This window comes from Centruroides vittatus, unplaced genomic scaffold, assembly GCF_030686945.1.
Source record: "Centruroides vittatus isolate TY-2023 unplaced genomic scaffold, ASM3068694v2 scaffold_464, whole genome shotgun sequence".
NCBI lineage: Eukaryota > Metazoa > Arthropoda > Arachnida > Scorpiones > Buthidae > Centruroides > Centruroides vittatus.
Genome location: NW_027122710.1, coordinates 3004593 through 3148771, shown reverse-complemented (window position 1 = coordinate 3148771; position 144179 = coordinate 3004593). Strand labels below are relative to the sequence as shown.

General features: G+C 31.5%; 3 protein-coding genes and 1 non-coding gene across 6 annotated transcripts; 2 read left to right on the top strand and 2 right to left on the bottom strand.

Moving 5' to 3' along the window:
* Positions 1-20275: 20275 nt before the first annotated feature.
* On the top strand, positions 20276-28125 carry LOC136989300 (uncharacterized). The gene is made up of 3 exons (XM_067287421.1): positions 20276-21789; positions 22518-22654; positions 28043-28125. Exons 1-3 carry the CDS (start codon positions 20276-20278, stop codon positions 28123-28125), a joined length of 1734 nt encoding a protein of 577 aa, XP_067143522.1.
* An 11127-nt stretch (positions 28126-39252) lies between these two features.
* Gnptab (N-acetylglucosamine-1-phosphate transferase subunits alpha and beta) lies at positions 39253-101381 on the top strand. 2 transcript variants are annotated; one of them, XM_067287436.1, is made up of 23 exons: positions 39253-39571; positions 44349-44434; positions 46839-46958; positions 47078-47280; positions 49739-49941; positions 55708-55857; positions 63476-63517; positions 63588-63719; positions 64344-64514; positions 68193-68406; positions 68481-68536; positions 71916-72030; positions 73632-73837; positions 76225-76346; positions 80304-80428; positions 83481-83803; positions 83892-84088; positions 85695-85847; positions 93654-93831; positions 96364-96548; positions 96623-96677; positions 99350-99553; positions 101142-101381. In XM_067287436.1, the coding sequence occupies exons 1-23, from the start codon at positions 39443-39445 to the stop codon at positions 101214-101216; spliced, it is 3444 nt and encodes a 1147-aa protein (XP_067143537.1). In that variant the 5' UTR covers positions 39253-39442; the 3' UTR covers positions 101217-101381. The 2 variants fall into 2 exon arrangements, with proteins under 2 accessions (XP_067143537.1, XP_067143538.1); XM_067287437.1 differs by lacking the exons at positions 96364-96548; positions 96623-96677; positions 99350-99553; positions 101142-101381 and having other exon boundaries at positions 85695-85851; positions 93654-93816.
* Positions 101382-104904: 3523 nt separating this feature from the next.
* Positions 104905-104976, bottom strand: TRNAQ-UUG (transfer RNA glutamine (anticodon UUG)). The gene has a single exon. It is a non-coding gene; the product is annotated as a tRNA-Gln (tRNA).
* Positions 104977-108067: 3091 nt separating this feature from the next.
* Positions 108068-134470, bottom strand: LOC136989281 (CD151 antigen-like). 2 transcript variants are annotated; one of them, XM_067287399.1, is made up of 8 exons: positions 134431-134470; positions 116603-116674; positions 115959-116153; positions 115807-115881; positions 112731-112826; positions 109945-110121; positions 109778-109861; positions 108068-109330 (listed from the first exon to the last, which is right to left on the bottom strand). In XM_067287399.1, the coding sequence occupies exons 2-8, from the start codon at positions 116663-116665 to the stop codon at positions 109283-109285; spliced, it is 738 nt and encodes a 245-aa protein (XP_067143500.1). In that variant the 5' UTR covers positions 116666-116674; positions 134431-134470; the 3' UTR covers positions 108068-109282. The 2 variants fall into 2 exon arrangements, with proteins under 2 accessions (XP_067143500.1, XP_067143499.1); XM_067287398.1 differs by lacking the exon at positions 134431-134470 and adding an exon at positions 117446-117657.
* Between the last annotated feature and the right edge of the window lie 9709 nt (positions 134471-144179).

Below are 144179 nucleotides of genomic sequence, written 5' to 3'. Positions count from 1 at the left end.
TACATATTCGGCGCCCTCGCTCGATTATGCAAATCGTGAGTAGATTAGATCAACGGCGGGCAACCCCCGGCCCGCGGGCCAGCTACGACTCGCGAAAAGTTTCTATCCGGCCCGCGAGATCTTTAATAGATTATTAAATTGGAAAAATAACTAATTAATATTTATTTTTCCAATTCTTTGTAATTTTCGAAAACGATAAGAGAAATAAATGTAGTAATTAGCTTTTTATTTATTTATTTCATATTTGCAGACTAAAAAAATTACAAGTCACAAGTAGGCGTCAATTAACTACTACGGCCCGCGAAAAAAACGTAAAATTTATTCTGGCCCATGGTATAAAAAAGGTTGCCCACCCTAGACTAGATTTATAACTTAACCAAACCGATAGGAGTTTACTGGCATGTTTTTATGATAGTTCTGTATAGTTGGCAGAAGTTTTTTTTTAAAAAAAAACCCATTAAAGTATTTGATATATTTATTCCGCGTTTATTCTGCTCTCCCTTCTAATAATAAATCTAAAATACTTACTATTTGATTATGTACGTGTTTACTCTTAATTCCACGCAACAGATTATCAGTGAATTCATCTACTTGAACAATTAATCTTTGTCCGGTTTTAAACGATTGATTTTAAAAATCTTTTAATTTTTTTCTATAAAGTTTAAATAATTCTAGATTACCTCGAAGCATACCAATCTCTTCTTCTTATGCTTTTCGTTGTAAATCGTCTCTAGCATTCTTTAATTTCCTGTGTAATTTTGCTTTTAATGAACCTAATGAGTTATTTCTTCTTTCAGCTCTTTCAAACATTTTATTTATTTTATCGGGTTTATTTACTATTTGTGATGGTAATATAAATTTATTTTGCTGTAAATACGAAGCATCCGATCCTTCATCGAAGTTTTCTTTTGTATATCTACACCTACTTTTTGGTGTGGTTTCAACTAAAGTTGTATATCTATTTATACTTCTATTTATAGTAATATCTTTCTTAGATAAATATACTCATAAGTGTAAACATTCAGGATATTTTTGAAGAAATTGCGAAACAACATGGAATCTTGGAAAGAATTCTGCTAGTAGAACTAATGGTAAAACACATCAGTTCATACATCAAAGAAACTGGTTTGATGTTTGAAAGGACCGGTTTTCTAAAATTTTTCACTATAGTTTTTGGTGTTCAAACTGTGTAACGAAATTATGCACTGAGGATGACGTTTGAAAACATTTTGGAGGAAGAAGCTTTAACTGAAATTAAACTGTCTATTTGAGTGTATAGCTCTTCATAGGTATCCTCTAAGAATCCACTTATGTATCCTATGTTTTAAAAGAAACCAGATAGCATATGAGTTATTACGTAATGAAAAAAGACCTGCAATGTACTCTTGCATTACTAGGTATATATATAATACTGATAGATGATACAACATTAAACAGCAATTGAGAATATATCAGTACTACTTCACGTTCTCTTGCAAGAAGACTACATCAGGAAAGGTCTTCATATCATGGCTGTAGGTACGGTAGTGACAAAACCAAAAATATAGGTGTTACTTCATGAAACATCATCTGACCTGTTAAAGAAAGAGAAAGAGAGAGAGAGAGAGAGAGATTAAGCTCCCATGAAACAATTGAACCTTTATTTAACAGCTAAAACAGGCTATTGCATTAACTTTATGGATAGAAATACATTTTTGACGGCTTGAAAATCACTCTGAGGTTTAGTTATATATTTGCTGCTAATTATTTTTAATCAATTACTTCCAGTGTTTCAATTTTACATATACATTTTGTCTGTTCTTTGACTTGTGAAGTTCATGATTGCATTTATATTTATAGTTCCAACCCTTTTAATTTTAATCTCTATGCTCAAAAAAAGAATTTGGTGAAAGAAATTAAAATGTACCATACTATGTGTTTGTAAGAATTCAAATCTTGGAAAGAATTGTTAGTGGAAGTAATGGAAAACATGTATCAGTATGAACATCAAAGAAACTGGTGTTTGTAATGACTGGTGTTCTAAAATTTATCCTAATTTGTTTTTGTATAACTGTATAATAAAATTAGGCACTGATGATGACCTTTGATAGTATTTTGGTGTGAAAAAGTTTTAACTGAAGTTTAAGGCTAGTGAAAAATGTTTTATTCAGATTTCATGTAAGTTAGCAATTGGATTATTTTTGAAAATTAAAACTGTTAATTTTAAGTTTATATTTAATGTAAATAAGAATATAGTTATTATTCATAATAATAAACAAACAAACAAAAAATTAAACTTATTATTACTCCAGTGTATGACAAATTCCTTTAACAATCAGTGGAATACAAAAAAAATTGTTTTACAAATCCTTTTGAATCAATTAAATCCGAATATAAATGGTTTACTCAGAAATACTAATTTAACGCTTTACGAACAGAAAGAATGCCAAAGTTTATTAAATTCAAATTAAAATCAGAAGTTGACATAAAATATATTTCAAAATCATATTGTCAAATTTTATAGAAAGCTAATTTTATAAAGTAATTTAAACATTTTTCAGTTCTCATTTTCCAAAAAAGTTGTTTGAAAAGCTTTGGTACAACGAACTATAAAAACCTATAGTCCGTAGAGTTTAGAAACATACTATTACTTTTGATCTTAGCGTAATCAACAAGGATTTATAGAATGCTAATGTGCTCTGTTACGGTCTTAGAAAAACAGTTATGAAAACCAAGTATCGCACAAACGATCTGAAAGTATTTATTTATTTATTTTTTCATAAGCTTCATATCTGCATTGACAATTTCTTCACGCAGCCATCATTTAGCAAAATCATCGTATAAAACCGCATTTGGATTTCAGAACGAATTATTCGACAACCATAAATTAATCGACTGTTCCGTAGAATGACAGACTTTCTGTTACATGTTAAAATACATAGTATTAGAAAATGACTATTTTAAATATAATGAACACTACGTCATTTCATTCTACTCTATTCGACTTTCGTTCTAAATATATTAAAAAATATAGGCCTACTATGAGATTGTACCATTTATCTGCATAGATATTATTAATACAGTTAACTTTTGACACACACAGTTTGTACCAGTTAATAGGCAAAGTTTACTTCGAATAGCGCACACTGTCTGATTCTGATATATGAAATGTTAATTATGAATTGATTAAAATAGATTTAAGATATTTTTTAAAATACCACAGTAGGCCTACCGGTAAAAGTCCATGGGGCTTCTAAAACAAACTTTGTGGGTGATCGTAAATTACATTAGGCATGTTATTATATAGTGCAAGACATCTAGTCAATGTACAACATTTATAAAAGATTGACGAAATATCAGATGTAACAATTGTTCATTAAGCTGACTTGTAAATTGTAGTAACTTGGCGATTACGAGATTTCAAACAAAGAATAAGTTGTCACTTTTATTCAATACTTACAAGACAGCAAGAGGACTTTGATGTAAATGTAAGGGTTGCTGTTGCACACCAATAAGATTCGGTGCAGATGAGTCAAATCCAGAAGAGCACACGTAAAGTAGAGAAACAGACGGTTTAACGACATGTTGTTGTACACAAACAACAACTAGATACAATGAGAGCACTGGACTAATGGAGCACTTCTGAATGCAGTCTTACAGAACTGAATGATGACTTTCTAGGACAGGGGTTCTCAAAGTGGGCGATATTGCCCCCTTGTACGCGGTGAGTAAATCTAGGCGCGCTGGAGGCAGAGTACTGAACGGTAACCAAAGGCAAAAGTTGGGGTCGCTGATTAGTTAGGGGGCGTTGGGTATAACTTTATGGAACAAAGGGGCGGTGGATCGAAAAAGTTCGAGAACCTCTGTTCTAGATCAAGAATGAAGTCTATAGAAAAATTTTTATTCGTCCTTAACGAAAAAAAGTATAAGCCAGCTTGAGTATGATCATGCTAGAAAAGTCTGGAACCATTTTAAAATAAAAAAATCTAGGTGAATGGCATAATTTGTATTTAAAATTGAATTTTTTGTTACTATCTGATGTATTTGAAAATTTTAGAGATTTATGTTTGTACAAAAGCTGCGGCTTAGATCCTGTTTGGTATTATACTACACCAGCATTAGCTTGTGATTTATGTTAAAATATACAGGAGTTAATTTAGAATTAACACGTTATGAAATGTATTTGTTTTTTGAAAAAGGAAGAAGAGGTGGAATTAGTCAGTGTTCTAATGGCTATGCGTTAGCATCTGAGAATCAACTAGTATATCTACATGCTAATAATCTTTACAGTTGGGCTTTAAGTCAAAAATTACCATAAAAAGACTTTAAATGGATGGATTCTAATGAGTTAGAAAGAATCAATGACATCCTGACTTCAGATAATCATACCGGTTACGTGTTTGAAGTTGATTTAGAATTTCCGAGAGATTTAAACTGCATAATAAATTTAATGATCTTCCACTAGCTCCTGGAAATCAAGTTCCTCATGAACGTAGTTTGTCTGGAGTAACTTTTCAGTCATTTTTATGATAAAAAGAATTACAGTGATACCTCGGTTTTTATCAATAATCCGTCCGAAAACAATCAGAGAAATCTGAAACCGATGAAAACCGATTCAATTATTTCTATACGAATCAATGCAATTAATTGGAATGAATTAATTGGATTTACATATCCAATTAATTCATTCTAGACACTCCCAAAAATACAATTTATAGAGAATGAATATAGTGTTGTAATACTAAAAACAATAAGAAATTAATATAAAATGAATATAAAAGACTAATGTAAAGAATAAATGAATATTTAACATGGCCTTTGAAGAACTGCTGGCTCTGGAAACTTTCTTTGGTCCCACGATAGAGCTGAAAGGAAAGGAAAGTAATGGAATTGTTTGGCTAGACGCGCGGGGTAATGCTCACACAATGAAAAACGACACACCGAGCAGGAAAACGCATGGGTCGCCCTATGTTTTCTCAAAATTAGCAGGAAGTTACGTGGAAATCATGGACACGTCGACGAAAACCGAGACAGATTGTTCGCAAAAGATCGACGAAAACCGAGGTATTGCTGTATATAGAGCATTACAAGATAATAAACTCTATAAGAGCCTAGGAATGAAAATAACAAAAGTCCACATTTACACAATCAGATTTCATAGCACCATATATTAAGTTTAATACTGAGCAAAGACAAAAGGCAAAAAATAATTTTCAAAAGGTATTATGGAAATTAATGATGATAAGGTTCGGAAAGCTATAACTTCACGCACCTATTCAATTCACTATACGTCGAGCATCAACCTACAGCTTTCGTCATACGCTACAAAATTCTATGTTTACGCGTTCTTTTATTGATAAATCAGGCCAGTTTTTACGGAATAATTTTAAAAAGACATTCCTAATAGGGGAAATTCATATTATGAAAGGGTATTAGTTGCAAAAAACTTAAAATTGTCACTTTTCCTGTTAGAACTTTGCTATTGGCATAATTCAGGAACTAATTGTGATTTATGGTATTAAAAATTAAATAAATTGATTTATGTTTTATTTGGGCATTTAATGAATATAAAATTCCAAATATCTATCGGAAAATTGAAATATTTTATAATAAAAACAACGAATTAAGATGTTTTTAGTTATAATTTATTCGAAATCTCATCGTGTATTAACAGTAATTTTTATGGATAATCGAATATTTGTATGTTTTTATTACATGAACAAGCAAAATATTATTTATTCGATATACATGCATTTGGTTCAGAATTGATAATTGTAGATAAAAGTTCGTGTTACTGACATGAATATATTCTGTTTTTAATTTTAAAGATTGAATTGATTATAACTTTTTTTAATGTACAAAAGAGATTTTGTGAGTCTGGAAATAATTTGTAATAAATTCATGTAGCTTTTATTACTTTGACAAAAGTATAACTGCCTTTTCTTCCATCAATTCTAAATGCTGTAGTAACATTATTTCGTATATACTGTAACTTGGAAAATAATTTTGTCTTTTCGGATACAAGAGTTTAAAGTAATATAAACTTATAACTCATTTACATTTAATTTCGTTTAATGTAAATGAGTGACCTAAACGAATGAGATCAGCACGATAACAAATATTTTATGAAAATATTAAAATAAATCTCGTTTTACTATCAAAACTATTCTTACTAAAATAATTGCAATATTTTGGTGTTGCTGGGGCGAAAAGTAATAAGGACAAACGTTAAAACATAGATGTGGATGCAATTTTTCATAGCTACTATACCTATTCGTTGTGTGGGTTAATATGGAAGCATTTAGCTTCAAGTGCTTTTCTCTCCAATGCTGCGATCGTACGATTCATTTTTGCCGCTTGGCCATACGCGGGGAGCGGGAAATAATGCCTTCCGGGAGGTCTTTTATGGGTAACTGGCCCCTATTCAGGCTTTACAGACGTAGAGAAAACCCGGAAAACTCCACGTGGCCAGCTCGTCCGGGCGAGGTGCGAACCCACGACCGAACTCCCAGTGTTTAGAAAACGGAACCGCTTGGCCACTGGTGGTGAAAAGTTTTGGACAAATTTAACATTGAATAATAATTAATTATTACGCAATAGTAATTAATTACGACTGCACCATTAAGAGCAGGATTGATAATTAAGAAAAAACTGGGTTTGTGTAACAATTAAATTTCTGTTAATAATTATAAACCTCTTTGTTTCTTGAGTAATTTTAACTCACAAATTATCTAGCAATAATACTAGCGCTCTTTGACCGAAAAATAAGCACAGCAGAAAGATTAAAATGAAAACGATATTGAAAGTTTAACTATATTCGCAGTAAACATAACAATGCTAATTGTCAGGAAAATGAAATTAAAAAAACTTCATATGATCGCATTTTGCAGAAGATATCGGCTAAGGAGTAACTACAAAAACATTTGATGTAATCGGTCAAAGTTTTTACAAGTCAGAGATTGTTTGTGTTCTAGTAAGATATTGCTTGTGGATTGATCGTGCTGTTAACAGTGAAACGTTGTATACATTTGTTAGTCTCCTCTTCAGCACTTCTGAAATTCATAAGTCCATCAAATGTAGAATGCAATGCGCTGGCCATCTGAAATATTTTAAATATTTTTAATCACTAAATAATTGTAAATAAACATTTCGACTATAATTACCTTGACAGGAAATTTTTTGTTGATTTCTACAAATCCAAACATTGACATTCTTAAAGCAACTTTTCCAAATCTTTTCATAAAGTTCAAAATCTTTTGCAGATCGGAAATTTTACAGTTTATTAATGTTTAACAATTCTGGTTTATTTAAGAGCAAAATTAAACTTACCTTCATCTTTTTTTCAAGTTTAAGTTTACATTTCGCAAACCTTCCAATGTCTTGAAACGTATTTTCCGCCTACACGCAAAGAAATATTTTACTTTATTATAACATTACCAAATATTAAAGGTATTTAATAGAACTTACCACTGCAACACCAGAAGAAAAAAGAAAAGCAGCGATAACGCAACCAATGGTTAAAGCTGCAGATACAAAAAATGCAAGGTATTTCATATACATATCCATTTCTACAAACAGAAATGAGTAGTAGCAAAGACTCGTTTCAAGCAAGAGAACAAAATAAGCAATCGACATTGGAATATCTAAAACGGAGTTACAGGTTTCTTTGATTGTCCAGAGATTTGCGTGTTCAGTCATCAGCATTTCTAATTTAAATTCGATACGCGAATCGTTAGGACGAAGAAGAAATAACGTTTTCCTTAATTTGAGAAACTCTCCTCTTAAGATCGAAAAAAATAATATCAAAACTAAAAGGAAGTGAAAGAGTATTCCAAGAGCGTAAATTAAAAATAGACTAGACGAAATTGTACAGAATAATCCTTCATATGGATACCGTGAGTATCTTTCGTAACTACTATAAAAGAACAACATACTTACAACTTGAAACCCAATTACGATATCGAATAGTAATAATAAGAAGAAGAGCCACATTTTACGAAATTTAAGAAAAAGGTTAGCTTCTTCCGAATGAGTCAGATTTCTTAATTTAAGGACTGGATTCAACTTACATCTTTTCGTCCAACTGACAGTTAATGAAATAATAAATGCCAAAATAGCCCATGCCAATTTCGGAAAAATGACATCTTGACCGAATAATGAAAAAATTCCTTCGCAAGGAATATAATCTTTAATGCCGGAGATCATCATTGAAGTTAATACAAAAAATACAGACCATAAAAATAATTCGATAGACGGAAAATATATCTTTGTTAGAAATGTGTGAAAACTATCAGAAAACTTACAACCCTTACAAAGACAAGGATCGAGAGGATCTACACCCCATATTAAGGAAGTAGAATAACAATCTCTTAAAAAACATCTGAGACAAAAACCCGTATTTGAGAGATCGAGCGACTCTACTTGAATTGTCACCATCTTCTTTTATTAGAGTTCAGAACTTCGGAAATTCTTGAAAATCTTTAAATAGAATAAAGATTTATTTAAAATTAGTTATTGATTATATAATAGCAGTTGAGCCCGGCGTTGCTCGGGCAAAAGTTAACATTATGATTTTTGGATTCTTTCGTACTTTTTACCCTTATATTATATTATAGTATTTGATTTATATAACTACGAAGGTTATTTTACGTAAGATTTTAAAACACCAAGTGCCCAATGTCACGCATTTTAAAATTTTTAAAATTTTGTTAAGTAGAGGAATAAAGAATTTTGAAAATGTGTTAGATTGTTCGTTTGGTGTGATAAACCCTAACACGGTAAGGAAGTGGCAACGTTGTAGCGATTTAAAGGATATCGTTTGAAAAAAGCACTTTTACTTGACCTTCCGTGTTACATAAAAATACATAAATGCCGAAATAAAAGCCACTATATGTATATATATATAACTTTTATTACAGAGATAGAATTGAACATAGTCGAATACAATAATATTTATACTTAGGAAATTTGAATGAAACGAAAATTATTTCTAAACAGATATTACGTAAGTGGGCGCAACCTATCGCTAAATATAATTTACTGTGTATGAAACGACTAACAGATTCAACGGCAATGAACTCAAATACAGATTCGTCGTATGTGTAAGCCAACTGAGGCAGTCACCTGAATCAATGTTTCTTTCAGAAAACATTTTCCAGGGATATTTTTCTGATTTGAGGGTTGACAAATGCAATTGGTAGGTTAATTTACATACATATAAACACACGTATTAACATATATACATATATATATATATGTACGTGTATATATATGATTACTATGAACGTAGGCAATTTTTTTCAACCTCCGATAGTCCATAAAAAAGACAAATGTAAATAAAATGAATTTGTTACCAAAAATTATGTACAAACATGGTTACTTTTCGACATAATTACCGTGAAGATTGAGGCATTTGTCATATCTATGGACGAGCTTTTCCATCCCCTTGTCACAGAATGTTGCCCCAATAAATCGAGATGGACGTTGACGTTGTTTTTAAGATCGTCCTTAGTCTCGAAACCCTGCCCTGCCACTTTTCCTGTTCGGGAAAAAGGTGGAAGTCGCACGGCGCTAAATCAGGACTATATGTTGGGTGTTTACAGGCGGTGAAGACTTCCACTCAGCTTGGAACTTTTCAAATGTGTGAAGACTTCTACCTCTTTTTTGAACTGAAAACGTAACTTAGCTAGCAGGGCAGATGTTTAAGACTAATGACGATCTTCAAAAGAACGTTGCTAAGGCCATCTCAATTCACTGGCGACAACATTCGTGACAAGGGGATGGAAAAGCTCGTCCATAGATATGACAAATGCCGCTCAATCTTCACGTTGATTGTGGAAAAGTTTTTTTTTAGTAGTGGATCTCAAGAGGTAAAAAACACTATGACTCCAGATGTCTTGTATCGGCTAGTTGGTCGTAAATTTCTGGGCTATGTCGCCTCGTGGAAAAGTGTGACGTAATTGTCATGTAATAGTAGTTGCATGCGTTTCTGATGGTTGTTACGCGGGGAATATGCCTTCCGGGAGGTCATTGGCTCCTATTCAGGCGTTACAGACGTGGAGAAAACTCGAAAACTCCACGTAGCCAGCCCGTCCGGAAGAGGCGTCAACCCACGACCGAACTTCTAATGTTCAGGGAACGGAACCGCATGGCCACTGGTAGGCCGACTCTAGATGAAAGTTAAATTGTGTGTGGTGCCATCTGTCATGAGATGCTATTAAAGATAACTTTTATATTATTATTATTATTTAAAAAAGGCTTAATTTTGAGGGTACAGATAAGTTTTTTAAAAAACATTGTAAATGCCACTAACAGTAAAATTTTTAAAATTAAGTCCGATTATGCCTATTTAGATATAATTAGATATTGGATATTAGGAACAACAACCAGATTGACTCTCAATAAGATGCAAGTGTAAAGCTATGGGAATTATACCCAATTCCGATTTGCATCTGCAAAGCTTATCACGTAAGAATGATGTTGATCGTCATTTACCTGCCTCTATGTTTAACAGCTGACTCCTATAAATTAATCGAAATTTACCTACCATGTACAGTACATCTATCGTTATAATTGCCGCGTATCAAATAAAAGAAAATTAGCTCAGTGCACTTACCAGTTGTTCTTAGTTATTTAGAATTTGTAAACGCATTTCTAATCAAAGAATATTTTCACTTGAGCACAGAACATGTCCTTTACCAATGGAAAATATGTGAAATACATATAGCATGACTTTTAATTCAATCCAGAATATTACTAAATGCCTATTGCTGTCTACATAAATAAACGAATAGTAAACAAAAGTGCAATGTATTTGTTTGATTTATTCTCTAAGTCTTGAAATTGTATCTGAAAACGAATGAATTTTTAATTTAGTAAATGGAACCAAACTTAATAGAACTTTCATTGATTAGACTTTCAAATTGATTCCAAACAATTCCTATATTCTTCGGTCAAAGTAAAATAATCACGTTTCAGTTTACGTAAGTATTCGTATATAATATTTAATAATTGGAACGATATAAATTCATTTTATCTAAAATTCCATTTACCAAACTAAAAATTCATTCGTTTTCAGATACAATTTCAAGACTTAGAGAATAAATCAAACAAATACATTGCACTTTTGTTTACTATTCGTTTATTTATGTAGACAGCAATAGGCATTTAGTAATATTCTGGATTAAATTAAAAGCATGCTATATTGTATTTCACATATCTTCCATTGGTAAAGGACATGTTCTGTGCTCAAGTGAAAATATTCTTTGATTAGAAATGCGTTTACAAATTCTAAATAACTAAGAACAACTGGTAAGTGCACTGAGCTAATTTTCTTTTATTTGATTTTGTACAGTACTTCGAATGGAAATTTATGAATATTTTTAAATTTATTCTTCGATAAGTAAACTTATGTTATTTCGATTGAAAATTGATTTGAAGTTGTATAAGATTATTGATCGATTCTAAGCACAAATCTGTAAAAAGTAATCTTATCATATCTTTATTGATTACATGTCTACCGACTATCTTCTTGTTCCTTTTTTTCTTATCTAATTAATTCTTTAATTACTATTAAAATTCCAGTTATTTTAGGGGTTATCGCGATAAGAAATTTGATCATTATTTTATTATAACACCATCCATTGTAATATACAGTACATCATTTAACTCCGACATCTGAAATGCATTTCGGCGCTTGTTGCTGTGCCGAAATGAATTTTAGATGCATATAGTTTATGTGGTTCTCTTTCTCTTACAATTTTCATGTCTGGTCTCGACTTTCATCTGTCTAACTCCGTTCTAGAGATTAAGGAAAGACAGAGACGACCGGACCACAGTGGGAATTTATAGGTCTACAGTTTTTTCGCCCTTCAGTAACCGAGTGGATAAAACCACCGAACATAGGTCGTGGGTTTGGGCACGGCCAATGGTCTGCCACGTGAAATTTTCCGGGTTTTCTTCGAGTTAGTTACACTTAAATTGGGGCCAGCTTTACATAAAATTTTTTCCAGGATGCATCCTCCTCGGCCGATGGCTGACGTGACGCGTTGCCGTAACCAAATAAACTAAACTAATTCTAATAGTTTTTCTATAAACGCGATAATTACGAGCACATGTTTAACTACTAGGAAACCTGGACATCCCTCAATAAATCATAGACCATTCCTCAAACTTTTTTCACCGATACTGCTTAAGATGTTCTAACGTTCAGCCAAATTAATATACGTGCAACGATTTTAAGGCACAAAGTAGAGCTGAGAGTCTTTTTCTGTGCCGATGTTTATTTTTCTTATTTAATAGTAGACCAATATTAAGAAGTAGTCGTTGAACATTTTCTCTCTCTGGACAACAACTAATACTTTTGGTCGAATTATCTTCTACCTCCATCTGCAACGATCCCTTCTTCCTATCGGACCCACCGGTATGGTGGCATTCGATTAGGAAAGTTAAATGATATTTTGTGCTTAACTTCATATTATATAAGTGCTTTTCCAGGGTTCCGAGTTGACACAGTTGGTCTATTTTTTGCGAAATTTGATTGATTGACAAATCACCCTTTGATGTTCGGCTCTAAATGAAACAGTTTGCTAGTACTAACACTAGAAAAAATACGATATCTTAAATAGTTTAAGATATCGTATTTTCAGTTGGCGTCTATTTGACCAATGAAAGTGTTTATTTTGTATACGAGTATCGCAATAAACATGATAATAGTAGGCTAAAATAGCCAAATTCTTTATATGATTTTCATTTTAATATTTGTTATATTATAGTATTTGATTTATATAACTACAAAGGTTATCTCTTGCAAGGGTTTATCACACCGAGTGACCAATGTAACACATTTAAAAAATTTTATTCTTCTACTGTACACAAGTTAAAGAATTTTAAAAATGTGTTAGATTGGCCACTCAGCGTGAGAAATCTTTGCGTACGATAATCTTTGTGGTAGTTTAAATCAAATACTATAATATAATATAAGGGTTAGAAGTATGAACTAATCTAATAATCTTAATGTCGATACTTATTTTATGCCCGAACAGCGCTTGGCTTACCTGCTAGTTCTTCGGCGAATAAACTTATATTTCTTCAAATGAAAAATTTATTTGAAGTTATATAAGCTAATTCATCGATTCTAAGCGCAAGTCTGTAAAATGTATCTTTTACATCTTTATTGATCATATGTGTACCGAATAGCTCCTTATCCGCTGATTTATTTAATTAATTCTTAACAGTAATTAAAAAATTAATCTTTATTCATGTTTTTATAAAAAATTTTAATACATTTTATGCAAATATGTTATGAATTTTAAAGGGGGAGAAAATATTTAAGTCGTATATATCCTATATCTTGAACATCGTGTCTTTTTATTTAATTTTACGAAATATTCGAATTTTATGAGTGATTATACAGTTTAAACTATTTTCATAATATTACTCATCAATGACATAAGATTGTGTACAATTTTATTGTACAAGATTCATTTATTTTATAATTTTAGCAGATTTTCGTATAGCTAAACTTGCGTGTTGAATCCTACAACAATTCATTTAAAAACATATTAAAGTAAAAAATAGTTTCTGCTTTATGGGCAGGAAAAGAGGCTCTTTAACAAGCTCATTATGAGTCGGGTCGATGGGTGTGTCCTGATCGTCAAGCGTGTTGGTGGCTTTTTTGAGGACCTGGTGGATCAAGTCGGGATTCGAAAATACAGGAATAAATTCAACGTTTTATGTCAAGATAATATTCCTTAAAACTAGAATAACCTTGGAATTAATCAAAATATTGTTAATAATCGCTGGAATTGAAACAAATCCTGGTCCTTTCCCCGTTTTCCACTTCGGTCAAGCCAAATAGATACGCAAAAGAGGAGGCAGGGTAGACCTCGCAAGGAAAGTATCAAGGACGTAGAAAGGGAAAATCAGTTAGTAGAACTTCTAAGTGAGGAATACCAAATTGAAAAAGAAAGTAAAGATACTATTGGAATTACGAGGAATTCAAATATCCGAGATTATTTCGAACCAGCAAGAGAACCTGAAATACAAGGTATCGACGATTCCCAATATACACTAAAGTCTATTTACGAATTAATTCAAAAAAAATTTTGTCAGTTAAACTTAGAAATTCAATGAATAAAATCTGAAGTTAACAAGAAGAAAGACGAAAATAATAGTTATGACAGATCTTTATAAGATACAAATATTGGAAGACACCTTTTAAATTATTATTATATTTTGAAGTATGTTGGAATTTGAATTTGATAAATTAGTTAATAAAACTACTAACAAAAATATTATAATTTTTAATTATCCATTTAAAACATTGGATATTCTGCAAGAAATTAAACAATTTATTAGAGAAGATTTAGGAATAAATAATATAGAAATTGACGGCCTAATTCAACTAAAAAACAATAAGAATAGCCCTATAGTTAAAACCATTCTGGAAACCGTAAAAGCTAGAAACTTCGTTCTCAAAAAAATTTGGACAGCGAAATCGAAATTTGTCGACGTAACCGAGAAAAAAATAATATTTACAACTTATTTGTGTATGAGATCGAGGATTAGAAGAAATCAGCTACGGGATAGGATTAAATTGGAGAAAACTGATAAAAATAAAATGTTAGTAAGAGATGATTACTATACAAGGACAATATAATATACACATACGACACTAACACTAGTAAGATTATCCAAATGACCGTTTTTTAGAAATAGACAAACAACAAACTTAGAAGAGGACGGGAATAGAAATTATACCGAGTTAGTTATAGATCTTTTTAATAAGAACAAAGACATTGATAATAACTATAATAAAAATTTGGGAAAATTGGTTAATAAGGAAGGAAAAAATGGAAATAAAAATGTGAGAGAGACGAATAAAGACAAAAATAATTTCCTAATAAGATTTTGGAATATACAAGGCCTTCGAGAGAAAATACATAAAGTCTCGGTTAAGGAATTCATTAATTCTAATACCATAATTGGAATCGCGGAAACACGGATGACAAATTTGAGTGACAATGAAAAGAACCTTTAAGAAGAAGAAAATAGAATAACAATTAGTAACGCACAAAGGAAAAGTAGATTTGGTCGTTCTGCGGGAGGATTAATGTTGTTGACAAAGAAAAGTCTGGGTGAGATTATCAATATCTATATAGCTGAAAAATTTATCTTCGTGTTAATTGAATTAAAAAGTAATATTAAATTAATTTTACATAAGCATTATTCTGGTTTTACTATTATCCTACAAACAATATTGTAATATGATAATTAATAATATATTTAATTAATCTAGAACATTAATACTGTATTTAGTAATATGTCTGATAAGTATATTAAAATAATTCTAAATTTCATTTTCGTAAGTGCATTCTGCATTTATTACATTGAAAATACAGGTATCCCTCGTATAACACGGTAGTTATGTTCCGAAAAAGTGCTGTGTAATGCGAATCTCAATTTTTAAACAGTGTTAGAGGCAAACCGTGTGGTACGAGGGACACCTGTACATTCTAACTGAAAAATTTATATTCTGATTATTTACGTGCGTTATTACAAATAAAATGTAAAACGAATAAGATGAAATTTAATATAAAAATTTTTAAATCATTTTTATTTCTATTCTTACAACAATTGTTTTAATTTAATTTAAATTTTTGGAAACTTTTTGACTGTGATTGGCAACTCAAATACACAAGTAGGCTTATTCATAATTTTATTAAAACAGTTTAATGTGGAACAAATCATAAAATATTTCAAAAATTTATGTAATTTATAATCAATTTATAAAACCATTTAAAAAATTTATCATCTTAGATTATAACTGCATACAATTTACTAAAATATTTATATTTAATTCCAATATTAATGTGTACTTTGCACCGTTCACACTTGATTCTAAACTAATCTTAGTAACTTTAACAATAATGTCTGTTAGGCAATATCGTAGACAAGATTTTCGTTGATTGTCTCATAATGAAATTGTAATAAATATACGCATATTTAATCTGATTCTATTATCTTTAAAACTATTTTTTCTACATTTAACAATGATATAAAATTAGAACTCGTATAATTATTAAGAAATATATCAAGATACAATGTTCTTATTTTGAACAAAACTGATACTAGATAATTTATAGATATAAATGAATTTTAATTTTATAATAATTCAGTTTTTATTAAAGTTTATATTGCACGTATATAGATATATGACTAAAGACTTTGGTTATTGGAAGAAACGTGGAATTCCTGAAGTGCCTCCGAGATTCCTCGTTGGATCAGTAGGATATAACTTTAAAAGGGTAAGATTAAGTTTCAAAGAATATTTATAAAGATTTTACCAATACTCGTTATGCAATATTAAAATTTACATTTATGCTTAGAATCAAGGTAAACAAGAACGTTAATGGTACAACAAATACGAAAAAATATTTGGGTAAGAAAATTAAATTTTTAAAATTTTACATTTAAAACTTTCTGGGATATAAACAAAAGTCTAACTGAATTTGTAAAGTACGTGATAATTAATTAAATAGAATATAATACATTGATATACCCTTAAATGTTTCAGAATATACGAAGGTTTTAATCTCGCTTTTGTTGTAGCAGATCCAGAATTAGTGAAAGATATTCTTGTCAAAGATTTCCCTATTTTTCCTGAACAAACAGTATATCATTTTATTAAATTTACTAACTTGAAACTTATCTTACTTTTCTTATGCTGAAGAACATTTTAATTAATTAATCAAAGATTTAATTATTATCTTCTTTAATGGATATAATATATAGGAACTTCGATTTGGCGATCCAATTTTAGATAAAGGGTTATTTATGCAAAGTGGAGAAAGATAAAAAGCTTTGAGGACCATGATGTCGCCAAGTTTCACTTCTGGAAAATTAAGAATGGTCTGTACATTTAAATTAAGTTTAAAACATATTTTATTAAAATCTAATATTAAACCATTAAACCTTTTGTTGACTATAAATTTACAGATGAGCAAATTAATGGAAGAATGTTGTCAGATTCTAATCCAGTGGTTCCCAACCTTTTCTAGGATGCAGAACACTTTTGTGAGCAATTTTCTTTAGTGGAACACTTACTTAAGTTAATATGAAATACATAAGCTTGTCATCAGTTATTTTATTAGAATTAAGCAGTTATAATTCAAAATCTCTACTCATGTTATTAACGCCAATTCTAAGATAGGAAAAAATATACCTAAATAACTTTAATGGGAAACTTGTGCCTGATGTTTTTTACATATTTCATTCAGTTTTTATCATTGCCTTTATCTTATTCGAAACAGTAGTACACTCCAGTACGAGTCGTACATATATATTTAAGTTTGTTAAAATTTTATGATTTTAATTTTTTGATATTCGGCGGCTCGAATACGATTGTACACTTTCCGATTTACGACTAAATCTGCGGAACACTTGGGAGATGCTTACGGAACACCGGTTGGGAACCACTGTTGGGAATTATCGATTAGAATCTAATCGATAATTTAAAAGAAGCAGCAACGGAGAATAGAGAAATTGATATTACACAGTAAGTATAAATTTATGTATCGAAAATAGTAGTGCCCACTAGTGGACGAGTAGATAAAACTGCTGAACACGGGTTCGCATCTCGCCAAAGTGGAATTGCTTGGGTTTTCTTTATATTAATAACACTTGAATAGAAACCAGTTTCTTCTGGAAATTTGTCTCTAGAGAAGACTCCTGTCAGCATAACCGTCTAAACATATATATCAGGCATGGGCAAATGCGGCTTTTTTTGAGTTACGTGCGGCTCTTGCTGAATGTGTTAATTTCTGTTTTTTATTATTATTATTTTTACAATTTCATTTCTTTAATTTTGTGAAAATAAGTTTATAAAAAAAAATTCAATATTCGTTTTATATTATATTTATATTATATAATAAAATCGCGCACCTTACCATACTATCCACCACGACAGTACGGAACTGCGGCTCCCATGCATTTTGCAAAACCTACATTGCGGCTCCCACTGAACTCTTGCTTGCCCACCTCTGATATATATAATTTCGTGCTGATTGTATGCTTTTAACGACAAAATTGACGTTTTTTTTAAAAAAATGGCATTTACTATTTTCCAATATTTGGGATGCAACTTGAAAAATTTGTAGACGTACAAATTCCCTGTGTCGTCCGTCCATCCGTCCTATTGTCTTTCCTTAATTTTTAAAATAAGCCAGGACAAATAAAGAAAATATATATTTTTCTTACAGACAATACATATAAAATGTGGCTTATTTTAAAAATTGTAAATTATTTTTTAATTGTGCTGCCACTGCTAGAGAGAAATATTGGACTATATTACATTGTGAGGCGGACGAGCAGCCTCTAATGAAAGGTCGACTCCGCCGTGGAATTGTCTCATCCCTCAACTGCGTGAGAAAGGACGTCTAGATAAAAAGACGCATTTTATATGTATTGTCTGTAAGAGAAATATATTTTTTCTTTATTTGTCTTTCCTTAATCTTGAGAACAGTATTAGATATATGAAAATGAGACCAGATATGGAAATCTTAGGGCAGGAGGTTCCGATTAAGTATATAGGAACCTTGATGCGAACCAAAAGTTACGTTATTTCAATTTAAATCCTTTCCCCTGAATTGATGACCGGCACGACTCTATTGTTAAAGGAAAAGTATAATGCAAGGGGCAAACCACTACTAATTTGAGGTGGAGAGCATATATTTTAAATTAAATAAATTAAACATATGATTAAAAATGTCAGCCCGACATTGTGACGATGACACAATAAATAATTGCTCGTTTTCAAAGAATGTCGATTAAACTTGCATCAAAGAATAAAATATGTCCCAAGCTGGAAATAAGAATGTCATTATTGACGAATATGAACAACAAACTACACTATTCTTTGATTTCCATCATCCAAGATATTGTTCAGATTTAATGAAGAAGCAAGTAATGTGCAATTTATCTTAATATTCAGTTTAACTGTCTATTATTAAATTATATTTGATTTATTACTATATTACTGTTTGTATATTCATACACTTAACACCTTATTCTTGCCGAGAAAATATAAATTTAAATTTATTTAAAACAAACAAACGTTTTCAGCCTGATTCACAGGCCATCTTCAGGTTTAGAATACATTTGAATTAAAAATTCTATCATTGGAACACAAAATTCAAATTCAAAATTAATAAGATACATTTAAACAAAAATTAAATAGACAACATAAATACCAATAAAACTAAAACATAAAATATATAAACATGCAAGAAACGAAATTATAAGTATTAATAAAAGCAATACTAAGACATTCAATAAAACAGTTATAACTATTGGTTAGAGCCCTTATTAAAGTTCCTAATCATGAACTTCCACGCAGAGGGTAGACTTTCTGCGTCCCTCGCATTTAGACAGCCTTCTTGTAATCTACTCCTATAAATCTGTAACTTTTCTGCCGTCAATGCCAAAGATGGAGAAGATAAAGGGTTTATGATGGTCGCCTCATTCCATTTAACCATAGCTCCTGGCGCTTGCGCCATTTGGGACAAAATTGTTGCATTAGACCTCTTTCTGATGCTATAACTATGCTCCTTGATTCTAAGCCCTAAACTTCTAGTGGTTACTCCAATGTAGTCTTTTTTAACGCCCAATTGCATGTTCTCATACGGAATTTTATAAACTCCTGCTTTCTCTTCTGATTTTATACCATCCTTATCATTCCTGAGGATTTTGTATAAATTAGGCGCCCTTTTTAAAAGCATTCTCGAACCTTTTTTGTGAGCAATCTCCTTCATGACTGTATTCATACTTTCATTATACGTAAATTTTACGCTTTTATTGGGAGCATTTTTAAAAAACCTTTTTTCGATGTTGGCTTCATATTTCTTAATTATTCCCAGAATCGTACTTTTTTGGTAACCTAGGGCCTTGGCTACGTCTATTATTCTATTTATTTCTTTCCTCCTGTCTTGTACTCTTTCACAATACAAAAATGCTCTTCTTATTAAAGCTCTGAAAGCCGCAATTTTATATTTATACGGATCCTTGGATTGGGAGGGAATATACAAAGGGCTGTGTGATGGTTTAATAAAAACGTTAGTGGACAGGTGGCCTTTTTTGAATGTAATATCAATGTCGAGAAAATGCAGATTCAAGGAACTCTTCTGTTCCAATCTTAAAGTAAGGCCATCACTGTTACCGTTGATGTTATCCAAAAAATCCTTGATTCTGCTGTTATTTCTCCATTAAAGGCTCCTTAAAAGGCCCAAATTTTGTTCCAATGGAGGCTATGAATTGGGAAACCTCAGTACAGGAAATTGAAAGGGGCATTGTTGGACTAGACGATTTAGAAAAAGAGTACTTCAGATGGAAAGCAGTCCTTAACAACAGGCAGAGGGACCGAAAGCAAGATATTGGAAGTAGTGATATCCGGCTCACTAAGAATTGGTTAAGGCAGAATGAATTGGTATTGACTAGGGCTGATAAAAGTAAGCAACTGGTCATCATGAAAAGGAGTACGTATAACGAAGCACTAATGGATTATATCGAAAAGACAGAATGTGAAAAGATCAACAGCAATTTTATTGGAAGCTTGGATAGGAAGGTCAGAAAACTAGAGGTCTCTAAGCTTTCCAAGGCTTTGCCTTTTCTCAGGAAGTGTAGGAACCCTAGGCCTGGAACACCTAGGTTATTTGCTTTCGCTAAGGTGCATAAAACCGGTAAAGAAATAAGACCTGTGGTAGAGAAATGCAGAGGTCCCACGTTTGTGTTAGAGAAGAAGTTGCATGAGTATTTATCCTCGCAGCTAGGCACAGATACTCTAGTGGCACGGGATCCTATAAAAGTGGTTAAAGATCTGCAGAATATAGCATTAATGGAGGATGAAGTTGCAACTGTTTTCGACTATGAGAGCATGTATCCGTCGGTTAAGATAGAATCGTGTGAGGAGGCGCTATTGGACTTCTTATACTGTAATAACTCAGAATTGCTTAATTATACTGAAGAAGTAGAGAGTTTGGCTAGTTTGGTCTGCCGTGAATCTTGCTTCACTTTTAATGGGCAGGTCTACAGACAGAGAAGAGGGGTCCCTATGGGAAGCCCGCTTTCAGGGATCCTATGTGAATTGGTGGTTCGAAGGCTGGAAAGAAGAGTTTTTCATGTTTTTAAGGATGATATCATGTATTTTAGCAGATACGTTGATGACTTATTTATATTATGGAGAAATAACAGCAGAATCAAGGATTTTTTGGATAACATCAACGGTAACAGTGATGGCCTTACTTTAAGATTGGAACAGAAGAGTTCCTTGAATCTGCATTTTCTCGACATTGATATTACATTCAAAAAAGGCCACCTGTCCACTAACGTTTTTATTAAACCATCACACAGCCCTTTGTATATTCCCTCCCAATCCAAGGATCCGTATAAATATAAAATTGCGGCTTTCAGAGCTTTAATAAGAAGAGCATTTTTGTATTGTGAAAGAGTACAAGACAGGAGGAAAGAAATAAATAGAATAATAGACGTAGCCAAGGCCCTAGGTTACCAAAAAAGTACGATTCTGGGATTAATTAAGAAATATGAAGCCAACATCGAAAAAAGGTTTTTTAAAAATGCTCCCAATAAAAGCGTAAAATTTACGTATAATGAAAGTATGAATACAGTCATGAAGGAGATTGCACACAAAAAAGGTTCGAGAATGCTTTTAAAAAGGGCGCCTAATTTATACAAAATCCTCAGGAATGATAAGGATGGTATAAAATCAGAAGAGAAAGCAGGAGTTTATAAAATTCCGTATGAGAACATGCAATTGGGCGTTAAAAAAGACTACATTGGAGTAACCACTAGAAGTTTAGGGCTTAGAATCAAGGAGCATAGTTATAACATCAGAAAGAGGTCTAATGCAACAATTTTGTCCCAAATGGCGCAAGCGCCAGGAGCTATAGTTAAATGGAATGAGGCGACCATCATAAACCCTTTATCTTCTCCATCTTTGGCATTGACGGCAGAAAAGTTACAGATTTATAGGAGTAGATTACAAGAAGGCTGTCTAAATGCGAGGGACGCAGAAAGTCTACCCTCTGCGTGGAAGTTCATGGTTAGGAACTTTAATAAGGGCTCTAACCAATAGTTATAACTGTTTTATTGAATGTCTTAGTATTGCATTTATTAATACTTATATATTCGTTTCTTGCATGTTTATATATTTTATGTTTTAGTTTTATTGGTATTTATGTTGTCTATTTAATTTTTGTTTAAATGTATCTTATTAATTTTGAATTTGAATTTTGTGTTCCAATGATAGAATTTTTAATTCAAATGTATTCTAAACCTGAAGATGGCCTGTGAATCAGGCTGAAAACGTTTGTTTGTTTTAAATAAATTTAAATTTATATTTTCTCGGCAAGAATAAGGTGTTAAGTGTATGAATATATATATATTTTGCTGAGTGCTTTGTGATATTATATTACTGTTTGTTTGTTATTCATCTTTAGTATAATTCTGCTTGACTTTATTTTTAGGTATGCTAGTACTTTTACTATGGATGCAATTGCCAAATGCGCTTTTGGAATTAAAATAGATTCAAGAAAAGATCCAAGCAATTCCTTTGTAACTGCTGGTAAGTGTATTTCCGGTTCCTTAGAAGTTCATATGACCAGTAAGTAGCCTATACGGATGAAAATTTGCATATGGCACTTATATAAAAAGAAATATTTAAAATTATGAAATACATTATTAATAAATTTTAAAGAAATTATTACAATTACTAATCTGTATTATTTAATACTAAATAATTTTTCTTAATTTCTAATAAATACAAAGATTATATTAAGTTTATTGTATCAAATTACAATTAAATTATACAATTAACAATACCTTTTAATCTTTTGTTAGATGATATGATAATTTATTGTTAAATTTAGTAAATTTATGGTTCATTAACGTTCCGAATAACCAAAACGCCGTGTGTCAACGCACAAAAAAAAAAAAAAATAAAAACAGTTTCTCGTCTATTGTGCCAACCTGTAACCCGTGCCACTTCGGACTTAGACCGTGTCCCCGACTTCAACGGACGAAGTCTCCCCGTGCCTTACAGACTTGTCAACACCACTGTCCCGGGGCCACCTTCGATCGATCATCGAAGAACCACATCGACGCTCAGGACGTCCGAACCGCTTGTCCAAAGCAAACTATTTTGTACATAGTATATGTACAAAATATGTTATTTTATGTTAAAAGTTTTTTGTCAGATATTTGTCGTCTTTGTCTCTACAGCCACCACCCATGTACGAATGGACCCTAGACCATTACTGACGCGCAATTAACTGATTGCCTCTGGAAGTCGGCTTCTTACAAAAACACAGCTTCCCTATCATCAAATGTCACAGCACGTCACTGTTAAACTATGCTGAAATTTCATTTGTGAGGTTCAGAGGTTTTCGTTTTTATGACATCCTTTATTCCAGTTTTGCAGTATTTGAAGTATCTTTGTATTTTATACAAGTTTGTTAATATGTTATGGAAGAAATCTGTTTTGCATTTAATTATTTTGGACATTTTTCGAAAAAAATCTATTGTTTCGCTGATTCCAAAGACGATTAAATACAAAATACATGTCTGCAAAATACGAAATACACAAAATACACGATAGTATGTGTACGCCTAGCTTTAGTCGTTAACAAGGCTAACGAGTGAAATTATGTAAAACTAGATGAGCCCCGCGTTGCCTGGGCAAAAAATAACAGCAAAGTTTAAGATTATTAGATTATTTCGTACTTCAAATCCTTCTATTATATTATATCATAGCATTTAATTTATATGTACAGTACAAAGGTTTATTGCAGCGAGTGATCAATCTAACAGATTTTAAAAAAAAATTTTTATTGTGTACAGTAGACGATAAATAACCCTTACATAAGATAGTCTTTGTAGTTACAGTATATAAATCAAACACTATAATATAACACACTAAAACGAAAACTATAAAAACAGTTTGGTTATTTTAGCCTACCATTGTCACGTTTATCGCGCTACTCGACGGTACAAAATGGCACAATCTCATTGGACAAGTAATCATGAAAATTAAAATATCTTAAAAAATTTTTGACGTCATATTTTTTTCCTAATGTTAACTCTAAGAAACTGTACCATTCGCAGCCAAATATCAAATGGTAATCTGCCAACCAATCAAATTTCGCGAAAAACGGATCATATATTTACACTTGGCACCCTCGAAAACCACATTTTATGCTCGCCGGTAACTTTGTATTATACAATTTTCTTATTCGAATGCCACCATAGCGCTTTCTAATCGAAAGGAGACTGTTGCAGAAGGAGGTCGAAGTAATTCGACCAAAAGTAGTTTGTTAAGTTATGGCAACGCAAAACTTGGGCGATATGCCTAGGGGTGATGCCTTCCGGGAGGTCTTTTTAAGGGAAACTGGCCCCTATTTAGGCGTTACAGACGTGGAGAAAATCCGGAAAACTCCACGTGGCTAGCCCGTCCGAGCGAGACGCGAACCTACGACTGAACGTCCAGTGTTCAGGGTACGAAGACCGTTTGGCCACTGGTGGGCTCACCAAAAGTAGTCGTTGACCTCCTCCCAGAAGACAGAATGGTCAACGACTACTAATTAATACCACTCTACTATTCATAATTGAAAAGTGATCGGTGTTGGATAGGTTGTGATGGCCACACACGTGATCGAAGTTGTTAACCTTAACATCCGAAAGACTTCACGATTTCTTTAAAAAAACATCTTGTAAAAATGCAATAATAATTACCTTTATGTGATGATAAGGTGTTTACATTTTTGCAACAAACTGTATAAACTACGTGGAAGTATGTTCTCGTAAATATCAACTTTATAGAAAAATTATCGGGTTGCAATTTGAAAAAATTGTAGACCTATAAATTCCGACTGATATCTCTTGTCTATATGTGTTTCTGTCTGTCCTTTCTTAATCTCGAGAAAGGTGTTAGATAGACGAAAGTCGAGAGTAGATATGGTTAAGAGCGGGCAGGGACGGATCTAGGTTTTTCGGGGACTGAGGCTTATTGAAGTTTAATGAGACCTCATTTTTTGTTAGATTAAAAAAATTCATTTTTAATAACATAAAAATCAGAGTTGAAATATATTTATTTATGAAATGGTGTTGAATGACACCATATCGATAGGTGCTCATTGTTAATGAAAAAGTATTAAAAATTTATAGTAATAATTCAATTTTTGTGGGCCCTTGACACTTGGAGACCCGGGGCTTAAGTCCTATTAGTCCCTATGTAGATCCGCCCGTTGGAGCTGGAAGCCCAGATTAACTATATATGAACTTCGATGCAAACTGGAAGTCACGTTACATCAATCCAAAATTTTTCCCTGAACGGAGTTAGATAGATAACTGGCCCGACTCTATTGCTAACAGGAAAACTATGAAGTACAGTACGGTAAAGGACTAAAGGAATTGAGAACATTGTGACAAAAAGTTGCAGCCCGGCATTATAACGATGTCACAATAAATAATCGTTCGTTAGAATTAGTTTGGTTTATTTGGTTAAGGCGACGCGACACGTGTGCGATATGCCTAGGGAGATGCATCACGGGAAGACTTTTATGGGAAGCTGGACTCTAGGTGTTACTAACCTGAAGAAAAGTCGAAAACTCCAGCCCGCTCGCCATGCCTGAACCCCCGACTAATTACCAAAGTTCGGTGGTTTTATGCACTCGGTTACTGAAGGGCGCTTATATAGGGCGCTTATATTCAGAAAGTATCGTTTACAAATGAAAAAAAACTAGAGTTGTTAGATGTGGAAAATTAAATTCTTATAGGCTTTTCACAGGTTAAACATATTCGAATGCAAACACAAAAATGGAACAAAAAATTTAAATACAAACAAAATAAAATAACGGATAAAATATACATATAAGACAGTAAAAAATAAATATAAATAACAAAAAAATATAAAAAATATGTATAGGTTAAATAAATAAACATTAATAAATTACATGAAACTCTAATAAATGCAAGACATGCATTTATCAATAAATTATATGAAATTCTGACAAATATAAGATATGCAGTGATAACAAAATCAAGGCATTAAATTAAGAGCTATCAAACTTCTTAATTAAATATTTCCATGCCGAAGGCAACCCTTCAGCATCCCTGGCATTAATGCAGGCATTATGTAATCTGCTCTTAAATATTTCAATTTTTTCGGCGCAAAACGCTAAAGTCAGTGAATGTACAGGTTTAATAATGTCCGCTTCACCCCACTTGACTATCGAGCCTTCAACCTGCGCCATCTGAGATAGAATTGTGGCGTTAGATCTTTTGCTGATGTTGTACTTGTGCTCCCTCAATCTAATCCCTAAGTTTCTATTAGTAACTCCAATGTAGTTTTTATTAATGCCTAGTTCTTGGTTTTCATAAAGAATTTTGTACACTCCAGCCATTCTTTCTTTATCAATTTTGTCTTTGTCGTTCCTTAATAATTTGTACAGGTTGGGAGCCCTCTTGAAAATTAATTTGGTATTTTTGCGGGCTGAGATTTCCTTCATGATAGCTTCTTTCTTTCTGTCATACGTGAACTTTGTGAATTTGCGGAAATCCCCTCTTTGAGCTTTTGTTTTGTTAATCTTGTAGTTTTTGATTAGTGCGGTTATCATATCCGCCCTGTACCCTAGAGTTCCAGCGATAAAAGAAATCTACAGGGTATCACATATCGCTAGAACTCTGGGTACAGGGCGGATATGATAACCGCACTAATCAAAAACTACAAGATTAACAAAACAAAAGCTCAAAAAGGGGATTTCCGCAAATTCACAAAGTTCACGTATGACAGAAAGAAAGAAGCTATCATGAAGGAAATCTCAGCCCGCAAAAATACCAAATTAATTTTCAAGAGGGCTCCCAACCTGTACAAATTATTAAGGAACGACAAAGACAAAATTGATAAAGAAAGAATGGCTGGAGTGTACAAAATTTCTTATGAAAACCAAGAACTAGGCATTAATAAAAACTACATTGGAGTTACTAATAGAAACTTAGGGATTAGATTGATGGAGCACAAGTACAACATCAGCAAATGATCTAACGCCACAATTCTATCTCAGATGGCGCAGGTTGAAGGCTCGATAGTCAAGTGGGGTGAAGCGGACATTATTAAACCTGTACATTCACTGACTTTAGCGTTTTGCGCCGAAAAAATTGAAATATTTAAGAGCAGATTACATAATGCCTGCATTAATGCCAGGGATGCTGAAGGGTCGCCTTCGGCATGGAAGTATTTAATTAAGAGGTTTGATAGCTCTTAATTTAATGCCTTGATTTTTGTTATCACTGCATATCTTATATTTGTCAGAATTTCATATAATTTATTGATAAATGCATGTCTTGCATTTATTAGAGTTTCATGTAATTTATTAATGTTTATTTATTTAACCTATACATATTTTTTATATTTTTTTGTTATTTATATTTATTTTTTACTGTCTTATATGTATATTTTATCCGTTATTTTATTTTGTTTGTATTTAAATTTTTTGTTCCATTTTTGTGTTTGCATTCGAATGTGTTTAACCTGATGATGGCCAACGGGTTTGGCTGAAAACGTTTGTTATTTATTAAATTTTCTCAGCAACTTAAGGTGTTTGGTTGTTTCTGATTTAATTTTGCTGAGTGAGTTCACTTCAATGTAATTGCTGATTTACATTCGATTCAAACATTTCATTCGCTCAATTACGGGCAGCGCCATCTATTGACGCTACGTGTAAATTAAAGTGGCTAGAAAATATAGTGTCGAAAGCGCTTATATCCCTCCAGTTTAACCGTTGGGTCCACACATCGAGGTTAGTGACGTCATAGAAAAGGTGGCGCTGATGTCAATCATAGTGCTACTTTTTGCTATAGCTACATAATATCCTTTCATACAACATTGAAAGCGATTAAATTTGTGTTTGTAAAGTAAATAAATTCATAGGAAATGTTAGTCGGTGTTAATCAATGTTAAACGTTAATTTCTTGGTGACATTTTTAAATTATATAGATGAATGGGAGAAATATGCTGGTAGCAGGGATGGTAAAGGATTTTTAAGTAAAAGCCCAGCTAGAGCTCAGAGTGAGCATTAACAGTACTCTTTCGTTACTCCAATACTTGAATCAACAGTTCAAATATAGCTACATCCTAACGTTTCGTTTAATTAATTAATTAAGCCAGGAAAAAAATAATTTCTTCGGTATTGTCCGGCAGTATGCAGGTCAGTTTTTCACAATTATTAATTGCCTGAGCTTCTATAATTTGGCTAGGTCACATGAAACAGGTAATGTGCAAGAAAATATATCAATTCTGATTCTGTGTGTACGGTCCTTGTAATCCAAAAAATGATTCTGGTAGACGATCATACAGCAATGGTTAGGAAATTTACGGTTTATTTAATCAAATGCATTTCAGGTTGGCTTATCTCGCAACCCCTCTTCAGTGCTGTCAAAGAATACAAATTATGGTAAGGTTTCCGACAATATTAAACATTACGTAAAGTGGAATACATTAATATAAGTTCTCTTTTCTCTGTACCAAACTTACCACAACTTGATATAACAAATATTCAGAAAAAAATTGATGAGCTACTTGATCCTGGAGACATAGGTAAGTATATTTCTGGTAGCAATTGGGCGGTAAATGATCATTACTCATATATCAGAAAAAAAGTGACTCACGTTTAATTTATTTCTAGTTGGCTGCACTGAACATAGAGAAATTGTCACTAAATATATTGTAAAATTTTACTTACTGACTAGATTACATTTCCTCATAAAGGGTCTGAATACATCTAAAGAATACACTAGAAAGCAAAAATTCTACCTAAAGCACAGACGAATCACATAGCTACCGTACTGCAACTGCAGAATTAGGCTAAGAATAAACGATTTCATCCAACTTTCTGACCAAATATTTAGTTTATATATATTACTCCACTGTAATTTTTAATTCCTTTCTTTTTCTTGAAAAAGGTGATAAATCTACATGCATATTAATCTGTAATTTTTTAAGATTTTTCAAATATGCAGTGTATGAGTAGTAGCATAAAGCTGCACATTAAAAAGTTTAGTTTATATGCGTAGGTACTGTACTTTTGGCAGTAGGCTAGTAATCGTTTATTCGTTACATACTTAATTTTGTAATTTTATATTGGGACAATAAAGTAACATTCAGCATTTATATTTTATATACTGTGTAGAATCTAATTGAAATTTTATATTGCTTTATAGTATGTCACATAATACTGTATGAACGGCATACAGTATTATGTAGCTGATGGTATTTGCCTAATAAGTTCTAAGTGGAAGAGATTCACAAAGCCATATAAAAGTTACATTTTATTATTAAAAATATGATAAATTCTATTTTTTAGTAAATATGAATAAACCTTGTTGGTAATAACAAGAGTAGATTATTCTTATACTCTAAATCAGCTGCTCTAAATAATACTTGTTTGTACAGTACTCAACAGTTGTAATGTAAAAATAGACAATACAGTGTAGGCTATTTGATTTAAAAAGAATCTTAATTAGCATTAATAAAATCGAATTCCTTCATGAATAAATGTTAATAAAATAATACTATATAATAATTGATTGCTTGTGTTATGATTTATTATCGATCTAAATTCTTTTACTACTAAAAATCCCACCTAAAACCAATATAAACATAGGATGATACAGCCAATGTAGCACAACGATTGACAGCAGCGCCTCTAGCGGCAACCTCTAATAGAGGGACAGAAAATAAGCTCGATTCCGACATTATATTTTCTAGCCACTTTAGTGTAAATCAGCAAATAGAATGCTATACATTTTCTTGAATATTTTTGCCAATAGATGGCGCTACGTATAAACTAGTAAATCGAATGAAGATAAAAATAAATTGATTTACAGAAATCCAATAGATATTTTAGGGTTGGATTTTCGACATTATCTAAGTTGACGTTATATAAACGTAACTGCCGAGTTTCGTAGCAATTGGTTAAACGGCATAGTCTTGTATAGCGAACAAAACATCCAAACATTCTCATTTATATACTATATATATATATTCTACATATGTAATATATAATGTATATTCAATGTATAATATATATATATATATACATTGTATTTCGAAACTCAAGGGACCAAAAAACACGACTTCGAAATTAAATCGAAGTCGTGTTTTTTGGTCCCTTGAGTTTCGAAATAATAGTTTTACTGCACTGAGGATTTCTATTAATATAAACGTATGGTACATACAAAAACAGTATTAGAATAATAGTTTAGTCGGCTTAAAATTGATTATAGTATGTAATCTATTAAAGATAAATATATTTTATCGAGTATGTACTCTATCTCTACAGTATTTAGACTAATAAAGCTTAGGTTCTAAATTTATAGTATTAATTATAATTTTAGTATTAGTAGTAAAATTTAAAATTTTAGTATAATTCTTATAATTGCTTAGATACAGCTTTTTGATTTAAAAAATATTCCAACTATCAATACTAATCAATTGTAAAATCTCATTAATACTAACAGGAAAAAATGGACATCTTAGAAAAAAGAGAAAGACAAAGAGAAATAAATAAAATGAAACAACGAGAAAGGCGTGTTAACGAAACACAACAAGAAAGAGAAGAACGCCTACGAAACAATCGAGAAAGAATACGATTATCACGTATTAGAGAAAGAGAAGAAGCAGAAATTAGAAGAACGCTAAGAGAAAATAATCAAAATCAAAGAGAGCGTGAAGAGAGAGAGAACGAACTCAGAGGACGTGGAGAGAGTGACCGCAGAGAATGTGAAGAGAGAATGAACGTAGAGAACGTGAAAGACATCAAGAAGGAAGCGTCATTACTTTTGAAATTATTTTATCTGAACACATCAACATCAATTTGTATCATTAAGCAAGATTTTAAGGAATCGTATACGGACTTATCCCTGAACGGACATATTGTGCTTGAATGATCTGACAAGAGGAATGAAATTTGGCACGATTATTAGCAAATCCTACTACGTAAGAGAATATTTCCCCTTCCAACGATTCCGTAGAGACTTTTCAAAAACATAATCTATATATATATATAATTACTTATCCTGACTGACTGACTGATTCATCATCGCCCAGAGCAAACCGCTGAACCTAAAGTGGTAAAATTTGGTACACAGTTAGGGTACGTCATGGAAATGCACACTAAGAAGCGATTTTTAGAAATTTCCCCGCGGGTGATGCTCTTTCGGGTTTCTGCTTCAGGTCAGTCGTTTAGTCAGTCAAAAGGTCAGTCGTTTAGTCGGTGAATAAAGTAAATTACCTTCCTTCCAGCATATGTTTGAACTTCCTGATAATGAGTAAGCTGCGTACAACTCACGGTCATAAGCGGACCACTTTTTTTGTGATTCTGAGAATTTCTGATTGAAGAATGCTAATGGCTGCCAATGTCCGTCGATCATCTGTTGTAAGGATTCTCCCATAGCGGTGGATGACGCATCAACCATTAAGGATAGAGGTGCATTTCGTGACGAGTGGGCTAAGAGTGCGGCACTAGCAACGGCGTTTTTTACGTTGTGGAAGGCATTGTCGGCATCGGGGGTCCACTCGTGGTGATCTTTTGGAGTCGGGGTGCCCTGGAGAAGTTTGTTAAGTTCTATGGTAATGTGGGCTGAGTTGCGTACAAAACGGCGATAAAAGTTAACCAGTCCTCCCCTTTTCGGAACGACGTGTAATGGCGATGGCCAGCTGCTGGTGGACGGTCGGCAGATTCCTTGATAGAGCATGAACTCAAATTCGCGCTTAGCCAGTATGTACTTATCTGGCGCGAGTCGCCAGGGTTTTGCAGTGTACTGGCTGCCCTGGAGTCGTGATGATGTAATGGACCGTGGAATATCGGACGGGTGCAATGGTTGGAGATGGACGTGTTATTTCGGGAAACTCGCTCAATAGTCGATGGTATGGAGAGTCGCCGGCAATAGTCCGGACAGACGATGTAGTGACGCTGAGAATATGTCCATGGCTCACCAGTTTCACGGTTGAGTCGATGAGACGTTTGTAACGATAGTCGGAAAGAAGTTCATAATGGGATAAAAAGCCAGCACCGTGTTGTAACGTCGGCAACAATGTGAAATTCCGTCGAAGAGAAAAATCGGGCGTGATTGTCGCATAGCCGTATGTCTTAATTGCTGTTCCATTCGCTGCGAAGAGTTGGTAGTCTTCTACACAGTGCCTTGGAAAACGTGAAGCTGGATAAACGGAGACATCGACGCCACTGTCGATCAAGGCCACTTGACGTACGGTCCGTGATGAATAGGCGACGGCTTGGAGTTTCGGAATCAGTCGCCGTCTCTACTGACTCCCGTTTTCGTTTCCAATCGAACAAGGTGGTCGGCATCGTCGGGCATTCGCTCCAAATTTCGTATAGTACCAGCAGATATTGTTAGGAGAGGCGGTAGGAGGAGAGTGTCGACTGAGTCTTCCACGGCTGGAGTAACGGCGGCGAATTAGGGAACGGCCATATCGTCGTGACATCTCGGAAATTTGTGTTGAGAGTTCGGTGATTTGCACCTCGAGCGCAGCGATTCTGGAGTCGCTCGTGGCAGGGGTCGTAGACGTGGCGGAGAGGTTCGGTGTCAGAGGGTACAGTTCTCTAAGACGGTCAGCGATCTTAGCGAGGGATTCGAGCGTGCACTAGGATCCAGTTAGTATCTTCTGCATATCTGCGGGAAGACGGGATAATCAAATACTTTTGAGTAAGTCCTCCGTAACTGCATGGCCCGGGACAGTTCTCAAGCGTCGAAGAAATTGCGATGGCATGCGGTCACCGAGCTCTTCGGTAAGTAGGAGCTTTTGAGACGTTGAGCTTCGGACTGGGACATGCGGTCGATCAGTGCCCGCTTTATCGCTTTGTACTGTACTTGTCGGTGTCCGGAGGTGCGGCTAATATGTCCTGCATTTCGGTAGCCATGCGTTCCGATAAACTCGCGACCAAGTAGCTATACAGTCAACCCTGTTTTTATGCGGTCTTTATTTGTGCGGTATAGTTGGCGACTAGTCTCATGCGTTTTGTCTTGTCTCACGTTGACTTATTATGGCATAAATGAACTTATCTATATATATAATCGAGACGAGTTGATAATAATAATAATAATAATAATAATAATAATAATAACCAGAAACTATACGACACATCACCTCTGGTTGCAAGCTCTTGGCACAGACAGATTATCTACACAGACATAATCAAGTAGCAAATATAATACACCAAGAGCTTGTAAAGAAACACAAATTAGTAGACATCCACGAGCCATACTACAAATACATTCCACAGACAGTATTGGAAAACAACACGCACAAAATGTACTACGACAGAGCCATAATCACAGATAAAACAATTTACCACAACAGACCAGACATCACACTCATTGACAAACACAATAAAATCACATACATTATAGACATATCCATTCCAAACACTCACAATATACAAAACGCATGCACTGAAAAAATTAGCAAGTACACAGAACTTGCCCAGGAAATAAGGCATCTGTGGAGGATGGATAGGGTGCTTATTGTACCTGTCGTTCTCTCTTCTACAGGTGTCATACCACACACACTACACAAAAGCCTGGGCACATTAGAATTGAATAGAAACACATAACATCACACTACAGAAGGCCACTATATTGAATACATGTCATATTGTGAGAAAATTCCTGAATACAGACACACACACTGATACACTTTTTTAATTTCTGTTTTGGTTACTATGCCTTGACTTTGGTCCGGCATAGTACACAGCCACCGGTGTTAACCGAGTATATCTCACTTAACCCAACATAATAAATAATAATAATAATAATAATCAGCGCAGAGCCCAAACGGTTAGGAGTTGAAAGTTGAAATTTGGTACACAGTTAGGGTACATCACGAAAACGCACACTAAGAAGGGATTTTTCGAAATTCCTCCCCACGGGGAGAGGGACAGGATTAAGTCTTAACACTTCCATCAACAATGGAAGTGTTAAGTAACAATGGAAGTGTGAAGCAACAATGGAAGTGGGAAGTAATAATGGAAGTGTCAACAATGGAAGTGTTAACAATGGAAGTGTTAACAATGGAAGTGTTACGTAACAATGGAAATGTTAAGAGCCCAAACGGTTAAGAGTAGAAAGTTGAAATTTGGTACATAGTTATGGTACCTGTACGTCACAAAAACGCACACTAAGAAGGGATTTTTCGAAATTTCTCCCCACGGGGAGAGGGACAGGATTAAGTCTTAACACTTCCATCAACAATGGAAGTGTTAAGTATCAATAGAAGTGTTAAGTAACAATGGAGAACAAGAGAAGGCGACGTGCAAGATTTACGGGCGCTGGAGGAAAAAAAAAAAGTAATATGTTAGAACATATTCGATTTTCAAATTTAAATAGATTAATTCGGTTTTTCTCGACTTTTCTTCTTTAGAACATTCGATGAAAATCGAACGATATAATCAGAACACGTCGTGAAAATCGAACAATATTACAACATTCGATTTTCAAATTCGACCTTTTATTACAAATATTTAGTTTGTTGATGAAATTACTCTTTTTCTTCTGTGACTATAACGTAATAATCTTAATCTTCGCTATCATTACTTTTGCCCGAGCAACGCCGGGCCCACCCGCTAGTTATAGTAATATTATTGTACGAATATGCGAAAAATGAAATAATTTCTTTTTTAAGTCAACATAACACCACCTGGACAAAAATATGTAAAACAGACGATAGACAAGCGATGCAGTCAAGTGCTGACATCTGTTGTCAATAAATTCTACGTCTGTTTTAATTACGTTAATTAAACCTTCAAAGTGCTTTAACATTCCTGGGCCATTAAGATAAGATTCATTTCAAAGCGTAAATGTACTGTATTATTTTTTCTATTTAGATATAAAATTTTAGGATTTTTATTTTATGTTTAGACATAATCCCTGAAAATGAATAAGGGCAAAAACAAAGCGAAGAGGAAGGTAATTTCCTTAGAGACTAAGACTACGCTTTTAAAACGAGTTATTTTCTATGTCAGACTTTTTTATGCGGTCCCTATCCACCGCATAAAAACAGGTTTGACTGTATTTAGTTTAGTCGTGAGATACATTAGCGAGGATAAATTGACTCTCTAGCTGGGCGAACCATAGAGTTGGGTTTTCGGACCAAAATGGAAGAGACTTAACTGCCACATGGCTGACAACGGGTTCGCTCATTTTCGTCACGTACAGTACCTGGACAAATGTTGCTATTATCCGGGCAAAATTCCTGAATTTCGATAGGAATTAAATGTGTCGAAAGTTCCAAATGTTCGGGTCACCAATGTAGGCTGTGGTCGGCGAGCACTATAGTCCTTGTCAGGTCGAAGCGGCTGGATCTCGATCATACACATCACAACTCCTTAGGCGCCAAAGAAAAAAGGCGGGAATTCCTCGATGTCGCTGACGTCACCACCGCTCGAGACCCTCTGGCGGCGTTCTCACGCGTTCGCGCCCTTATTACTATTACAGATGCGATTTTTTGTTTTCAACTACATTTAGTACTCATTGAGTACTTAGGTGTACTAAATTGATAACCTTTCAGACATTGTTATAAATATTTTTATATATTTCGATTTTTTAACGAAATGTTCGAACCGTTTTCAAATTCGAATTTGTTATTGCATATTTGTTCGATTATAGAACGATTGTAAACGTTCCAGAAAATTGATGAAATTGAAAACAGTTCCTTTGATTTTCAGCAATTCTCATCATTCTCAACGGTAGGTGTTATATAACAATTACTATCGTTGTTGAAATGCTGAATATAAATGTTGTTTGCTTGCAAAATCCGCGCGGCAAAGTCGCGGGTAACAGCTAGTACGTACCTTCATATCCAGGATTCAGTTGGTCATGATAGCCCTCATTACTCGAGGAGAAGAAAATGTCTACATCGAAATTAAAGAAGTAGAGGAAGTAAGGATGGGACTAATCACCCAATGCGTTAGAAACACAAATATTTAGGGCAAGAAATGTATTGTCCAACTGATCAGCAATCTGTGCTAAAAAATCAACGCCAAATTGAGGTTAGCAACAACCTGTCGCCAATAGTCAACCTCAAGATTTTCGATAAACCGGTCATCGTCGTCAGTGCCGACTGCACTCATTCTTTGCCACACAACAAAATAAAATCGTCGATTTCCGCTTTGGTGGGAAGCAGTGGCGTAGCGTAGTGGGGGCGGCAGGGGCGGCCCGCCCCGGGCGGCACTTAAGGGGACGGAAAAATTTCACAATAAATAATAATATCTTGTAAAAATACCTAAATTAGGGAGCGGCGAAATTTTCCTCCACCCCGGGTGGCTTACACCCACGCTACGCCATTGGCGGGAAGTTTGGACAATTATCCAAGTAGATAAGCCACAACTGTCAGCGTGCAGACGAACGGCAAGAAGAACAGAATGGAGACCATCGAGGATACGAAAGACAGGACGAAAGACTTAATTATTATCGTTCTATGGAAACACATGAGGACAAAGACCCCAAAAAATTATATTTTACACAGACGGATTGAGCAAAGATGAATTTTCTAGAAAGAGCAGTGAACAAATAATTGGCGATGATACGTGATGCCTGCGCCTAAACAAATCCTTCGGAAGTATACAAATCACCCATCACTTTTGTCGTCGTGGGAAAACGACACCACACGTTTCATATCGGAAAATTTGGAAGACGGAGTGGGAAAACATCGGAACATCCCCGGATACGACCATGGATACGAACATCGTCCACCCCATCGAATTCGATTTTTTCATCTGCTGCCACGCCTGCATCCAGAGCACCATCAGACCCGCTCATTACACCGTGTTGTGGAACGTTAACAATTCTATGGCGGACGAGTTGCAAATCCTGTTGAATTCATTGTGAAGTGTACTCGAATCATCGAGGCTATTAAGGAAACATTTTGTTTTTATTAATTTTATAAATTTTATAATTAATTTTGGATTTTTGTATATTTTAATAGAAAATAATTCGCCGATTCTTTTATTTACATTGATAAGCTGAAATTTCTTAGTCTGGTACTTATGTTTATTTATTTCTTTTATTTATAAAACTGTTAATTTTATATATGTATTATTTATTAAACAGTAATTAAATTATGGTGTCTTAACTTCTGTCATTTGATAAAACGTAGAAAAATAATATAAGTTTCAATAAGATTTCATTTTATATAGTCTATCTCTTGGACTTGTGCGAAAAACTGTTCGATGCTATAATTCTTTTGGAAAATAATCCATTCGGCAATAACTTTGTAGAATAATTTTAAATGAATAAGGATACTTTATATATTTGAGAATACCCATATTGACCACGTCATATGCACTTCTTATTATGAAAAGCCTACAACTGTCCAATGTGGACGAGGATTTTATTCGAATTATTATGGAAAATTACGATTCTTACAAAATTACGTCAATGAGAGAATTTCTAAGGTTGTCCTGCGAAAAAGTAAATAGCAAAGCTGGTCTTTGTCGCATTTACAGGTTGTGCCAGAAACGCCTGTTTTTAAATTTTAATTCACGGGACATGTAGCTGTTTACAAAATATTGTTTTCAAGAAATAACAGCAATGCTCATTCACTCTCCACTTCCTAATGAAATTTCACAAATAAACAACAAAATCGTTTTAAGAAATATATACTGTATAAGGAATGGATTAGCATGCCGAGGGCTTAAAAAATTAGCCATATGTGATCATTTCGGACAAGAAAATCATTGACATATTTACAAATAAAATATATAGAACATAATTATTACAGAAAATGCTTTTAGCCCTAAGTATAAATTAATTAAAATATATATAACCGTGAGGCAGATAATAGTATAAGGGCTTATCATACCAATGACATAGGGCACAAATGATCAAGAATCAAAGTAAAAACATTTAATAAAACTAAAACAGGTTGTACAATAAGATGATTACAAAAGTATAGAAACCGAAAAAATTAAAATGCATTTCGGACTATTCTCCTATAGACCGAAATTCTTAATCGAAATTTCCGAAATCTCTTCCTATATTCCTATTTTCCTCATCAGTTGGTATAACAAAAGGTTTTAGTATACTTAAAATTAGTTTAATGTTACCTTAGGATACAAGGTGAAGGAATAAATTTAAAATTAAACTTAAATTATGCCTAAAGCTATACAATATAAAGATGAAACGTCGCCGTAATAGTATGAGCAGTAAGCAATATCAATGTAGACAGAAGTAATATTTCTTCTTAACGTTGCCTGGTAACGTGACGAACAGGGTGCTGATACAAAAACTGTTATGATTTAGTCGGATTATTGGTCATAGTTATGAACTAATGTTAAGTACTCACTTTTTGAACCTTTGTATCCGGTACTTTTTTACCCTCCAGAAGGAGGGTAAAAAAGTATCGGATACAAAGGTTCTAAAAGTAAGTACTTATTTAATACCGGTATTCAGACTTGAAGATTTGGGAACTAATGTTATACAGTTTAAAATTATGTACAGTACAGTACATTAATTAAGTTAGGGGTATATAAACGTAACTGCCGAGTTTCGTAGCAATTGCTCGAACGGCCTAGGCGTGTATAGAGAACAAACATTTAAACATACAAACATTCTTATTTACTGTGTATACAGTATATAGATTAACCGGATGGCCGAAACCATTAACTTGCCGCTTGCCGCTCTCGGGAATATGGAGTAGAATCTGAGAGGTGGAAAAAGTATTTTTGGGAAATAGTCTGTCCCGAATATATCGTATCCCCTATATGCCCGGTCCGTCTTTTTTTTTTTTTTTTTTTTTTTTTTTTTTTTTTTTTTTTTTTAGGTTTGACCTAACCTGTATTAAACCTGAAGAAGACCCCTTAGTGTGTATAGGCCGGAGGCCGGAGGCTAAGATAGCAACCGACGGTTCTGGTGACCCGGAATCGAATCCAGACGGGTCGAAAAAGCCTGGAAATTTTCGAGGAACAGTCTGTCCGAATATGTCGGGTCTCGATTCGTCTTCATTCACCCGCTCCATTGCGGGCTTGGCCAAACCCAATATATAATATATTATTTTTTGGGTTATATATTATATATATATATTATAAAAATAAATAAATATAAAAATATTATTTTGTTTTTTATGTTTTCGAATTTATTTATTTATTTATTTTTTTGATATACTTCCAATATGTGGCGCTCGAGTCGAATTAAAGTGCGGCATGTGAAGTAACATGTAAAATGTTTTGAGAAGTTACATTAAAATGAGCAAAATATATTCAATTTTTAATTATAAACTGAACCGATCTTAATATTTATCTTTTAAAAAATTATGTAATTTTACTTTCTGTAAATTTGCAAATTAATCCATTGATCATTTTATAATTGAAATGTTTTGAATAAAATGTCAAAATCTCTGCTTTGTAAATTGTTACAAAAACGAACGTACGATATCCTTTCGCAGAAAAGATATTTAGTGCTATGTTTTGTTGGATTTGTTTTATTATCTGTTTCTGCATTTCGGTTTGGAGAGGTACGTACTACAACAATATATTAATTCCTATCTATTGATATTAACATTCTGTAGTTTAAATACAGTCAAACCTGTATATAGCGGAAACCTGCCTACTACGGAAGAATTATTCGGTCCCTTGGGGTTCCATTATATACAGGTTTGACTATATATTTGCATGCACAATAGTTACCTATGTGTATATTATACCACACAAATATACGGTATTAACGGCCATTGTGGCTTGTGAGTGGTGCAACTACAGCTCTGAACGAGGCAGTTGGGACTCCTCACGGCCGTACACTTGGCCTGTTAGGAATAAAAAAAAGTCAGAGGACTCAAGGGTCTACTTGTGATTCTTGGCCAGATTTAGACTTCCCGAAATTGGTCTGTCTGAAATTCGGAAGGACCTTGAAAATGGGCAGAATTTAAAAATGAAAATCCAGAAGTATTTCTCGAAATGATGATAAAAATCAACTGCTTTCCTTTTACTACAGATGGCTAAAAGCTCGTAAAATATAAGAAACTAGCAGATGAACATGGCATTGCTCGGGCAAAAAGTAACGAGGGCAAAAATTAAGATTATTAGATTATAGTCAATCTTACCCATTTTTAAGAATTGCCGAGTGCAAGAATTAGGTCCCCCCTTTTTTGAGGTAATTAGAGAATTTTTAAATGTTTGATTTCCCACACCTAAAACAGTATCGTAGAAGCCAAGTTCCTCGGGATAATCCTTAACCCTCTCCCCACAGGGTGAATTTCAAAAAAACTCTTTCTAGTGTGCATTGTCATGGTATACCCTAACTATGTACCAAATTTCAACTTCCAACTCTTGTTTGGGCTCTGTGATTATCATCATCATCATCATCATCAACCCATCTTGATTATATTATAAAATGCTGTTACACTGCTACCACCGCAGGCCAGATCCAGCCTGTGAGGTCAGTTCATCTGGCCCATTGCTGCACTGTATCACAAATGAGCTAAAATATAATTATTTATATGGAAATATCATAGATTGTAGATGAACTTACTATGTAGAAAAAATTAAAATAAGTGTAAATAAAAATGCCAAAATTGGTCCAATCTGGATTTTGCATTTGACAGTAATATAATTTTTAGGAAAATCAGTTAAATGAGAAGTTTGGCAAATTTTTGCACTTTGGATATTGGAGCACTTTTTGTGAAAGTACAGTACCTGCAATGAAGTTTCTAAGAAAAGCAATTATGAGCTTGCTGCAGCAATCATGTTTGGGTATTGGTAAATAAATATGTTGGTTTTTTTTGTGTATTCAGTATACTATATTGAACAAAATGGTTATGCAGCCAGTGCTCCTCATTCTCTGTTATCTGGCCTGCTGTGAAAAAAGTTTGATGATCCCTGGTCTACAGCTTTGATAAGGTTCCAACTGCATCAGCATTCTAGAATTTTACTTCTTCTAAATCTTTGTTGTGGCTCTCTAATTTCATACTGTGTCACACTGTGGCTAAATAATTTCTTTTTATAAACTTGATACATACTAGTTATACATATAAATTATTTTTTTAAGTTTGCTGAGTAGGCTTGGCTACTCAATATATATCATATACAATATTAATGTTTGTATTTACATATATGTATACACATGTACTGTACTGTACAGTACATCTAGTACATTATTTATTTAAGCAAAATACAGTTTGAGATATCAACTTTCTACATTTGAGATATTAAAATAATAATTTTTCATTTTATTATAATTGTACAAATCAGAAATAATTTACTATACATTGAATGACTTAATTTGCAATTTAAATTTTCTGATAAAATTGCATTTCAGATGTTTGTTTATTAGTTTTTTTGAAATGTGAATGAACCTTCACTAGCTCTAGTAATTTGCCACATAGCTGAAATTTTTTAGATTTTGTATTTTGACTTTGTGTCAGATCGCATACGAGTTAAAGTTTACCTTGGTAGTCCCAATGGAGGCGCTTCGGTTAGATTAGGTAGGTTAGGTTAGGTTAGGTTAACTACATTTTTAGTAGACATTTCCTTGTTTTTCTTTAGTTTAAGAACTACCGTGAATCAATATGATGTTAAACAATCAGCAATCTGCTGGCAGCTTCCCTCTGGAAGGAGTCTGTTGGGAGCATTAACAGTTGGAAGCGTGGCCATTGGGGCTACCAGGGTAAACTTTAATCCCCATATGTTGTTACTATTGATTTTGATGGCATGATAGAATCCTAGATATTTGGATCTTAGCTTTAAGCCTGGTCCAAACTGAGTAGGTTTAATAGTGACTAAATTCCCATTATTATATTGATGTGCTATTGTTTGATGGTATCTGAAAGGTCATTAATTTTCATGCTATACCTGCTTTGGAGTTTTGCATCCTTCTTAGTGATTGTGTTGTTTCAAATATTCATTTAGGAGAGTAACTATTTTCAAGTAAGTTTTATCATGCATTTTGATACCCAAAAAGTCAACAAACAATTCTATTCTTTTAATTTACTTTTTTCAAGAACTAAAAAGTTCTCTTCAGCTGCTACTTGTTTTTTGAATAGAACCACTTGGAATTCAATTTAATCCTGTTTCAAGTCACAGATATGAATCTATGCAAGTCACTCTGATCACTTGTTAATTCTTGTAGTATCAGACATTAACATAGATACTAACTGACTTTCCAATTTACCATTACCATATAATTTTTCATATTCATGATTCAGAAAAATCATGTGATGTCTTTTCAGTTTCATGACCTTATAGAACATGACAACTATCTTACTGATTTTATCAGATTGAGATCAAGAGTAGCCCATTAAATATAATATGGATTTAGCAGCATTTCATGTACAGTCTTTTTTTCTGGTGATTCTAATGATTTTACAAGTCTTGATGCTGTTTTTGTTGTCATCATAATCATTATCATCTTGTTGTTTATTTTCCTCACCTTCATCATCATCATCATCATCATCATCATCATCATCATCATCATCATCATCTATTCCTATAGCTTTTCTATTTGTTGAACCAGCAGTCTGTATTTGTTTTAATGAAATGGGCATTTTTAAATTATCATTATTCTTCTTAGGAGAAAAAGAAGATTCTGCTGTTGATTGTTAAGCATTTTGCTGCGGCACTACTTTGATATTTTAGTTTCAATCTATTTTTCTGCAAGTTTTGCTAAATAGTTCATTTATTAAGAGTATGGAGTTTTGTTTACAGTTTAACTGGAGTTTTACTATTTCATACATTTATCTGTAAACAACTGTCCTTAAATATCTCTTTTTATTTGGCTTTTTTTCCTTCATATTGAAATTTGTCCACGTTTGCATGTTTTGTCCCATTTGGCTTATACAGGTGAAAGGTCAATGACCAAAACTAATCGTTATTGAAAACAGAAAAAACTATATGTTATTGAAAGGTATGACCTTTCAATAACATATAGTTTTTTCTGAACTTTGTCAGCACTAAATCCATTCTTCTCAAAGATGATGAATGCACCAATATCCCCATAAACATCTCATAATAAGTTCAGTTTATGTTCAGTATCTATAAGAGCATTGATTTTCTTACTGATTTTCATGTCTTTCCTCATTCCAGTGAGAGAAACTTGTGATATATTGTTAATAGATGCTATTTGTGTTTTGCTGGAATGAGCTGGCAGCCAAGTGATCAATTTGTTTGCATCAAAAGCATTTTTATAGGTAGTGCAAAAGTTAAGCTTATGTATAGTTGTTTGGGTTATACCCAGTTGTACAGAACATTGTGTTGATTTCATGGCCAATTTCAACACCAACTTGACATCATTTCATGCTCCACATCTGGTGGAGGGTCTGCTGTTTCTTTGATTATCCTTTGCACTACTTATAACATTTTTATGATCTCATCAAAAAAGGGTTCTTATCGGAGAAGGCTGTCATCCAGATCTCTAGTGGAAGTGTGCCCACATCTCTTCTATTGCTTTCTACATTCTTTTTGTAAACCCAACAACTAGCAATTATACATTCTTTAATGGTGTAATTATTTGAATCAGCCATTATTCATGTTTTTTTTTATCTGAAACAAACACAAGTGGAACATACAATTAATTTCCTGTAGAGGTGACAGGACTTTGTGCTTTCCCTGCAGATTAAATGTCTAACTCAGCAGCTCTAAACTTTTTTCCCTCATGTATCACCTAAGCCTTCTCTGTAAGACTTTTAGAACTAACAAATCTTCTGTTCTGTGGTTGAGAACTGCTGGTCTAACTCATATTTAGATTCAGAGCACAGAACATTGCCTATATTAATTTAGTTATGTTGTGAAAATTCTTATTGAAGCTTCTTAGTGTGTTTTTCTGATTTATGAAATTATAGATATTTTCAGTTTTGTTTGCCATCTTTGTAGCTAAAGATCAGTTTGTGTAGCATACAAATCATCAAGGTGATGCTGTGGAAATATTTTAATTAATTTTACTTGTCCTAGATACTGTATCATTAAATTTTCAAGATTTACCAAACCAGAATTGTAAGAGGTCTTCCAAAAATGTGGGAATTAGCAATTCATTCTTGGCTTTCCATGTTTTTTTGTTTTCCATTTAAAAGAAAATAGGTGAGAGGGACAAAAGCTCTTGCTTCTATCCTTGTCGCTTATATTCTTTTAAATATTGCCATAAAAATCTACATTTTTACATGTATATATGTGAGGTTTCTCCCTACATATATAAATATAGATTGTTATATTTTAAGTAAAATTATTTTTTGATTTACATATAGTTTTTAAACTATTTTAATGTTTTCAATTTAATTTAATATTTAAAATTTTTTATGTTTTTAGACTGTATTAGAATGGAGTAAAGAAAAATATGCTGCTGTATTCAATTCTTTTAGTGATAATATTGCAGGAAGGAGTTTCCAGAATATGTAAGTATCAAAATTTTGATACTTTAATTCTTGATTATGTTACACATTTTATATTATAATTGATAAAAAATTAAAAACTTCAATGACAAAGCTCAGATGTACAGTACATAAAGGAGTTTAATTTTTTTATTGCAGTACAGTAGAGCATCAATAAGTGGAACCAATTGGGGACTGGGGTCCTTCCAGTTAATGATTTGTTCCAGTTTCCGACTTTGTACGAAAAAATACATTAACCTGTCCGATGTTCAAATTTTTCTCCGTTGCGTATCGCTTCCTGTTGAATTTTTCTTCGTTGCGTATCGCTTCCTGTTGAATTTTTCTTCGTTGCGTGTCACTTCGTGTTGAATTTTCATCGATTTTAAGCCTAACGAAAATTTTTATAATAATCATCGAGGCTATCGTATCGTTAAAAATTATTTCTGCATTTTGTACAAACAAAATAAATATATTAAAGAATATAAAAAACATGAAAATTATAAGTAAATTTAGTATCAAAAACATTCGATTCAGCACGACACAGTCCGACTGAAAATCGTTCCACTTTCCGGCCATTCCACTTACCGACGTTCCACTTATCGACACGCTACTGTAGTTTACTTGAAAATATCAATGTCAATATGTAGACTGTAATTGATAAGAGTATTACTCATACAAAACTACATTCTTACAACAAGATTTGCTGTAACATAATTTAAGAATTGGGGAAATCCCTGTACAAAATATCACAACTTTTAACGGCAAACACCATCATTTGATTTTTTTTTATTTTTATTTAAGCAAGCATGTATATTGAGCATATTTGAAAATTTTGCTATTCTAACATCTGTAGGCAGATGTTCTATGCTTTTCACCAGATTTCCTCTAATGAGAATGCATTGTAAAGTATTTCTTCCTTGTCCTAACTTCCTATTGTAGCTTTCATATAAACCAGGTGTTGCTATCATTGGTGGTAATGCTCTAAATGAACTCAAAAGACTGTCACTGTGTTTTGTTTTTATGGATTAAATTAAAAGTTACTACACAAAAAGATTAAAATTCTAAAGATCTCATAGGCAAATGCAAGCAAATGAAAATAAGTCTATCAGATTTTATGAAAAAAGTAGAAAAAAATCAAGATGTTGCAGACACTTCAGATTCAGGTCAACAGGAAAGCTCAGAAGATGACAATATTCTGCCAAAAACAAAACATCTTCATTTAACAATATTTAGCAATAAAAAGAAATTAATATTAATGTGCATTACTTTTGATTATGATTGTTAGTTAATTATTGATTGCTTCAATAAACATATTTCTCTTAATTATGAAAAAGAATGATATACTTTTGCTAACTTTTGGAACTTAATCCTATGTTTGTATTTGTCCTTTGTTTTGTATAGTGCAGATTTGCATAACGTTGCACTTTATTGGTATTGGAATCTAATTGTGTTATAAGGGAATAACTATATATTTTTATCCTGGCCCCCTGGCAGTTGCAAACCACGACTAATTATGAGTGTTCGTTGGTTTTATCTGAACACTTGGTAGTTGGTATGCACAAAAGATTTTTTTGGCAGTTTTAGATTAGCTGAGCTAATATTTCAATAGCAGTGGAAAAAAATATTTTGTAAAATTTTTGAATTAACCTATTTAAAGAGTCATTTTCTAAAAGTATCAATTAGTTTATGTTAAAAAGAAATTAATTAAGTTAGAATATTATTTATTTAACACAAAATGGCAGCTTAACCATCTAGCTGTAGTCCAAATTGTTTAATATCTTTATAATGAATTAGCCATATATATAGTCTAATGAGTTTGACAGTATTGTTTATTTATTGGTATATGAATTTGTATGATTTATGAAATGTTATTTATTTATTAATTTTTTTGTTGTACATCTTAGAGTGGTATTATATAGTTTGAACTATATTTTCAATGAATAGAATCTCAATTTACTGTACTGAGTTTACGGGAAATTAGAACAGGATAGAAAGCTGTAACTTTGAGAACATATCAATTCCAGTGATAATGCATTTTAATGATGATTGTCTATGAAGAATGAGGATGATGGTCAAGAGGGGACCATCCCTACCATCCTCCTCATTACAAGTTCTATAAACATAACCAAATGTAGAATGTAATAATCAGTAATATTAATTGGACATGGATATTTTGAATTCATGTGTGTGTAAAGGCATTGTTATGACAATGTCTTTACATAAGCATTTGCATATTGCTTCATGTAGTGGGGGACTCCAACCCATTATCCACCAATCTCAATCTTTAAAATCATGACCAAAAATATAATTTAATAAGTAAACATATTTATAAATAATACTTAAAATGCATGTGTTTAAGTGAATTGTAGTGTAAAAGCATTTAAAAGTTTTTCTACATATTAAAATTATTAAAATAAATTTATAACAGGTTATGTCAATACGTTCCAATTGATGTTGTGTATACTTGGGTGAATGGAACAGATCCACAGCTAATAGCACAATTAATGCAAATAAAGCAAAAATATGATGTGGAATTAAACCAGTCAAGGTTTGATAAAAATATTTAATAATTTTTTTCTTATAAAATTGCTTTAATTATAATATTATATTATTAAAATTAAATTTTATAATTGAACTTTAATAATTTTTCAATATTTAATTTTTTAGCTTTGAACACTGTACATTTTCATACTGCGTAACGTCACATATGGCACTTGTAGAACCGGCTTTATCAAAATCAATTTCTTTATCTGATTTAGAAGAAGCAGATGAAGCATTAGGAAATGTATCAAGAATTTTTGTTGTAAATTCTGTTATAAAAGATGTGACAAATAATATAACAGTTTTGGTTTTTTCTGATTTTGAATCAGGTAAGAATTATGAATATAAAATCTATTTTATTTTAATTTATAAAATCATTTGTATATAAATTAAATATTATTAATAAATATTAATACACAGTTATAATTAATTTTTAATTTTTTATGAATAATGCAGAATCTGAATTTTTAATGTCTGGAATAAAATTTTCAAATAATTTTAATTTAAAACACTGATAGTACCATAGTGGTCAAACTGTGGCTCTTCTAGACCCTTCTTACCACTAATATATATTAATATATATATACAGTATATAGGTTATATATGAAATACTGTTTCAGTATAGGATGATGCTCTCATGTATAGGAGCTCCCCTAATTCTGAACATTCAAGTTATGAACTTTCAGATTTACAATTTGAAAGTTCTACATCTAAAATTTAAATTCTGCACAAATTTTGAAGTTCTCTTGCCACTCATGGGTTGTTTTGAAGTCAGTCTTTAGTCAGTAATAAATAAATTTTTAATAAATTATTAATGTGGATTTATTTCTATTACATATCATCATTTTTTGTTTTTGCATGTATTCTGATGTTCTATCATTGCTTGTGAGGTGACATTGGAGTAATGGTGTTTTTCACTATAGTTTGCAATTTTTATAAACTTTTACAATTAGTGCTTCAAAAATGTGTCCAAAACATAATAGTAAATCTAGCAGTGGAGATAAATGCAAGAAGTGTCACTCTGTTATTGTGGAAACTAAACTTGATATTATAAAACTATTGGGTGAAAAAATTACATTGAAACATCCAGTACTAAACAGTAGCCAGCAGGTAAACAAGTGTAGCATATTCTATTAAGTACATTGACAGATCAAACACTAGAAATGTGTGGTTATTCTGTGTACATGTTTATTTCTAGGTTAGTTTTTGACTTACAATGAAACCTTGCAAACCTGACATGTTCATAAATAGGAGAGCTCTTGTATTTTTTATATGCAGTATGACTCCTGTTGTGCAAAGGTTTGGCCACCCTGCTGTAGCATCATTAAGATTACACATTTACTTCTAGCTCTTTAAGAAGGAAGAATCTCTTAATGGTTCAAAATATTTGAGCAATAATGAATTAAGATGTATATAGTTGTAAATAGAAATAAAATATTAAGTTATACTTCAAAGCAAAATAAGTCCTTTATTTAAATTATCATTATAAAATAAGAATATTTAAAATGAAAATTTATATAACCTGCTATTAAGTTATCATCAAATAATAATGTCTTGTTTTGTATTTTTATTAAACAAGATAACGTGCTGAAATTATCTGGATTTCGTTAACTACAATAATATAATCATGTTGATCAGTTATCAATGAAATTAGATGACTAAAAAATAAAATACTAAACAAGTACAATTAGATCTCTTAATAATCTATTGTCATTATGTTAATTTTTAATAAAATGAAATTTTTTTTAATCAAAAACATTATGATTTTGCTGAATTTAGAGGAAACAAAAATACAATATTAAATTTTTCTCAGAAGATACAATTTAAAAAATATATATTTATTCTGAATTAAAAATTACTTATTAATTTTAAATGAAAGTTCAAATTCAGTGTTTTTATTATAAGAGTTTTTGGAATTTAATTTATATTATATTCATAGGATGGCTATGAAGACTAGAGACAGGAGAATATACATGATAAATGGTTTATTGATATTATTATTGTCATATTATACATGATATGTTCAACATTGCAATAAACATTTTACATTAATACAGCATTTTTATCAATTCAGAGTATATATCTACTTTGTGGCTATCTTGTACATTAATTTAAAATTCTCTAAAAGCTTTCACTTTAAAGTTTAAAAATCATCTTTCTGAAATCTCAATTTTTTCATAATTATAATATATTTAAGGGAAAAAAAATGCTTGTTTTGAATTAGAATAGTTATAAATTGAAATTAAGAAAAACTTTTAAATGAAATATCTAGCTTTGTTTCTGTATTTGTTCTTTCACAAATACTTAAATTAATGATATAATTTATTTTCTGAAATTTTTTGAACAAAATATTTAATGAAATTTAGCATGTATAGTGTGATAATTTATATTACATATGCCAAAGGTGAATTAAAACTGAAAATTCCAAATATTGGCATTCTGAAGCTAATTAAGTATGCCAGGTAGTGATTTTTCAGATAGTAATTATTATATTTTGATTGATTAATTATTAGCATTAAGGTTTAGTGAAGACATAACGTTTAATAAAATTTACATTTTTGTATAGGAGTTTAATATTTTTGATCCTGTTCAAAACTATTGTTAGAAGAAAAAAGAAGCGATAAGAATTAACATCATTCATATTTTGAATTTTAAAGTTTCTGATACTTGAATGAAAACATTTAATAATTATAATTCTAATATGGCTTTGTATAAATCTTGTAAATATATTTTTAAATAATTTCTTAATATTTTCTGTCTAATTTAATTATTAAATATTTTTTATAGCTCAGAATGCTATTAAAAAACAATATTTTACAATTAATGGCCACAATCATACTATTCAAACTGCTTATATAACTGAAGATTGGATGGCTCAAAACACTGTTCTTTTAAATGATGTTATCATGATGACGGGAGTACATTCAAGATATAATGAAGTCGATGTTTTATCAAAATTGCCCAAGACTATTACAAAACATATTCAAAAAGTAAGTTGTTATTTCAATCTTCATGTAGAAAATAATTTTTCTCATTTAAAAAATTTAACTTAATCAGAAGTTTTATAGCATAGATATTTACAATGTAAATAAATGTTTAATAATAATAATAATAATAATAATCCCGTGGTCACCATCTGGTCATGGTGGGAGAGCCCAGTAATTTTACTGATCCATAGAGCAATGCAGGCTGGAGCATAAGCTCCTGGTAGGGACACCCATGCCAGTAAGGTCTATGGGCAGAAATGAAGCTAAGAGTGACCACACCTACATTCTGTGGAGATATTTATTATGGTAATAGCCAGATCAAAGTGTGATACCGGCTCGGACGTCACTCAGGTTAACAAGGTCCACATTCGTGGGTTAGGCAGAGGCTCACGTTTGAAAAATAGGCCACAGTCTCCCTTGGTTACCGATGGCAAAAGTAGCACCGCCCCAAGCATGGCTACTGCAATGCCCTCAACAGATGTGAGGAACCAACCCAGCCTTGGTGTTTCTGTGGCAATGCATCCACTGACCACAAAGGCTGGAAAACCATGCCAACGGATGAAATGGACAGTAGAAATGAACGAGTTTATCATCCGTACTTACTACACCATTACAAAAGTCGAAACAAACATGACAGCATACAGACAACAACTACACCATAGATTCACACAACAGTATCCTCATTTCACTGTCACCGAACAAAGGGTTGTTGATCAAAAAAGAACAATTATACACAACAACCTTATCTCACAAACAACACTTGAACTTATCAAACAACAGGTTGCTGATCAAATACATCAACAGACAGAAACATTTACGTTAATGAAGATCATGTAACCTGTCAGGATAATCCAGCAACAAGCATTGATAATAACACACATACAACAATTACCACTAATGATACTACAGACACTTCCTCATCCATCACTGATAACATAGACATGGATTTAGTTAATACGCTCTCACTTATATTTCAGGAAACACTCACTAAATATACAGGCACAGATCCCACACAACGACCACAAATACCAAAAATCAACACGTCAAAAGAAGTAGGAAAAACACTAAATTATGTAAACACTCACCTACTACCATGCTACATTCATTCAATTTCTACACTTTCAGACATTCATACATTAGTTTATGCTGGGGCAGTCACAGTAGTGACACACCTTGGACTGAAAATACAATCGCAGACATATACACACAAAACACAGTTCTATCACAAGCCTGCCTGGCAGAGAAGAATAGAAACACAAATAAATGACATTAGACAGCAATTAGGCAGGCTGACACAATACTCAAAAAACAGCCTAACACCCAATTTAAAGAAAGAACTCAAAAACATTTTCAAGAAAATCAAAACACACACAAAACATGAACATACACATACACACACACATTACAGAATGCATTGAAACACTAAAACAAAAACTCGCAGCCAAAGCACGTAGACTCAAATGATACAAAACATGTTCACTACAAAAACAACAAAATAAATTATTTACAAACAATGAAAAACTCTTCTACAGACAAATCAGTACCAAAACAAACACTGATAGACATTATAGTGGCACACCAACAGAAGAAGAACTCAAAACTTATTGGTCTTCTCTTTGGTCTATTGTTGTTACGCACAATGCTGATGCAGGCTGGATCAAGGAGGAGAACAAAAACATGCATAACATACCAACTATGCCCTGTGCTGAAATAAACATACACGACATCTGCTACTCTGTTGTTAACAGAGTAGCAGATGTCGTGTATGTTTATTTCAGTTATGAACACACAACTGGAAGACACGTGGTGTAGACAACGTTCACAATTTCTGGTACAAAAAATTTACATCACTGCACCAGGAACTAGCTAAACATCTAACACATCATCATCAATCCACAAGATATGCCAAATTTTCTTACTCAGGGCATCACCTACATGAAACCTAAAAACAATAATACCACGGACCCCACACAATACAGACCAATTACATGTCTTCCAACACTCTACAAATTATTGACATCCTGTATCACAAACAAAATATACAAACATGTTGAAGAACACAACATACTTACGGAACAACAAAAAGGTTGCTGTAGAATCACAGGGGATGCAAAGAACAGTTATTCATAGATTCAGTCTTTCTACGGCAAGCACACAAACAACACAGAAACATACACATGGCATATATACACATACAGAAAAGCATTCGACAGTGTTCCGCACAGTTGGCTGCTACATATTCTACACATGTACAAAATACATCCATCACTCATTGCATTCTTTCAAAACACTATGCAGCACTGGAGAACAACACTACATCTCAGGGTTAGTAACACTTCCATACAAACAAACCAAATTTTTATTAGGCGAGGAATTTTTCAAGGAGATTCCTTGAGTCCTCTCTGGTTCTGCCTAGCCCTGAATCCATTATCCAACATGTTAAACAACACGCAATATGGTTACAATATCAGACACGAAAAAACAACACAGTTTACACTGTCACATCTCATGTACATGGATGACATAAAACTTTATGCATCCACACAAAAACAACTTCATCAACTCCTGCAAATCACACATTCATACACCAAGGACATACAAATGGAGTTTGACCTAAACAAATGCAAACACTTCACATAGAAAAAGGAATCCTGAAGAAAGAAGATTTTGCACTTGGAAATGGAGACGTTATTGAATCCATGGAAGAGGGCGAGTTCTACAAGTATTTAGGATTCCAACAGGCCAAACTAACAGAACATGCACAAATAAAGCAAAGATTAATTAAAGAATACCATAGTAGGTTAAATGCTATTCTTGGAACGCAGTTAAAGCAATAAACACATATGTCATCCCAGTACTCACATATTCTTTTGGAGTTATACATTGGACTCACACAGATCTTGAGCAACTCCAAAGGAAAACAAGAACAACACTCACTAAGCATAAACAACATCATCCTAAATCTGCCATAGAAAGACTAACCCTTCCACGTAAAGATGGCGGACGTGGCCTGATTGACATAGTTAACCTTCACTACAAACAAATACGAACACTGCAAGAGTTTTTCTACAAAAAGCAAGAAACATCACGGATACATAAAGCAGTGCCTTTAGCATACTCGAATAACACACCATTAAATTTACACTCACAACATATGGACACAACACAACATAAAAAGCATAGACACCATTAAGCAATCGTGGGCTCAAAAGGCACTCCATGGCAGGCATCCTTACGACCTAGCCCAGGATTTTGTTGACAAAACTGCGTCAAACAGCTGGTTAGCTCGGGGATGCCTCTTTGGGGAGATGGAAGGATTCATGATTGCCATACAGGATCAGGTCATAAATACTAAAAACTACAGAAAACACATACTCAAAGATACAACACTCATAAATGACACATGCAGAAAATGTCATATCATGCCAGAAACTATACAACACATTACTTCTGGTTGCAAGCACTTGGCACAGACAGATTATTTACATAGACATAATCAAGTAGCAAATATAACACATCAAGAGCTTGCAAAGAAACACAAATTAGTAGACATCCATGAACCATAATACAAATACATTCCAGAGACAGTATTGGAAAACAACATGCACAAAATGTACTATGACAGAGCCATAATCACAGATAAAACAATTTACCACAACAGACCAGACATCACACTCATCGACAAACATAATAAAATCACATACATTATAGACATAGCTCTTCCAAACACTCACAATGTACAAAACACTTGCACTGAAAAAATTAGTAAGTACACAGAACTCGCCCAGGAAATAAGGCATCTGTGGAGGATGGATAAAGTGCTTATTGTACCTGTTGTTCTCACCTCTACATACCACACACACTACACAAAAGCCTGGGAACATTACAATTGAATAGAAATACATACGTCACACTACAGAAGGCCACTATATTGAATACATGCCACATTGTTAGGAAATTCCTAAATACTGACACTGACACATTTATTTAATTTTAGTTTTGTTTTGGTTGCTATGCCTTGACTCTGGTCCGGCATAGTACACAGCCATCGGTGTCAACTGAGTATAACTACATAAAAAATTATATTAACTAAAGAAAGTAATTATACATGGTCTTCCAAAAAGAATCAGTGTAATATCTAAGAATATTTTAATGTAAATTGAACATTGTAGAACTGTCCAGTTTTCACATTTGTTCATTACAATTTCTCAACGTGTGCACCTCTTGTCATGTGGCACACATCCAACTGATAATCAGATTCTTTCTAAGCTAGCTATGGCACATCCATTGTTACTTCTCTTGTGGAAGCTATAGGTTCTGTAGATTACTTGTGTTGCACAATGACAAATGATTTTGATCACAAAACATCATTTCTGTTGTGGAGTCACCAGTTTTGTTTACATTATTTCCTAGAGGTAGTAGACAATAAGACTTTGAATGCAGGTGAGAGATGAAACTGAATTAGTTATGCTGTCAATTGGTGTACAGTACAGTACATATGTCTCAGGTAGTAATTAACACAATCACAGCAATTTAAAATGTAGCATTCATTTTGGTATAATTAATTATAGACTATATGAAATTATTGTGTGAAAAATACTGTTATATTGGATAAATTATATTAACACAGTAAGATCCCACTTAAAGCGGGGATGTGTTTCTAGATGACAAAGCGCTAAGTGAAATAGCATTAAACAAGGTCATTTTAACATGGGGTAAATAGGGAAAGGGAAACACACAGCCCACAAATAAACAAATTTTACTATAATTTTAAGTTATTTTTATATTAATTTGCATAATAATATATGTTAAATAACACACAAACATATGCACACAGAAATGTAAAGTTTATTTTTTGTGACAAAGGTCTTGACTTTTCTGAAATTCTTGTTTTTTGCAATAAAGTCGTCGTGTAGTTTCATTTGTCGCTTTTTTTTCTTTTCTTAAGCAAATGTCAGTAGCAGAAGATCGCATCCAAAATGTCTCGTTTTGCTTTTGCACTCCTTTCAAAATCTGGATCATCTGTTACAATTTGATCAACAATTTCAGTTATCGTTACCGAACTTTTACTAAGGAAATCTGTAGAGAAATTCTTTGGGGTTCTTCATTTTCAGAGTCACAATTTTCCAGTTTTACATGAATTTTTTGTTCTGCCAGTTCTTGTAGGTTGTCATTGGTAAGGCTCTCATCAGAAACCTGCAGTAACTCCTCAATATCCTTCTCATCTACATCTCTAAGTTTTGCAGTATTGATTAGGTTGACAATTGGTCAACCTAACGATACAGCCATAGGCTCTTCTCATTGAGAATGCTTGGATACTTCCAGCCTTAACTTCCAAATTCCATTTATGCATTTATTAGTTAATTCTTGCCAAGCGAAGTCGATATTTTCTATAGCATCCATGATGTTATATTTTTTCCAAAATTGCACAAAAGAAACATAGATTTAAGGAAAGTGCAGCACTACAACGAATTGCCACCTTTTGCCAATTGGTTCATGTTTGGGAATAATTGTATTATATATGAATCAATGAAATGCTGTGTTAATTTGAATTGGCATAAATTTTTAGCATTTTTTTACACTTCGAGCAGACCACATTACATTGAATCAGCATTAATTGAGGCAGCGTTAAGCGGGGTCTTGCTGTAGATATAAATTTTTAAAATTTATATATCATGGAAGTAAAGACAGTTACATTTTATTTTATGGATGAAATTATAAAACCAATTGTTTCATCATTATGATGTTTATTATGTTTCTTTCTTATAGATTTATTTATATAAAGAGAAAAGTCTAGCTGTTGTAACAGTTATGAACAAAGAAGCTCAAGACAAAGTTCTTCAATTTGAACATAACATAACAATAGATGGAAAATCAGTTAAATTAAGTGCCGCAAACCTTGTTGTGCAGTTTCCCACGGTAAATAAAAAATTTAATCATTTAATTGAAATATGATTAATAATTACTTATTAAATACAGTCAAACCTGTCTATAACAGAAACTGTATATAGCAAAAACCTGTCATTAACCTATCCAATGTTGAATATTTTCTTTGTCGCATGTTACTCCATGTTGAATTTTTTTCGATGTTAAGCCTAACTTAATCATACATTTTAGAAAAATAATGCTTGTGTTGTATTGCCAACATACAAAAAAACAGATATCATTTCTTATTTTCATATGTCTGTTATTAGGGAGTGATGGAAAAATTTCACACAAGCAAGACATGTAGCCCACCGCAGTCGACCGTCACACAAAAATCAGTTACATTTATCTGAATGGCATTTTCCTAGTTTTATACCATCAACAGAAAAAAACATCCAACCAGAGTTTGTAGTTTGTTTAGCAAACAAAAAGCAATTAGAATCACGTTATCAGTGCCAACAATGTTCCATTCCACTATGCGTTGTTCCTTGCTTTGAGATTTATCATAGTAAAGCTAACTTCTGAAATAAAATTTTTTGTTTTTGCATTTCCTAATATGTCTATTTTGTGTGTGTAAAATACAAAGTAATTTGGAATAATACAATAGCCACAATTATATGAAAAAACACTTTTTTATACCATTTCACTGTTTTTCTCATGCACAGATAATTGTCTATCACTCCATCACACAGATTAATTCCACCCATATTTCAATTATATTTTAAAATACAAATCAGCTTCATTAATACATCTCCTGATCTGTTAAGTTTACCAGAATCTGAGAATTCGTTGTTACTCATTGTACTTAGAATTGTCACATCCCTTTTATCTTTCCAATAAAACACAGACAATTCATCTTTCTGACAGGTTGTAAATTTCCCTTCCTTCAATTTATGATCAGGAAAATTGTGTGGCATTCCAATCTGATTTTTGTTCACAGTTCCACATTCATATTTTTGTTTATCCAGAAGCATTTTTGCTAATGTCGGTGAGATGAAAAACCTGTCTAAGAAATTTTGTGATTCTTACTGAGCAACAATTCTAATAAGGTAGCACAACTTTCTCACCTTGCCCATCCTTTAAAATTTCCATATTCTGTCATAGCTCCCATGTAAACTAAAAAGTCCCAAACATATCCTGTTCGTGACTTGCAAATTTCAAAGCTTTTTATGCCAAAATGAGCACACTTGCTTGGTATATACTGTTTAAATTCCAGTCTGCCTTTTCATAACATAGGACTTTCATCTACACCAGGCCTGGCCAACCCACAGCCCGCCACGTTAAATTGTGTGGCCCGCTAAGCAATATTATATATCTATTAAAACTTTTGTTTCCCGTTATGTGTACACCAAAACAATTAAATAAATGATAACTTGCATTTGTCACTGTTATAATGCACAAGTGCGAGTACGAATTCTTGGTATAACAATAAAATCTTATTCATTTTGTATTTGTTTTACTTTTTTAAAAGCATGTTTGCCTAAATTGTGGCCCACCGTAATTTTACACGTGATCAAGTGGCCCGCAAAATAATTTGGGTTGGCCAGGCCTGGTCTACACACACATTTTCATCTTGGATGTAAGCATATTTGAACCTGTGGCAAAAATGATCGATAACATTGCATAATTTATGCAGTTTATCACCACCACCTGAGGCTTGATTATTGTCTGTAAAATGCAAACATGACAATGAAAGCAGAAAGTGGTTGCTCAACATCACATTAAAAAAAAATGGTGTAGAAAAAACATCTTCAATTGTAACATACATACTTAGGCATGGTTTTCTAATGATACTTGTGACCATAATAAGTCTTATAAATTAGCTAATTTCTGGATTTGTTGTTGGTTTTCAGTTTTTTATACGACTATTTTTCTGTAAATCGTCACTATTCATCAAATATCACCATACATGTTCGTTTCTTCAATGATCTTGTTCACAAGTTCATCATTGAAAAGTACACTAAAGCAGTCCGAGTGGTGTAGGCAGCAGCTGTAAGGTTTTATTTTATTTTTAAATTGGTTACTCATTTTTATCTTAGTTAGAGAACTTTTTATGGTTGAATGAAAAATTAAAGTTAAAATAAAAATATTTGTTATTAACTGAAAATTTGTTTTAGCGGGTGATAGTGATAGTGATAGTGTGCGAAAGAAATGGCGTACCCAGGGGTGTTGCCAATAAGAAAGGAGGTGATAGAGAGGGTGAGAGAAGGATGGGGGGAAGGGAATGGAGTGGAAGAGAGAAAAGGGGAGGGAAAGAAGAGAACAGTAGAGTGATATGCAGGGACCAATTGGATGGGATCCTGAAAATAAAAAGTGGTGTGAGCTGTACAAATGAGAGACAAAGTGTAGTAGACAGAGAAGAGTATGCTCTGAAAAGTAACAGTTGTACAGTTAAAAACAGTTATCTGCCCACTAAAAACAGGATTGATAAGCGGGGGCAGATTGGAGGAGGACACAAAGGGTCTAGCCCTTATAATGTAAGCAGTAATAAGTCCGACGACTTGGTTATCGTTCTGCGTCTGTTGTAAAAGTTCATTAATGGAAGATGCTTACAGAAGTTTTTTAGTCCATGGAAGATCCGTGTTGAGGAGAGGAGGACACTGAAGTTGCAGGGCCAATGATGACCTTCCGCTTGCACTACGTTACGCAGATTTCCGCGGTAGGAGGTGTACTTAGGGCAGGTGAATAAAACGTGGAATGGATCCTCTCTTTCTACGATGTCACAATTGCACTTACCGTTTCCTTTCTTGAGGAAACGATTAAGGTACGCCCGGAAGTTCCCATGCGCCGTCATAAGCTGAGTGATAGCATGGTTGATGTGGAAGAAGGATAAGTTAAGGTGTGTGCTAACACTTGGGAGAAATTTGTACGTGTGCCGGCTGGTGGTGCCTGTATCCCACTCTTTTTGCCAGATGGTAGTGAGTAGTTCGTGCAGTTCTCTGTGAAGAGTAGAGAGAGGGATGGCTTCATAAGCATAGGAGTCAGCTATCTTGTGGGCATTCTTAGCCAGCCTGTCAGCCCTTTCATTACCAGGATTCCCAGAGTGACTCTGAACCCAGTAGAAATTAATGTAGGCTGAGTTATTGATTTCATTAAGGAGATTAAGACTTTTTGTCAATGATGGGCAGTTTTTGGTTCCGATTCTTTATCTGATGGAGTGCCACACGACTGTCTGTGATGATGATGACAGTTTTTCCCGAAAAGCAGGAGATATTTTGATTGATATACTTCAGGGTGGCAAGGATGGCCAGGGATTCTGCCTGGTTATTAGAGCATTGATTGCGCAAGCGAAGAGCAGTTTGCCAATGATGTTTCTTAGTGCTATCGACCAGGCAAGCAGAGGTGCTCACAGCATCCCAGGTTTTTGAACAGTCAGTGAAGAAATTTAGTCCAGTAAGTGAGGCTGGTAAATTAAAGTAAATCCTATTGGTGGGAGCCGGTTAATATTGCAATTGAGGTCTATCCTGTAGTTAGAAATGTCATTAATCAATTTGCTGAAGGAGTCGGGGAGATGCATTTTGGAGATCAACTTTCTGAGTTCAAGTTGGGTGATGTTACGAAAATGAAGTTTCATAAGTAGATTCCTTAGATACCTTGCAAGGACCCAGGTGAATAGAAAGGAGCCCAGCGATGACCAGGAGGGCATTGGTTGGAGCGGTCCTATAAGATTTGGTGATTGCAATCACAGCTTTATGCTGTGTGGAGAGCAGTTTCCATCTGATATGGATGTTGTTGGCTGCGTAGCCCCACTCCTCGCTTCCATAGGTTAGAATCGGTTCAATTGCACCCGTATAGATGAGCTGGCTGGTTCGATGATCAAGCCCCCAGTAGTTCCTGGCAATACTCCTGAGGGAGTGGTTGATACGAATTGCCTTATTGTACACATATTGAGTGTGATCCCTCCAGGTCAGTTTGAGGTCAAGGATTACCCCAAGGTATTTGATACTATTGACACATTGAATCCTTTGGCCCTTGATATGGATGGTCGGTTTTTTACATAATGGATTCTCTTTAGGAAAGACCATACAGTAACTTTTATTATGGTTAATGATGAGGTAATTGTCCTCGCTCCAGTTGAGAATACTTTGTAGGAGATTGTTAGTGTGCTGTTGAAGAACCTCATGATTTTGGTGAGAAAGCAGGACGACAGTGTCGTCTGCATAACCTTGCAGATAAGGGTTGCCAGGGAAGTCAGAGGTATTGATAGAGTTGAGAAGCCCATCGTAAAGAATGTTCCATAGCGTTGGACCTGATTTGGAACCTTGAGGGCAGCCCCTATTGATAGCGGTTTTGTACATTATGGTTCCTTGTTCTATTGCTAGGGCAGTTCACCCTGATAAATAACTTCTGAGGAGCCCATGGATGTTGGCTGGACAGTTGAGATTTGCAAGATTAGTCAGGATAGCAGGCCACCACGCGTGGTCGAAAGCGCCCTTAAAATCAATCGAGACTATCATCGTGTGTTTCCCATCGCTTTTGGCATCACAAACATAATCAAGGATCTTACCTATTGTTTGGTGGGCACTCTTATTTCTCCTGAACCCATATTGGGATGGGTGAAGTTTATTCGTTTTCTCCAAGTGATGGAGGATCCGTTTTCCCGTTAGAGCATCCAGAACCTTTCCCAAAATAGCCAGGAGGGATATGAGGCGGTAGTCAGAGGACTTGGTGGGGGAGGTGTCCTTAGTCTTGGCGATTAGCCTTACGGCTGCTTCTTTCCAGATGGCTGGGAAGTACTTAAGGTTCAAACATTTATTGAAGATAATTAAGAAAGTAGTAGGTATGGCCTCGTAGGCATGTTGTGCCATCTGCCAGTTAATCAAGTCAGGACCAGGGGCCTTACGCTTTTTGATTTTATGAAATTCCCTACTTATCTCCTCTGAGATGAAAGGTCTATCGTTGTCAGTCAGAAGTGGAATTAGGCTTTGATTCCTGATTTCTTGTTGCTTGGGATTATTGTTGGTTGGATTATCATGTGGGAAGAGGTCAGTAAAAATGACTTGGTAAGTTTCATTGAGGTTGATTGTCTTGCCGGTATCAGGTGAGATGGTAGCCGGAGGTGTCAGAGGTTTTTTTCTTTCTAATGGCCATGTAATAAGGAGTTGACCATGGTCCATAGTGGTTGGAGGTGGTGCAGAACTCCTGCCAAGACTTTCGTCTTGTGTTGTTGATTAACGTCTTGTAGTCCCTAAAAACGGTTCTATATTCATCGGTTCTCAGAGATTTTAATGCCGGGTCGTCTGTAGTCCTGATTTTACGTCTCACCCTTTGTACCACAGTCCGTTTTGCAGCTAATTCCCTATTCCACCAGGGGGCAGAGGGTCTACAGACATTGACTTCGGTCGCAGATTGAAAGGCCCTCTTAATGTCGGATTGTAAGGTGAAAACTACATTGTCAAGCATATGAGTAGTGTTAATTTGAATCAGCCCCATGTGGTTCCAAATTGTTTTTAGTGTCTTTTCGAAACTCTCCCAGTTAGTCCTATTAGCAATAAAGTAGTTAGCATGAGAGGAGGTCATGTTTATGGTGGTCTGGATATAGGCATTATCGCTTACTGAGGGGATAGCCAAGGTCTGGCAATCGATGTTAAACCTGGTGGCAGTACTGTTCCCCAGGCAGAGATCAATCCAGCTCTCACCGTTGTGATTTGAGAAGGTAGGAAGCCGACTCTTATTCAGAGAATGCAAGTCAAGCTCAGTCATGAGTTCAACCACAGCCAGACCCCTAGGGTCTTCAAAGGGACTGAACCAGATAGGGGATTTGGAATTAAAGTCCCCACAGACAATCTTAGGGCCTGGTGGGAGGGCATGGACAATGGTCTTGATGATAAGGAGAGGGGTCGCGATGTTTTCTGAAGGTGGGCAGTAGGTGTTGATTATATGAAAGGTTGTGGAATCCATATTGACACTGATAGTGGTAGTGTATTCAGTACAGTGTTGAGAGACCAGTTGACAGATTTGGTTTTTATTCCTTATTAGAAAGCCAGTCTTAATGGGAAAATTGTCAATTTTCTTAGTTAAGTGATGACCCTGGCCTAAGAGGGCTACCTTGTTGTCATAGGTGTAGGGCTCCTGGTAGGCAAGAATATCTTTTCCCGAGTGCGAAAAGGACGTTAAAAGAAGATACAAAGATTTTGTGATTGCTTCTGTAAATTCAATATTGTAAAGTAAGAATATCTGTGTTTCTCTCGACCATAATCTGGACCGTAGCTGACGAGGCCGCCTTGCATTTCTGAAGATTAATTTGTAGAATTTTAAGGTGATGGTAGTCCTTAACACTACTGGAGATCAGATTATGAATTGGAGGAGAATTATCCATGATGAAAACAAGAATGGAAAGCGACTTATTCATAGTGGGTGCTATTAACCTGTATTGTCTTGTATTTTTTTAGAATAGGGCAGTTTTTGTCTAAGGCATTATGGTCTGTTCTTAACTTTTTGTGATCAGGGAGAGTCTTGTTGTGTTGTATACAGTTAGTACATTTCGGATATTTTTGTGAGTTCGGGCACTCCCTAAATTTGTGCTGTTCGGCACAGTGACTGCACCGTTGCTTATCCTCGCAGTGGTGCGAGGTATGTCCAAAGCCTGTGCATTTAAAACATCTCGTGATCGAGATGTAGTCGTCGACTGGTATAGAGCACCAGTCATTACCAGTCACTTTATTTTATTTCGTACAAAATTGTACATTTTCCTGGCCCTGCAACAAGCATTACCGGGAAAAGAATACATGAATAGTATATATGAACAATATACAATAAAGAAAAGGAGTAGGTATGTACAAGAGTGGACTCCATGCGAACTTACATGGTAAGAAAGTTTCAACACGCGACAACTTTGCGCATGAAGAGAAGAACAGGATGTCTACAAGCATCCCAAAATCTGTCAACTCCAATCTTCCCTATAAGATAAGATATTCTAGCGGGTGATGATTGTTTGGTCGATTACTGAGGTACCACTGTATTTGATTAACGCAATTTTGATATATGCAGTAATATTGAGAAATTTATTAATCTCATTAATCAAGGGATACCTATAGTAGGTAATTTGTATATAGCGGAAACCTGTCTACTACGAAGAGTTGTTCAGTCTCTTAGGGTTCCATTATAGGTAGGTTTGACTGTACTATAAATAAATTTTAAAAATTCAGTATTTCTTCCAGATTCACATACATCTTCAGGAACACTTCAAAACCTATAAAATGCCATTACTATAGTAATGCACTATGAATGACTAGGTTGTTACGATAGTTTTTATTGAAGATTTCTACATACAATTGTTTAATTTAACATAGAATTAGAATTTAATACAATTATCCTTTATGATTTTGATTAAATTATAGAATATCGTCATATGGCAATTAACTTTAAAAATTAAATTGAAGACAGTCTGTTGAAAATTGAATCACCATTTATTCAGTTTTATTGTTCTGGAATACAAACTTTTGACAACCAACCTTTTTTTGTAGGCTACTTTGATTGTATTAATTGGATATTGTTTCTTTGTTTTTAAGGAAAGTTTTAATTTCGACAGTCCAAGTAGCCTACATAGAAAAGTTTTCCTTTTGAATTTAATATTTGATGATAAAATTTGAAAAAACCTTTGATTTTTCAGGGAAATGAAGACATATCATCTAGTAGATTTGCAGATAATGAGGTATCTTAATTAACCTTTATTATACTACTGAATTTTATAGGTTAATTATAAGATAAAATATTTTTTTTAGGAGTTGCGTTATTCTTTAAGATCTCTGGAAAAACATGCACCATGGATTCATCATGTTTATATAGTTACAAATGGACAGATTCCTCATTGGTTAAATCTTGATAATCCTAGAATATCTATTATCACACATGAGGTATGTTTTTATAAAAATAATAATAATAAATATAAAGCAAGTTTTTATATTAGTTACTAACAAAAAAAAGATAATAGATAATAAAGTTATGTATAAATATATAAATTACAAGGAAAGTTATATAAATATATAACTTTCCTTGTAATTTTAAATGTAGAGATGTTCTCTCTCTTGAGTGTATTCATTGTATTACACTTTTCACAACTGATGATCTTATAAAAGAACAAAAACATTTCTGAATAAAAATTTAAGTTTACTGAATTAAGCATTTTTTCTTCTGATGTAATTTTTGTTTAATTATGATTTTTCTGTCAATTAATTAATTTAAAGAGTTTAAATTAATACTCTTATCAGTAACTTTTAATTACATTGCTTTGTAACTATCATCATATAGTCTTTAAATAATAGGTGATATTATTTCTTTGTTGGAACTCATTTAGAAAGGATTGATTAACCTTTATTGAATTTCTAAATAAAAATCTCTCTAATTGACTTAATTCTTAATGTATTGTTAAACATTTTCTAAGCATCAAAATTGAGATGAAAATAAATAAGTTCACATGTATTCTGATTTTTACTGATGAATAAGTTGGATTCAAATTTTAAATATTTTATTAATTATAGGAAATTTTTCCAAATAAAAGTCATCTCCCAACTTTTAGTTCTCCTGCTATCGAGACACATCTTCATCGAATACCGGGACTTTCAAAAAAATTTTTATATTTAAACGATGATGTAATGTTTGGAAAAGATGTTTGGCCTGAAGATTTTTATACTCATACTAAAGGACAAAAGGTATGTTAAAATTAAATATTGATTTCTTGAAGAATACAATTTTTTAAATATAAATATGATCATAGAGTTGGTAGAGCTCTTTAGTATAGCTCAGCCACATTTGTAATGTTAAAGAGCTAAATTTGACTGTTAATATCTTAATTAATTATTTGAAGACATAGTCCTTCCCAAAAAAAGGAACCACCATTTATTAGCTCTGTGTTCCAGACAATACATTCTTGGCAACTGACTTTTCTTTTTAGGCTACTGGCCGCCAAAATATCTCCAAGACCAATGAACAAATTTGAATGAAATTTAAAATATTTAATGTCCACGATATAGGCTACAGAAGACTTAAATTTTGAATAAATTTGTTGGATCATTCTGGACTTAAGCAATTTCAAATTTAGCTAAAGGAAAATCTAGGAGGAGTCTGCATATGCTTAATAGTTTCTTTTGAGAGCTGACCACCACTTTTCTGGTCCATTTGAAGGTTTTATTTAAAAATATTGAGTACAGGTATCCTTTGTACAACACAGTACTTCTACAACATGGTTTTGCTCTAACATGGTTTGAAAAGTAGGGCTATCCCCCATACAACATGACTTTCAGTTTCACTCTAACATGATTTTGAAAATCTGTACAAAATTTCACAATTTTTAAGTGTGAACTTCATTATTTGATATTTTTTTTATTCAAGTAAGCATGCATATTGTCTTAAATTTGCCCATGGATTTTAGAATATTTAAATTATTTTGTGCTTTTCATTAGGTTTAATGAAAACTGATGACAGAATTTTTTCCCTTGTCCTCGCTTTCATATTAACCATGTGTCATTGTTGTTGCTATCAAACTTTAATCTTTAAGACTGTCACTGTGTTTTGTTATTATAGATTAATCTTTGTATTTAATAAACGTTTATTTAAACAATTTAGGTATGTGTTATTAAACTTTTTTTAACCCTAGGTAAGTAATAATTTGTAAAAATGACAAATGAAATAAAGCAGTATCTCAGTACTTGAACTGTTCCCAACTTGAACAATTCGGTATTCAAGCACAAATTCTAGAGAAACATTGCTCGATACTTGACTTAACAAATGCAACCCACTAGAACAGATTATTTTTTTTACTTATTTACCTTTATTTTATTTTATACAGCAAATTCTACCCAGTCAATATCCAATGTTTTTTAATGTCAGTTTGTAATCAATAATCAGCTATGTAAGTAAAAAATTTTTTTAAAAAATATCTGTATTATTATCTGTGATGTAATATTTATCTATAATTTCTTTTGTAAAGAATAAAGACTGAAGAGGGGTCATTAAGACCTGAAATGCATTTCCTTCATCAATAAAGCCTATATCAATAACTGTTTCCTGTATGATATTGTTTACGAGCTCACTCTCCTCCTCCACTCGACCTGACAAGCAATTACTGTATTTTACGGACTATAAGACGCACTTTTTTTCTTCGAAAAATTGCCTCCAAAATTCAGGTGCATCTTATAGTCTGTAGCGTCTTATAGGTATTTTTTAAAAAAAAATTGCTTAAAAATTAAGGTGCGTCTTATAGTCCGTAAAATACGGTAGGTCCAGACTGGACAGCCATCCTTGACAGTGGGCAGGTTTTACCGACCTGTTGACCGAGAAGAAAAAGGTCCGACTCCGTCCGACCTCCCGGTGAACCCACAATATGTTACTGAAAAAAAAGCCAATAGCTTTAATTTTTCTAAAATATCCACAAAAAACCAGTAATAGAATGTTTAATTAGTATACTTTTGCTAACTCCTGAAACATAACCCTATGTTTTCATTACTTCTTTGTTTTGTATTGCATGGGTTTGCATAACGCTGCACTTTTTTGGAACATATCTATTGCATTATATGAAGGATACCTGTATTTATAAAATTATAGCCCATTTTTTAAATTTTATCATTTCATTAGTCAACCAGCTATCACGTGACATGATGTTTTGTGATTATTTTTAATCTATTAGCTAATATAAGGTTAATGATTTAAAAATAGAATATTTATAAAATTATATCCCATTTTATTTTTCCAGTTCTTATGTATACATAACAAGGGAAAGTATTGGAATTGTGTCAAATTTGATGCTCTGAGTTTTTTGCAAATCTCTATGTTTTGAGACCTTTGTCTACTATTGTATATAAATGATAGAATAGTAAATGAAGATTCACTGAGTTCAGCATTATAAGTGCTTTTTATTGCCTCCATCCTATTATACAATATTTGGCATGAGTATCAATCTGTAGTATACTAAGATATTAGAATGTTTGTCTCTCTCTGTTTTTAGTTTTTTGGTCAATTTGGACTAAATTTTTCATATTCTCATTGTCCCCGAGGAAAATATAGACTACCACAAAAACCTATACATCCCAGTCCTCCTCTGATTTTATCTCCTTTATTAACTCCTAAACCCTTTGCCCAATCTTGACCAAATTTTTCATACATAATCTCTGGGACACCAAGGAAAATCTGAAGACTACCACAGACTGTTAGATGAATATAGAATTATTATGAAATTTCCATTTGTGGTTACATGGCCACAGCCTTACAAGATCTGAGTGCTGCCAACAAGGCCAGGATCAACTGGCAAAGGTTGATGTTGGCAGATATATTTAGGTTTCCTGTTGTGCCTTAAAGTTGTGCACCTACAATAATTTGGCTAAACATTAAAAAATCTTTGAGTAGTATCAGTGAAGGAAGTTTGAGGTACAAAGTAAAGCTTAAAGTCTTTTTCTGTGACAATGCTTGTTTTCCTCATTTATTATCGTGGTGATATTCCAATAGTTGTAATCTGTGTAAGGTGCACTTTCTTCACATGTCAAATCTTACTGTCAAATCTGCTTCCAGTATTCTTATGCCACAACTTTCAAAAGTTTCCTTTATTTATATGTTTTTGCTGAGCTCTGAACTCTATTTTTTCAACTTGATTTTACTAGTTTTTTTATGGGATATACAGTAATTTGTGAAGTTACTATACATTATAATAAGTAATCCTTTATTTGATCATTCCAATTTTTTAAAAAATTATATTTTACTATTAAGTAAATATTTCATTTAATTTTTTGTTTGTGTTATATAAGCAATATATTTTGCTTTATAATTAAATATTATTTATTTATTCATTTATTCATTTATTTTACAAATGGAAATGTCATGTATATGACAAAAGATTTCCACCCCCTGATTAACAGTATAACCCAGATACATAAAATATAATATATAAAAATACAAATGTAAATAGAAAATAAAGAAAACATAGGAAAAAAGTAATATAGACAATTGTAATAAACTTTCTAACCCTTTCTGATATAAACAACTTAGTTTTTTAAAATTCTGGCCAATAAATATTAACGAACAACTCGTTATCGTTGTGTATTTGTATTATTATAATTTTCTATTTAAATGTGATTTATTAATTAAATAACACTGAACAATTGTGTTTTGTGTTAAAACTTTAAACAATTAAAAGTTTTAATGCCAAAAGACAGTTGTTTAGAGCATTGTTTAACCATTTTGACATTGAGTGTAAGTTTCAAAGATTTATTAATTAATATTAACTTATAAGTATATGTTTGAAGTAGACAAAATGCATTAATTATTAAAAATTGTGTGTATTTTGCAAAGTAATTTTCTTACATTTTATATTTATAATAAAGTAATTTTTTTAAATTCAGATTTATTTGTCTTGGCCTGTTCCTGATTGTGCAGAAGGTTGTCCACCTGCTTGGATTCGTGATGGTTACTGTGATAAACCTTGTAATAATTCTGAATGTCAGTGGGATGGAGGTGATTGTACAGGTGATAAAGTACAGATTGCATATCCTCATCATTTTGGACATGATAATTCATTTAGATATGGCACTGGATTTTTAGATGATAGTGATAAAGGTAGTAATATATTTTTTAAATGAAAAAATAGCTTTCATAGGATTTCATATAATTTATATAATCTTGAATTTCAGCTCTCTGTAATCAGAATTGTGTTAATGCTTGGTTGGCAGACAGATATTGTGATCAGGTATAAAAAATATTATTAATTTTTATAATTTATAAAATTTATTAGCTAAGAAATAAAATACAGGAAATCCTTGTTAATTCAAACTCAGATAGTTTGAAATTTTATTAGTTTGTAACTTACTTTTGGGACCAGGGTTAAAGAAATTTGCATATTAAGGAATTTGATTAGTTTGAAATTCAAAGTGAAAATTCTTTCTGAACTGTGATATGCATATATTAACTCTTTCTCGTAGTGCCTCCATACTGTAAGAGAACAGTAGACCAAAAACAATTCTAATCTGATCAATATGGCTTTACTTTTACATAACATGTTTTTGGGTATCACTTTACACGTGGACTACCCTTTTTTTCACTTGTAAAATACAGCTGGTTTTTGGGATTGCAAGATTGGGCTGCAATTAGCAAATTGAAATATTTGTAAGCTTTAGGTTACTACATTTTGGCAACTTAATACTTTTTGGGCCACTTTAAAAATAATTTGGGCTACATTTCAAGGAATTCTGCTTTACATTTTATAAAACCTATCTGGCAACCTGTGAAGTTCTCATCCACCAGTGGCTGAGTGGATAAAACCACTGAACACTGGTAGTTGATCATGGATTTACACTTCATCAATGGGCTGACCAACTTGAACTTTTCTGGATTTTCTTCATGTCTGTAATATCTAAATGGGGACAATTTCCCATAAAAGACTTCCTGGGAGACATTTTTTCTTGGCAGATCACCCATGTGTCATGTTGCTTTAATCAAATAAAACTAAATTAAACACACCTGACCTGACAGGCTGTTTACCTGCTGTTTATTTATATTACTATCATTAATTCTTAATTAACGAAAATAATGTTCTGTATATGTAGCTGTGTTCTGTTTGTTTAATAAATTAGATCAGTTACATGGCATTTGGCATATTGTACAAAAATGTGTAAATCTCGGATAATTGAAAACTCGATAATTTGAACTTGTGATTATTTCATCTCTTGAATTTTGAACTAATGAGGATTTCCTGTATTTTATATGTGATTTATATAACTGTAAGTTATGTAGTTCACATACATATACAAACATTATTTAATTTTATTATATATATTTACACATACATAATATAATAATTTGAGAGCTGGATTATAAAGGTGAGATATATTTTATAGCTAGTTAGTTCCTTTAAATTTATACATTGTACAAATAAATATTCCATTATTGACAAGACTATGTCTTGTTTATAAAATCGCACTGCTGGCTGGGTAACAAACTTAGAGGTATGAAGGAGTACATGTCAAGAGTTGAAATTTGGCACAGAGTATTAAGTGCCCAAATCATGCGTGCATAAAAAAAACCAGACTTGTAGGTAGTCAGGGGACCGAGAACTGAGTCAAAATAAAATACAAAATGGCGACACGCTCTACAAACAGGAAGTAGTGTGAGATTTGTGCATGTGTTGCTTGTTGGAAAGTTCAAAAAGCAAATGTTGCTAATTTGAATTATGATAAACGAATCTTTGAATAAACCCATTTACCTGTCCTGTGTTATTCCCAACATATTTCTGGTCACGATGTGCTGACCTTGACCGGTTGACCCAAGATATCTCATTTCAGCCATTGGAATGTTTTTGAAAGTAGATGGCACTAATCATTATAATTTTATATCAACTTCCGAAATATAATTTGTTTTCTTTTTACATTTATTAATATATACACTTTGTTCGTGCAAAAAGAATATAATAATTTCAGACGATATAATGGCCAGGATTATTTTTTCAAAAACAGGAAATTTTCGTTAGGCGTGGACAAAAATTCAATCTGGGGCAACATGCAACAGAGAGAAGTTTTGAAATTGGATAGGTTAATTTCATTGAAAATGCATCATGGATGACCTCGTGGTCGTGGCTGAGGCCAGCAAAGTTTGAACAATTGCACTCAAAACCAGTGATACCAAAGAAAATTGGAGAATGAGAATGAGATCTGCCTTGAGTATCAAAGTGATCCTGCTTAGTAGTGAGTCTCTGAGACATAGTCTTGTCCCAAATACAGCTTTGCCATTTTACTTGTTTTTTTAATATTTCAACAAGGCAATATATTCTATTAAAATATGCATGTTTTAGATACTCTTTGAAACTTTAGAGCTATCATATTATTGAAGTTATAATTTAAATTTTGGATATTAATCATAATTTAATAATTTTAACTTAATGGTCACAGATTATATTTTTAAGATGTATGCTTGTTACGAGACAAATATAAAAATAATTAAAATGAATACAACTGCTTGTAAAATTTTACCTTTAAATTCCTGGAAAATGTAGATAAAACTTGAATTTGGTGCATTATTTTTTACATATTTTCTACTTTAAGTCAAAGCATTTTTCTGTATGGTGTTTCCACCATTGTAAGCTCTCCTAGTAGAAATCAGTGCTCTTTGATTGTAAACACTATGCTACAAAACACTTTACTTCATTTATTAACTGCCAGTAAACCTGCTGTAGTTGCATTAGTGGTAAGTCATCAAGCCATTCATTCACTATCATGTTTAGGATGTTCAGATATCGATCACTATTCAGGATGCTGTTAATGAATACATGACCAAGAAGCTGCTCATCCTAAATCTTGCACCAGACATTCAGCACTCTAAGTACACTTGATGTTGCATATGTTGCATGCAACATGCAGCATACTTAGTTTAGGGGTGCACATTGTATGGTTATACACTCCTTTCCAACAAAAATTGCCTCATGCCGTAAAATGTTCTGAAAGAGTTGTGGTTTGTCATGCTAAATATAATGTCATGTTGCACCACTCAAGTCTTTGTGTGGCATCTCTGCATGTGATGCTGGATAGATCTTGTTTGCCCCTGCATAGATAGTCAAGGGGATATCTTGAATATATATAGAAATAAAATCATAAAATTTTAATGAAGAATGGTTGTTCAGTTCTGGATATTCAGTTTTCAATTTGAAACATGTAATGATGAAATATTATGTTTTAGGAAAATTGTTTTAATAAATTATAAAACTTCTAGATTAATCTGCATCAGATTAATATTCAGTCATATTCTGTGTTAGAAATATACTAGAAATCCAAAATTATCTGTGTAAGTTATCTCTGAATATTTTGTAATTGTCTATCCTTTAAATATTCAGAATAAATTATTTCATTCATTTGATGTTTTGTTTATTATTTACTTACATTTGAAGAATATACCTTTGCTAATAGTAAACACATGCTTATTACAATTATTACACTACTAAAAAACTTGAAATTCTTTCTATGTTTATTTCTTATCTGTGTTTTTAACTTTTACATAAATGTAGTTTGAAATTTATATATTACTGTTTAAATCAAGAATTTATTTATAATTAAATAAAATTTTATTTAAAATTTTTGTAGGCATGTAATGTATATACTTGTGCATTTGATGCGGGTGATTGTGGAACTTCCAATTATCATCATTTATTTGGTATAATGTTAATGAATGAAAAAACTCACTACATTGTTCCTAAAGGTAGATATATTATATTTTAGTAGTTTTCTTTAATTTAATTATTTTACAGTATTTTTGATGATCTGTTACTATTCCCATTATTTCAACTATCATTTTTTCTTAGTATTAAATATCTTCCTTTACATTTAATTTTGTTTCCCTAAGAATACAGTATCTGAAATATGTTTAACTATACAGAGATAGTATTAATTAACTTGTTTAATTAGATGTCACAATTCTTTAAGAAGTTTTGAATTTAGTAAATTGTATAAATCTGACTTTTCAATTGAAATAAAGTATCTGAAAGCCAAAGAAATAATAGCATTTTATTTCTTTGGCTTATAAATTCACTGTAAAATATAATAAATATAAATTTGGTATCAACTACTAAAAATTGAGTGATTTACACATGCTAATGTTAAAATGGAAAAATAAACATTAGAACTCTGAAAGTTTAAAAAATGGGGGTATGCACCTTTAGTTTGACATTCAACTAATGTAAAATTTGCTTTCTTGATTGATTGCTGAACTAAAGGTGTGTATCCTATTTTTTTAACTACCAAAAATATTTTAAAAAAATCTTGAAAAATTTTTTGAATCTGTATAATGATCTCATTGTTTTATTACTTTTAATAATTAAATAAATGATTAAACCAACTAAAACTATTTATTCATTTGTGATATGTTTTTAGTGCTATACAGGTATACCTCACCTTACGTTGGTAATTGGTTCCAAGAGAGGCGATTTAAGTCGAATTTACTTATCTCCAAATTTACTTGTCACTAGGCTAAACTACAAATAACCATTCCCAGTTCTGTATTTTATTTATAAATGAATTTTTAATAATATATGGTTAATAAGAATCTATTGTAAGCCTACAAACAAATAAATTTTAGTTTTTAATATAGTAGAGGAAAAAAAAAGTAATCTAAATTTATGAATATATGTGTGTATATACTTGTAAATGTACATGTTTACAATTTGGCGATGTTTACCACATTCACAAATAAAGAGTTTGCGATGTACTGTACATCACGGACTCTTTATTTGTGAATGTGGTTTGCTCTAACACATTATAAAATAAAATGATTTTGTAAGGTTAAATAACAAATACAGTTATTAAAATTATTTTGCTATAGTAGAAAAGACTAATTTGTTAAATTTACCAATATTTACATTCAATTTGTTCATTTACATTGTGGACATAGATGGCTGTGGATTGTCAGCATCAACAGCTGATTCTTATATTTTGATTCTGAATATTTTAATATGATTTTATACACTTTTATTCTTATTTATTGTATAGTAACATGATTTTATGTGCTTTTAACGCTTTTCTAGTGATATTACGACTTCAATATTTGTGATGGACAGACGTAAAGTCAAATAAAATGACTTAAACTTGATTTTTATTTTTCCATATATATATATATATATATATATTTTGACAAACAACATATAATCAAGAATGACTTAACTTGAAACAATGTAACCCGAAGTATACCTGTATTGCAAGTGAATGTTTAGAATAAATTTTGAATGTGTAACTTGAATGCTTACCATTGTAACTAATTTTTTTTCATTTATAAATTGTTTATAAATTATTTTAAATATCTTATAGGTGAAATTTTTGTGTACTTCAATCTTTCCAATCTTTTAAGTGATAATGAAACTATTTCTGAAGGAAATTATGAACATTCTCCAGTTGTTAGAGTTATGGCTATTTCATTGAAATATCAAGTTCTTACTGTAGTTCTTTATCCAAATTACAATACCACCAATTTGACTGTAACAATTAAAGGAGAGAGATTACAAAAAGCATTTCAGGTAATTATATTCTGTGTGATATATTATCTGAATATTAAAGAAATAAGTACAGTAGATCCTTAATCAGTTCTTGAAAAATCATTGTTACGTGAATGATTGTAAATTGAATTCTGATTTCCTGTAAGCTTGTGGTCATAAATTGAAATTTTTTCAACTATGTAACAGGAAAAACTGAAGACTGAGGAAGAATATTAACTAGTTTATTACAATTATCCTTTTAGGACTTTAACATTTTTTTTTTTTTGGGCTTATCATAGGTGGAAAGTGATTTTCAGATTTTAATTTTTATTTAACATTAAAATGCAATGCTTAACTATTTTTACAATAAAAATTTTATTCAGATTTACAGTTTCTTAATAAATATGCATTTTGGCATGGTCCTAAATGGATAATTGTCGTGAAATATTTAATATTTGTAAACAGAAGGGTAGCCCTTCTGTTTTCAAATATTAATTATTTCATTACATTACTAGAAGTTTATAAGTACTACGTTTCATTACTAAAAGTATGCAATTTAATATTAATAACAGAAGAATACTGTTTGTATTTATAAGATGATTGTTTATGGAAGGACATGTTTTGTTTGATCTTATTATGTAGAATTGTAGAACTAATTATCTGTTTTTCAGAAATTGAAATAAAAGTAAAAATGTATAGTCCAAATGTTAAGCGAACATTTTTCTGATATTTTCATATTATGTATGTAATGTTACAGGCATACACAAGTAACAACTTTTTCACTAATTTTATTCTGTGTAGTGTGATTTAATGATGTACTCTATTCTGTTTTTATCAGAGGAATACTGAAATACTGACACATTCAATGAGAAAAGAGAAATAATTTACAGATAAATCATTATATTTTCTAACAATGCATCCATTTATTTCTGTGAAAAGTTGAGAAATAGAGTTATCTTTTAATACTGAATAGTTCCTGAACTTTTATATAGAGTACATCTATTTATTTGTTTAAAAACTTTAGTATTTTAAGTAATAATGTAAAGAACAAAAAATGCATGTAAAACAATGTGTGATAGTACATTTAAATCACAGGCATTGATCCATAAGGGTCAGAGAGAACATGCCTCCAATATTTTTGTACCAGCAAATTTTCTATCCTCCCAATTTATGTTTTTACATTATATGACAAAAATTAGAAGTAGAAATAAAGTATATCTGTTGTGTACAGTACTCTGTTTTCTTTTTTAATCTGAAAACCCAAAAATGAGAAATTTTTCTTAAATCATTGTCATTGTCCCCAATGTATATAGGAATCGATTCTGATGATTTAAATTATGGAAGGAGAGAGTAGAGGGGATAAAATGTCTGATGCTATGCAGTCCAGCATGTACAAACATAATAAAACCTGATGTATTAGTAACTAGCAGGTAAGCCTAGCATTGCCCTGGCAAAAAATAAGAACAAACATTAAGGTTATTACATTATTTTGTACTTCTAATCCTTCTATTGTGTTATATTACAGTATTTGATTTATATAACTACAGAGGATATTTTACGTAAGAGTTCATTGCACCAAGTGATCAATCTAACACATTTTAAAAATTCTTTAAATTGTGTACAGTAAAGGAAGAAAGAAGTTTAAAAACGTGTTAGATTGATCACTCGGTGTGATAAACCCTTATGTACAATAATCTCTGTAGTTATATATATCAAATACTATAATATAACAAACATTAAAATGAAAATTATGTAGAGTTTGGTTATTTTAGCCTACTATTGTCATGTTTTTTGCGATGCTCAGATGATATGAAATGGTACAATTTTATCGGTCAAGTAGACAGGAATCAAAAGTAAAATATTTTAAAATTTTTAAGATATCATAATTTTTCCTAATGTTAACTCTAAGAAATTGTGCCATTCACCATTCACAGCTGAATAACAAATGGTAGTCTGCCAATCAACGAAATTTGACGAAAAATGCACCAAATATTTAAACTTGACACCTTCGAAAACCACTTAAAACACATTTTGTGCTGGTAACCTCATATTATGTAATTTTTCTATTCAAATGCCACCATACTGATGGTCCGATAGTAAGAAGGGACTGTTGGGGAAGGAGATTGAAGTAATTTTTATATTATAGCATTCCAAAAATTTCGATAAAATTAGTCCCTCTGTTTTAAAAGATGCTATGCATGGATGGGCTAATTTATTGAAAATTTAGAAACCATTCTTTACATTATATTTGAAATATTAAAAATAGTTTGAATTTCATATAATTTTGTTTTATGCATATTCAATATGACATGTAAATTATTATTAATTAAGATTAGATCATTAGATCTTATTCATTAATCATTATTACATTACTTTAAAAATGTGCATAATATGTATCAATGTAATAATTCTTTATATTTATATTATAGTTTACTTTTCAGTTTGAAGTAAATACATATCCTTTAATTATAAAGAAAGAAAAAGAAGAAACATTAAGTACTACAATGAAAACTAAAAGTTTTACAGTAGAAGAATTTTCTCCTGAATTAAGGTACATTATTCAAAGTCTAATTTTAATATAAACATAATTATAAATAACTAAGAATTAAGTAATTTTTTTAATTATTTATAATTAATCTTTTATTAAAAGTATAATTAATTTTAAGTATATACTTAATTAAAATGATCAAAAATGATAGAAATTTTAGAAACAAAAAATGTTTCTTTAAATTCTTTTCTTTGGCAAATATTTTAAATGGTGGTGTATTTTACTTAATGAATTATCAATGTCACTTTCTGCTGCTGAGAAATGTTTATTAAACAAAACACAAATGTTTTTTTCAACCTAATACAATAGGCCATCCTTCGATGTAACTGAATTCGAACACCTTTTCAAAAAATGGAACATTTTAACAAAGTAACATCCAAACTCTTACATTTAAATTTAAAGCAAACATTAAACAAATTAGCAATTAAATAAATAAACTACAAAGATAAAATATGATAAACAAGCTAAAAGAACAACAATATAAATAATAAAATAAACAAAAATGCATCAAAATATAAGTGCAGGTGATAACTAAAAATTTTTACATTTTAATTTTTTCTTATATACAGAATTTCTATGCAGAAGGTAGTTATTTATATTGTTTTTGTTTTAGTTTATTTATCATATTTTATCTTTGTAGTTTATTTATTTAATTGTTAATTTGTTTAACGTTTGATTTAAATTTAAATGTAAGAGTTTGGATGTTCCTTTGTTAAAATGTTCCATTTTTTGAAAAGGTGTTCGAATTCAGTTACATCGAAGGATGGCCTATTGTATTAAGTTGAAAAAACATTTGTGTTTTGTTTAATAAATATTTCTCAGCAGCAGAAGGTGGTATCGATAATTCATTAAGTACTTCACAAAGCTGAGTTTGATTTTCAGTTCAGTGATGTTTTATTATTTTATTTAATTAGAATTTTTACTATAAAAGCTGATTCCATTAAATCTTATTGTAAGAATTTAACAATATAAAAACACTGACCATATCATAATTATCATAAAAATATTATCATAATTATCTATTGATATATGTCAATAATTATGACATATATCAATAGATAGTTATGATAATATTTTTTAAACAAATTTTTTTTTTTTTTTTTTTTTTTTTTAGAAGAGGTGTAACTTGTGAATAATAATTACTTTTACTTCAAAAATTACAGATACTAAATAAATAATTTAAGAATGAAACTAATATATATTAATGATGAAAGTAAATATTTGATTTTTGATAATCAAATATTGAAAATTATTATAGAAAATGAAAAACTGTAGTGATACTTACGATAGTCAATATCAAGCTGAGAATTGTTTCAGAAATAAAATTAAAATTTTAAAATAGTTTTTCAAAGAAAACATTAGGAAATTGATTTATTGATTGAATTGGCTTATTTCAATGTTATAAACCAAATAACATTATCTAATGAATTTAAAATCTTTTATATAATTGACATTTTTTAAATACTTGAATAATTAATTTTTACAGATTTTAATATAAAATTTCAAATGATAGATTTAGTTTTGAAGTTTCTGCTTATATGAGATTAACTACAATATGAAAAAAATTAAATTTACAAATTACAAAGAATATCCAAATGAATAGCTTTATATATTTTCATTTTGCCAAAAGACTCATAATGGCATTACAAATATTTATTCAAAATTCATTAAATGTTTCAGCTTGTATGCTGTCATCAGAGTATCAAGCTAAAGTAAATAATTTAATAAGTGACACAGAATAAATCTAAAAAAATATTTACACTTATTGAATGGACATAAGGTAGATAGTTTGACCAATATCTATTACAAAAAGTAGCATTTAGGTTATTTTTTTAATAAATTTTCATAAAAGGTCTTCACCATGGATTATTTCTTTATAAAATAGGTGTTTTGAGCACAGTTATATAAATAATATATAATTCGACGAGAGCATAAAAGTTGAAAAATGTAATGAATTTTGAATAATTATTTCTAATATGTTAAGAGTCTTTTGGTGAGATGCAAATATGGGAAGCCATTTATCCATATATTTGAATATTCTTCATAATATGTTAACTGAAACCATTCATTGTTTATTTAGAAGAATTTCATATTCTACTTTTACTTTCAGTAATTTTCTGGTAAATTTGTAGCATTTTAAAATATTAATTATTTAGAACTACAAAAATTTATAATTCAAGAGAACAGAAAAATGTAAAATTTTTTAATGTAATTATTATATTTGTGCACCAACAAAAATTAGCTGATAACTATAAAAATTTTATTTTATTAGATTTTATTACTCAAAATAAAAGCATTCAGAAAAAGGGTATTTTAGGCATTTAAACTTCACTTTTTGAAATATTTTTATTTACATGAATTACAGTACCTATAGTAAGTTAACACTTACCATGCTGGTCCAGTTGACCTAGTTCCTTACCTGTGTGCTGACTGCTTTAAGCAATTTTACAGTATTTTCTATTGAAAATAAAAAACGATTGACTAAAACTAGGTAAAAAGTAAAAACAGTTTCTGATATTGAAAACATTATCTGTACAATACTCAATTTAAATGTGTGTACTGTACAAATTTAAATTTTTATGTATTATGCTTTAATGCAGGGATGGGCAACCCGCGGCGCTCGGGCCGCATGCGGTCCGCAATAATATTTTTTGCGGCTCGCGCGGCATAAAATGTGAATAAATATATCAATTTCCCAGCTTAATGAGATATTCAACAAAAATTCAAACATTATTTTCTACAACTTATATTTGTGAAAAGTTTTTTTGCAATGAATTTAGTAAAAATTAAAACAAGAAACCGGCTAACAGACACATGGAAACTAATTTAAGACTAGCGGTGACTGATATTTGGCTAAATATTTCCAATATATTACGTTTAAATCAGTGCCAGAAGCTAAATTAAGTATACCTGTACTAATTTATAATTATATATGAATAAAGAATTGTGATTTACCGACAGTTCCCCCCTCTTTTCTCTTGTGTGCGGCCTGCGTCAATTCAAAAGTTTTGAAATGCGACCCTTACGTAGAAAAAGATTTCCCATCCCTGCTTTAATGTTGTTTGGACTTGTTTTAGAGATAAAGATACAATGAAAAAAAATTAAAAATTACAGTATAGCTTTAAAATTTGTATTTTTATGTATGAAGTATATAGTACATTGATAAATTTATTCATAATGGCATTAGCACTATCAGAAATATAGGAATTCGACTTTTGTATTGATAATATCTAAAAAGTATATAAATTATGTAATATCATATAAACTATACAGGTTTAAAATAATAACAAAATTACATGGCTTATTTGTATTTTTTCGATCTCAGTTAGGCCTAAATCATAATCACGACATTTTTGTCAGATAAATCAATATAATTCGCACTATATTTGTTGATTTTTTATTAATGAATTAGAACAATTATTAGTTAGTATGTTAATGCGCCTTATCTAAGCTTAACTCATACATAGAAAATAAAACAACTCGATATTTGCTTGCAAAATATGGCAAATATGAAATTACAAGATATATTGAGAAACGTAATAATACATTTTTTGTTTTTTGCGAATGAATGTGGAAAATGTAATATTACGTTTTTAGCATGGTAAGTGTTAATAATATAATTAAAAAATCTTTCTGAGAGATTTACTTTCTTATCTGTAATTCATTAATTATACAGTAGATTAAGCCCGAAATTATAAACTAATTAAATGATAACACAAGATTCGTGAAGTCGTAACTTTGCTAATTAAAGATGATGATTTAACCACCTATCGTTGTCCAAATTATTTTATATCTGTTTATTTAATTAGCCAATAAATGAATCCAGCAATATAATTTGACTGATTCATTAAATTATTTATTTTGTATAATTCAATTTTTACCATTATATTTTTATATAATTTTTAATTATTAAAATCTAATAAAATGTATGATTTATTTCTCCTTTTTTTTTTATTCTAGACAACCAAAAATCCTTCATATATCAGAAGTTGTGCCTGACTTAATTATCAATAATGTGAATACATCTGATTTACCTTCAGATATTTCTGAAAATATTAAAGCACTTGAGAAATCATTATCAGAAGGTAATTTTAAATATTAGTGAAAATTTAATTGTAATGCTAAATGAATATGTCTGATTAAACCATAGAATTGCCTATTGTAATCACTTTGGGACTTGCCTATGCTGATAATATTAAGACAATTGATGGCCAGATGACTACTGTTCTGGGAATCTGGGATCAAATCTAGATGGGATGAAACATTTCAGGAATTTTTTGGTCTAAGTGGTGAGGGATGTGGCTAACATATGGACAGACCTGGAATTCCAGGTCTGTCCATACATGTTAGCCACATCCCTCACCACTTAGCCATTCCATTGTGGGTCTGGCTGAATCATAATAGGCTTGTCTTCTTAATGCCTGCAGATAGTTAAAATACCATATTTACTTGCATATAAGATGAGAGTTTTATTCATTTATCACATCTTCAAATTCCTAGGTTGTCCTACATGCATGAGCGAAAGATTCTTTGCGTTTTTGCAAATAATTTTTGTGAAACATGTATTTGCATTTTTTACCAGATGCTTAGCCTCTTGTATTTAAAAACATAAGTATTTTATCTGGGTCATTTGAATTGTTCTTGTATATTGTTGGGAGTAAAGATGAATAGCAATAGGAAAAGCAAAGCTTTTGGATTGAATTTCAGATTGAAATTCCAAAATCACACAGAGCATAATATAAGTTTTAATCCATTCCCACATGAAAACAGATGATTATTCAGAAATCACAATTCGGAGAAACTCATAAGTGTAATTGACGGAAAGTGGATTCAACTGTTAAGAATTGGCAAGAAAAGATTCCCGATTGTCCAGCTTTACATAAACAAATTATGTTGTCAATTTTACCAGATTTTTCCTTAAAGTTTAAAATGCTAGTAATTTTTGCGGGACAATGTGTGCATTTACGTGCATTTGATATTTTATTTGTGATTAAATGAAATAAAATTAGAACTGTATTAATAAATCTAATTTTTTTTATTTTGATTTTTAAAGTCACACCTCATTTTATATCAAGGTTGTCTGTCTTATATGTGAGTAAATACGGTGTGTGTGTGTGTGTGTGTGTGTGTGTATGTATATATATATATATATATGTATATATGTATTAAGCAGAGTAAGTTTTTAAAACAATTAAAAAAATATATAACTTGAAGATTTATTTAATTTAATTATTACTATTAATTTAAAGTAATTCATCTAGCATGTAATTGAAGTAACAAATTTCAGCAATTTAAGCCATTAAACTGCTAGTATGATTAAAACTATTAATATTTTACAATTAAAGTATTAAGACTGTTAACAATAGTTGATAATGATTGTCTGTTATCAGCCACTGTTGAAGTTGATAGTGTAAAAAATTGCCTAAAAATGTCTATTTGTCTGAAGATAACTAGTTATTACCAAAGTTTGATTATGACAAGTGTTTTTTTAACCAATATTTTGAGTCATGCTAATTCTGGTAACAGTAACCAACTTGTAACAAAATTTCTAATTGCAATAAGCAGCTCTTACTGCAATTAAAATATATGTAGTTTAAAGATAATTTATTCTTCAAAAACTGATTACAGAAATATTTAATTGTTTAAATTACATTTGAATAAATTCTCCCTTCAAATAACATGTATATCTAAGTATAGTCTGTTCCTTTCAGATCTGTGAGAACTATAGTTTTGAACTGTTACAGGTGAGATGAGTCCCCAACTCAACTTGTCTCTCAGATCACTTGAGATCTTACTCATCTAAAAGAAATTTCCTTACTGGGATGACTGAGAAGAGTGTCTGATTCAATTTGTCTCCTATGATTAAGATCTTGCTCATTTTTTTACCTTGTTGTTTCTTTCCTTTTTATTCAGACCTCTGGCTACCAGTCAAACCAATCTGAGCCCTGGACTGATGATGATAGATCAAAGGTTATCAGGTTATCATCCTGGAGTCAAAGGGGTTGGCCATCACTGCCACTCTCCACTTTATGGCAGGAGAAATTTACAAGAGCCGTAAAACCAGGTCCACTAAAATATTGGTCTGTTCCGTCTTTCTCTAATCCTAATGATTGATAAAGTTAGGCTCAGCTAACTATATCAAACAAATTTGGTGGTTAGACCTAAATAGAATTCCCAGTCTTGACATTCTTCATAAAAATATTTTTATATTTAATTAGAATTTTTATTCATTTTAAATTCCATATTGTTAATTTGAAATTCAATTAATGAAAATAGACATCCCATTTTACAAAATATTTATCTAATTTCATAAAATTAACAATCATCAAGTTGAAAGGTAAAATTTAGACATTTTGAAAAAATACTTTATTGACAATTAACTCAACAATGATTATATTTTAGTCTTCTAACTAATTACCATTAATACCAATCACATCTCACTATCTTTGCCAAGAACTTTTAATCTCGTGAACATTGAATGACTGGGTTTTTCATTGAAGAAAGTCTTGAACATTGTTCTCACATGGATTTTGTCATTGAACTAACTATATATTGACAACAGGACACAAAATAGCTTGTAATCAGTATGTGTCAATCCTGGATCTAGCTGGTGTATTTTTGTGTTGGTATTAGACTTTTTCTTTTGGAATGTATGGGAACACTTAAGTCGTGCTAATTCTCTGGTGGTCAACTGTGGATTATCACCTATCAGTTGCAGGAGATTGGTGAATCGCTGCCTGGATAGGGTTCATTTTGAGGCAAGAAATCTTAATTCTCAAATTTTTTCAACCAGTTGTAGCAGATCTGCCTGTTGACTGTGTCCATGCCAAATGCCTTGCAGATGAGATTGTGAGCCTTTGTTGCATTGTATCTACTTTTGAAGTCATAAAGAAACAGCATGCAAATGTGTTCTTTTGAAAGTTTCATATTGTTAGACATTGCTGATGTGTCTAGTTCCGACAAAATATGTGATGATATGCCCTTTGGTTACTGTAATTATATAACCATATCAAATATTCTAGAACCTTTTTTTTCATTCATTTCTATAAAAAAATTAAAATATCTAAATTTTAACTTTACAGCTTGATTTATAATATATTGTATTTGATTTTTAAAATATGTTTTTTTTTTCCTTAGGTCTAATTACAGAAAAAGGCTTTCAGAGGAAGAAACAATTACTTCTAATGAAATTCTCTGAAAAGAATAGAGTAAATCAAACAAATTCAGTTGGATTACAAAATGAATCTCAGAAATTTAAACAAAAGTCCACTCAAGTTAGGAAGGAAAAGGAAAAATTAATATCATTTTTTAACAATAAACATAAAGAAAAAATTTATCAAAAATTAAATAACACTAAAACTTTAAGACAGTTAAAAGGTTTAGTACAACCTGAATCAGTAATTTTCCATAATGGAAAATTTCCGTGGGAGAAACAAAATACATTTAGTAAATTACAAAAGGTAATTGTTATATTTTTTTTAGGTATTTATATTAAAATACATTGTTTATTTTACAGTATAAATAATAATAATTTATTTTATTTCTTAGTTGTTAGATCAAAAACGTTCTTCGGATAGGTATAATGTCAAATCCGTTAAAAGAAGGAAATTACTAGACACATTTGGAGACTCATTACGTCATGTGAATAAATTATATAATGAAGCATTTGGATTTGAAACTCGAAAAGTGCCTGCTCATATTGCCCATTTTATTGATGTAGATGTGATGCAAAGAGTGCAAGAAAAGTTAGTATATGAAGAATAATAATTAAACAAATTTTATTTTTTAATTTATCTCTATAAATAGAAATACTTTCATTTCTAAATGATACACATGCAAATTATTTTAAATTTTGCATGTGTATCATTGAATATGAATAAAAATTTGAATATCAATAAAAATTTTGCACTTTTATTGATATTCAAAGATTTATTTCTTGATTTCTTAGAAAATAAAATTTTCTAAAAAGTCTAATTTAGTCTTATGAAATGCTTTTATATAGTTAAATTTTGATAAATCTAGGATATTATTACTGCTATCAAATAGATTCAGAAAAGTATAAATTTAATAATAAGAATTTAACTAATTTAACCATTAATAAAAGAAGTGCTAGAAAGTCACTCTAACTTTGAAAAATGTAACCAGTTTGGGAATGTTTACAAACCCCACAGTCCAACATTTTGTGAATTTTAATCTCTTCCCCATCATTGTGACTTTTGTAGCCAGATTGTGTCACTACTACTGAATACTTTTATTTATTTTTTTTATTTTTATATTTAAACATCAGGTAGAGGAATATCAAAAACTTTTTTACAACTTTCCCTGAACAAACTCACAATAAAACAGATACATAAATCAGTTACAAATAATGTGGCAAAATATTACAATGCATTCAATTACGAAATATTGAGACTATTTTTCTGCTAAACAAAGTAATTGGAGGTCTCATATAAAAAAGCTAATATAAAACTATTTTCCTGGAGCTTCTTGTAACACATTCTGAAGTGCCATTTTAAGATACACTGTTATTAGTGACATGTGTGAAGTGATGAAGTGCTATTATTAGTGCATGGTATCGCTCACTATATCAGATGGTAGTTCACTAATATCGATATCTTATTTACATGTCTTAGTTTATAAAGTTCAGTTCTTTTATAATAACAAGTTAAATTGAATAATTATAATTGTCCACAATTATATGACTTAGGTTCTTGCTGCTGTTGCACCATCAGTTTGTGATCAGTATTGCTGATTTATTTTCTTTTTGTTCAATGTTGCTTCTGTTAATAGTTTCTCTGATACTCCATGCACATGACATCAAGTCTGTAGCACATTTTTAACAGATAATATTGTAACATAGAACAATTTTTTTAAAGAAGAGCTAGGTTATATAACCAGATCCAGACCCTATCCTCCATTGTAGTGATCCAAGTAGCCACTAACTTATTCCCTACTCTCTTTCAACTAGGCTAAGTGGTTTGTGGACATTTAGTATATTATTTATTGTTTAATACAGTTTTCACGTGAAAAATATCACTGCATTAAAAGTTCTTTATAGTTTCTTTTAATAATAATAATTATCAAATGAGTTTTTATTTCTTAATTCTGAATAATTTAAAGTTATATACCAAACTGATTGTTTTTATTTTAAAAAACAGTTTGTTTTCTATTATTTCAGTGTATGTGACTTCATAATTTTGCTTTTTTAAAAATTAATTTATTAATTTTCAAAATGTAAAAAATTTTTCAGTGCAAACAATGGATTTAAGTTTGTATATTAATATTAAATCTAATTACAATTTATTTAATATGTAATTATAATAATTAACGATTTTGTGTGTTTTTTATTAGATTTTATGATCAGTTTGATATCACTTCCTCTCATCGGATGCGTTCGTCGACAGACATGCAATTTGCATTTTCTTATTATTATTATTTAATGAATGAAATGAAAACAGTAGAGATGGATGAGATTTTCGATGAATTTGATACAGATCATTCAGGGTTGGTGTGTATAAATATATATTTTTATAGATATATTTAACTATTTATAAATATATAACATGTATTTAATTTGTTTTGTAATGTACCATGTGACAAAATTAGGGTTCTAATCAAGTACCAGGTCTGGACTTCATGGGAAAGCAAAATACAACAACGATCCAATTAACACTTATATAAGCAGAAATCTACAATAATGTTTATTAGGTTGAACAGTAATATATATAAATAAACAACAATGATTATAAACAAGAAGTTAGTAATAATTATGTATTTCAAATATTCAAAACAAGTCAATATTAATTAAATGTACTAGCAAAATAAAAACAATCAATGAAAGAAATTCTTTTTTTTATCTCAGGACATATAATTAATTAAATCTTTACCAATATCAAAAATAAAAAAGCAAAGAATATACTCTTATGAGTTGATTGCTTTATCAAAAAGAATGCCAGACAATTTGCTTCAAAGGAAGGTCACTTTTGGGAGCTACACCACACCGATGAATAGATGTGTCATCTTTTATCTGCTTACAAGTGTAATTCTGCACTACCCTATTTACATATTTAAGTTTTATGGGATCAGTCACTTGTGTAAATAAAAATTTGTTCATCTTAACTTTGAATTTAGTGTATTTTGGAGGTTTTTTGGGAGTTTCCATTCTTAAACAAAAAATGTCCCTGAAAAGAAAATAACAACTAAAAATAACACTCAAAACATAAAATAACGATAGGACTTTGACTCTTTACAGTCTGAAGAATTCATAAGTATTGAAAATGGATACATATAAAGCCAAACATATAGAAACACATCCAGATGATTGTCTTAAATCAGGGATGGGCAACCTTTTTCTATGTAAGGGCCACATTTGAAACTTCTGAATTAATGCGGGCCACACATAAGAAAAAAATAAAAAATATGGGTAAATCACAAATATTTATTCATAAATTAACATAGGTATACTGTACTTAATGTGACTGCTGGAATTGATGCGAATGTAATATATCAGATATATTTGGCTGAATATTTGTCATTGCTAATTTTAAATTATTTTTTAGATGAGAGTCTGTTAGCCGATTTCTTGTTTTACTTTTCACTAAATTCATTGCAGAAAAAAACTGTTTGCATACGTAAGTTGTACAAAATAAGGACAGAATTTTTGCCGCATACTTTCTTAAGTTAGGAAATTGATTTTCTTTGATAAAAGTTTTATAAAAATCTACCAAATTTTTTTCTTTAAAAGTATCTTTCAAATCTAAATTACTTTGCAAGTCTATTAACTCCAATTGAAGTTCATTTGGTACGTTTTCTATGTTTACTGAAAAAGGTGCCGTAATTATTCGTATTTCGTTTTCTCGGCTAAGAAATTTTTCGAATCTATTTTTAAATTCTTGTTCTAGTTCTTCGACTTTCTCTGCATATTTAAAATAATTTTTAGGTTCGGTGCGTTCTAATAAAGTGGGGAAAAAGTGACAATTTTTGTTACGCAATTGCGTGCTCCATAATTTGAGCTTGGATATAAATGCTTTTATAAAGGTTATAAATTCAGATATGATAAGATTTTTTCCTTGCATTTTTATATTTAATTCTGACAAATGCATTGTAATATTGACAAAAAACGCAAGATCTGTCAGCCATTCGCAGTCTGAAAGTTCTTTAACAGGTTTTCCTTTCATTTCCATAAATAATTTTATTTCTGGTAAGAGATTGTAAAATCTTTGTAAAACTGAAGATTTGCTTAACCATCTGACGTCAGTAAAATAAACAATGTCATTATTTTCAGCATCAATATCAGACAAAAATTCTTTAAATTGACGATGGTTCAATGCACGACCTCTCAGAAAGTTCACTGTGGATACTACTATATCCATAACATGTTCCATATTAATTTTCTTAGCGCATAAATTCTCCACGTGCAAAACACAATGGCAAATAAATAAATCATTTGGATTTTCGTTTTGTGCTAATTTATTCGAGAGAATACCAATTAAACCGCGTCGCTCTCCTCTGAAAGATTGGGCACCATCAGTTGTAATTCCACTCAGTTTTAATAGTGAGAGTTCATTTTTATCTAAGGTTTTTTCAAAAGCCCCGTACATAATTTCTCCTGTAGTATTTCCTTTTAGCCCAACTAAATCTAAAAATTCTTCAGTAATGTTTAATTCTGAATCAACGCCTCGAATGAAAATTGCAAGTTGAACCGTATCTGTTATGTCGGTGGATTCATCCAAACAAATGGAAAAATATTCAAAGGCTTTTACTCGTTTTTTTAATGATTCGTCAACATTATCTGCCATTTCATCGATTCTTCTCGCAACTGTTCGTCGAGATAAACTAATATTAGCAAAAATCTTCTTCTGATCAGGACATATAATTTCAACTGCTTTTTCAATACATTGCTTTATAAACATTCCATCAGAATAACAATGAAGAGTTTTTGCCAATAGATTACAAATTTCATAACTGGCTTTTGTAACGGATTCAGATTCATTATTTGTTTTCATTAAGAATGCTTGCTGGGAGGTTACGGCTTTCATCAGTTTTTCCACTTTCTGTTTTCTTAAGTCTCCAGTAAACTGGTCATATTTATTGGAATGTTTAGTGGTGTAATGCCTTTTAACGTTATATTCCTTAAAAACTGCAATACTTTCCGAACAAATTAAACAAACAAGATTTTTTTCATAATGAATGAAAAAGTAATCATATTTCCACGACTCATTATAAATTCGATTTTCATCTTCAATTTTTCTTTTCTTTCTTGTTGACATCTATAAATTGAGGATAAATAAAATGAATAAAATACTGCACTAATAAATATAGTAAAAGCTCAATGTAACAAACTACTATGGAAGTGAAGATATTGGTTCATCACAATGAAAGTCCATTTTATCGCGATAACTCATTACTACGGACTCGTCCGTTATATCGAACAGTATATTATTATATAGTAGAATCACGTTAGAACGGGATCTTGATTAAATTGATTTTCAACTTTAGACTAATTACCACCTGTATCAAAATTGTCTACATAAAAAAAATATTGTTAGATTAAAGCAAAAAACGAAGAGTAAAAACGGCTACTACTGCTGTACTTTTCTTAATTTAAAATGTTACCCTATTACGCAGCCTAAATTATATCAGACAAAGTAAAAGACTTTTTAGTTTTAGTAGAACTGTCATATTTAAGAAAAGTCTGTTATTTTTCTCTCTCTATCGAAATGTCTGAAGTTGTCTATTTATTCCCAGACATTTCTTTACCAACTTCATCTTGATATTTTCCATCTTAAATCTAACGAAATATATCTATTTTTTGTATTAAATCTAAAGCTTATCGTCTTCTTTTATGATCCATATCTTTGCTTTACAAACAATTGAAATCCACGACGCATCACTCATGGCGAAATGAAACCAAAACTGAACAATGCTGGGCTGCAATTTTTAATCACATTTTTAATTAATCTAATTTTTAAGGTATATGTTCTCCGCCTCAAATTAGTAGTGCCAGTCATTTATCTAACTCCTTTCGGGGGAAATTTTTGAATTGAAATAACGTGACTTTGGTTTTGAACCGGTAGTTCGTAAATAGTTAATTGGGGCCTCCTGCCCCTAGTTTAAGGAAAGACAGACGGACGACAGTGGGAATTTATAGATTTGCAAATTTTTCAAGTTGCAGTCCAAAAACAAGTCGATCAGAAAACGAAACCAAAACTGCATGTAAGGTGAAAATCTACACCGAAAAAATAATTAAAATAAACTTTATATTAATTTTGCGTTTACTTTTGTCAAATAAAATGAATAAAACTACGACTATGGGGAAATAACTAGTCACTTCTCGACTTACGACGGGATTCGGTTCCGCAACTTCGGACGAGGTGATCGTAACTCGAGAAGTGACTGTAAAACAATGACTTGACTAAATGAAACGGCGACTAAAAAGTCCGTAAGAACCATGGTCTGCGAGGACTAAAAAATAATCCGAAGTAGCAGGAGTCTGTTACAAGGAATGAGTTTTTTTTTTTTTTTTTAATAATTTTCTTATACTTTTGGCCAGACCGACATCAGCAACCGTTTGTTATATCGAGCTTTTATTGTACAAAACCACGTGCGAACCTCAAGGACAGTTTTAGCATTGAAAATAATGCAAAGTTGAAACGTTTTCATATGTGGGTTTTGTATTTTATTACTGTCCAGTTCTAAGTCTAAATTGTTCTTAAAATATTAATAATTCTCTAGTTCAAACATTTTTAATTTCAATTTTGGAAATTAATAGTAACATTTATTATTAAACAGAAATTCTAACTTGGATATTTAAAATTCGAAATTCCACATTAAAAATTCTATTTTCGTAAAATTTCAAATATTTAACATACCTTTTTCTATAATTCGGACAAACCACAGTAGATTAATAGTAAAAATGTAGAAAATACCAAAAAATTAAATGCAACGATACAAAGCGTTGGTAAAACTTTACAGCTCAATATGAAGTATCGTGTGAAGTCGGGTTAAATTACCAGATGCAATTAGAGTTGGCCCTCGGATTGGTTTATTTTTGCGTTATTAAGGGGCAATAGAATTGTTTACGAATGCATATTACTCCCTCGAGCTTCATTTAGTCTTGAAAAAGGGTCAAGCGCGTATGGATAGTCTACAAAAGTACACGTGCATTTGTAAACAATTGTAGCACCTCTTAAAAACGCAAAAATGAATCAACCCAAGGGCCATCTCTAGCTGTGTCGAATATATATACAAAGCGGGTTCTTGGTATTTAGTATGATTACAGACGAGTAGATGTTAGTATTTTAAATTTTTATTTTATAGACCGTTATATTGTTTTGTAATATTTTGTGCGACGCGGGCCGCACAATATACTAACGTGGGCCGCATGCGTCCCGGGGGCCGCGGGTTGCCCATCCCTGTCTTAAATAATTGGGCTATAGCTCTGCTAATTTAATGATTAATACTAAGTAATTTGCTACTAGAGTAGATGTTAGGCACCATCTCTTAACTAAATTAATTATAATAATTTATTAAATAAATTCAGTTCTTTTCTTCCAGATGATTCTAAATTATTTAATCAATTATTAAAAATATAATTATTAATTTAGTTAAGAGATGGTGCTTAACATCTACTGTAATAGCAAATTACTTAGTATTTCATTAAATTAGCAGAGTTATAGCCTGATGATTTAAGGCAATCATTTGGTTATGTTTCTATATACATATCGGGTTTTGCAATGTTTGATATACTTATAAAGCTAAACAACCAACAGATTACATTGGGCCACTTTTTTATATTTAATGACACATCACACGTAATGCTTTCCTCTAGTGATATATTATTTAGTAATTAATTAAATATAAATGCAGAAAAGTACCCAAATGTAATCCGGTTATTGTTTGGCTTTACAAATTTATCAGGTTTCATGATGTTTGTTTATGTATAATGGATGCATATTTTATTTTTACAGATATTTTAGAAATAAATTTGTTTTGAAGATAAATCTGCTATAAATTATATTTTTCAATGGAAATCTTCTTATTGTGAAAATAATCAAAATTTGACAAGTTATTGAAGTAAAAAAAATTTAATAAACTGCTTATTTAAGGAAGCTAAGAAAACATATTTAATTATTCAAAAACACATTCAGCCATTATTTTGGACATCTTCAGCATAAAAATACATTAAATATTATGGAACAAGAAATTCAAAGCCAAGGATCATTGTTTTAAATTTCTTGCTCCATACTGTTCAATAATTTTTATGCTAACTAGAATAATAGCTTAAAACATTAATTTTATAATAAAAATTTCTTTATTTTGCTTTTTTAAATAAGCAGTATATTTAATTTTTTGATAATTTTAGTACAGTAAAATCTTGCTAATGAGTAAGTCAAACTGCATTAACTTGAAGCTAGCTACAGGTTTCAGGCACAGTATATAGTTTTTGATATACTATGGTATTGTTAAGTCAAAATTGTCAGTACTTTTAACTTGAACCTGTTTTTTCCTGTGTACTGTCCATCCTTTGATAGGTCTGTGATCTTTATTTTCTTTTATATATTGTGTGAATATAGATGATTAAGATAAACAAATGCTACAGCTCCATGTTGAATGCAGTGCCCATGCCATTAGGTTATAACTTCATAACATCTTTTTCTGATACAGTATGTTTCTGGCATTCTGATTTGGATACAAGGGGACACCTTGGCAATGCACTCAAAAGTGCCATAAACTGTATAATTTTGTAATCATGCGGTGAACAGATTCTTGACAAACAACTTATTGTGGAAAATTTACGATCATAGAAAAATTTGGGTTTTAAACTTGTTAACTCAAAACTGTAACTCAATGTCAGGACTCTTAAACTCTCACTTAGTGAGGTTTTAATGTATAAAAATTACATACATATTACATTTGAAATTTAATTAAATAAATAATGATTTTACTTATTTAATGATAAATTGAAGTGCTAAAATACTAGAGAGAATAAAATACTATAATTGTAATCAACAGTACTTGCATCTCTCTGATAATAAGAGCAGCCCAGATTTATGTGGTTACACAAATAATATGAATAGTATTTTTGATCAATGATCTCAAATGATCAGTTTCAATGTTATAATACCACATGGAAAAGGTGTATTACTCTTTGACTAAGGACATATGGGACACATCATATCCAAAGTGATCTTAACCTTGTTCTTTTGGATCTTAACCCTGTAGAGCATATTCTGCAGCTACTATAAATCAGTTAGAGTCATTTCTAACCAACAGAGTAGAATTGTGAGTTGCTATTGAACAGGCTTAGATGAATATATTTACACAAAGAGTCCAGCTTTTCATCAAGTCCATGACATGTTACATTGCTGCTTTACTGAAGTTGGATGATGGAGCTACTCATTACTAGGCAGGTGTCTCTAGTATTTTGACCCTTCAGTTTATTTTTCTATGACTTTTTAATAAACTTGAGTTAAGAGAATAAAATATTAAGAGTTTATTTACAGTTGCATAAAAAAAACATTGAGTTCAACACAATACTTCTCAGATTCTAATATAATTGTGGTATTATTTCATTTCCACGATGACTATCAAATTAGAATAAAAATAATTAGTCTCATTATAAAAAATTCAAAAATTTCACATTTAATTTTACATAATAGAGAGATAAACTTGCTTTTTTATTACATATTTCTTCCTATTAGTTAACTGTGCTTGCTTTAAAAAATTGTAATAAAGTTTTAGAAAAATTCTAAATCAATATTTAAAAAATAAATTTTTAACTTGAATTATTATATTTTTTACAGTCAAGCTGACTTATTAATTCATGTTAGACTGATATTCAGCAGTTCAGTTCATATGTTAACTATACAAATTTGCATATTTTTAAAACATTAGCATTTCTAAATAAAATCCAAGCTTGAAAATATTATATGTTTGGTATTTTTGATTTCATAATTGTAAATTTTATTAATGTAGCAGCTATTTAATAATTATATTTCAGCATTAAAAGCATATGGTAAAGCAATACACTTATTATCTACAGTAATTTATAAGAGAAATTAATAATTTATCAGGAGACAAAACTTGCTTAGAAATTATATCTTACTATCTATTAGTTAACTGATTAATCTATTAGGTAACTAGTAGTTATCTATACTATCTATTAATAATTAAAAATTCTGCTAGTTATTTATTTTTTACATAATAAAAATTAATTAATGTAATATGTTGTTTTAATTTTTATAATTAAAATTAAAAACTAGATTGCAAAATTATTTTGAAATTTAAATAAATTCAAATTTATTAAAGGACTTGGTCGGATAGAGAAATAAGGACTGTTTTAACTAGACTTCATGATCTACCTCTAGAATTCTCTGTTATTCATGAATTTGAAGAAAACATTATTAATTGTTCAAAACAATTTGCAAAAAATTACAATTACGCTGTTCCGACTCCACCGTATGAACGTTATTATGATTCAAATCTGGTATGTGCAATTTTGTTTATTCCTTATACAGAATATACTTTATATTTAGTTATTCTTTTCAATGATAAATAATGCAATGATGAAAATGGCTATTATTTAGTTAACAATACATTGTTAAGCCAGTTGTTCAGAATCTGTTAGATTTTAATCATTAATCTAATCTAAATATAATTTTAGTTATGTTTCTAATATACATGTCAAATTTAGAAATTATATATTTTTAATATAGTATATATTACTGTATATTAAAACAAATTTTATATGGTTTATGTATTTGGAGAAAAATCATCTGATTGTTAATTAAAACTGTAGAGTTGATACACAAAACAGTCAACTTTTGGTTTTGTTCTTAGATTTTAACTCCAATTTTGGCTCCTCGATCTTTAAATATCTCTTTTATAAAAGCTCAATATGTATTAATAATGATGAATTTATCAAAATAGTAAATGATGCTATAAGACATTTCATTACTAAGTTATCCATTAATCCTTTAATTACTTTTTAGACTTATAACCTATGTTTATGTCTAGTATAGTTCTCATGGGTACATTTTTACCAACTTTGACTCCAACTCTATCCAAAGACTACATAGCCCTGTTATTAATAACTCATGTTATTGTTATTTTTATTGAATGTTTGTTCAATTTAATAACAGTAAATATATTAAGATTAAGATCATTAAGATAAATTCAGAAAAACCTTGCTAAGTTGAACTGCATTAACTCGAAGCTACCTATGAGACCTGTGCACAGTAGTATATGGGTTTTTCATATAATACGATCTTAAGTCAAAAGTGTTAGTACTTTTAACTTGAACCTATTTTTCCATGTCCTCTCCACCTTTTGATAGGTCTGTAGTCTTCATTTTCTCTTATTCTGTGTGAATTCAGATGATTTAAGATTGCAAACACGCAAACACAATGGCTTTATGCCATTAGGCTGCAACGTCATATTGATATCCCTTTATTGATACTGGAATTCTGATTTGGATACAAGTGGGCACTTTGACAATGCACTCAAAAGTGCTATAAACTGCATACAATTTTATAATTATTCTGTGAACAGATTGAAACAGGTTGATGATACAAAATTTTTGGCCACAGAAAAATTCGAGAAATTTAGATATTAAACTTGTTAACTCAACGATAGGAATTTTTTTTTTACCCCATTAACTTTGACTTAATGAGGTTTGACTGTATTCACTAAATACAGAATCACTAAAAAGTTATTAATTTTTGTGCTTTTTTTTAATATTACATTATTAATTATTTATTTCTTCTGAGATATTTATGTGTAAAAGCTCTCAGGAATTAATGTGTAAACTCTAGAATTATTATTTTTTTATCTCCTCTCAATACAATTCTTTTCTTACATGACCATATAAATCATTTGGCAATTAAAAATGACAAAGAAATTGTTTATTCAGAATTTTAACTTAGCAACCTTTTTACATAATAAAATTAAAAGTTTCAATTGATTTTAATGGCATACTTTGCATTTTACAAAAACACAGTTGTGAAAGTTCGAACCCACCGGAATTAAGCCGGTAATGATACATCCTTTTCCGCGCGTGTAGAAGGAAAAGGGATATGAGTCAAAGGGAAAAAAAAATGAATCAGAAGGAACAACCGACGAAAGGTGCGGATTGGTGAAGCTGAACAACGTGACCACCTCAATAAAAGGGCGACGAGAGCAGAAAAAGGGGGTCGGTTACATAGAGTCCGTCCAATCGAACCCAGGTTGGTTACGTAGTGTCGATTAGACAGACCGTGAGCATCCCGAGTCCCGACGGAACCCACCCGAACGAAAGGCATACCTTGCCGATGATACCTTGACCTAGAGGAAGGACCGACCTGGATCACAAGGTATGACCCCATTTCCTGTGAACTCTCCCTCCGCGAATCCGAACTCAGGCAACAGACGCTCGCCGTTTTTGTAATTGTCATGTTAGCTTTAATAAATCATTGTTGTTGTTATTATCCGTTGTAGTGTCCTTTATTCGAATATTATCATCTGCCGCTCTACCGTTGACCCCATTCACTTTCTCCACTCGCATAAAAACATGTAACGCGTAACTCATCCGAACTGCCATCTTGACGTGGGCTGGTCTCACGGACCTGTTAGCCGACAAAAAGGAGGAACGAGACTTTGGTTACCTCCCGGCACCCACACAGTTATAAAAATTATAAGTTTTTATAAATAGGATATAAACATACTAAAAATTTATAATTAAAAAGTAAACTTAACAATATTTAAATAATAAACCATATAAAATAGATTTTGATTAGTTAGTTTTAACTTTGTGTTAGTGCATTTGACAAAGAACCCGTAAATGGATTATCACTTTTACCAAATTCAATACAAGTAACATGAGTCTTTACAGCAGAAAATCACTCATTTGAGATATTTGTTCTAAACGAAATAGTTGCTTAGTAATTTTATGTAATAGTTAATATGTTATTGTATTATTTGTTTTAACATGCAATAACATAAAATATTTTTAGGTAATGAATAATTTAATATTTTGTTACAGCCTACGGTATCTAAGCCACTTGTTCTTGCATGTAAACCTATAACTGATATGTTAAAACAGTATTTTGGTACAAGAAAAGCAAATAGAGTTGAATTATTAGGAGAAGAAGAAGTAGCTTTCAAAATGATCCATACGAATTTATCCCAAGTTTTAGGACAGTTAGATGATATCCGTAAAAATCCTAAGTGAGTAGCGATTTCATTAATAACCTGTACTTGTGTGTTTGGTTTTAATTGTATTTATAAATTACTTTTTTCAGAAAATTTATATGTTTGAATGACAATATTAAACACGGTACTAAAGATGCCGAAATAGTAAGTTAAATCTGATTAATTAATTAAATAGTTAAAACTTATTCTTAAAATTTCGGAATTATTTGAATTTATTCTAATGATAGTACATAAAGGATTTTTTAATTGTTAATTTTAAAGTATATTAAAATTAACAATTAATTAGATTTGTGCAATTATTATTAAAAGTTTCTTTTAAATGGTTATATTAATAAAGAACAGTCAGACTTAGTCAAAACAGAAGTAGAAAATAAGAGAGTTAGTTCTAAAAAAACAATGAACTTTTAATAATTTTGTATGTTTATTGAAAAACTATTGAGAATTAACTTAATTTACATAAAATTTTTGCATGGAAAATTCTATCTATGCAGAATTACAGTAAGAATTTAGTCACAAGATATATTTGTTATAAAAATTTCATAAAATTTTCACAGCTTTTATTATTGGAATTTTATATTGATATTGTTGGCTATGAAATTTATCAAAATTAAAGAAAATATATCGAAGATTTACTTGTTTATTACTTAATAATTTAATCATATTCTAACATATCTTTTAATTTGTATTAAATTTACACAATTATTGCTGTAGCATTAATGAACTATACATCATAATGTATATGGATTTAAAGTTAGAATTTTTGGTAATAGCATATATATTTGAATTGTATAATAGTCTTACAGTAATTGTTAGTGATTTAGAACAGGGATGGACAACCTTTTTCTATGTAAGGGCCACATTTTAAGGCTTTTGAACTGATGCGGGCCGCATACAAGAGAAAGAGGAAAAAAAATGTTGGTAAATCTGAATTATTTATTCATATATAATTATAAATTAGCACAGGTATACTTAATTTAGCTTCTGGAACTGATGTAAACATAATATATTGGAAATATTTGGTTAAATATTCGTCATTGCTAGTTTTAAATTAGGTTTGATGTGTCTGTTAGCCGGTTACTTGTTTTAATTTTTACTAAATTCATTGCGGAAAAAACTATTCACATACATAAGTTGTAGAAAATAACATTTGAATTTTTGCTGCATACTTCCTTAAGCTGGGAAATTGATATATTTATTCACATTTTATGCATCGCGGGCCGCAAAATATATGAATGCGGGCTGCAGGTTGCCCATCCCTGGTTTAGAATATACTTTTTATCTTATGTTCACATTCAGTTTATTCAAATAAAAGATTTATTAAAATTTTAAAGTTGTAGCTCTAACATTTTATTAATAACTTTACATCATTAATAATATGTTAATATTTTATATATTTACTTATAAACTGTATAAAAATGACTCAAATTATTATAATTTAATTTTAATTAAATTAAAAATATATATTTTATAAATTCAATAATAAAATATATATATATTTTTATATTAGTCTCTGTAGTATTTGGTTTCATTTTATCAGTATTTATATATATTTTGTTATGTAAAATAGTAGTAGTTATTTAGCATTATCATAATCATAAAAGTCCCCCTTACCTTTGTAAATAAAGAAAAGATCAAATAAGTACAGAAAAAAATTGAATATGTCAAACATACTTAAACAGACGTATATATGATATCTAAAAGTTTACTCTTCATCAAGGCTGTCAAGAGGGGCTGGGAGTTTTCTCCAGGCCCAAAGGAATTTAGAGATAATGTTAGGTGCTGTCTTTTGATAAATTTGATAATTATAATTAAATTAATATTTAATAATTAATTTAAAAAGTTTTGGAAGAAAAGAATATGCCCGAAGTGGGACTCGAACTTGCAACTCCTGCTTGCTGTATGGACATGTTGCTACCTGGACCTCTGTTCAATCTTTGTTTCCAGAACTATTAATATAGATGTAACTGTACTAGTTACTGCACTGACTGGGTGTGTCTTCAGCACTCACAGCCTGTAACACCCACTATGAGGATTATATTATAGATTTATATAATAGATGTTTATATTTGTATATTTACAATGTGAAGGAAAATGTCATAATGTTTTCTTGCTTGCTTCAGAAAATGAAAAATTTCTCAAACTCTTCCACAGAGATACTTTATATTGATGTCTTAATTTAGTCTCTATAGATTACCACTATTTTCAATGTTTAAAACTTGAATAAAATAGTTTTACAATGTAGAATATTTTGGTAAAATTGTAAGAAGTCAAATTTAAAAAAATCAATGATAATGTTTCAGATAAAAACAGGGGGAAAAAATATAAATTACTTTTATTGATGTGATAAATATATCAATAGTAATTTAGTTTTAAAAAGTATGTCTCAGTAGATTTCTTGCAAATGAATTAGTTTATTTACAACTTTTTTTCTTTCACACAATCAGTATCAGATCCTGGCTGTCTAATACGAGGATGCTGAGTAACAGTAGTGTAACTAGTACTGAAATTAAAACATACAAACTTGCATTCAGTCCCTGTACCATTGTGTGGATATAGCAACAAGTGCCTGTTAATAAAGAATAGGGCAGTTGAGAGTTTGTATGGGCCTGGGATATTATAGCTAGATCCTTTACCAGAATGTATTTTCTATTAGTAAAAATAATAATAATTTTATAGGGATAGGAATCATTACAGGTCTCTAGGTCAAATTACTTCATATTTAATTTTATTATAGATATTAAAAGGATTTCTGGAGATTGTTTTCTGGTGTATATGTAACTTGTAAAATAATACAAGAAATTTATTTTATTTTTCAGGTGCGTGCAGTTCTACAAGATTTTTACGAATCGTTATTTCCCATCAGGACTCAGTTTGAATTACCTCCAGACTATCGTAATCGTTTCTTGCATATTAAGGAATTAAAGGAATGGCAGAAATTTAGAGATTTAATTCGTTTTGCTACATATTTGTGTTTAGCCTTGCTTATAATTTTCTCGGTTGCATCGTTTTGTTCGTCAGAGGTAATTTTATTAAATTTTAGAGATATACAAATAATAATTATAAAATATGCATGACAGCATGTGATAAATGTAATAAATCATTAGTAAACTACTGTGTGCATTTGCAAATTTATTTATAAATCTGGGAATGCACGATATTCAATTTTTCAGTAAATATTTTTTTGTGTTCATTGAAAAAGTTCATAGCAAAATGAAATATTTTATATTTAGTATAGTTTTGAAATCAGAAACACTAATTATAAATATTTTAAATGCTATATGATTTAAAATTTAATAGAAATTCTTTTAAAAGAATTATAAAATGTTTCTTTAATTCAATACACGAGTTACTTTAAATCATGGTAAATCTGTTAAGCATTAAAAAAACTGAATCCAAATTTTCATTTTTTTATATATATTATAATTATTATTTATATAAAGATATTAATTATATTCAGTAACAATATAAAAAATATTGTGTGTTGGTTTCTTATTTTAGCATTACATTATAAAGCAGTAAAGAAAAATTGAGAATTTTTGGAGAGTAACTTGTCATCAGATTTTGTCTTGGAAATTTTCTAGCTTATATTCTCTTATTACTGTATCACTTTATACCACTGACAGAGTTAAATTAACAGTGAAACTTTATGTAATATATGTTTAGTTCTTAACCACTCTCATTTGAAATTAAAAAAACTACTAGTTTATATATTTCTATGCTGGATTCAAGAAGAAACTGCCTTATTATATTAGTTTTGGAACATTTTTGTGATTTATATTTAGTAAACATATATATTATCATGATTAACTATTGTCAATCCATTACTGGATGAACTTTCCCAATCTTTTCTATTTTTCCGTGTCCAAGTCTTTGGTTTTCCAATTTACACTGACCACTTTTGCTATTTTGTCGCTCTATTGTACTTATAGTCTTTCTCTTAACCGTTTTAACCCTTGTGGATACCGATCCGGGATATTTGTAGTCCGTCTGTTGTCTTGTCTTCTAGTAACGTGTCTGTCCCATTGCCATTTTGAATGTTTGATTCTCTCGATATTGTATATCTTTGTTATATATACAGAAAAATTTTCTTGAGCTGCAGACATTCAAATTTCAATAGTTTTAAATGTTGTTTTAATTAATACATAAATTTCAATTATATATAAGATTAGAATTTTGATAGATATAAATTCTAAAGCAAGAAAATTTATCATTACATTGAAAAATTAATATGAAGCTTTTTCTTAATGATAAATAACAATATCCACATATTAAATAAGGGTTGTTTAATAGAAAGGGAATATAAAACTATTTAATTAATCATTCTTTCTGCCCCATGGATACTGAGACTGTTTCTTTTTGTGGCCATGTGGTGAAGGATGATGGTCCAATTTGTCTGGGTCTAAAACAATCCACAAAAATTTCTGGGGATTGATCTTGAAACTGGTCCTTCAAAGTGACAGATTGATGTCTTTACTTTGTGAAGATAGTAAGATTTACAAGATCATATCATATGAATACTTAAACGTATTTTAAAATTAAATATTTATTTTAAGTTACACATATTTATATTTTGACTTTAGCGAATGACGTCTTTATAAAAATTTATAGGTTCGTCAGTTCGATTCCGGAATGAAGCGCTCCTTGCGAAGTTCACAGAGAAAGTCTGATACAATGGATGTATAACTATTAAATTTCTAGTCACAAATCGTTTTAATGTATAACTTTTTTACATAATTACTGTATATTTACTCCATGAATTTATATAACTTAAGATCATATATTTTTAATTTAAGGAATAAAAACAGTTAATAAATTGAGAAAAGGAAACAATAAAGATTTTATAATACATGTATTGTTTTAGTGTATTTTCTTCCGTATACAATGATGTTATATTTAAGAAATATTATTTATAAAACATAAAATAGTTACAAAATAAGTTAAGATTTGGGTGTAAAGAATTTTTTTTCGCAATTTTTAAAATGTTCGGTGTAATCAAGCAAAGAACGTACATCAAATGTCATTTTGGCTACGAAAACGTTGGAAATCTTGTAAAAAGCATTTGGCGACGATAGTCCACTTCAACTGATGAACAACGCGTTTGGTGTTTATGGATCGTCCTTGAACAATTAGCGACGACATTGAACATGTTTCAGTTTCGTTTGTAAGGCCGGATGGCCGAGTTGTCACGGTGGCAGTCTACCGCTCTGGGGATCGAATCCGGACGGGTCGAAAAATTTCCAGGAATTTTTCGAGGCCCCGTCCCTTACCACCCGGTCGTCCCATTGTGGGCCTGGCCGAACCCATAACGGGCTTGCTAAAAAAGGCCCTCTTAGTGATCACAGGGCGGAAAGTTTTAAAAACGTATCGTTTGGATCTTGTTGAGCAATTTTAAAAGTCGTTTAGGCTTGCAGCGCGTCGCTTCTCGAGTCATCCTGAAAACGTTACATTTTTTTCCAAAAGTAATGTGTTCGAGTGGCCGAGGAAATGCTCTGTCGAGGCGAATGATTACGGGTGACGAAACGCGGATCTTCTCGTATGGTGCTCAAAAGGTGAAGCGAGACCGAAAAGACCGCGTCAAAGTCAATCAAAAATGAAGATAGTGTCGACTGTTTTCGTCGATTGTGGTAGTGTCGTGCGTCACGAATTCCTTTTCATTGGCCAAACTGTCAACAAAGAACATTTGAGCGTTTTACGCCGTTTGCGTGAAGCAATTCGTAGAAAAACGACCCGGTTTGTGGCGAGAAAAGTCGTGGATTTTTTTGTCAATGTTCTTGTTGGTGAATTTTTGGTCAAAAATTCAACAAACACGCAAGATACGTATTGACCCGTTATGGTACCGTATGATTTTCCTGTTTCTTCGACTAAAATTTCCGCTTGGTGGTCACCGTTTTGAGTCTATTGGTGTCCGGTTTCAATCCCGAAGAGGTTTCACGAAAACCACTTGAAACGTGTTTCGGGGATTGAGAAAAACATTGGCTAGGTGCATTGCAATGGGAGGGGATTACTCTGAAGCGGGTGAAATAAATTTCGATGAATAAATTCAAATCTTGCGTTTTATTGAGCCATTCCCAATACTTTTTGATTACAGGGGTACAGTCATGCAGTTATGCGATTTAGTATCAAGTCATCCTTAAATATCAATAGAAAAATGTATATTTAATCTATTTAAGATACTGTGTCTTTTGTCTTTATGTATCGGCTACATAGTAACACATGCGAAAATAACTTAGGCAGGCCAGATGGCTGAGCGGTCAAGGTGGCAGGCAACCGCTCTGGGGGACCCGGGTTCGAATCCCGACGGGTCGAAAAATCCCCAGGAATTTTTCGGGGGTGGTCCGTCCCTCACCACCCGGTTGCCCCATTGTGGGCCTGGCCGAACCCATAATGGCTTGCAAAAAGAGGCCCTCTTAGTGCCCACAGGGCGGAAAGAGTTAAAAAAGAAAATAAAATAACTTAGGCTAATTCTTCTCGTGTTTCTTACCAGCATGAAAATAATTTTTGCCCATTAATCTATTATTGTATAAATTTTATTTATTTAACTGTAATTATGAGATTACTATTTTTAGTTTCATCCTTAATGCAGGTTTTTTTTTAACTTGAATATATATAAGAGCAAACAACAATTTTATTCTTGTCTAGACATTTGGGGAGATACAAGTAAGGATTCGATGCCCCAAGTCCCCAATTTAAAATTGTTAATATGAGTTTGCATCCTGATATATTTTATATATCAGGATCGATCAAGAAAATGACATTCAATAAATTTATTGGGCTGCAATTTTAAAAAATTGTAGATTTATAAATTCCCACTGTCATCTGTCTGCTTGTCTGTCTTTCCTTAATCTCGAGAACGGTGTTGGATAGACGAAAGTCGAGACAAGATATGGAAAGCTTTGGGGTGTACTATAGATTACTCCCTATGGAATTTCAGGACTTTGATTATATATTTGAACTCAGGAGACGGAGACGAGTTCAACGGTACCCTATTTTTGGACCGGAGACGAAAAATAAAAAAGTTATCACACTTTTTATGTTACCATACTTTTTTAATGCTCTCATGCAGACGGCACCGTAGTTGCTAGTATTGCCATCTTGCGGTAAAGTCTGCAAACCGTGACGTCGGACTACGGTCATCCCCCGGAGCGTTAAACACGCGATACGAGAGCGGAGAGAACGACGCGACTTCCGATCATCGCGCGATCGCCATTTCGGTTAATGTTACTTATGGCAGCGAACATGGCGGCCCGACTGACCTTTCGTATGGGCGCCACCACACGCCACCATGTGCTAAACTAGTGATCGATTCACGGTAGTTCTTGAAAAAAGTAAAAAAGGGGGGAAACGTCTACTAAAGGCAATTTTAACGGCAAACGACGGGACTCCCGATCGCGATAGCGAGGCCGACTTAGCGGAGAGCGACGCGACTCCCTATCATCGCGCGATCGCCGGAAAAAAGTATGATAACTTTTTTATTTTTCGTCTCCGGTCCAAAAGTAGAGTATCGTTGAACTCGTCTCGGTCCCCTGAGTTCAGATATATACCCAAACACACGAAATTCCATAGGGAATAATCTATAGTATACCCAAGCTTTGGGGCGGGAGGCCCGATATATTAATATACGAACTTTCGATCTGGATCCGAAGTCATGTGATTTAAATTCAAAAATTTTCTTCGGAACGGAACTATAGGCCTATAGATGAGCGATACGACTCTGTTGTTATCAGGAAATGTACGGTGTACAGGAGCAAGACGACTAAAGCCGAAAGCATATATTTTAGCAAAGGAATCTATGACGTCACTGCCTATAGCGAAATACACCACAAAAACACAACACGGTTAATTTTGCGTTCGGTTATTTTCGTTTTGGAAATAAATTATTAAAACAATTATATTGCTAAAACACTTAATCTAGATAATAATGTGAGACTACTAAAATTGGTTAAACGGTGTTGTTATTATCTAACCAATTTCTTCACCGGAATCTCGGTAATTTCTTTACCGCATCTGAAGATCATAATCGTCTGGAGATCTGCAACAAGTGAGAGGGGAGTCCTCGATAAAATTCTTCGCAGGAGCCCTGCAGATTTTCGTTACGGCCCTAAATTGAACAGTTATATTTTCTTATAAACCAATATTTTATAATAAAATATTTCCTCGAGGGAGAACGTCTGAAGTCAATACTGTAAACGAGCCCCCCAATTCAAATTTGCACGGGCTTCACGAAGCTATAACGTTCCACTGCACGTCACGGACAGTATAAAAAATCTCGTAAAATCTATTTACGTATTCGTGACATTTTAGCATTTTATAGCTCGTGCAACTGGATGCAAGATAATGAGGAAAAATATTAAGAAAAACGAGACAAAAAGGGAGGTCCCACCGAGATTTGAACTCGGATCGCTGGATTCAAAGTCCAGAGTGCTAACCATTACACCATGGGACCACATCTGAAGGTTATCGACTATTTGCTTTAATACAGAATGAATACCTTATCGAATTTTAAATAAAAGATAATACTACAGCTGTTACGTTGATAATAACGGAAAATTTTCGAACTTCGCCTTATTTGAAAGCAATTATTTCCATGCTAAAAAGCTGTCTAGTATTCTAATATCGGGATCGTATTTAAACATTTATCGCTGAAGGGTTGGGGCGTGGATGCCGATTTTTACCAACTGATATCTATGGTTCGAAGTCAAGAAGGTCGACTCCCGCCATTTTCCATTTCTCTGTTTATACTGTTATTCTTGAGACGCCCTCTCAAACCCCAGTAGCTTCTCCCCTGTCCAATACTATTGTGATCGAATTAGACCAATTTTAATTTTACAAAACTGTTTACATGAGGCATTGTTTCCATAGCTCCAATTCACACTTACAAAAAAAAAAAATAATAATAATAAAATAAAGCAGATACAGGAAACAAAGACCTTCTCTTTCAGTAGTAGAGAAAATGGAACTGCGAAATTCGATTGTCTTTTCGTCGTATGCGAAACTGAAAATCAATAACCATTAGAAATCGACTACGATTGTGACGTCGATAAATCAAGATGGCAGACACGACGAACCCTGGTTACGTTGTGAAACGTGTGTCTGTGCACCTTTTCGATGGGAAAAGGAGAATCGAGCACTCTCGAGATGGTATATTATCAACGACAAATTATATCTGTTTGTTAATAATCATTAAATAAATATTGATTATAGTTTTGGACCAAAATCATTATTTATTTAATAACTTGCATTTAATTGAATGTATTTAAACACTCAAATGTTTTGTGTTTATTTGCTAAATGAATTTTGCTCGTATGTTTAATAACTAAGCGCGTCGTAAAGAGGCGAATGGCCCTATTAAAAGACAATTTAAAAGAATAATTCTCAGAATAAACTGCTGACGAGCAAGGTGCACAAGTTATGGTACTTATTATTATTTTAGTTTACATCGAGCTGTTTACAGAAACAAAAGTTTAAACCCCAATAGTTGTTGAACACGAGAAAAATAATTTCGCAAATCAAGCTATTGTCAATTTTGCATAACCAAATGTCATGGCCTAGGTTCCTAGATATTTGGCAGTACTCATTTGCTAAATGAGGTATGCACTCGCTTGGTTACGCACCATTTCCATCGGCTACAAAATTTATTGATGCAAAGTCATGTGACGAATACAGAGTGATCAGCCTCATGAGTCGCGCTCAAGGTCTTCTTCAAAGTCATTAATAACAGAATTTGCAAAAAATGTAAAGAAAACACTGGACAACACAATTTGGCTTTCAAAACTCCATGAGCACTAGAGAGGCCCTATTTATAATGCAGATTCTCATACAAAGGTGCAGAGATATCAGTATATGTGTTTTTTAAATTATACAAAGGCTTTCGACAGATGCCAACATGAAAAAATTATCCGAGCACTGTAGAGAATTGGCGTTGGCGACAAAGACATCAGAATCATCAGCAATCTTTACTGGAAAGCATACAGTTCAGGGTGGAAGATGAAATGAAAGAGCAAATTCAGATCAATAGATGTGTACGACAAGGCTGCATATTATCTCCCACTCATTTCAACACATACTCTGAAAATTTTTTTCAGAAACGCTGATTGATCTTGACATCGGCATCAAAATCAATGGAGAATATTTAAATTTTATTTCGTTATGCCGATGACACGGCACCGCTTTCTACAAATTTTAAAGATCTTCTGATGTTGCTAGATCGAGTCAGAACATCAAGCAAAAAATATGGTTTAGATCTTAACATCAAAAAGACCAATAAATGGTTATAAGTCGGACATAAACTCAGGGCAAGTTGATGGTAGATCAAAAGAAATTGGAAAGAGTAGAAAAATTTAATTACTTGGGAAGTACCTTAAATGTTAACTGGGATCATGATATAGAGATCAGAGCGCGAATAGAAAAAGCAAGAACTGTTTTCACAAAAATGAGAAAATTGCTGTTCTAGGACCTAACCCTTGATACGAAAACTAGATAATCAGATGGTGTGTGTTCCCAGTGCTATTGTACAGAGTTGAATCTTGGACCGTATCTAAAACATCTGAAAGCCTTCGAAGCCTTCGAAATGTGGATTTACCGAAGGCTTCTACGAGTATCCTGGGTAAAACATGTGACAATGTACAAAATATTGCGACGAATAGATAAACAATAAGAACTGCTCAACACCATCAAAGTTGGAATACTTCGGCCACGTGATGAGAAATGGTGTCAAGTACCGAATCCTACGACTCGTTCTACAAGAGAAAATCTCTGGAAAAAGACCAGAAAGACATCGAATCTCATGGCTGAAAAACCTGAAGGATGGTGTGAAATGGTCTTCTAAAGAACTGTTTAGAAGAGTCAGCAATACGAATACGTAAGCCGTGACGGCAGCAAACACGCGGAACGTATAGGGCACCAAAAGAAAAATGCAATGGGGTGCATTCGCAAAGCTTACTCCACTAATATCTGACACTGACTGCTATTAGTAGGATAACGAAATGTTCTAGAATTTAAAAAAAATAAAGGGTCTTTCCCTACTTTAAAAAACATATATATATATATTATATTAGACCAGAGAACAATGGAATGGGTTTGGATTTGTTTTCATCAGGCATAAAAACACTGTGAGTTATGTTACATCTAACCCTAATTTAGCTCATGGGCATCCACATAAAATTTTTCGGGGAGCAAAGCTTGGAAACAAGCGATTACATCAATAGATGTTTAATTTTTTGGAGTTTCTCACAAATAGATTATGGAATACAGTATTGCATCAAAGCGTCCTTTGGTCGACGATGTAATCACTTTTACGGTTATTACTTGTGTAAGTTTTTAATCGCTTCCTCGTTTGGCCCCTCTGCAGATGCCCACGATTTTCCCATTAAGAGCATACCTGAAAAATCGGTCATCATGAGCGAAGAATGGAACATGGCTCTCCAATTCAAACTACTCATAATAAATAGCAAGAAACCAGATGCCAACTATTCCATTTAAATTCACCTATCAGACGTGTAAACGTGAAGATTAACTGTTAAAAAATAATCAACTCGTTAATTTAATAGATTTAATCTTTATTAGAACATTAGAACCATTCATAATTTCTTTCCATTAAAACAATTATAAGCTGTACTTTTCCCAACGACGTCCATTTTGAATAGAAGGAAATGCTTCCAAAGTAGAGAACTAGTTAAATCCAATTATATAATATTTAATTATAACGACTACAATCAACGGTTGTTTCTTTTGAATGAGAAATTGGATTTATTTTATTTTTTTCATATGATATGTTTGATGAAATATCACTTTTGTACAGAAACTAATTCCACAACTAGCATTACTTTTGTTTTTTTAAATATCGTAAAGAATTATACAATTATAGAAGAATACAATCACGTGTCACACAAACACTAAAATTTCAAGAATAATTTCTTTTTTTTTCCTACTGATTTTTACTAATACTACAATTATAATTTTTAATTCAGTTTTTTAAATAACAATATTTATATTTTTTAATTAAAAATACATATTATATAAATTAAAAAATCAATATTGATTTTTTAAAAAGTAGGCAGAAAAAATTCACAATAATTTGTATTTTTATTTTTTTATTTTTTTGTATTTTTTAAAAACATTTCTCAGATCAAAATCGAATCAAAACTGAAGGAGGATGCTTTTTCTTTCGATTTATTAATGGCGGCTTTTTTTAATTTCCTGCGATTTTTTTTTAAATCTGCCTATTTACAAAATGATTCATTTTATTATTATTATTATATATATATTACGAAAAAATTCATTAATAGTTAATTAAATTATTTTTTGATCTTTAAATTTGATTTTTTTAATATATATTTTTATTTTTTCAGAGGAAGAAAGAGAACAACAAAAGAAATTCTACAAAATTTTAAAGTTAGTGCCGCATTGGTTGTAGTCTCTTGTTAGCATTTTTAAATTTTATTTTTGAAACTTGTTCCCTTAATCCACTTGAAAGGCACTTGACACTAGCACGAGGGATATACTTTCAAGGATTAAGTATATATTTTAAATGGAAAAACTTTTTTTTTCTATAGAACATAACTAAAACTTCACATACAACTTCAAGATTTAGTAAACATGTTTATATATATTATATACATATATATAACCCGTTTTAACGTTCAAAAACTATGTAAAACTTAGAACAATACCGGCGTAAACATTAACAATTTTTTATGAATAGAAATTTTTTTTTTTTTTTTGGTTAACAAAATTATCTGACGGCTGATTAGCTAACGAATTAAAAGAAATAGTGCCATGGATAATGCCATACCGATTATCTGTCAAAGAAAATAATAATAATAATAATTAATTAAAATTTTATAAAATTAAGTTTGTGAAATATTTAAATATCTTGTGCAATAAAAATAATTTTTATGACAATTTTAGAGGATATTAAATTCTAAAAATATTTTTACCGACATTAATTATTAAAATATCATTTAATAAATTATTTAAGTTTTCGTCTTTATTTTAATAGTCATTCTCATACAGTTTTTAAATTTTATACTTAGAAAAAAAATTTATTTTTAATACCGTAACTACTCTTTGCCGAATTTCGTTTTCGTTGGAGATATGCCAATTACATAAAAGGATTTTGTAAATATTTAAAGATTTCATGTAATTTTTGGACATTTTTCTAGTTTGATATTAATGGAGTCACTAAAAAACTATATTTTAAACTATTCATTATTATACGATGTATAAAAGTGATCGTTTTTACGTACCAAAATGCATGCTATTCCAACTCCTATCCCTCCAATGACCATTGCGTGTTGTTTGACAAAGTCTTTCATTTTTTCGTAACAATCCTGATAATATAAAAAAGAATTTTACGTAAAAAGAAGTATTATACATTAATAAATAACTAAGATATAATAAAAAAAATTCGTACATCTAAATTAGCGTTGGTATCTTGAGGATTAGTTAGGCATTCTTCTATTACCGGACTTTCTCTGCTCTTGCAACAACTTCCTGGAATTCTAAAATTTGCATTGAAATGACTGTTTCGACTTAACCAAATTTCGTAACCCTTTGTGTCTTCACCAGTTGAAATTCCGCAGCATTTGAACTGTATAAGAAAATAAATTGTGAATTTTATAAATATTATTCTGTCCTGTAAATTACTTTAAATAATAGAAATAAGAAGAAATATGCGCAATAATTTGCTTCACAATGGAGGAAAATTGAACATCTTTTATATGAAATTTAATGTGTGTTTTAATTCTCTATATAAAACACATAACTCGGAAAAAGAGACTTGTGTCGCGTGTTGCACGTCACATCAGACACGTTAACATGCGATTGACATGTCTATGTTTATCAGTTAAATGGCACATTTATCACATTCTGTGCTTATAACTGACTGCATAACATGATGAACTCTTTTTCTATATGCGAGCACGTTTTAATCACTATTTTTAAATGTATTTAATAGTTTAAAAGATAAATTTGCATTGAAATTAATCTATAATGCTATTGTCTTTATAACTATGACATAAAAATTGATAATGACGTATATATTTTATGTCATAATTATACATCGAGTGACGTTTACAATTATGGATTTGATATTAGGATGTTTTATCGGTAAGCCATATCAATAATTGGCACCTGAATATGATACCTGAAGACATCCAATTTTTCATTATTTTACAAGTAAAAGAAGGCATAATTTTAAAGTAATTTCGGTATTGATTCTGTATACGAAATTGATTGATTGGTTCTTCTCCTAGAAATAAAAATTTTGTCAAACGGCTAACTGCTATTTACATTAATTTAATTCACTCTTCTTGCAATAGATACACCATTAAAAATAATTTAATTTTTATCACAAACACTAAAACGTGTATATATATCTTAACAAATAAGATCCTTTATAAAAATGCCTTTATAAAAAATCTTAAGATCATCTTATTAAAACAATGCTCATACTGATGCAATGATTACAGATAGGGCCAAAAATACGTACAGGGTAATTTCTGTATTACAATAAACGTAATGAACTCATAAGAATCTAGTTAACTGTAATAGTCGAGTGACGATGCTGTAAGATTAATAAAGGATTCCCCCCATTGGCCAAGTGATAAAATTAGTCGTGGGTTCACCCCTGACAATGGACTACTGCGTGGAATTTTCCAATTTTTCTTTATGTATCTAACACCTAAATAAGAGCCAATTTTCTACAGAAAGGGAGTTACACCCCCTGGCAGATCGCCCATGTATTACATTGTCTTACACCTCCAATCAAATTCAATTCTAATAAATGGATCGTGATTTGAATATTTCTATCTCCAGATATTTACGAATGAGATACGTATTTATAACACTTCAAGGCCAGATATGAAAAACTTAGCAGCAGGAGGCCCCCGATTAACTGAATACGAACTTCCGATTTGGATCGGAAGTCACGTTATTTCAATTCAAAAATTTTCCCCTGAAAGGAGTTAGATAGATGACCGGCACGACTCTATTGGCAACAGGAAAAGTATGATGTACAGGGGCAAAGACTCTACTAAAATTGAGAGCATTGTGACACAATAAAATAATAGCTGATCTTTAATTTATAATCGTTCATATGTTAATTTTTCTGGGATGTCTTTTACAAATCTGTAACCGGATATTCACAAGTTTCGATAAGATTTATGAAGATTTCTTCTACTAAATATCGAATATTTGTTAGTCTCATATGCCTGGTCGTTCAGTTATTCAGTAAATAAACTTGCATAATATTTCCTATTATTCTACTATGAAATTATTTCTTCTGCAAGTAGCCTCCTATAACTTCGATACTTTTATTTCGAATTACAAGTGAAAAATAAGCTAAGCGATTATTTTTCATTTTAATACTTTTATTAAGTTCTGATATAAACGGTTCACAAATTCCCAATTAAATTTTTGAATGTCTAATTTAAGTATTCTCCCATTCTGATTTTCATAACTTTTTCTAATTTTTAATCATTTTTTTTTCATTTAATTTTTTTTCTAAGGATGTAAAATGTATTTAAAGGTATCTAAAATTTTTCATATTCTATTTTTATTTCGATTGAATAACAGAAAGCGACAGTAGATGAGGAGCCACCAATCTAATTATCCATTGCATTCGGTATCACAAGAATATATTCAAGAACACATTAGTTTGTATTATGACTCATAAGGCTGTCTTGTTCAATAAGAATTGTCTATAATCAAAATAATTTAAATTCCTTTAATCCGACTACAATATTCTCAAATGAAAATATACACAGAGGTTATATACGCTTTCACAACTTAACTGATTTCTTGAAAACATGGAAAACTACACTAGAATTTTCAGGAATTTCAGACCTATAAACTCGTACGGGCATCCGTTTGTCTGTTATCAGTCTGTCCTTCCTTAATCTCGAGAACAAAGTCAGATATATGAACGTTGAGACCGCATATAGAAAGCTTAGGGACAGCAGGAGCAAACGCAGATTAACTATTCACTATGTTCCAATTTAAACCGAAAATTACGTTATTTTAATTAAAACATTTTATCCATCTTTATTACATATTTTTGCAATATCATAACATTTCTATATTATCTCAAACTAAGTGATTTTAATAGCGTAACAGTTATAAATTCATCGTATTAAACATTCCTGCTTTAAATATATACTTAAAATATAAATTTTAATTATTTTACTTTAATAAACTCACATGTACTTGCACTGCATCCCAAGCAAAAGTAACTTTGCTGTCATTCATATACACGGGTACTGTTATCAACATTTCTTTTTGCATTCGATCGTCTACCTAAAAAATACAAATTATTAATGATTAATTATTTAGTTAAAATCGAATTTAAAGAATTTTCTCATTAATTATTTATTAATCTAAAATGTCAACGAGTAAATCAAATTTTAGAACATTTTAAATGTCAAGTATAAGAGAAGTGGAAAAAAATTATTTTAAAATTTGAGTGTTTAATAATACAGAGCATATTAAATTAAAGGGATTAAAACTGATTTGAAAATTCATTAAATTTGAAAAGAGAAATTAAAAATTTATGTTAAATATTTAAATTTTAAACTAAACACAGCGAAATGTTAAATATAAATTAATTATTGCTTATTAAGATTATAAATTATTCATAATTATAAAGTGAATATGATATTAATTATTTAATTAAATATCGCAGTGTAAACAACGACGTTTCATTAATTATAACAAACTTGTCAACAGTAAATACTCATTAAAGAGTATTTACTGTTTATCCTTATTATTATTATTATTACAATAATAATAAGGATTCTACGTCAACTCTTACACTGAAATAGCTCTTTTTGGGCTGCAATTTTCAAATTGCAGGTCTATAAAGTTCTACTAGCATCTGTCTGTCTGTCTGTCTGCCTTTCCTTAATCTCGAGAATAAAGTTAGATAGATTAAAGTCGAGACAAGATATGAAAATTTAGATGCAGGAGGCACCGATTAACTATTTTAATTTGAACATTTTCTCTAGAACGATGTTACAAAGATGACTGGCATGACTCTATTGTTAACCGGAAAGTATGGTGTACAAGAACAATACACTACTAAAACCGAGAGTATATTTTAAATTCAAAAATTTTAAATATGATTAAAAATTACAGCGCAGCATTTTAACGATGTCACAATAAATAATTGCTCGTATAGTGTTAATATATTATAGTAGTAATGCTGTAACTAGTGATATTAAGTACAAAACATTGTCAGTCACAAATACTCTATATATATAGTTTTTAAAAATGATTAACGACATAATTGTGTAGGCTATAAAGAGCTCCTGATGTTAAATCTTAACATTATATTACGAGTTCTTCTTCATTTCTATGATTTTGGTTTAGATACATTCAAGAAATTTCAATCCTTAATCTACGGAAATATTTGAAACAGTAATAGATTTACAACAATATAAATGAGTGAATAAAAATCAAAATTTGTAAAGTTCGTAAACAAAATTTTCAGTTTCTAAATGAAATTATTCCTATAGGCATCAGCTATAGGCAAAGGAATAATAACTTACAATATTCGTCAAAAACATATCACTCCCATTTCCCAAAATGGATAAGAAGCAGGCAAGAGGGTTCTCGCATACAATTACCCATTTATCAGATTCCTCCAAGTACTCCTGTCTCTGAGCGTCTCTTTCGCTTCACTTAGGTTGGTGAGGAGATCCAGACAAAGCAGAGATTCTTCGATCTTCCAGGTTGGAGGTTTGGCATGGGATTAACACAACCATTACGTAAAAATATTCATTTGTTAAAGGAAGGCATAAGGGAAATATGAAAACATCCCTCTTATAGCGCTTAAATATAAACGCTATATGGAAGGATATTTCATATAGGGGTATTCATTTACTCACGATGCAAACTTCATACGTCAATCAATTAACCAAGAGATCGTTATATAATAAATAAGAATGATTAGACTTAAAATTATGTTGCACCATTGCTTCCAAATTGTTATTGTTAATTATTTATGTTTACTTTATTTATTAATATAATATTGATGCAAAAATTTCAGTAAGTTTAATGAAACTTGGACGTGAATAACAAGCTAAATCTGAAACACTAACTAAGACAATAGAGCTACAATAGAGGAAGATGCGATAATGAACACACATTAAAGCTAAATTGCAAGAGATTATTGCAAGAATTGTTTACCTCCGTACTTTGCACAAAATTTCGTAGCACTTTCTATGCACTTATTTCTGTAGGATTATATCTACATTTAATAATTCTTCTCCAGAGATCAGCCTTACGACAGATATTTTTATCCAATTTTCTCGTATAATCTAAATTTGATGAATCGATGGTTTTGAATTGATTGATTAGTTAATGCGCGGCGGCACTAAATTAAGGTTACTTTGCAAATCACAATTACATCCATTATGGATGGCCGATTAGCAATGGGATCAATCAGTACGAGTGAAGAATGAGAACGACACCTCCATCCTACAGTCCATAATAAATTACGGGATCTGATCGGATCACGTAATTTATCATGCGTAAAGTGACACCTTAACGCGCGTTGTCTGACATAATTAATTTAGAATATGTTATTATCTAAATTCGTATTCTAGAAAGGAAATGAATTCTTGTTGTCCATAATTGCATTGTTTGGAAAAGTCGAATATTGTGTATCTACAAGTATCCAAAGAGAGAAGCTAACTCAAAACTTAAAAATATTTGAATAATTAATAAGTACAGTACCTTTTGTTGTATTTTGAAAGACGATTGCATTGCGAATGCCACAATGCAATCTTCTTGCACGTATTCGAACTTCAAAAACAACGCTTTGAAGTTCGAACAGGCAATATTTTTTAATCAGTGAGGAGGGCTTAAGTCTCGTACAATGTTGACTTTAGACATTTTTCTACGGGGGAATTTTTTGAGAGGTCCCCGGGATCCTCGTTCTTTCTTTTAATGCATACTCTGGAGGATTCCAAAACAAGAAATGCTTACCAGTAGAGAAAATACTGTATGTTTAATAATTTAATTATAAATGACAATGTTCACGAGGCCTTTCTTTTTCATTATATAATAATAAATTTAAATAAGGTGATACGTTGATCCGCAATTTGATAGAGTGAAGACCTAAGTTGTAACTTGTGTAAATTACGTGTAAATATTCCTCTGTACTCTCAAAATTATGTAATGAACTCAGTAAATTTTCTAAAAATTATACTATAAAGCGTTATTTTCTTACAATACAATTTAAAATCTGAAGAAAGAAATTTCAAAAAACACTCACTTCATTTCTAAATACGTATCCTAGAATTCCACCAACCAGCATTATAATGAATATCAGAAACAAACTGATAAAAAACTGAAGAAAAAGGTAATTTAAATACAGATTACAATGAAATTTAATGGAGTTATTCTATGCAAGAAGCAACGACTTACGGCCAAAAGCATGCATTTGACTTCTTTATATCCTCCAAAACATCCCAAAAAAGAAACGATTGTGACGATGATTCCAGTAGCAATGAGAATGGCAGCAGAACTTACATACAAGTTGCTGCCCAACAACCTTTCCATCTGCGAAGATCTGTCTGCGAGGGTCCATACTCCAACTGAAAACACCACGATTCCTCCAATCTGAAAAACATTTTGTAAAAATTAATTATGGTTTCCATTATTTTTTTATTTTATTTCAATAGAACGAGTCATTGTCTGAAGCAGCGGAGTACAAGAAATTCTTATTCTTTTAAGAAAACTGATTTATTCTTGATGCTATTCATGACCCAGTTCTCAGTCGAGATTTAGCCTTTTGACATTTTATTCTTGTTTCTAATCGATTCATTTCTCTTATATTCTACTTTGGGTGGAGTCCATCTTCGTTATCCATCTGCATCTGCCTCACCTCCAGTACTTTCGAGTTGAATAAATAAAGAATTCATAATTAACTCAAGATATAATACATCTGACATTTTCGGTTATCAAACTTTCCGTTTATATAATGTTTTTATAATAGATGCCGTCGGCGATAAGCTTAATTAAGTAATTTATCTATAAAATTTTAGAGTTTTTATCTTGGTTTTACTTACCAAAATGACAACATTGGCGACGTATAAGGCATATTTAACGTACTTGGCTGTTCCTTCCACCATTGTTGGTACCTTTACATATACAAAACAAAAAAAGTTTTAACAGAATTTAAATCAGCTTTTAAAAGTTAAAGTTGATAAAGAAATATACGAGTAAAAACTATAATTTTAAATAAAATATCGATCTAAAACTTAAACAAAATAGCTTTAAAATATGATATACCTAACATAAACAAACTTAATTATCAAACTTATTAAAACAATAAAATTAATAATAAAAAAATTTTTAATTAACATTTAATAAAGTTACCAATTTAGTTTAAAAAATAATTTATAAATTTTATTAAATATTAGAAAATCGCCGCATCCTTATGAATATACACAAATTTAAGCGTTAAAAAAAATGTAATTAAATCAAAGAACAGCCTACGGGGTGGCCCAAAGCTCAGTTAATCACTGTAAAGATTAAGTGAATCTTATTAAAACGCTCCACTACATATAAACTTTATTTTTTAAATATGCAAACTATCGAATCGCCGAACCGCTTGAAAAAAACACACACGATTAACCGACTTTTAAAACCACCTGTATAACTGAAAAATTTCGTTATAACGATCTTAAATCTAAACATTTACTTATTATAAAAATATAAAGTATAAGCGTATTAAAAAAAAGACATTTAACGCTATAAGCATTTAATTTATTGATATCAAATGATAACTTTCTGCATTTTAATGAGAGTTTTTTTAGCTTTAAGTATGCAATTTACTTGTATGTGTATATATATATATATATATATATATATATATATATTGTATTTTTTTAATAATAAATAATACTCACCAACCAAAACACCTGACACAGAAACTCTCTCTCACACTCTCACTCTCAAACAAGATGCGACTCTCTTTCACTCTCACTTCCTCTCCCAATGATATAAATGATAATCCTCCTGGATTCAAGCCTATTACGGACACGCCCGAAATTCAAAAATTCCACAAGAAAATCGGTTAAAGAAGCGGTAATTCTCAGTATCCATTGCATTCAATATCACCGCCACACATACTTATAAAAAAAACTGCATTTTTCTCCCTTAAAAATTTAATTTAATTTCAATTAATATTAAAAAAATTTGTAAAAATGAAACTATTTATTCTTTTCGGATTTTTTATCGATCGAAAAGATGTTGAAAATTAATTTTTAATTGTCTCCTTATTGTTTAACGTAAGGCATTTTATATTTTTGTACCTTGAAAGTGCGTGAAAGCATCAGTAATGGCAAAGTACATAATTTTTTTAAGTGAATAAATCAATTTTTATTTATTTTCCACGGAAATATTATACTTAGAATTATATAACAATGGTAGAATTAATTATTTGAGAGGCGAAAAACATAAAATAATGCAAATTGTCGTTAATAGTCCTCTAGAGATGGATTTGTTATGTCAGTTTTACATTAGTTTGACGTCATTTCTATATTTTTTCGTAATGAGAAAGTGTGAAAATGACGTCAAACGGACGTAAAAATGTACACTATTACAATAAACAAATGTATCTTTTAAGTGGGCGAGAGCAGCATCGTGATAACTATTTATTATAATCAGTATGATTTTATACTTTGAACCACGAAATTATTAATGATAGCATAATTCTAGATATATTATTTTCCAGAAAATAAATGAATACTAATTGTATTAACGAGTAAATTATTTATTTTTTTCAAAAAATTATACATCAGTAGGGCCTCTGGGAGGACGAGAGAGGCATTCATCCATAAAGTTTAAGAAAAGATAAGTTTTTTCTTAACCCTCGGGGTGCCTGGTGAAGTAAAATGGAATAAAACATTTGAAATGTTCTTGAGGCCCCCTAAATACGAGGGACCCTATCGGCTTCTCGTGAATAATAGCTCCGATTTTCGCAAATATAAGACCCGATCTCTTAAATTTGTGTCCTTCCAACTTCTCGTAAATGTGAGTGTAAGGCCCGACTTCCGGCCTCATAAATACGAGGCCCTTTCAGCTTCTCGTAAACGTAATGACCTCCAATTACAGGGTTTTGACTAAATATCATAAAGAATAATAAAAACAGTAAACTTTTTGTTTATTTACTGAAAAGGACAATCAAATTCTTCCAACTTCCTCCATTTTTTTTTACCGTTGTTAATTTCCATCCTGAAGAATCGAAAGATGTATATTTGGCATTAAGATTCGTATTATTAACGTTGATTCTACATCAGTGATGTATATTGATGATCATCAACCATGTAAATTGTATTAATGGATGCTTGATTAATAACCTTTGCCTACAGGGAATATATAATTGGCTAATTATAAGGAATATTACTTGAAATGTACTTTTGTTCCTGAATTTGTTCGCCATTTTCGTTAAATTCGAGAAGAATTTTAACGTTTACTTATGAAGATAAATTATTCTAATTACATAAAAGCTTGTAATTAATTATATAAATTGTGTAATGAGATTCTTAAAATATTTTATATTCGATAAATACATAATTAAATGTAATATTTGAAATTATTTTATTAGTTAAATATCGAATTTATTTATTTTAAAATGTATTTTTTAATTAATTAAGATAATTTTTTAATGCTGTTGAATATTTAATTACAATAAAAATGAGAGAAATCTTTAAAAAATACTTCACTGAAGACAATTTTTTAAATTAAACAATTTATATAATTAATTTTAATTTTTATATAAATATTTAAAACATAATATATATGTATATATATTAATAAAATACACGATCTAAATACACCTGAAACTGCTGAGATAATTTATTAAAACTAAACAAACGTTTTCTGCCTATTCAATAGGCCATCATCTGTTTAAATGCAAAATTAAAACAACTGATTTCCGAAGTAGAATAAATACGTTTAAATACAAAAATAACGGAAAAATCTAAATACGTATAAATATAAAATCGGATACAATAGAAAGTATGAATACAGAAAAAAAAATAAAATGAAAAAAATAAGGAATAACTAGGAGTTTCTGAAAGAGTTTTTAACCATGTATTTCCATAAACCTTCAGCATTTCTTGCGTTGATACACGTATCTTCCAGCTTGCTCCTATAAATTTCAATTTTTTCAGCCTTATCGCTAGCGTTGAGGAGTGCAAAAACCTAACAATATTCGCTTCATCCCATTTTACTACAGATCATTCAGCCTGCGCCATCTTAGAAAGCACCACTTTTTGACGTTATATTTATGTTCTTTGAGTCCCAAACTTCTTGTCGTAACATCAATATTGTCCTTGTTAATTCCTAATTGAATATTCTCGTAGGGTATTTTGTACACTCCTGCCTTTTCTTCCTTTCGAATGCCATCTTTGTCATTCCTTAGAATCCTATAAAGGTTCGGTTTTAAATTTATTTATTCTATTTTGGAACACCGTTGTTCTAATTTTGCATTTAACCCGATGATGGCCTATTGAATAGGCGGAAAACGTTTGTTTAAATAAATTATCTCAGCAGTTTAAGATGTATTTGGATTGTGTATTACTTCCCTTCTGGGTGTGTTTGTTGAATGATAATAAAATAGAATATAAATATTCATTTTAAATTGCATTAATTAATATAAAATATAATTAAAGTAATTATAATTTATGAACGTTTTGGAGAAATTAATTTAAAATAACTTAATAATTTATAAGATTATATTATTAGATATATTTAGTAATTAAAAAATATACTTATTAGACTGGATTCTTTTAATCTCGATAACTATTTCAAACTGAAAACGAACTGCCGAATTCCTTTATTGGGCTATTGAGATTTTAAATTATTCTTAAACAATTTGGCAGGCGGCAGGCCGCCATCTGTTGTTAAATATAATTTTTTAATTTTGTAAGCAGAATTAAATCGTCGATTTCGATTGTTTTACTCAATCAAAATATAATACAATGAGCTCGTTTAAAATCTGACGTTCTACACAGTGCTGTTGTAGTTCTGTCAGGTCGTACCGGGGCACCCTGCTACTTTCTTTAGGCAGGACGAAGCCCTTGTATTTTCTGAATGTTTAGGTTGGAGTATAGAGTATTATCTCGGCGAAAAAAACTGAAAAATTATTTCTTGCAGAGTCTTTTGGCTGATTCCGATTGTACGGGTCTGTTTGGAGCATTTAAGCCGTTTTGCAGATTTTGTGCCGAAAAACTTGCATTTTTCCCTCACAAAACTCCTCGAACGATGGCGATTCAAACTCGGGCCGCCGATTAGCACCGTGGAACGTTTTAATTTACGACTACACCCTGGTTCTACACAAAAATCATCAGTATAGCAAGTATTTCCGGGCTGTTTGTGAGTACCTGTTCGCTGGTATCGTAAGCTCCTCCCATCAATGGCTTCTTTCAATTTTTTATCCGGGTTCCAGGGTGGCAATTTAGTAAAATTCGTGAACAAAATTTTCAGTTTCTAAATGAAATTATTCCTATAGGCGTCAGCTATAGGCAAAGGAATAATAACTTACAATATTCGTCAAAAACATATCACTCCTATTTCCCAAAATGGGTGAGCAGCAGGCAAGAGCGTTCTCGCATACAATTATCCATTTATCAGATTTCTCCAGGTACTCCTGTCTCTGAGTGTCTCTTTCGCTTCCCTTAGGTTGGTGAGAAGATCCAGACAAAGCAGAGATTCTTCGATCCTCCAGATTGGAGATTTGGCATGGGATACAACTATTTCGTAAAAATATTCATTTGTTAAAAGAAGGGATAAGGGAAATTTCCCTCTTATAGCGTTTTAACTTCAACTGGCGGGGTTACGTATTAACGACGAGGATGGTGTCGGGCCGCTTCATGGCAATGTCATTGACTCCTATAAAATTCTTAACCCACCAACAGTCGTATGTTCAAGTTCATTCTTTTTTTCAGTTGATAGATTTGTGGAGAAGCCACCAATCGGCATTGAGTAACGAATTTGGTGGTTAAAATTACGGCGGTCTCATCGTGAAGTATTAATAAAATAAAAACAGAGATTGGCACTAAAAAGGCGTTGTGGTCAATTTTAACAAAACTGTCTAAAAAAATATTGCGAAATGTCTTTTAATTAAGTTAACCTTATGAGCTAACCTTTTGTTCGTTATGTCATTTACACAAATGTCTAGAACTTATTTCATTAATTAAATATCTTAAGAATTATCACAGCTTTCTTAAAAAGAAACTTAAAACATTACCATATTTTAAACCTAACAGCTTGTGAAAAAAATCCAGCAACGAGTTAATAATCCTTATATACAATTACCATGCCAAATTTCGTTTCTTACAGACGCCAACACACAAATACTTTTTTACTGTTTTGATTTCAGGAAGTCTGAAAACGTGGAGATTTGCAAAATCTGAGGGTAAAACTGGACATGATTCCAAATGCTTTCTTTCCCTTGTTACGTATATAACCGAGAAAGTAAAATTAAGAATGTTTAGAAATTCATTTAACTTATGGCTACAAAATATTTTCTTGTTTAGAAACGTTTAAATAAAGGTTTAAAGAAAGAAATGTCTTCTTATCACTTTCAAAACTAAAAAAAACTAAGTATGGTCATTTTAACTCGCACCATCCGAGTTAAGGAGTATACCTATTCCTTTTCGTTGCACACTTTTATACAACGAGATTATTCTAGTATATTTTAGCTCGTTGCCTTTACACAACACGCCCTTTGACTAAAAGGAAAATGGAGGGCGTGAATTCAATTTTCTTTAAATATGGTGTCGCTACAGCCACTCTCTGTAGAATATTCTAGCTCGTTGAGTTAGAATATACTATCAGTACTTCTTTAGTCTCTAGATGGCGTTAATAGTAAATTTTCGTATTTAAAAAACAATGAAATGCTGCCATGTTTGTTTTAAAACATTAAAATAATAATTTTATTTTTGTACTAATCATTATATTATGCTTATTAATTTGATTAATATAAATGCTATATATTTAAAAAATAAATTGAAAATTCGGCGATTTACTAGAAAAACTGATTTTCAAGTAAATCGCTTCAAAATTTTAAAAATTGTTTACGCTTCATTATTACTTATTTTTATAAATTTTTTGAATTTTTAACAAACTAATTTATGAATAAATTAGTTTGTTAAAGGTCGAATCTTTCAATAACGACACCTCTAAATGGCGACCAGTTTTTTCGGGAAAGTTTATTTTTAAAATAACCCCCAAACAACGGCCATTTTTATGTTCTTGTCCTTGTCCGTTGTTCGGAGGTTTGACTGTAAATTTGTTTCTTTTCTTACAAAAGCAGAGTGAAAGAGATACTTATTTTCCTTGCAATTTATGCAAATTTTAAAGTGAAAACCGTATGAAAATATAAACTTAAATCAAATTTTTAAATACAAAAATTTAATTTTATACCTTTTTAAATGATATTTTTGCATTCACCTTTAGATGGTTTATCGCAAATTTTTATAAATAATAAGTCAATGTATATAAATAATCACGAATAAACTGAAATATAGCCTAAGTATTGATAATTATGAAAATAAATTCTCTAAGTAAAAAATTCGGTGTAAAACTAGAAAATGGTGGGTTTTGTTTTTTGGTTTGGTTTACCTGGTTTTGTAAAAAAAAACCTGGAAAATTCCACGTTGAAGAGGGCGAACCCACACCGCCACTGATGAAATGGTTGATGTTTTTCGGTGTGATAAATATAGAAATTAATAATAGCATCTATTAAATTTCTTTAGATTTTTCTTAGCGTTTACAACGATTCGAAGAAAAATAAAAAATTAAAAAATAAGTTCAGATCTTCGCGAAGTCATCTCTTAGGAGAAATTAGTTGCGTGATCTAATTGAAAATTTTTCTATCATAAATATTATATTTAAAGAGTTGGAAGAACTCGGCATTATTATTTTTTTGTTCTTAACTTCTAAATATCCAGCAGTTAAAACTTTCAATTTTTATTTTATTTTAATAATAAATTGTAAAAAGATACTTTTACTTCTCGACAGGCGATTGATATTTTTCTCCATAAATAACTTATATTTTATATTATTCAGTTATTTTATGTATTTTTAAAAAATTTTTTATAGATTTTAAATTAATATACTTTGGTTAGAATAAAGCCGAATAAAATAAAATTAGGCAGTTTATCCAAGAAAGTACGGTAGAAATTTCTAGCGCTTACATCGTTATTTCCTATCAAATTTGTAAAGAAAGTAATCAGTAATTCTGCTTGATACTTCTTAAATACAGCGTTATACTGTCGACGGTATCACATTACTTGTGTCAAAAAGCTGCCAAATTTGCAACACGTCCTCGAAAAAACCAGTGTCCCCAGAATCGAATATTTCACGGATTAAGATCTTTAAAACGAGGTGATCAGAATAGGAAACGAAACGTTTGGCGTGTGGAGGCAGTATCTTTCATGAAAATGGTTGATTGAATGCATTGTCTGTTGCCGTTGAAATACGAAAAAAGTGTTAAGCATCTCTTAGTTCCGCTGGCCATTACCGAGCATGCTAGACCCACCGGAATTAGTTTTCCTGAAAAAAAACGGTGTAAATATAAATGTGGCTATGAATCCACACCAGACTGACTTTACGCAAGTGCAATGGAATGTACAAGGAAACATGAGGGTTTTCCATGGTCCAAATACAACAATTACGGATGTTTACTGTTCCACCGATGAGAAAATTTCCCTCATCATTCCACGGGATCTTCCATGGTCACGGCACATTCGTTTATGTTCTGGCATGGAAGATCGAAGCAAAGATCGGTCGGGTTCCCTTCGACAACAAGCAACTGTTAATTTTGTCTGATTTATATATTACGGATAACAATGTACTAACTTTCTCGGTAAATTTCACACTGTGAGATAGGGTGTCCTGACACTACTGAGGATATAGGATGCCCTGGAGTCTGAAACATTATTCATTGACTGTTTAACAACAGCTGTGGAACATTTTCAATGACTTATAAAGTGACAGGTTTGCGTTCTCGACCTGATTAAACTCCTAGATGTCCAGTTTCCTCGAATGGAGTGATCATTCTTCCGAGAGTTTGTAGAGTCAATGGTCTTCGGTGTAAATTGTTACAACGGTAGAACACTTGAAATTCCTATAGCGCAACCACACCATCGCCGTTTTCATAAAATAGCTTCACAAGAAGCATGACTTCCTGCAATGCGACGACCATCATAACCGACAAGAATAGCATTTAACAATTATGGTCATTTATGCCCAGAACTTGCTGCAACACGTGTGCTTAGGCAAAAACTATTACTTTTTGTAGAGTCTCTGTAAGTAGAGTAATGACAGCCGTTCTTTCCTACGGAGAAGTAATCACCCAATTAGGAAGGTACTTTAGGTCACGCGAATACTTCGAATATGGCCGATCTGCAACTTTCAGTCTGGTAGAGATACTTTGTGCGAATTTATGAACTTTTTTAAGATTGTTTAAAAGAACAACGTCACAAGGTTGTTATGCAATCACAATCACAAGGTTGTAGTCACAGCAACAAACTTGCAAATTATATCAGTCGATAAAAATAGTTTTAATCGGAGTTTAAAAATAAGGATTTTTTCATTCAAATATATTTCACTCGGTTTCATTTTGCTTCCAACATGAAAATGTCATTACTCTTTACTTACAGGGACTTTTTAGGACCTAGATATAAAAGTAACCCGCTCGCTCATCCAGCCCTCTAGAGTTTTAGTACCATTTGTTTTATTATTTTATTTTTACAGAAATGTTTTCCTATTAGATTTGGTTGCATTTTAACAATTAAATATCTTTCTAGACAGTATTGAGTAGAGATACTTTAACCGAAATCATCAGGCTCGCACACTATCTGGTTTAGTTTACATACATTTTCTTAATAAAGGAGAGGTTAAATTTTGGGCTCGACTTTCCCGCATTCTCCTTCTTGGATTTCCTTATTTTCAATTATACTACGATATAAAATTTAAATAACTATGGTAATTTTTAATGGTAATAATTATACTAACTTTTTCTATTTAGAAACAAATATTTAGGCCCTAAGCTTAAATAACTAAGACACCAGCTCGAAATCAAAATTGTGTGTGTTGCCATCTATTAAGAGATTTTTTTTTAAAATAGTGTTATTATAGTTTTATTATAATTTTATAATAAAAAAGGCAAAGACTTACTTTAAAAATTAATTTAAAATAATAATAATTATTATCAATAATTTACATTGAAAGCAGGTTGAAAAACTATATCACTTAAACTGGTATATTAAAAAAAATTAATTGATAAATATATAGATTTATTAATAAATATTAAGACAATTATATAATTATTAAATAAAATAAAATTTAATATTTATGAATTAACATATTTAAACTAAAACTGTGATGATAATTAGACAATTTAAATATAAAATTTTATTTTGCGTGTAAAAAACACGGTTAAGATAAATCGTCTAATGTCACGAATATATTCTAATTATACTTATGAATATGTTAATAACATATAAAACAGTGTAAAATCACAAGTTAATAGTGCATTTAAATTCTTTTTTCAATTTAAATAAATTTAGATAAAATATTGAGTCCAATTATCCTTTTATATAAGTTACCTTGTTTTTAAGAATACCGTATGCTTATGATTTAATTAATACATATACATTACACAATAATATATAATAAACCTGTTTAAAACGGAAGACGACGGTACCGTCAGAATTTGCCGTTTTGACAGGTTTCCATTTTATATAGGGTTATGTTTTCATTAATTATTTCTTCTAGAGAATTGGAGAGAAGCGGCGTTGTAGTATTGTCACAGCTACTTTCCAGAAAATGACACTACCAGCTTAACTAAGAAGAATAAATAATATATATATATAGACTGTTGCTGTTGACACCAAGAAGTCCGTGTTCAGAATTCTCAAGTTATGGCATTTAGATTTACATTTTAGCTGTTGTTACGCCGAAACGATCTATTTTACTTAGGTTGTGTTATGTAATTAGCTCACAGTCTTCCGTTTCCGCGTTAGACAAGTTTACGTTATTAGACAAGTTTTACTGTAATATTTAAAATTACTTATATTTGAGCTTTAGTAAAATTTGATATATAAATTAATACTTGTATTTTAGTACGTAACTCTGACTTATTTTACTTAATTTTCTCATTACACAGTTTAGAAGACACACTCGTGTTCATAACTAAGCGTAACCATTAATTTGGGCTATATCACAAGAACTACTAATTATATCAGCGTGACACTAAACAATTAGAACATTGTATTCTTTATGCAACAAAACAATTGAAAATCGAATTTAATTTAAATTACGTCAAAATTAAAAACAACAAGAAAATGTACAGTACTAAGTATTGTCGTAAATCTTTTTTACACAGAAAGTGATTAACAAGTCTCTCGCACGCACACACGCTGGTTACAATGTTGTTTATCAGCTCTGTGGGTAGCGAAGTCCATTCTTGAACAAGAGAATATCGAAGCGTTCTTGATGGAGGCTGATAAAATGCATCTTGTCTCCTAGAGCATCTCACACTTGTTATGCGAGATTTTGGTCCGGATATATTGTTAGCCATTCCCTGCGAAGATTTAAGAAAGTCATTGACGAGTGTAGTACTATATATGCAGGAATTATCTTTCATGAAAGGGAAATCCGCACCCACAAAACCTTGAAAAACTTCAAGATTTTGTGGATGAGAAAAGTTCAATTTCGTGTCTTTATCTTCTTGCAGTTATGGTACCCCTTATAAAATCTTTGATCTCAGTGTGGCCATTAGGCATAATGCCACTCCAAACCATCTGCAAACTAATCTTCTTCCATGGTATTCATGTGATTGTATCGGGTTATCTCTCCACATTCCAATACGGCGAGAATCATTCTATAACTCGTCAGTGAATAGAATATTGCTCCATTCATCCAAAGTCCAATGTCGACATTCTTGACACTATCTTAAACGGATTCTTCTGTGAACTGTCAAGGGAACGCAACGTACATGACGACTGGCAAAAAAGACTATTTACGTGAAGCTTCTTGTAAATAGTTTGCAGTGAAACTAACAGCGTTGGGCAATTGGGCAACAGATCTTCAGAGACATTCTTCTGTTACAAAGTGCTGTTAACGTCAAAAGAGGTCCTATTGAGAGAACTCTTGGACGTCCAATTTCTAGTTGATATCCAATATCCATTCTTTGAAATTATGTATGTTGTGTTCCGTTGACAGTACACAGAAAAGTCCGTTTAAAATAGTGTCAAGAATGTCGACATTGGGGTTTGAATGAGTGGAAAAATGTTCGTTTCACTGACGAGTTTAGGTACAATCTATTGCACTTTGAATTACAAAGAAATATTCTTTTTTAGTTTTATACCTATACCTATATTGCAGTTTTACTCTAATCTATAGCTCCTTTATCATCCTGTTTAGCTCATTACGACCAATAGAAACACGACGTTCAAAACAACTTATCATCTCAATGCACTGCTTCCTTCTTTCTTGGTTTTTATCAGTTTCTGTTTCTCCTGTAGTGTCATACTGTACTGTACTTCTATATTAACAAATAGTGTCAAAATGTTCCTTCATGGTTTTAGCATTAATCACTTCTCTTACTAGTCCTTTATACCTTTCGTTTGTGAAATAAACCCCCCTTTTTTGCAGAAACAAGGCCCTTCTGTAATTCATTGTAAAACACTTTTCTCGTTATATTTTCGCTAATTTCTTGAACGACCTTCATTTTAACAGCTTAGCAAATTGACTTTGATTAATTATTATTTACTAATCAAACAATATTAGTATATGACTGACAATGAATGCTTTGCACACATTGTACACATGGTTAAGAAAGATTCATTATTTCGAGCAATTTGACGAATTCGGTGTTTGTGCAGTTTAATACTTTTCCTACATTGAATCCGGCATTCTACAGACGTCTAAAGTAGCCTAGAAGTGGCCAAGTGGATAGAATCAAACCACCGAACATATAGTTGATAGTTGATAGTTGATCGTGGGTTCAAACCTGGCCAACAGGCCTTCCATTTAAGTGTTTCTACCATGAAGAGACACCTGGAAAACTCTATGTTGCCAGTCCGGCCACGTGGAGTTTTCCAGGGTCTCTTCATGGTAGTAACACCTATATAGGGGTAAGTTTTCCATAAAAGTCCCCCGGGATATATCCCCCTCGGAAGATTGCCCATTTTGAAGATTGCCCAAGTTCCATTTTGAACAGGTTTTACTGTAGTTTCGTAAATTAGATTTTTAGTAAATCAATGTAAAAGTATTTTAATTTCCATATTTTCTATTAAATCGAATCAATTCATTCAATAAATGTATCTGCGTGGACAGGGTGATCAGATAAAGGCAAATTTTGGGTCTTGTCTCTCTTCGAATGGCATAATAATATATAAATAAAATCGACAAAATAAACGATTTCTTTTAATAAATGGCGAAAAAATCTAAACTTTTCATATCCAAAAAAATTTTACATAAAACGAGCAATTATTTAATACCGGGTTGCAATTTTTCGTCACAATGCTCTCAATTTTAGTAGTGTCTTTGCCCCTGTACATCATACTTTTCCTGTCAACAATAAAGTCATGCCTGTCACGTATCTAACTCCGTTCAGGAGAAAATATTTGAACTGAAATAACGTGGCTTTCGGTTTGCATGAAAAGTTCATTTATAGTTAATCGGGGCTTCCTTCCCGTAAGCTTTTCATATCCGGTCTCAACTTTCATTTATCTAACTCTATTCTTGTGATTAAGAAAGGACAGACAACAGACGACAGTGGGAATTTACATATCTGTAATCTTTTCAAATTGCAACCCAATTATAAACAAGAGTTTCAATATAAAAAGGGTGGACTACTTCGTTGTAAAACACATTTATCAATCACGTAAATGTAATTAATTTAAATAACTTTATTAAAATTAAAAAGTTTCTCTGATTAGGTAATAAAATTCTCTTAATAAAGTTTGGCAAAAATATTCCGTAATTACACCGTCATAATATATTAATGCGTCTTTATTTAGTCTGCCTTTTTATGCTCTTAATTAAGTGTAGCAAAACTTTTAACCATTTATCCTTTCGATTAAACTGACGACAGGATGATTATATTTTCAGAAAAAGTAATGGATAAAAATATATTTTAATATAATATTCCGATTAATAGCATATTTAACTAAAATTTAGCTTTAAAAATAATTCTGTAAGCAAAATATTTGAATATTTATTTTAAAAAATTAAATTAAGCGAAATCCTTTGGCAGTCGTATCCTATGAAACTTGAAATTAAGTGCACTTGGATAATATTTGTCACACTATTGGTTAATGTTAGTTCTGGTTACTAGTTAAGGCAGAAAAATATCCAATGACAAGACTCTGTCGATTATTGTTGGACCAACAGAGAAAGGAGTCCTGTTAAATTTATTCTGGTATTTCTCGATTATTAGTGCATCCTTTAAAAATAGGCACGCCACCCCTCGAGAAAGTAAGATTGACAATTAGGTGAGGCTATATTCTGCACTTCATTGGTTTCCACCCATTTTACACAGAATATCTTCAAGTATTCATTCAAAGTTAATATTAAATTACAATTCCATGAATGAAGAGAAAGAGACAGGCACCTAGCAGGTGTGATGAAGTCAACAATAAGATAGAATTGATGAAAGAAGGCAACGAAACACATGGTGTCGATTTATACCAGGGCTTCTTAAACTATGGGTCGCGACCCCATTCGGGGTCGCTTAGCGAAATCTTGGGGTCACGAGATTTTAATGCAAAATATTGAAAATAATTTTTGTAACTATAATAAATACAATTTTACAACTTTTTGTGCAATTTTTAATTTTATATATATATTTTTTTTGTATGTTTTTAAACAAATTCTAAAACTATATTTTTTCAAATGTATGTATATTGTTACCTAATCAATAAATCATCACAAAATGTTTATATATCTTTATTTTATATTTTTGGGAGTCGCGAAGAAAATCACAATCATAAATGGGGTCGTGAATAAAAAAAGTTTAAGAAACCCTGATCTATACATATGTACTGTACGTTAGGGATGGACCAATGATGATAACAAGTAAGAAGAATTTCTCCTTGTTGTGGGTGTTTTGAGTGGATATTAAAAAATTAGTGTGCCTGTTCTGTACAGTATTGTGTACAGTATTCGTTTCTTCTCCTAACCTTTGTACATTATAAAAAAAAAAGCTGGGAAAGAGAGATAAAAACATTGGGGGATGTTTCTTCTCGTATATACTCCCACGACAAGAGCGATCTGCCAAAGGAAAGTGTCTCCCGGGAGTATTTTCTACGGAAAACTAACCCCTATTTAAACAGTGGCGTTTTTATAGCTTCATACGGCTCAGGTAAATTTAAATTAAAGGGCCTCGCGTACAGTGTCGACTTCGGATATTTTTCTTTGAGGGAATTTTTTAGGGAAAATATTTTCTTATAATAGATTAGTTTGTAATCCTTGTTGGTGGGGCCCCAGGCGCGTTATCCTTTTTCCTACAGGATAACGCGCCATTGCATTTAGATGTTAGACGCGAATAAAATCCGAAAAATTCCACGTAGCGCAAACCCGCGAGTGGTAATGTCCAGTCTACTACTGGTGGGCCTTCGAGACTAACAGGCCTTAAGATCAGATAACAAAAATTACGACCATTATGAAGTCAATTTAATTAATAATTAAAACGAGAATTCGTGTTAAAAATTTCAAGTTAATTAAATTCTCACATAATTTAATTTATTATGTGAGAATTTTCTGAAATATATGTGAGAAAAAAGAAGAATATAATTTTCTTTTTTTTAATAATGAAATTTTAAAATCTTTTGCGTAATTTAATAATAATTTTTTAAATGGACTTTGAAAAATTTGTAGACCTATAAATTCCCGCTGGCATCTGTGTGTCTGTCTGCCTGTCATCCCTTAATCTCGAGAATGGAGTTAGTTGAAAACCAAAACCAGATATGGAAAGCTTAGGGGCAGGAGGCCCTCTATTATATACGAACTTCCGGTTTGGACTGAAAGTCACGTTATTTCAATTCAAAAATTTTCTCCTAAAAGAAGTTAGATAGATGACCGGCACGTCTCTATTGCTAGCAGGCAAGTATGGTGTACAGGGGTAAAGACACTACTAAAATTGAGAACATTGTTACGATGTCACAATAAATAATTGCTCGTTTATTTTTTTAATTAGAATTAAATCAATACGGAAGACTTTACAGTTTACTAATCAAAAATCAAATAATAATGATAATTATTATTATTTTAATTTTTTAATTTAAAATAATTTAAATTAATTATTTTAATCAAACAAATAATTTTAAAATATAATTTTTTTATTAAGATAATTGAAGCGCAATTAAAATGCATTCATTTCAACGGATTAACACATCACACACCTTTAAATTTAATGAAGATTAAAAAAAAAAAAAAAAAAAAAAAAAAAATTGAAAACACCGAAAAACCAAGAAGAATTGCATATTTAATTTAAATAAGTTCTACAGTTTTAGATAATAAAGCGATTTTTCCAATAATGATGAGAGATTTTGGTCTGTGATATTCATTCATCTAGGTGCAGGTGTGCGAATTACAATTCAAATTTAATGGTGTTATACACACCATTAAACGTAATCAGATTTTAAATACACTTAAAAGCATCAAAAGCCAACGTATTTAATTTAAATACATAATTTTAGAAGATACAAAGATTTTTCCAATGATAATGTAAGAGATTTCGGTCTTAGGCAGGTGTTAGAATTTATGCTTTTATAGAATACTGCATTATATTATAAGACCAAACCCTATGCCATTAGTGACTAAAAGATCTTTCTGCCTCATTGACTTCGTTATTCGAGATAAATTTTCTTGGCGTTAACCTTTTCTAGAAAACTAGTCGATCCCATTTCAAGCACACCTCTCGACATCATCCAACTCTTAAATCAATGAATTTAATTATTGGGTGGCGAATGAATAACCCAGTTATAACTAGATTTAGTCCGATATAGTTATGAGATAACGTTCATCTATCAATTTTACCTTACGATTTTATAATTTTTATTCATTACCGTCTTTAAAAATGTTTCACTTTATAGAACGTGCAGGAAGCGCGAAGTATTTAATTTAATTGAATTATTCTTTTTCGCCTTTAAAATTTAAATATTCATTAAAAAATTAATACAAATTACATTAAATTTCTTAAAATTTTATTTATTTCTTTTTTATTATGAGCTCATAATTCCGTAATTAATGCTTGGGATACCCAAGATCAATCAATGGATGCTGGGATTTAATGCAAAATATAGTTAAGAATTGTTGAAAAAAAGGTGGTAAAGTTAACGATTTTAGCTTTAAATTCTTCAATATTAAATATTTTTAATGAAGAATAAACAAGAACAAAATATTCCTTTATTTAAACGTTTAAAATTACTGTAAAGGTACATCGTTGTAAGAAATTATACGAAGAGGATGCTTTCAAAATCTGTTTTAGAAAAAAAAATCTAGGCGTGTCCGAACGTCACCATAGCAACCGAGATCTTTTGAGGAGTAAAGTAAAATGTCAGAAAGAGGATTATGACGTCATCTCCTAACACCCCTCTTAAAACACTTCTTATACGAATGACGAAAACTTTGCCATTGATAAGAAATTCTAAACAAATAAATATTTTAAATTAATTTAAAAGGAAAAAGACGAGACTTTTTTTATAAGATAAAAAAAACGATAATTATTTCTATTATCATTATTATTTTTATTGTTTTTAAGATAATAAAGAGCAAAAATATTATATTTATCAAAAATGGCGAAGGTAATCCCAGAGGAATTTCGTATAAGAAAATAAAATCTATTAACTAATTGCTTTCCTGTATGTAACAGCAGGAATTCATTTCATGAAAATATTTTTATCAAAATAAATACTCTGATGTGCATATAAATAGGTCTACAAAAAATTATGATTAATCTCAATTTTTCTTTTTTCTTTTTACTATTTTAATATAATTATGATGGCTCCTCGTTATCGGATTAGTACGAACACACGAGAAGGGGGACAGCTGGACGAGGTAGAAATTTTGATGAAAATGGAGTCATTGCACTCCTGCCACACGATCCACGTGATTTCATCGATTTTGATACTACTTTCTGTTCTTCCTGTTTCAGTTAGGAAGAATAATAAGCGAAAGTTTCTTTAAAGTTGATTAATTATACGGCAAAACCTGTCCGAAACGGTAACTTGCTCAAACAGAAATAATTCATAGGAATGGAGCGATTTTCTGTGTTAAAAACACTGTCCAAAATGGAAACCTGCTTAAGAGGGAATTCCTAGAAATGTAGATTTTTTTATGTGTAAAAAATCTGTCTAGAACAGAAACCTGTCAAACCGGAAAAAATTCGGTACCGTACGAGCCCGGTTTACGCAGGTGTAATTATTATCTAATTATTTAACTGTAATAAAATTAAATAATATACTTTAATGTATAAAATACTTAATTATATATTTTTAAATAATTTTTACATATATTTAGAGTATTATAAAACATTTTAAAACAAGTTAAATTTCTTAAATCTTGAGGAAAATTAAAGAATTATATAGCTAAAGTATAGGTAGTTGAGCATAATACAATAAAACCAGTCTAAAACGGAACCCAAATAAAACAGAAATCTGCTAGATCGGAGAAACGTTCCATTCGATTCCGGTTTACACAGGTTTTACTGTATAAACCTTACGTATTAATATAAACTTTAAAAATATAAAATTAATGAGATTAGAAGAAAAAAAATAATCAATTTAAGAGAGAAATTTATTTTTGTTTACATAATATACACATTAATACAGTAAAAAGTTTGAGTAAATATATTAAAATGACATCACAATACCTGTAATTATGTCGTAACGATATTCAGTGTTGCATATAATGTTATATAATGTCTGAAGTGTAGGACGGTAGACTTCAAAGTAGCGTGTAACGCTATGAAGCACACATTGTGGAGTTACGATGCATTCGTTATCTCTTGACCAATAACATCCGTATTGACTGTCGTGCGCAACTTTATTTAGCCACTCGGAGAGCAGATTTCGGGTTGCTTAGCAACGGAAACCGTTGTGTGCCTTTTAAAATTACGGTAAATTGGTTATAGGTGAAGAATTTAAAAGTTTTTTTATAGGAAATTCCTTATTTGAAGGCAAATTATCGGTTCGATAGGGTCTCCAACACGTGTTAAATAGTTTTCCGGGTGCTTTTTCGTTTCAAAAGGTAACCTAACCGCCTTTACAATGTATTAGACGGTGAAACCTGTGTAAGCCGGGCTGTATTTTTTCCGGTTTCCGTTTTGAACGGGTTTTTCTTTCTAACGCAGAAAATCGCCACGTTTATAAGAATTATTCCCACTTACGAAAGTTTTCGTTTTATTAAGGTTCCGTTTTGGACAAGTTTTACTGTATTCTATTTGCACGTATTGTATTTATCAACGAAAGCGCATCCTGCAAGTTTTTTTCAGAAAAAGTGCGAGTTATACACCGATAAATACAACATTTCAAGCATATATAATACTTTACGTAATAATTAGGCTTCTACGAGTATATGAGTGTGCAATACACACAGTTGCCAGAAGATACGTAACAATAATTTTATAGGGACTTAAATAAGAAAATTTATACTTATTTTTTCATTTATGCCCCTTTCAGCGAAGAGGTGAACAAAAAGAAATTTGATTATTGTATGATATTAGGTCAAGATAAACACTTAATATGCTGTGTTACGAATCTTTCATTGATTTGTTGTTAGACAATAGTGATGTAAAAGTGTTGCAAAAGAATAAATTTCTTCTTCTTTTGCATTTATAATTATTAGCTAAGTCCGGTTTGTTCTTAGTTTCTAAACAATCGGGTCAAAAATACTATGAGATACAGTGATGAAATCTTATAATTATGTAACTCGTGTGATGCTTTGTTTACTTTTTAACAAGAATATCCCTAAATTTAAATAATAGAAAGGACACAAAGGCGTAATAATTAATCCCTAAATTTATTTTGTATTTCATCTAGCTAACACCGGTCTAAAGATGATCCTATTTCATTTTACTAAATTTTCATAAGAGGTTCAAATAAAATGTGTATAAGATGAAAAGGTGAGCCATTATGTTGTGTAGAAAGTGAATGCGTGGTGTTGACCCAATCAATAAAAATCTTAAAAATACATTTTATAACGATTGTAAACTGGGAACAAACTTTATATCTATCGTTTTATGTGAAAATAAACTTTTACATGAAATTTTAGTGTAAAACATTTCTTCATTGATATGTTTCTTCCTGGTGTTAAACTATAAATTTCTTGTTTACATTTCATTACACTGTGCCGGGGCCTCTCAAAAATCGAGAGGCTAGGACCACTCATTAAAACTAGTGGCGCGTTATCCTGCGAGCAAAAGGGGAAAATTGTCTGGGCCCCACCAACAGGAGGCCCCAAATCAATCTTTTATAAAAAAAAATATTTCCCACAAAAAGTTCTCTATATGAGTTCCCTGTAATAGGATCTGCTTAATATTCTAATAAAAATGTCAATAATTTATTGATAATTACTTATAACAGTTTTGCTTCTGCTTAGTGAATTAACACAAAGTGCCAGATTATTGTATGCATATATGAAAGATGAAGACTTAGCTTCTTTATCATAAACTAAATACTGTATATATTCAAATTTAGAAAGCACACTTGCGTGTTTCCGAGTTTAAAGTTTAGGTGAAAGTTCAAATTCGAAAACTATCTAATTATATAGAAAGTAACGAGCAATTATTTATCGTGACATAGTCACAATGCCGGGCTGCAATTATTCGTCACAATGATCTCAATTTTAGTAGTGTCTTTGCCCCTGTACATCATACTTTTCCTGTTAACAATAAAGTGTGCCGGTCTTTTATCTAACTCCGTTCTGGAGAAAATTTTTGAATTGAAATAACGTGACATGCATTGTTAATCGGTGTTTTCCACATCTAGTTTCGACTTTCATCTATCTAACTCCGTTCTCGAAATTAAGAAAAGACAGACAGACCCTAGTAGAGATACACACGACCTCCTTTATCTCCCCATTCTCTCGATCTTTAATCATCGAAATTTAATAGCATCAATATCCCTAATTTACAAACCTCCCTGCAAAATTTCAGAAATTTTTGACAAAAAGCACAGGAGTTATTAAGCTTCAAACAGAGTGAAAAAAATCATGCCCACACACATCGGGCACACCCGCACCCCTGTGTAATATATAACAGCCAGGAAAGTAAAAATTACATTTTAAAAGCAAGAAAAATATAAAAAAAATAATTTAATGTTTTATTTACTCGAATTTATAAATAATTATTTTATTTTTATAGCAGCATTAAAATATAATAATATAAAATGATTAATGGAACATTACCGAAAAGAAATATTAGGTCTGTGATCCTGCATTTTCTTTTATTGTTTTAATAAGTTATTTACGTATAAGGAAGGAGGAAAAAAAATACATTTCTTTTTATTTTATTGGAATATTTTATAATACGGAGCATCAATGACTTTTTTTTTTTTTTACTTTTTTCAGCTGAAAATTAATGATGTGGAAGACAAAGTAACGTCAGCTCTTAAAATCAATTCGAACGATTCCAAGACTTTGATAATTGATGTACTTGGCCATTCATCTTCTTTCCGAGGTGAACACGCAGATTTTTTGGCTTTTGGCCATAATTTCCTGTCCAATTATTGTTTTCTACTCTGAAAATTCGGGTGTTTAAATTGAAGATGCGTTTATTTTTGATAATTTAAAATTCAATTTTGTAACGTTTTATTATTATTATTATTTAAGAAGTTTTTCAGAATTAAATTAATTTATATAAATAATAAATATTTAAATTGAATGAGCTGTAGAATATTGTATTTATTTGAGAAAAAGAAATTAAGATCAGAAAGATAATTTCATTGATTCCGTTTGGATCGAAAGTGTCCTACGTTAGCGTGAAGAATCCTCTAAGATCAATTGGCCTCGAGATAAAATATTAGCTTACAGCTTTTGAGATCCAGGTTCAAATTTGATCAATATCCCATAATTTATCATTGCCAAAAAAAAAAAAAAAAAAAAAAAAAAAAAGCCTCCTGTCTCCGAATCTCACGCCTCTGGATTTTACTTTCCTAGCTGTAATATTTAACAGAGGGAAAGTATGGCAATCGGTCAAAAAATGACTCCCCCCAAGATTTTTACATTTTTGGACTCGGAGACCTTGAAACGTCGAGAAATGCAAAAAGATTGGGATTATTTTTTTCTGTATGTATGAATGTTATGTATGTGTGTGTGGGAGGGTACGATTTTGTACTGTACACTCTGTTTGAAACTTATTAACTCCTGTACTTTTTATCGAAAATTTCTGAAATTTTGCAGTGAGGGTTGTTCATTAAGGAGATTGATACTATTAAATTTTGGAGATTAAAGGCCGAGAGGGTGATTAAAGAGAGTCGTGTGTAATCTCCAGTACGGTCGGACTTAATGACTATTTTACTCGTTATTGGCATTTACAATGTTTTATAAAATCTGTCCCTACCCTGAAAATTAAGCTTTTTGCCCTTTTATAAGTACAAAATTATTTTTAAAAAACTTTTTTAATAATAAAATATGATAACAGATGGCGTCATCAAATGTTGCGGAAAAGTTAAGCAACTCGTTGCTGTATTTTTTTTTTTTTTTTTTTTTTTTGTTTTTTGTGAGAATACATGAAAGGCAGAATATGCAAAGAATGTTACTGACATTTTACAATTAAAACACAGAATAGTGGAGGCCATACCACTCGAGTTCGCACTCTGACCAACTATGTGGAGTTTTCTAGCTTTCTTCACTTAACACCTAAATAGGGATCAGTTTCCCATAGTAAACGTTCCCTGAAGGCAATCCTTCAAGAAATTGGCAGTTTGTCCATTTGTTGGATTGCTTTCATCCATCCCTTCCATCTACTCTTTACAATGGGTATCCAAATGTTGTGTGTGATAATTCAAACATCACTGATAAATTTTAGGATTTCTAGAGATAATACATTCACGAATTTTGTTCTACGAAAAGTAAATAAATAAGAAGAAAAAGAAAATCTTGGATCCTGGATTAGGATTCGATTATCGTAGAAAATTTCTGCAAAGGAGAAATCTGTATAAAAATATTAAAATTCCTATAAAGTTTCAATTGGCTAAAAGCCAGACAAGCGGATTTTGATAATAGAAGTAATTACGATTTTTCTCGTTAACTAAGTTAAATTAATTTTTATCATTATTATTTTTATCATTATTATTTCTTCATTCTACGAGATATTGCAAGATAAAAATTGTCCATTTTTTATTAAATTTCATTTCTTCAATTCGTTATCTTCTCCATGTAAGGAGAGGATTAAAATGATGTACTGCTTAAAATATTTATGGGAATTATCATTCGCTTGACTTTAGCGAAAGATAATCTCTAGTTCATTTTTCTTAGGTGCAAAGCAGAGTTTCTTCCGAGCAACTCGTATTCTCAGAAACAGAAGTCCAATACACAGAGCCGCGTGACAAAAATAATCACATGTCACATCATTCACTGGCTTTAGGACTATACATTCTCGCTAATCCTGCACCCGTGTGTGAGGAATGGCCGGATTATCAAAAGTCCTCCTCTAGATATCATCACTTATAGCATAAATTTCGAGTGCTTTTTACCATTTCAAGAAATCCAACCATGATATTCATATATAACAAGCTCCCTACTTTTGTCAACGATCGGGTCATATCGGGTATACGCCCATGTGTTGCGTATACAAATAAACTAAAACTAAACCATTATAACTTACTAATTCTATAAAATAATTTAAATAGAACTTACCTGTAGGATACATTCTTCACGTCTAACACCTAAATTGGAGTTAGTTTTTCCCCACCTTGACAGATAAGTCACTGTGTTGTGCCGCCTTATGTATCAAATCAAACCAGCAGGATAGGAATTAAGACACAGTATTAAGATTTAATTAAAACTTGAGAGATATTAGAGTATTTACAATATAAAATAAGAAATATAAGTTTTAGAAATTAGTAACATATATATTTTTCACATAGGCCTAAAACCGATTCGTGTGTTTAAAGTGAATAAATTAATTAATTAGTTAAATAGCATACACTACTCGCCCTCATTCATACTTGTGTAAGTGTGAATAAGGGCATTAAAAGTAGAAAAGACAAAAGCCCTTTTGTTAAGAATAAAGGAAAATTGAAACTCGACAATCATACTGTAGTATTTCAATCACGGTTTTAAAATTATATAGTAGATTGTAGAGATCTTTATAGAATTGTTTACTATTTTTTCTTTCCCGGCTGTTAAATATAACAGAGGGAAAATATGGCGGATCCGGCGAAACATGAGACTCCAAGATTTTTAAACTTAGGACATAGACACTTTAAAACATCGAGAAATGCAAAAATATCCTGTATGTATTCGTGTTAGTGTGTATGTGTGTAGGGGGCCCGATTTTTTTCAACCTGTTTGAAGCTTAATAACTCCTGTGCTTTTTGTCGGAAATGTCTGAAATTTTGCAGGGAAGTTTGTGTATTATGGGGATTAATGCTGTTAAATTTTGGTGATTAAAGAGATGGGGAGATAAAAAATTCAAAAAAATCTTTAAAACAAAATAAGTGACAAAGTAAATGTTCCGGTTATTATTTAAACAACGATCGTATGAATTGAGTGTATAAAATTGTATCATTTAACTAAAATTTCTATTAATATACATTGATACAAACATAAACGGACATACATTTTTAACAATAGTAATGTTTATGAAACCAATTTCTAAATTTTTATGTGTTACGTAACACACGAAAATTTTGTCTTAATAAAGCATTAAATATCAATTAGAGAATGAAAATCGATTTTCGTTTTCATTGAAAACCATTGTGACGCTACTTCATTTAAACAGTTCGATTCCTACTGGTTTTTAGTTATTCAACAGATAAAACTTTTAAACAGAAAATTTATATATCAATTTATTTTAATTATGTTAAATTTAAATATGCTAATTGGATTTGGTTATGATTTACTATGGAAAACTACCCCTATTTAGGTGTCACTAACGCGAAGAGGATAGCTCTTTATTGGAAACTGTCCCTATTTAGGTGTCACTAACTACTTCTTACTTTTCCTGCTGAATTTTACTTTTTCTGCCCCTACAACATAACACTGGAAAGTATTGTAATCGAGACAGATTCAACCCTCCGGATTTTTTCATCTTGAGACATCTCGAACCCAAAAATGTCAAAGAAATTCGACACGATTACAATACTTTTCTGTGTTATGTTACAACAGCCGGAAAATTCACGTAATATGCAATGTCAAAAACAATTTTTGGAAAGGACATTCTCGGTATTAGCGATAAAATATTTTATAACATAGAATTGCAAAATAGAAATTTACCGAATGACACTGGCGAGTTTTTTTTTTTTTTTTTTTTCAATTTGCTAAATCATTTTAATGTGTCATGTTACTAAATGTTACGATGTCAAAATATTCCTGAAAAAAGCACTTAGAAAAAGTGCAGTTTCCTAGAAAAGGCACTTAGTTTTTAATAATAAAATATGATAACAGATGGCGCCATCAAATGTTGCCGGAAAAGTTAAGCAACTCGTTGCTGGATTTTTTCTAGTGTGTCGAACAATATTCATGCCAAATTTGGTGAGGATAAGTTAAACGGTATAGAACCTTCTGCCTAACAAACAATGAATCGTATGGATATAGGCAATTGAAACAGGAGTAAAAGTTGTTAAAATAATTAAAAAATTTAATATAAACTGATATTTTAATTATAATTTTCCAAGTTTAATTGGTAAATAGAATAACCTCTAAAATCGCATAAATGTGACGAAATTTCTTGCAAAAGTTTCACAGAATTTTATAAAACCTCTTTTAAAGATAGCAGACTTCGATTTGACGTCACTATCTGTCCATGTTCTTTGGTGTAGCGCGATGCTAACCGAAGAACATAAAACAATGAAATCTCCGAATAGTTTCAGTTTAATAGCTCGAAAGTCGCGTGATTTGATGATAATGTCGTTTGCAATGCAACACAATTAAAGGTTTTGAGCTGCAAAACCTGTAATATTAACATGAAAGATCAGTTCACGAACATTCATTGATGCTTTAAGAAAGTGGCATTATGTAGGACTGAGTCATATCAAAATATGATTGTTCTTATATTATTCTACTAGCATATTTATATTATAGTATAGAATAATTTGTTATATAGTGCAGTATCACGTTATCCTATGGGCAAAAAGAGTAGTTACCTGGGCATCCATCAACGGGTGCCCTCAAACCAATCTTCTCTAAGAAAATATCTACTCAAAAACTTACCCCGTAGAAAAATGTCTGAAGTCAAAACTAAACATAAGACCCCCTAATTCGAATTTGCCTGGGCCCCATGAAGCTATAACACGTCACTGATGTAGTGATGGACAAAAGTCTGAACTGGTAATCCTGAAAATCGAATACTTTTGTTTCAGTTAAACTGGTTAATTAACCTCTAAACAGCGGCCATTTTTAAGGAACTTTTTTTTGTTTTGAATTAAAAAAATGCATACAAAACAACCCCCAAACAATAGCCATTTTTAATGTTCCCGTAGTGACCGCTGTTCGGAGGTTTGACTGTATTAAATTGACTGATAACAATAAAATTTGATTTACAGATTGTTAGTGCTGGGATTTTGATGACCACCGAGTGTATATATATATATATGTAGTCGTATTATAGAATAGATAAAGAATATAAGAAAATAAAAGAGATTTCATTCCTAAAAACAGATCTATAATTTTCAGATCAATCGACTTGCACATGAAAGTCAATGCTTTTGCAAGGAAATCGTTAGTTCAACGACCTCTGAAATAAATTCGTTCGACTAAAAAATCGAAACCTGCAAGATGGATATTTTTTCTTCTTTTTTAAATTTCCTTCTTCTTTCATCTTATTGATCATATCAGAACAAATAAAATAAAGTAATACAATGTTAAAGTGAAATAATACAATAATACAGTTCTCCGGTAATAACACAAACATTACTTCCTACTCTTTCTGCCCTTTGGACCCTAGAGGGCCATTTAATTCAGCCCATCATGAGTTCGGTCAGGCCTCAATTGGGCGACCGAGTGAAGAGGGACGGGACCTGACTAACTCTGAAAAATTGCTGGGGTTTCCGATTCTCTTGGATTCGGTTTTCTGGGTCCCCAGAGTGGGAAGATGACACCTTAATTGCTCGACTATCCGGCCGTCAAAAGGCCTACGTCGAGTCTATAGCTTAGGGCCTAAAATTTTCACAGATACTGTATTATTATTTATGGAAAGGAAGGTCCTCAATTTACACACACGCTAAAGCTTCGGCTGCAGCTTAGGGCCTCGCGTTACGAATCTACCTCACGTTTTTACATGTATCATTACTTGATGGGGGAAAGGCTCTGTAATATATTATAGCTTAGAGTAACAATAAGTCAGTCTAATACTGTCTGAGGCCTAGTGGCGCGTTATAGCTTTATGAGGCCCAGGAAAATTTGAATTAGACGTCCCATGTACGGTGTAGACTTTAGACTTTTTTCTTCGGGACAGGGGAAGTTTTTGGAGAAATATTTTCTTATAAAAGATTGATTTGGGGTCCCAGCAATTGCCCTTTTTGCCCGTAAGATAAATCGCCATTGCTGGGCCCTAGATAAAGATCTAAGTTGCCCATGCCTACAAATTTTTAATTACGTTAAATTAAGCTAAGTGTGTTTAAGAACACTAAACCGAGTGTCTTATCTCACGCAAGGTATATTCAAGTATTATTAAAGGTATAAAAAATTTGTATTGAATTTCCTCAATTAACTCTCTACCGTGTTATATTTATAGGTTTTATGTCAGTGTTCTGTCATTTCTCGTATGTCAAGACTACACTGAGTCAGGACAGGACATTCGTCAATTTTTTCTTTATATTCGTGAATTTCGAATACTTTCAAGACTTAGATTAAATGTAAAACACTTGTTTACGTGACAATCGTAAACAGAAGCGGTAATTTTTCTACGTAAGATCGACCGTGATTCGTCGAACTTAAGGTCAACTCGTGACGCTACACCAAACATGTAGGCCGGAGCGGAGCTTTACACCTGTACTTATTTTTGACCTGTTTACCGATTTTTTTCTTCTTTTTAGTCTCTTGTTTAATGATTAGTTCCTGTATGGGACTCGTAGACGGAATGAAACTGTCTCGAATTATTATAAAACTTTGCTTCGTGTTGTTACTTCCGACTTCAAACGGTAAGTAGAACATCTAATTCCTAGAATTTTTGGTAATTTTAAACTTTATTCTTCTAAGAATTAGCCGTCTAATACAGTTGTAACTTAGGGGGAGAGAAATAACTGAGGTTTCCTCGTGCGAACTCAACTCTTTGACTCGTTCACGTGACACAGGTGTGGCCTTTTTATCGAATCGAAATTACACCTTTGGGAGAAGAGTTAGGTTTAAAGGTCGTTAAATGTCTGTATTATTAATAGAGATTTGTTACATAATAATTACGAATGAAATTTTTAAATGGTGTTGAATTTTCTTAGTTTTAAATCGATGGGGGGGAATTGA

Coding starts and splice junctions, on each gene's coding strand:
- LOC136989281 (XM_067287399.1), bottom strand. CDS start 116,665: ATGGTGGAAGGAACAGCCAAGTACGTTAAATATGCCTTATACGTCGCC. Junction 115,882..115,958: donor TCAAATGCATGCTTTTGGCC/GTAAGTCGTTGC, acceptor CTTTTTCTTCAG/TTTTTTATCAGTTTGTTTCT. Junction 110,122..112,730: donor GGGATGCAGTGCAAGTACAT/GTGAGTTTATTA, acceptor TTTCTTATACAG/TTCAAATGCTGCGGAATTTC.
- LOC136989300 (XM_067287421.1), top strand. CDS start 20,276: ATGGAGGCTATGAATTGGGAAACCTCAGTACAGGAAATTGAAAGGGGC. Junction 21,790..22,517: donor GCAGGAGTTTATAAAATTCC/GTATGAGAACAT, acceptor CTTTATTTTTAG/GTATGCTAGTACTTTTACTA. Junction 22,655..28,042: donor CTTAGAAGTTCATATGACCA/GTAAGTAGCCTA, acceptor TAAATTATATAG/ATGAATGGGAGAAATATGCT.
- Gnptab (XM_067287436.1), top strand. CDS start 39,443: ATGTCAAAATCTCTGCTTTGTAAATTGTTACAAAAACGAACGTACGAT. Junction 46,959..47,077: donor GTGGAATTAAACCAGTCAAG/GTTTGATAAAAA, acceptor TTAATTTTTTAG/CTTTGAACACTGTACATTTT. Junction 84,089..85,694: donor ATGCAAAGAGTGCAAGAAAA/GTTAGTATATGA, acceptor GTTTTTTATTAG/ATTTTATGATCAGTTTGATA.